At 26.2% G+C, this 141,630-nt stretch overlaps 6 protein-coding genes across 7 annotated transcripts; 2 read left to right on the top strand and 4 right to left on the bottom strand.

Annotated features, from left to right (window-relative positions):
- Window positions 1–45,314: 45,314 nt before the first annotated feature.
- LOC145840131 (retinal rod rhodopsin-sensitive cGMP 3',5'-cyclic phosphodiesterase subunit delta-like) lies at window positions 45,315–54,091 on the bottom strand. The gene is made up of 6 exons (XM_082947269.1): window positions 54,052–54,091; window positions 46,982–47,067; window positions 46,771–46,859; window positions 46,493–46,618; window positions 46,003–46,108; window positions 45,315–45,802 (listed from the first exon to the last, which is right to left on the bottom strand). Exons 2-6 carry the CDS (start codon window positions 47,044–47,046, stop codon window positions 45,721–45,723), a joined length of 468 nt encoding a protein of 155 aa, XP_082803395.1. The 5' UTR covers window positions 47,047–47,067; window positions 54,052–54,091; the 3' UTR covers window positions 45,315–45,720.
- Window positions 54,092–59,976: 5,885 nt separating this feature from the next.
- On the bottom strand, window positions 59,977–84,130 carry LOC145840995 (Golgi-specific brefeldin A-resistance guanine nucleotide exchange factor 1-like). The gene is made up of 39 exons (XM_082948353.1): window positions 83,993–84,130; window positions 83,805–83,893; window positions 81,523–81,654; window positions 81,298–81,416; window positions 80,472–80,580; window positions 79,584–79,699; window positions 79,267–79,403; window positions 78,862–79,067; window positions 78,137–78,225; window positions 77,105–77,197; window positions 76,690–76,814; window positions 76,248–76,383; window positions 76,054–76,152; window positions 75,614–75,808; window positions 74,658–74,769; window positions 74,253–74,368; window positions 73,919–74,121; window positions 73,689–73,812; window positions 72,356–72,561; window positions 71,965–72,090; window positions 71,616–71,747; window positions 71,250–71,349; window positions 70,511–70,746; window positions 70,155–70,272; window positions 69,460–69,531; window positions 68,961–69,088; window positions 68,636–68,843; window positions 68,207–68,423; window positions 67,593–67,699; window positions 64,775–64,976; window positions 64,574–64,700; window positions 64,247–64,325; window positions 63,425–63,579; window positions 62,834–62,954; window positions 62,002–62,103; window positions 61,614–61,727; window positions 61,181–61,352; window positions 60,830–61,008; window positions 59,977–60,394 (listed from the first exon to the last, which is right to left on the bottom strand). Exons 1-39 carry the CDS (start codon window positions 84,091–84,093, stop codon window positions 60,311–60,313), a joined length of 5,286 nt encoding a protein of 1,761 aa, XP_082804479.1. The 5' UTR covers window positions 84,094–84,130; the 3' UTR covers window positions 59,977–60,310.
- Window positions 84,131–90,871: 6,741 nt separating this feature from the next.
- LOC145840148 (putative cleavage and polyadenylation specificity factor subunit 4-like protein) lies at window positions 90,872–95,425 on the top strand. Its single transcript, XM_082947294.1, has 8 exons — window positions 90,872–90,998; window positions 91,621–91,824; window positions 93,065–93,163; window positions 93,233–93,326; window positions 93,445–93,550; window positions 93,838–93,882; window positions 94,396–94,527; window positions 94,816–95,425. The coding sequence occupies exons 1-8, from the start codon at window positions 90,896–90,898 to the stop codon at window positions 94,891–94,893; spliced, it is 861 nt and encodes a 286-aa protein (XP_082803420.1). The 5' UTR covers window positions 90,872–90,895; the 3' UTR covers window positions 94,894–95,425.
- Window positions 95,426–103,741: 8,316 nt separating this feature from the next.
- Window positions 103,742–104,790, bottom strand: LOC145841357 (exodeoxyribonuclease-like). The gene has a single exon (XM_082948718.1). The coding sequence runs from the start codon at window positions 104,788–104,790 to the stop codon at window positions 103,870–103,872; it is 921 nt and encodes a 306-aa protein (XP_082804844.1). The 3' UTR covers window positions 103,742–103,869.
- Window positions 104,791–105,285: 495 nt separating this feature from the next.
- Window positions 105,286–112,042, bottom strand: LOC145840623 (uncharacterized). Of its 2 annotated transcripts, none has more exons than XM_082947938.1 (2): window positions 111,917–112,042; window positions 105,286–107,599 (listed from the first exon to the last, which is right to left on the bottom strand). In XM_082947938.1, the coding sequence occupies exons 1-2, from the start codon at window positions 111,973–111,975 to the stop codon at window positions 106,108–106,110; spliced, it is 1,551 nt and encodes a 516-aa protein (XP_082804064.1). In that variant the 5' UTR covers window positions 111,976–112,042; the 3' UTR covers window positions 105,286–106,107. The 2 variants fall into 2 exon arrangements, with proteins under 2 accessions (XP_082804064.1, XP_082804065.1); XM_082947939.1 differs by lacking the exon at window positions 111,917–112,042 and adding an exon at window positions 108,079–108,196.
- Window positions 112,043–121,874: 9,832 nt separating this feature from the next.
- Window positions 121,875–133,236, top strand: LOC145841355 (cadherin-related family member 1-like). Its single transcript, XM_082948717.1, has 11 exons — window positions 121,875–121,989; window positions 126,313–126,452; window positions 127,955–128,038; window positions 129,129–129,212; window positions 129,365–129,445; window positions 129,521–129,643; window positions 129,894–130,037; window positions 130,175–130,369; window positions 131,937–132,067; window positions 132,208–132,334; window positions 133,222–133,236. Exons 1-11 carry the CDS (start codon window positions 121,875–121,877, stop codon window positions 133,234–133,236), a joined length of 1,239 nt encoding a protein of 412 aa, XP_082804843.1.
- The last annotated feature ends 8,394 nt before the right edge of the window (window positions 133,237–141,630 follow it).

Here is a 141,630-nt window from a genome sequence, read left to right as displayed (position 1 = left end):
TGCGCTCACTTTCATCGCTTTCCGTCAAAACAAGTTTGTTTGATTTTAGGTATTTCAGGAGTTTGATTTCAGGAGTTGTGTTCTTAGCGTTCGTAGTACCTAAAAATAATTTTTTTAAGTTGACTGTTCACGAATTGTACTTGTGTTAAAACAACATACTTTATTTATTTATAAAATGATTCTGAAAGTATTTTTTGGTTTTTTCTACCAACTTAAGCCTGTGAAAGCTCGAATTTTTATACATAAACATTGTATACCTGTAAGTGCGCCACTATTTAAAGTTTTTGAAGTTCTTCTCTCTAACTTACTTGGGTTACTAACTTTACATCTATTTAAAAATTCATAACCCTTAACGGAAAGTTTTCTTCTTTCGGTAAGTTTTTGACTTTTATCATTAGCACTTTTCTCTAAACCAGTATTTCTTTGAAGAGCTATTTTCTTAGAAGCGGTTTGGTAATTTAAAATTGAGTTTGTTTTCATTTTTGTCTTTGTTTTAAAATTACACTGCAATTTATAACTGTTTACTTTGTAATACTGTTCTAACTACACAAGGCCTTGTTAATTTATCTTAAATGTTTTTGTTGGTGTTTTTAAAAATAAATGAATTAGATACATTATTTTCAAACTAATGAAAGTTTGAAACTTATCAAAAAACTTTCATTACTTTTAGTAAAACATAGCAGTGCCGTCTCTAAGCTTTTTTAAGCGGAGTAGCACGGACCTTAATTTTTTGTAAAAGAACACTTAGCAATTTTTAATAAGGTATTATGTAAAGTTATGTAAGTCTTTACTGCATTTAAACCATAAATTTCTTCAACAAAAACATAATTAAGGTTATTAATATACTGTTAATAATATCTATTTAAACACAAATATTTATTAAGTAAAGTTTCATTTAAGAAGATGAGTTAAAACTATAGTTTTTAAGTTATTTTAAATTCCACAAGTCTTAAGTTAACTAAAAGCTGATCACAAAATTTTAACTACTATAATTTATATACATTGCTTTAATTTTCACTCTTTATAAAATTAATCAATAGATATCATTAGTTTCTAAAAATAAAGTTTAAAGTAATTTAAAATTTTAATTTATTCAAGTAAATTAATATTTTAATTTAATAAAAGTTGAAATAACACAACGACAAAGTTTATTGTTTTAAATGTATAAGTGTTAAAGTATTATCAAAAAATAAGCAACTTTGATTTTAATAAGTCACCAACTTAAAAAAAGTAACGATGAAAAAAGCTGGAAAGACATAAGCTGTTATTAATAAACTATAAGATGCATAACATATAAACTTTCAAAACAGTATTTTTTTTTTTTTAATCTTACGGGTAACTAATTATATACAATCAAACTTAAAAATGTGATATGATAAGAAAACAAAAGTTTACTGTAAGTATGTTTATTTTCTTCAACTAAACTAGCGTACTTTAACAATATTGACATGGCATTTAAAGTTATGAAATTTTTGTTTTCTAGTTCAGAAGAGTGTGTAGTTTGTTTAAATAAATTATTATTTAAAATAAAATCTATATGTAAATTAGCTCAGGGTTTTCTTTATCGTAGGTTATCATTATACATAAACGTAATATTAGACTGAGCCTCTAGTTGGAAATATTATAAATGGGCTCAAACACAAAATGGTGAACAGTAATAACAAGAGTATTGATGTTCAGTTGAGTTTGTTTTGTACGACAAAGGTTTTCTTTGCTGAGCAGCTCATCAGGTACAAATAAATAAACAATGAGCTAAAGTATTTTATTTAAAAGGATAAACTTATAATTGGTATTGAATAGTGATAATAAAATACATTAAGTACTTTTAAGTATTATAAATAATTAGTAGTAAAGTAAAACGTATGTGCTACAGCAAAGTGTATTACAACGTAATTATATTAAAATTACAACGTATTAAATTGAATTAAGCGAATACAACAAAACAAACAAAAAATTTAAAAACTAAATACAATTTAAACTACAAAAACTATATCATAATAATTAAGTTGTATAGAAGACGATTAGAAGTGGGGGCATAAGGCAGGGTCAAATTTGGACAATTTAAATTCGGACAATTCAAATAGTGACAACTAAAATTGTAAAAAAATTAAAGGCCACAACTTAAAAATTATTACATATTTGAGTAAAATGAAAATATATATGTTGGTCTTATTAGTATCTACAAGCCATTATTTCTTTTTTTTTTAGTATTAAATATTTCTTAAGATATTAAAAACATAATTATACTTTAAAACTTGTTTTAGACATATCAAAAAAGTATTTAATATTCTACTAAAAGAAAAAAACGACTTGTAGATATTAAAAAGACCAACAAACATATTTTTTTTCAAATATATATTACTTTTTAAATTGTGATCCTTCATTTTTTTTTTAAATTTGAATATTCGGAATTTGAATTGTTAATTTACCCATACGGCAGCTATCTCTGTTTTTTAACTTAATGATTTACCTTTGTTGAATTTAGCAATGACCACCCTTTTCAATTTGAATGTTGTGCACGTTTCTGGTTTTTGAAGGAGATTGAATAGTTTTTTGTACCTGATGGACCATGAAGTATTACAGCAATCTGAGTTGTTTTTCTTTATGTATGCAGACAACGTTGTATGGGTAGATGTGTTAATATGGAGCTACATTTATGATGCTGGTGTCTTGTCTTGAAAGATACGAATATATAGTTTGTTTTGATGGTAGATTGTAGCTTTTTATATTTCTTTTTAGCAGGTATTTTATACGTGACATTATTCTCACTGGTGGTATAACCAAGGATATTAATAAATTTTTAACGAGTTTAACTAAAGTTTTAAAAGATTAAACACATTTTAGCATGGGCTCTATAGCAAAACAAACTGTAAATGAAATAACACTAAAAAATCATTAAATAGAAAAATATTTTTTTTTTATAAAGTTGAACGAATAAAACTAATAAAAAATTATACTAAGTAAGACAAACTAAAGTAAGGCGCGTTAGATGTTTCAGTGTCAAGGGAATTCAGGGCATAACTTAATACTTTCTCACAAACGGTGTGACGAAAAACAAGCATACAACGTTTTTTGATACCTTTTTGAGTACCACAACCGCCATTTACCTGTGTTGCCCTTTGTAGTTTCAAATTTCAAATGTTTTCTGTGTAATTCCAACTGTTTAGTTCGTTCTTTATAGCGCCTGCGGCTAATATGCAAAACTATTATTTTAGCTTTGTTCCACGTCATGGCACTTTTAATTATTTAATTTCTTGACTAACATAGACTGTGATAACACCCGTTTTTCACTGTCACTACCATCAAAAGTTTTTGAAATCTTTTTATCCAAGTGATAAAACATTCATAAGGCTAAACCAGGCTAGTTTTACTTTATTTTTACTTGACAGCCAACTTTTTAGAAGTTGTTATTAACGTAAAAATTGCTTAAATTGTAAGTTTCAGAGTTTCTTCTATCAATTTTAATAAAGTTTAAAATGAAAAAAAAAAACTATTTGTATTAAGTTTAACACGTTTAAAAGCAGATATAAATGGTTATTTTAGTTAACATTTTTTAAAATCTTAACTTTCTTCAACTTTTTGAAGTTTTCCTTTTTTGTTATAGGGTCATGTGAATTGGAGTATTTATTTTTATTGTCATTTTCTGGTTTGTCATCTGAATTATCTAGAACAAAGTTAGTTATATATGATGAGCATGAAGACATTGAATTTTGTTTCAGTATTTTGATGATATCTAATTCTTTTGTTTTGTACAGAACTTTATCTATAAATCCATATGCCGCAGTAATATTAGTTGACAAACTAAGGTTTTAAGTCTTTATTCACGTCATCTTTTTTTATATAGCTCAGAAATGGTAATATCAAACTTTTTTTTACTGTTCAAAGAAAAATTTAACTAAAAGCAGGGTTGCCAAAAGTTATTTAATTTTTTTTTGATTGAATTGTCAAACTCAAGGTTTTTGGCTACCCTGTAAAATGACTGGTGGTAGCTAGATTTTCCATCTTAGACTAACATACTTTTTGTACAGTTGATGATTTATGTATTCAATTGTTGACGGCTATATGTGACTTCTTTACCATTACAATTAACTTTACCAGGAGCGTGTCTAGGTATTTTAAAACGGAGTAGCACTTTTATTTGTTAGTAAAGTGTTTTCTATGATTATATTTAATACAATAATATATAAAATTATGTAATTGTCTGCCGTTACAGCCCTATATAAATGATGGGTTACTTTCATTAAGAAGCTAAAATGGTCAATAGTATAACTATAGACCATAATTAAATTAAAACCCGAATAAAACTATTAGTTCTGTTGATATTTAAGGTTATTTTATATAAACTAGAAACAGAAAACGAGTGGTTCCATTCTTTTATAACCACAAACAAAACATTAGTGTAAGGAAATTATACTTTATAAATTAATTTGATGAAGATAAAATCTTAAAAAGTTTATTAAACCTGAAAGAAAGATATTTTGAGAACTGTTATAATATAATAAAAATTGACTACTTTAACTTTAAATCATAGAACACTTAGAAGCAACAACAATTCTTTAAGTAGAAACTTTTCATTAAACTATGAATACAGTTTTGAACTCAAGCACTTGAACTACATACTTAAGCTATAACTGTCTGCTGGAAAGTTTTGACTGGAACCCTTACTCAAATTCTGATGAGTGTACATTGCGCACGAAATGTTGCATCAGACTAACTTTAAGAACACTGAATAATGTTAAGTAGACTAATTTCATCTTCAACAACGAACAGTAGATAAAAATAATTATAGTTTCTTTTTACTAAAGATATAAATTCTATTTAATTGAGGATCATACTACGTTAAAACTCGATAAATAACTTTTAAAATTGTTTTAATCTTGTTGTGTGGTAAAATTCATTTAGCTGGAAACAATTTTATGTTATCTATTGCATTTATTCATAGTTGAAACGTTCAAAAAAATGTATGTTAAGTAAACTAGTGTTAAACAAAACCATGTCAAGCCAGTGACATAAAATACATTTAAACTTGCGCCTATTTATATTAATATTTTATAGAGTTCAATATAAGTTGCTTCTAAATTACATAAGCATTTGTTTTTATGTTGTAGTCCTGACTTTAACTAAACTTAACATTTTTCCTTCTTATTCTTTAAAACTTATATCACTTTCAACTTTTTCGTATTCTTATAGATTGTAAATTGTTAAATCTCCTAGTTTTCAAGACTTGCTCGTATAGGGGAACGGTCAAATATGCACGAAGTGTTTTTTTTTTTTGAACTAGAGTAAGAAAAAAATAAAACTATAATAACAAAAGAAATAAAATAAATACATAAATTACCGACCAAGGGTAAGGGTAACAGTGATAATACAAAAATTCTATTATAGAAAATAAATATTAATAAAAAAATTATGAAAAAAGAACGAAAAAACAATAATAAAATATACTAGCCAAGGGTAATGGTTTATAGTTATATTTAAAAAAATATTAAATCAATATTATTATTGTTTACTGAACGACAAAAAAAGACGCTCAAAATATTTGGTCCGAGGACCTGGTGCACGAAGAACCTTTCGGTTATCGAGTCGCACGCCTCTTGGATACCTTTTAACGTCTTGTCCAGGACAAGGCGTTATAAGAAGAAGTTGATAAAAAAGTAAGAAGTAGAAAAAAAAATAAAAATAAATCACTTCGTTCAAAAGTGTCCCTTTATACATATGAACACCTACCCCTCGTATAGTGTTTTACCTTTTTATATTTGAAGTTTTGTTCTTTTCAATTTTTATTTTATTTTAGACAACGATGGAAGCGTATGCTATAATTTTTTATTATTTCCTTTTAATAGCTTACGCTCAAAAACATGGTCAAACTTCTCTTTTAGTACAAATTTAATAAAACTGACATGCAAAAGAATACGACAAAATCTATAAAATCTTCTTCTGGGTTTTTTTTCAATGAACTTTCAATGAATTTATTATTGATAAGTACAGCTTTACCAAAATGGAGGATAAACACTATTTCCATATTGCTGGTTATGTTTTTATAACAAAAATGATGGCCTAGATAAAAAATCTTTAGTGATATTGGGGTAAAGATCTTTTAATTCAAACCTTAAAAACCAATCTTAGAAAATAATTTCTTAATTAAAGAAAAAAAAATCTCGAAGCGGATCTCTTAAAAAAAATTATTAGAAACACTAACAAAACTAGTTTGTATATTTACAAACATATAACTATAACATTCTCTTATGAATAATACAAACTAATGTTACACAAATATTTTCGTTTATTTGATAAACGTTTTCAAACATAAAACTGGTTATTAAAAAAGATACTAATTTAAAATTGCTTACAAGAGCAAAAATTCGATGTTTAATTAAACAACATTAAATTTTAATAATTCATAAATCTTTTAATCTAAAAAATTACGTCTAAACTTTAACATAAATGTTAAATAGCAAAATCTAATAATAAATATACCCTTAGGGTGGGCTCCATGTGAAAGATTTAATTTATTTTGTTAATCAACTTATTTCTATATATATATAATCGTATAAACTTACTTTAAATAAAGAAAAATTGACTAAAAAAATAGAACTTAGTAAGAGACATAAGAATTACTCATCAACGGGAATTTTTTCTAACTCACGGTCACATCTATCCAGACATTTGTTTATCTTGACCACGAGTGATTTTCTTCGTATTCTTGCGGCTTGAAAGTTTGCATCAACTTCTATTGAATCCACTGATTCTAAGTGCTTCATTAAATTTTCTGATGCGTTTAAAAATTTCTTTTTAATTGAATCAAAAATTTTTGAGGAGCTTACGCCGTTGAAGCCTTTTAAAACGCTATCTAATTGAGGTAATAAGTCGTCAATTTTCAAAATAATGACTTCTACCTTCTTGTCGATTTCACCTATTCTGCTGAACACTTTCTGCTCATCAATGTTGTTTTCTCGGTTTATAACCATCAACTTAGAACCTTTAAAATAATTTATGTATTGTGTCTTATACTAACGAACGTAACTTAATCATTAAAAATTGCATAGTAATAAAAAATATTAAAAATCTATTTAGGTAGTATTTTTTAAGCAACATATTTTGTAATAGTTTTTGTTTAGTGTCTTAACAGGCAAAAGTTTTTAAGATGTTAGAACCACTGCTTTATGATACTGATATTTTCATAATAAATTTACAGAATTAAAACTAAGCAAAAGAAAACAAAAAAAACTAAAATTAAAACGCTATTAAATAACAAAAAGAACCAGTAACCTTGCCTAATTATAATTAAATAAATTATTTAAATCTTTTAATAGCTTTATATATGTCTATAAAACATATTTAATATATATATATATGTTTTATAGACAAATATATTGAATTTATAGACTTTATATTTTTTTATGTATATTAGTGTTGCCTTTTTTTCTAGCAAAAAGCCAGCCTCAGTTTGTGCATAAGTTGTATAAAAAGTAATGTTAGTCATAACTAAACATATTTACAACAAATAAAGCTTGATTAATTAATTTGTTTCTTAACAGAAGTACATAAAATTTACAACAAAAATCAAATACAAGTTTAAGGAATAAACTAATTTTTAAGCAATAATAGCTGGCCTGAAACTTTTTAAATAAATTAAACTTTCTTTAGTTTTTTTTTCAATCTTCAGACGAACCTCAGTTTTACAAATTACTTGCAAAAATTTCAAACTAGCTTAAGGTTTTCTAAAATAAAAAACTAGCTTTAGTTATCTTGAGTGTATGTTAACCCTGGTATATGTACCTCGAATATCTAATATTATAAGTATCATACATTTAGTTTGAAACAATATAGTTAAAACATTAAATCAACAATTTTAAACCTTATTTTCCTGAAAAATATAACTAAACAAGGCTAAATATATGTAATAATAACGGTTACATAACAATTCAAATTCAGACAATTCAAATTCCGACAACTCAAATTCTTAAAAAAATAATTAGAAGACTATATCTCAAAAAATAATTGAAATTTGAGAAAAATGAAAAATGCTTATGTAGACCTTATTAATATCTTCAAGCCACTTTTTATTTTTTGCAAAATCTTAAATACTTTTTAAGATATTTTAAAACTACTAAAAATAACTATGTTTTTTACTTTATTTTAACCATATACCAAAAAGTATTCAATGTTTTGCAAAAAGAAAAAAATTGCTTGAAGATATTAATAGGACTTACATATGTATTTTTTATATTTGACAAATATACAATACTTTTTTAGTTGTGGCCCTTTCAATTTTTTTTTAAGAATTTGAATTGTCGGAATTTGAATTGTCCGAATTTGAATAGTCGTGCACCCAATAATAACTCAGGGAATAAACTAAGTATTTTATATAATAGCTTTTCATTAACAGACAAAATTAAAACAAACAAAATATTTTTTAATCAAGTAAGTTGAGCAAAACAACCATATTGTTTTTATTTTTAGAATTATCTAAAATAGTTTTGAAAAAAACACAAGCTTTAAAAAATTTCTATAAGTAGAAATCATACAATCATGTACAGAACTTCAGGACTAAATTCAAACTTTAAATGTGGAATTTATGTACTCCAGACTTTAGTTTTAACATTTACAAGCAATGTTTACTGAACTAATAAAATTTGAAAAATCAAAAACATTAAGCCAAGCAATGCTAATAACAATTTATTTTTGTTTTTGTATTTTTGATGAAGTTTAAATATGAAGTTGCTTAAGTGAAAAAAGAAATTAGTTTAATAAAAAAGTGGGTTCTACTAATTATCAAAGTACTTCTATATGTCTGTAAAATAAAGTAATTTAGTTTAAAATGTCCATTTAAGATAGCAAGATAATTTTAACTAAATACAGGGTCACCACTCTTTAATTTAATTAAACTGTTTTAAGTGACCAAAAACCATCCTGAGTGATTAAAAAGTGCCCTGAGTGACCTTAAACTACTGAGTCATCCTGAGTTTTTTTTCAAATCCTTTAAAAAAATTTGCCTCTGGTGCAAACTACTTACACCTAATGTTTATTTTTCTTTCCAATAATTAAAAAGAAAGGTTCTATGCTTTTGCATTAAATGTTCACTAAACTTATGATATACTGTTTTGGAAGATTCATTAAATTTTTAAATGGATTTGGATAAAAAAACAAAACTTGTGGATAATTTTTTGTAACCAATATAAGGGCATAGGGGAGGACCAACATTTATTATACAAAAATTATCATTAGCTCTTATTTCAAAGCTTAGCCTTAGAGTACATACTATAAGACAATTTAAAAAAAAAAAAATCAATTAATATTTGAGATTTCACTTTTTTTGTGAAAAAATTTCAATACAACCATATGGAATCAAAAATTTTCAAGGGCGATTTTTTGGAATTTTGAAAAGTTTACTAAAAATCTATCTCCTCATTCATTTTATTGAAATGTACTTTTTAATATTAAAAACAACTTGTAGGTAGCGAATTTAAAAAAAAAAGTCATTTAAAAAACTTATAACCAAAATTAAAAAAATTAAAAAAAATTAAAAAAAATTTCTTTGTTTACTTTTTATAAAATTTTCTTTTTTCACAAAATTTTTAAACTTTGTTTCTTAAAAGTTGTTTAAAGTTTACTAAAGATTACTCTGAAAAACTTTAATTACAATGCTCAAAAACTAAAGAAGGAGATAGATTTTTAGTGAAATAGTCAATTTTTGCCCTTTTAGCTTGCTTCTCCCATAAAGAACCTATTGTAGGCTCCAACTTTGATCGCTATACTTGTATAGGTCTTATATCTCAAAAGTTACTTTGAATTTTAAAAGGCGGTAAAGGTAACAAGTAGCTTATCTAATTATGTAAATAGTAAGACTACTTTTGAAAAAAATAGTTTACCAGTGTTTGATTAAGTGATTAAACATTTTTCAATTAATAAATTTTATTTTTATAACAAATACTAACCGCTTTTAATTTTAAGCTCAGTAAGAGTCTTATCTGGATGTTTTGAAATTGTAACACCCTTAAATATTATTTTCTGCATACCAAGCTCTGCATTTATTTCAGTAGCAATTTTTTGTTGGAGATCAAAGACTGTAGCTTCTTCATCAATTAACATTTTTATTTTTTTTGCTTTCAAAATTAATAATAACTCCATCTTTTTCAAAATAAAAAATACTGTCTTTCAAATATTTAACACTAAAATATTTGCAAATTATTAATAAAAGTATTGTATAATTTAATTATCAACATTGTAGTAGCTTTAATTATAAACAATTAAACAACTTTAGTACTGTACAAACCATTTGATTATTATTAATCAAACAGCATACAGTCACCAAATAATTTAATATAAGTAAACTTATTCAGTTAAGTTTTCTTTTTAAATAAGAATATAAAACTAAGATAAATAAAAACTCCATAACTACTTGTACTCAACACCAAGTCTGTGATAGTAGGTTTACAGTAAATGAAGAATCAACTTAAATATATTTTTTAAGGTCCAAAGATAAAAATACTATAATAAGGATATTTATGTTTTTCTATTAATTCTAACTTTTTTTTCTTTATACAATTTTGCTTATTTTTCCTTAGTTAATTAAAAGATTTCAGAATTTATACTATTAACAAATTTACTAGGTATATAAAGCCTTAAAAACTTTTAGTGTATATTTAAAATTTAAACTTTTCAAGAGTCTGAAAACAATACACAATCTAAAGATACTGTTGACCAGAATTTTTATTCTTAATCCATCTGATAAAAAAATAACTCAGGTATGAAATTTTATATTAAAACAAACAGTTATGAAGTAATTAAAGTTGAAAATTATTTATTTCTGGCAACCTTGCTATTGATTTAGTTATTTTTAATTATTATATATTTTGTAGTAGATTTAGCTATTGGTAAAAATCATTATTACAACTGTATTTATTATGAAATATTTTTTATTGAACAACTAAAAAATAATCTGTAAGAAATTTGACTAATAATGTGTGCAAAAGACTGAATAAAAAAACATAATAAATCAATCCAAAAAAAAAACTAAAATACCAAAATAAACACAGAATGACTTTAAAAAAGTTGTAATTTTTAAGTAAATATTTTAAAACAGCTTAAGATTTTTTAAAAATATCAAAACTAGGTTGAGTTTTGCAGAAAAAAAAGAATTCAAGCAAACCTGAGGTTTTCAAAAAGTTTAAAACAAAAAGTTAAAGAAGTTTTCTTAAGTAGCCTGAACTTGTGGCAACCCTGTTTAAATGTTCAATTTCTTCTTTATTTTGTAGTTTTAACATAATTAAATGTTTTAAAATAAAACGCAATAAACATTTGAAGAGTTTAAATTTATCTACATTTTGTATGATATAATCATGTGTTGTCTCTGGTATATATAAAAAATGTAAATAAAGTATGAATGAATTACAATGATCAGAAGTATCAAGTTAAAAGAATTTAGCCTTTAATAATCATGTTAGAAAGTATTTTAAGATATTTCAATACTGTATTAACTTTAAAAATTAAGAAAATATATATTTTACGCAAATTAAGCTAAATTAGTTTTAAAGTTTGGTAGAGTTCTAAATCAACTGTTATGTACCTTAAACTAAATAGCATAACTACCATAAATGAAGTTTTTTTAAACCTGGTAACTTTTTTAGTAGAACAAGTAAAAAAATAAAAGTTTTAGAATTACTGAATTCTAAGAAGCTTCATTTTATGGTTAAAAAACATAGTCATAATGGGCATTAATTGATGCATTTTTGATAATCTAAAAACAAAATCAACTCTTACACAATTTCTTAATTTTTAAACGTATTTGTTACTTTTCTGTTTCAAGAATTTCAAAAAGTTATGTACAGGGTGTCTGCCACTAGTTTTACAAAAAAAAAATCAGATTGTATAGTACAGGTTTTATTGTCCCTTTTTAGTAGACAATTAAATTCAAGGCCAAAAATTCATCAGCATAAATCTAATGAAAAGATACTGTAAATAGTGCGAATATAAATTGCTTTTGTATTAAGTTATATTCTGAGTAATATATAATTTTTGTGTAAAATTGTTCTTTCTTACCTAATCAAAACAAAATTATTTGAAATTCAGAGTTTTTTTGCCTAAACTTCAGGTAAAATTAGCCAGCGGTATTTAAGTTCAAAACCAATCAGTTTTTGCTATTTTCCAGTTCAAAAGTCAATCAAAACTCTTCTTAGCTTTTGACAAAAATTGGCTTAAAAATTGTACAAAACTACTTGAAAAATTATGAATATATATATATTGTAGTTAATAATCTTTTAAACTTGATACAGTGTATATCAAAAATATGAATGGTGTAATAAAATTAAATAGCTTTCATTAAAAATGTGAATAGGCTTTAGTTAAATGCTTAAAAACATAATAAAATTATATACCTATAAACAGAATTTTTGGTAAGTTATTTTAGACCTATTTTATGCTTTAATAAAAATGCAAAAAAAAACTAGGTTAGGTTTTCTATAGGTATTTTAAGTCATATGACACTCAATACACTCTAAACGTTTTAGAAAAAACTATTTAACTCATTCAAAATAAATATGACAAAAAAAAAATTATAATTCAAAATATTTTTTATCTTAAACTCTGTCCCATATCAAAAAAAAATGATTAAGATATTTAAAGTGAAATTTGGTATTTTTGTGTAGATAATCAAGTCTTAATTTTAAGGTAAAATTTGCAAAAACTGGCTGTAATTAATTTTAACTAACTACTAAAATTCCAGGAGCAGAAAAATAACTTTGAAGACAAAAAATACAATTCTATCTTACTACTGATAAAGGTAGGTTAGAATTTTTTGTCACCAAAAAGCAAATAACAGCTTGCCTTTTCACTATGTCGTAAAGCATTTTGCTTAAGCTGAGACTAACTTCAAAAAATAAGTTTGATTTTATATTGAGTCTAAAATTCCCTCAAAATGAAACTAAGTAGAGAAGCTTTATCAGAGCCAATTAAGCAGTTTTTACTACTAAAAGCAAAATGGTACCACTTTAGTTTAAGTTTATTAGTTTTTATTGATAAAATTTGTACTTTTTTAAAACTAAGTACATTTAGAAAATCATTTGTAAACAACTTCATGTTAAAATACAAAAATTATTGTAAGAAAAATTCAAAAATACAACTTTGTATTGTCAAAGATCAATTTTGAAACTTGTTTTGTTTAAATTAAACTTCAATTTAGTATTAGGCCTTTTTTTTTCACTTATTGATTTTTTTTAATTGTTTACTTTTTGTAACTTATGCTTACTCTTTGAATTTTCTAAAATTGTTTTTTATCCTAGTTCGTAAACCACGGTTTCCTAAACCAGACTTAAGTATAGTGTTTAAAGTCCCCGTCCCCGGCAGAATGATTTAAATTAATTATCAAGAAAATGTTGTAAAAAAATATTGTGTCGAGCGATCTCAAAAGTATCAAGTTTTTCTCTTTTCTTTCTTTTGTTTTTCTGACATTACATTTACTACTGACATTACAATGCTTAAAGCGTGTGTGTTCAGTGTAGAAACAAAACGGCTATAACTAAGGCGTTTTAATTTATACCAGTTCTGGTTCTTAGTTCTGTGCAGCAGAATCTTCAAAATGCTAATAATTTTTATGCCGGTTGAAAACTGAACCTTACAAACTTTTATTTGGTTTAATTTGAAATTTTACTTTCGAGAAAAAAAGACAAAGCCTTTTAACATGCTTAGAACGCATGCTTAGAACATATGGTATTTAAAAAGCAATAGAATTAAATCTATATTAACTGTGGAATCACAAACGCAAAAAATATGCGGTATAGCATATACAAAAAAATGTAAGTCTAAGTTGTAAAGTGTAGTTTGTTGAAATGCGAACAGCTGCAAAGTTGTTCTTCTTTCAACGTTTTCTAACTCCATTTTTTCGTGCATGTGCTCCATACCAGACTTCATCTAAAAAGTTTATAAAATAAAAAAAACTAGATAACAAAATTAAACCCAATTCAACTTAAAGAAAAAAAGAAATTTTGTTGGTATTTTTCAACTTTATTTTAACTGTTATTTTAAACGTTTATACAAGTTTAATATGTCTGCTTAAAACAGAATATTCTAACTATTCTAGTCAAATATGATAGTATAAAGTTAGATAAGGTTGTTTAATCTCAAATCAATTGAAAAGTAAACAATATTTTTCAAAGAAGAAATGAATTTTATAAAAGCTCAGATGACGACAAAAACTAATAAAACTTGTTAAGAAAACTCGAAAATAAAAGTAGAGCTTTTAATCCTGAACAGAGAACATTTGAGTTAGTGTTAGACTATACAGAACAAAGAGCTTTAAAAAGTAACAACAGAAAAAAATGCACAATTAACTAAAATTGGTAACTTAACGAAGAAGAAACTATCAGAAAATTTTCTCAGAACTGAAAATTATGTAATGGAATTATTATTGAAAATATCATGAGTTATTGTAATTTAAATGTAGCAATTAAAAGTTTTAGAAGTTAAACTTTTTTTTTCCAAATACTTTCGAAAACAGTTCTCAACTTAAATAGAAGTAAATCTTAAGTCTTTATAACTTTTTAAAAATTATAAAATTTTAACAAAAATATTCTTATTCATTTTCATAGTTGCCTTTTTTTTTTTTGCTTTCATATTTGTTTAAGTGCTTATTTGCAAGATTTTAGAATTGGCAGCTGTCTTTGGCACCTTTGTTTATCACTTATTTATGTAAGTTTTGGTTAGCTAAAAGTAAAGTAGTTTTTTTCATGATACTTATTTTTGTATACAGCACACACTTTAATTACTTAAAATTAAGGTGGCTGCTGTTAAATTGTGTCACATTACTGCAACTGTTCTTCCCAGTAAACTTTTAGATTGATATTTTTTGCATATTTCATATAGATACAACTTTTTATACTTTTAAACAGCTCGTCAGTAAAGCAACGATGAAATTTAAACTTTTGTCACTATATTTCATTAGTTTCGTTTGTAAGTTTTAAGAAAATATGAACTTACTCTGTAATAATATTTATTGATATATATAATAAACAAGACAATGTAATTGACAAAAATGTATAAATGTAGACAAGTTTTAAACATAATAAAGAAACAGTATTTACAACAATATATTAATTGGTAGTGAGTTTATGAATCAAGCCAATATTGTATAAGTATTTTAGTAAAACTATTAGTTTGATATTTTTTTAATTAGTTTTTTTTTTTTATGACTCGAAATTCATTGTTTAAATAGATTTAAACGCTCAACTACAATCACAGTGATGGATTGACTAAAAGTAAAACTTTATCGTAACTTATGAAGACTTAATTCTTTTAAACTACTGATTACTTTTAGAGCTGGGTATTAACCTGTTTCAAGTTTTGGCGCTTCAGTTTGCTAAGAAGCTCTGCAAATTGTTGATAATGGAAATAAAAAAGTTATTTGTGATTTTGGAAGTCTTTTCTGTTATTTTTTACGAATTTTCCCACTATATTTTTCAATTAGGTTTTTCAAATATATTTTGATAAGTTATACAATTAGAAAATTGAATTTTAAGCAAGTTGGTGATGTATTTTCAAAAGTTACTATATTTAAATACTTGGTCTAATAATAATTATGAGCTAACAAAAAAAATCTGTCATAAAAATATTACAGTTGTTTCTTTTTATGAAATTTAATTTTTAAATGGATGGTGCTTTAATAAGGTAAATAAATATATATTTTTTTAAGTTTGTGAAAGTCCATGAATAGTTGCTTTTTAATAAACAAAATCAGACTGGATACAGCACTCTAACACAAACTATTCATAGAGAAAAGTTTTAAATTTATCAGATATGTAGTAAAATGTACATTGTACAGTATGTATATTTTATTGATCAAGGTAAAAAAACATCATAACTCTTTCTCCCCTCTGCAAGGATAAATGTTTTCTGAAGGTCAAGCAAGTGAGTTTGAGCTCATCATGTGTTATTTGACCTGAAATATCATTGCAGAGAGGAGAGTGTGTTCTCTGATGTTTCTCTCTACCTTTAAAAAAAATTAGTGGCAATGTTTTGATATTTTATAACCAGTTTTGATGAAGACCTTGATTTTTGTTAATTTTGGAAAGTTTTTTTTTTTTAATTTTAAAAATTATGAATGACTAAAAACAATGTATGGTCACTCAGGCCAGTTTTGTGACTCAAAGAGTGGTGACCCTGCTTTCATTCTATAAATTTAGTTAAATTTTATTTTTGTTTTTTGGAGTAAAATTTTTTATTAAATTATTTGTTACTTTATAGATTTTTAAACAAATTATTACCATTAATTATATATTATGTAATCTAGGCTGTTGTTAGAACACTTTTTTGTTATTACTATCTTTTTCTGTAGTTTAAATCAACCAATTAAACCTTTCAGTATATTTTTTTAATTATTATTAATATCAGGGTTCGTGCGCGTCAGGCTAAGTCAGGCTAAATCAGGCTAAATCAGTTTTTTTGAAAAAAGTTGAAAAACGTCAGGCTAAATCAGTTTTTATGTTTAAAAATTTGAGAATCACAGTTTTTGTCAGTTCAAATGCATGAAATTTTTTTAATTAAGATCAAATTGAGATGTGAATTTATTTCTAAATAAAGGTTTAGTTATTAAAGACAAAATCAGTCAGTATTTGTAAAAATAAGTGCTTAAAACCTTTTGTTGAACCTCTAAAATAATTTTAAGAATCTTCATTATTTTGTTTTTAATAGATTATATACGTCATAATTATAAAAATTCATAAAAAAGTACAGTTTAAACATTACAGTTTAGTTCAACAACTTAGCTGTTTGTCTGAATTTGTTTACATGAGCTTTGTTTTTCAGAGCTTAGTTGGTTAAACTGTTTTAATTTCTAATATAAAGGCTTTATACCAAATACTTTTTAGATTAATACTCTTAGCAGTTTGTTAAGTCACATTTCTGTTTTAATAAAAGCTTCTGGTCCAGTCATGTAACTTATAATTGACGAATTCAAGTACTAGTTGACACGAACCCTGTATATGGGTGATAAGTGGTGGATGTAACTAAGCCGCAAAATTTAATAAAGGTATGAATTCATTGAAGCAAAAATTATAATGGCCAGTTAAAAATATTCAAGTTGCTGGGTAAGCGATTGATAGATGTTGAAAAATAGTTCATTTAAATTTTTATTTTCTTTAAAAGTAGTTTTGTGAATACTTTTATTGCGTTAATTTGCTAATTAAGACCCCCTGATACCCAAAATGTCTACTGAAGATGATTTTTTCTACTTTGAAAAAATGTCAGGCTAAATAGGTCTCTGTCAGGCTAAATGAAAAGGAATTTCGCGCACGAATCCTGTAATATTGTAGACATATTTTATTTTTACTACAAAAAATTTTTTGTGAAAAAATATAAAAATATGTATTTCTTTTTTAATTATTTTTAGATGCTACATTACAGTTTTTATGGTCTTATAACCAAAATGTTCTAATATTTTAAAGTTAAGCATAAAAAACTGTCTATTTATCAATATAATCTCTAAGGTTTGACCTATTTTAAATTAATTATAGTAAATAAAAAGTTAAGAAAACATTATTTTGATAACATTTTCAATATGAATTTTTTTTTAGTCTGTTCACATTAAACTAAAAACATAATTTTTTTTATTTAAATAAATCTAAATATTATAATTTCAGGTTATCATCAGTTAAAATTATGTTTCAACAAAAAAGTATTAGTGATATAGTGTTTACACATGTTTCAAAGTTTAATGAAAAACTTAACAATCTTCATTTAACTGCTTTGCTCACTAAATCACTTATTGATGAAGAAGGCTTAACCCAGCTGAAAGAAATGAAGGTTGAAATTGTTGAGTTGAAAAAGTTGATGGAACACATAAAAGATTATAACAAAAAGCTAGTACAAAACACTGAGATAATAAGAGAAAGTTCTTTTGAGCTTGAAGCTGTGAATAATGAGTTACAAAACACAATAAAGAGACTTATTGATATAAAAGTTGAGAAAAGGTCTCTTAAAAAAGTAGAAGACCCTAATAAAACAAAAAACATAAAACAAAACAAAAGCTCTTGCAGAAGTATTGAGAAAATAGATGTAAGTACTCTTGACAAAATTCCTAAACATGTCAAAAAACGATTAACCTTAAATCAAATTAATTCAGCAATTCAAGAGATAAATTCAGTGTTTCAAAAAAAGTATGCTTTGGTCTATTCAAAAAATAAAAAATTAAATCTTAAGGAGCAGAAAGTTAGAGGTGAGTACAAAAAAGAAGCACTAGAATTGAAATCGAGTGGATACACTTGTTTTATCAATGACATTGACCTGATGAATCATTCAGTTGTTTTAAGAACAAAAAAGCGTACAAAAGAAGATATTGTTCTACTATTGAGACATTTGGGAAAACTGAAAGAAATTCGTATTAAGTCTTCAATCAAATATTGTCTTTTTTAGTATAACATTCTATAAGTACACAACTTTATAAGTCTTTGTGTAATTTTTTTTTTTTAAATCATTTTTTAATTTACACAACTGAAATTAAATAGATTTTCGAGTTAAACTATTTTATTAACATTAAAAAAATAAGTTAAACTTATGACTATAAAGTTCAGTTTTATTTAAAGACTGTATATGCATTTGTTTAGGCTATAGAAAAAAAAAAGTTGTTATGCATTTTTTTTGAAGCTTGAATAAAAAGCTACTTATATTTTTAAATTTAATGTTTTCTGTTCATTGGATCTGTTAAAAAGAAGGTTTTTACTAATACTTACACTTTTCTCATTATTAGTTTTTCTGTTTTAACCTTATTTAATTTATTGTTAAAGTTAAAAATAATTTATCTATTAAAACTTCAATTTCTTTCAATTTTAGTGATTCATATACTAAAAATTTATTTTTATAAAATTACTGTAAATGGCTCTGTTAAATGAAGAATTTTCTAATTCACTTAAAAATTCTGGGAAAGCAGTATGGAAAAATTTAGAATTTATTGATCCGAACCAATCGAAATACTGGTCTGAAATTTTAAATCAACTACAAAAAAAGTTTAAAAACACTTTTGGAAATAGTTTATGTGAAAATTTAACTTTAATAGTCAGCAAAATGTCACACCAAAATAACAATGAACTAAAAAGAGAAAGTAAAGGACATATATCAAAGAGTAGTTTAGTCACATATGAGAATTCTAATGAGTTCCTTAACCTTTTAGTCTATTCTTTAAACAAAAATGAAAGCATTGTGCTTGATTTAATACCTATTTTGATGCTTTGTGATGATAACAGAAACGATTCTGGTATAAGGTTTGTCTATATTCATCCAAGTACAGCAAGTAATGATGGTAACAGCTTTGAATATGTTATTAATAAAATTTCTGTAAAAGGCAACTTTGATCATTCTAAACTTGCTTCTATTTCAATGAATACATTGGAAAAATCTCTGTTGTTTCAGCCCCATTTACACTCTTGTGTAACGGGATTTTCAAACAAGTACAAACCGATTTGTACTTCATCATGTTTCAATAAGCACATGTTGTACATGACGAGTATAAATAATTTCAGCAGTAAAGATGGGGAGCTAGTCCAGTCATTCATAACTGTTGATGTGCACTCCAATCAAGTAAGTTAAGATCTTTAATATTTACTATAATATAATCATAGAAGTTTCTAAAAAGTGTTTTGTTTATTAATTATATCGTTTAGGTATCATTTGAAACTGAAATTTTTATTTAAATTTTACATTAAGAACCACCAAGATTTGTAGCTATTGTATTTATACTTTTATTTCTAATTAAAGTATAAGTTACTAACAAAAATAAGTTAGTCAAAAAATAAACTAAAAAGGAGTTCTAAAAAAATTTCAATGATAGTTTGTTATTTTTTAAGTCAATATTATGTTAGTAATACTAAAAAATTACTTTCAAAGTTAAAAATTGCAAGTTCTTTCCATAAGCATAGAATTAAAACTTGAAGTACTAGATACAAAAAACTTGTTTCATAACCTTATATAAGTTTGTATCAGTTTTATTTGTTCAATAAAAAGTTTTTTGTAGTTTTTATTCTACATGAAATTATACTGTACTTGAACATACCAAAAGAATTAAAGTTTAAAAAATTTTAGGTGAAATCTTTGTTTGAGCTATCATCACAAAATATATCAAGTGTAAAAGTAAACATTTGTCCTGTTCCTGGCAATAAACTAAGTCCTGCATATGTGCTATTTCAGGATTTAAGTATACTTAAAGGTTAGTTTATTTTATTATACATTCATTAAAAGAATAAAAAAATAATTATAGATATCAACTAAATTTACAACATATATTACTTCAACCTTTAAATGGTGATTTTATTTTATTTTTAAGATTACTTTTTACAAGGTTGATATAGAAGTCGTTTAATTTAATTCAAAAACTGTTAGTTCTAATGTCTATTTTTTTAAATAAAAATATAATCTTAGTTTGTTATGTAAAATACTAACTTTGATTAAAATAAAGGTCTTATGGGAATTTACAGTGAAAAGAAAGAAATTAAATGGTATACATACAGCTATGAAGATAAAGAAAATAATGTAAGTGGCTAATTTAAATGTAATATCATGATTTTTTGTTTAAAAAAGTATTTGTTTTGAATGTTATTTATTTTGTTTTTAATAACTACAATACAAAACTCTAGAGAATCTAGATATATTTGAAAGTTTGTAAACTAATTTTCTCTTTTTTATGTCATACCAAATCACCTCTTGCAAATTTTAATTACACACTCTTGTTAAGTTACGCGTTTTAAAGTTTTCAAAAGTTTAAATTTTTAAAATCTTTATTATTGTTTCAAATTTTAGGTATTTCCTAGGTTTAATTTTTTTTTTGCAATAATACTAAATAGATCATTTCAAGAAAATTTAAAGGAAGTATTTTGAAAATATAGGAGATAGGTTTTTAATAAAGTTGATATTTTTGCAGTTTTAGTTTGTGCCTTATGTAAGACATCTATTGAACTGTATGCAGGGTAGCAACTTAACCTGGAATCCTGAAAAACCTTGAATTTGATAATAAAGACTGAGAAACCTGTAATTTGAAGAACAAAAATCACTAAAAAACATAGAAAAACTAGGAATTTTAAACAATTTCTACATGTTCAGTAGAAAAATTATGATTTGACACAAAAAAATTATCATAAAGATAAAAAAGTTTTGTCATCTTTAAATTTTTTTTGTTAAGAAACACTTTTAAAGAAGCTTTACAGTATCGTTTCAATGTTGTTATACAATTTAACACATTTTTTTCCTTAAACTTAATTTTAAACTAAACTAAAACCCAAACACGTGTACTTTTAAAACCCTGAAAAAAAAAACAGAAAAATTTGAAGAAATTTCTCAAAAATTAGTGGCCGACCTGTCTATGGCTTTGCTCTTTAAATTTTAAGTATCTTAGTCCACCGTTATACCTATAAATCAAACAGTACATTGTTCAACTCCTCATAATATTTATGGCATAAAGTTTCAACTTAATGTTTTAAAAAACTTATTACATATATGTACAAATTGAATGAAAACTATTTTTGTAAACAAAAAATAGGAAAGTCTCCAAACTGTATTTAATCAAATGCATTATAAGAGAACAGTTAATATAGCATATATATTTGCTACCTCAAGTTTAGTTATATTCTCTCGATTAATTACTCACTGTTGTTGTGGAAACAATGTGCTTAGATTTGCAAGATGTGACTGCTAGTTATTTTCCGTAAAAAAATGCATTATATAACTTTGATAGAACATAATGTGGTATTTTATTTAAATTTTGATTGAAGTTTTTCTTTATTTAAATGAAGTAGTTCTATCAAGATAAATGAATTTTAAGATAAAAGTTAAATTGATAAAAGCAATAAGATGATGTAAAAATTTTTTAAGCTTCTTATGCAATAAAAGTAATATAACCAGAGAGAAATAGAAACAAATGCACAAATGAATAAACTTATTTCTTCTTTTGGTTTACAAGAAAACAGCGAGGAAGGTATTTTATTGAATTTTTAAAACTTCTCTTTAAAGCATTATTAGTTTAGTAATATCCACTTTATAAATTCTTATATTTGGCTAGCCATCATTGTGCTATAAAAAACCACTTTGCAGAAACATATGTATTTATAACAAATAACTTAATTTGTATTTAATAGTTTAGGTTAAACATAATTACTTACTATTGTGCAGAGTAAATTTGTCTGATTTTCATTGTTGTCTTTGAAAAATATTTTCTAACAATTTCTGCCTTTTGTAAAAAACCACAAAAATAACACTTTATATTATTTTTTAAATCTATTAATTACTTGTTCTAAAAAAGATTAAGTTTGCTCCTAAACTGTCCTATGACTGCAACTCTATTAAGTTTTTTTAACAAGTTTTAGTTTTTAAAGTTGTTTTCAACTACACATGTTAGTAAAAAGGTTTTGAAAAAGTAGTAAGATCTTATTCAGTAGCTTTTAGAAAATTAATTTGTCTTGTAAAAATTTAATTTAGTAAATATGATCAATTATTTTACATTAAAAGTTGCACCTATGGTACGAAAATGTTTTGGAGAGTCTAAAATCAGACCACAAAGTTTTTTATAGTTAAACTTTTTAGATCAGTGTTCATACGCGTCAGATTAAATTATTATTTTTTTAAATATTGACAAATATCAATTTTTTTCTGTTCAAATGCTTAAAAATTCATTAAGTATAAAAATAAATTTAAAGTTCTTTTTTGTTATTAAATAAGTTTTCCAATTGTGAATTTCTTTCTAAATTAAGCTTTGATTTAGTAGACTAAGTTTTACAAAAGTTAGACAATATTAGCAAAATGTCAGGATTTTTCGTTACAAATTCTAAAAGTCTTTTTTTTTTTTTTATGTGAATTTTCTCTTAAATTAGCATTTAGTTTTGTAGCTCACAACTCTATGAGCTAGCATTCTGAAAGTATTATGTCACTTTTTTGTAGCGGTTACATAACAATTCAAGTTCAGTCAGACAACTCAAATTCTTATGATTTTTTTTTCATAGCTATGCCTAATAAAATGACTTGAAATTGAAAAAAAATTAAAAAAAAGATTTCTACTATTAAAAAACTACGCCATTACAACTCAACTAATAGGCTAAGTCATGGTTATAAGCCCAATTGGGCGCTTACTAACAAAGATTATAAAAATATCAGTCTAAAATGGCAAAATTTAGTTTACAAACCCTGTAACATCTATTTAAGTGATTTAACCCAAATTATTTTTTCTATGAAACGCCTTAGTGAATTGGTTCAAAAATAAATACAAAAGTGGTTCAAAAATTTTTTTTTAATAAATAGTTATGAATTTGAACCATGGTTTCTCAAAGGTGGAAAAAGGGGGACAAACTTAAAAGTTTGGGCAGTCATAAATTTTTTGTTTTTTAGCCTGATTTTTAATAATTTTAGCTTTAATATTTAACTCTGTTTTATTGTTTAACAAAAAAGTTTATTTTGCTTAAGTAAAATAAATAAAAGTTAAAGTTTTTATGACTAAATTTTAAATTAAGTTACATCATTTTACTCTACATTTTTTAATATAACATCTTGAAAGTGAAGTTACTGCTTCTATTTCATTAACCCAGGGTATCTCAAAATGGGCGATATTGTCTTCTTGGGGAAGATAAATAGTTAAGGGGCAATATTTAATAAAGTGGGCAATAATGAGAATGAGTTTCGGAAACCCTAGTTAAACTGAATAAAATACAATATATAGTTTTTTTCGTGTACACTTTTTTATGTTGTACACACTGTGGTCCTTTATATAACTTTTATATGAATATTTTTAATATTAGTATGGGTTTATTTACTATTTAAATAAAGGGGATGTTTAAAATTTAGTTGAAATTTTTTAAATGTTTATTAATGATTTGTTTTATTTTTGAATGGCAATTTAAAAACTATTGATTAGGTAGTTTTTGAAACACTGTAACTAAATGACACTAAAAACTGCTTTACAAGTTTATGTTTTAGATGAAATTGAAAGTACACCTTTTGAAATAAAGAGAATTGAATTGGATTTCACTGAAAGCTTATGGAACATTTTAAAGGTAAAAAATTGTTCAAAAGACTATTAACTATTAAACCTTTTTGGGATATAGCTTTTAAAATGTATAACACATCTGAACAAGTAAAAAAATACCTAAATTTAATATTTGATTTTTGTTATTTAAAGTAGAATTTAGCGAGGTAAAACTAATAATATATGTTGTTTTCAAAGTGTTTAAGGTATGTTCATTATTTTTGATTATGTATAGACTTTAAACTTTGTAGGTTTTTAACAAGAACAAAAACCTAAATATTTTTTAAATGCTTTAAATAATTTAAAAATACTGATTTATGTTATGCGATTTAAAAACTTAGAACTCTAAACATACAAAAATAAAGTAAATAAAATAAATATATGAATATGGATCACCAATTAAATTGGAATTTTTTTTTTACTTGAATTTATTGGAAATATAAAATTTCAAATAAAAAATAATTCTCGCTTTTAAGTTATTTAAATGACGATTAAAAAATCTCTAAATTTTAAAGAGTTTCAAACATAAATAATTAGTGTTATGTTAAATAATTATAAGTAGTTATACTATTTTTTATAGAAAGTCCAAAGCACTAATGAACTCAAAAGTAGTTTGGATAAAGTAATGATGAAAATAGGCAAGGGAGGTTGCCAAAATTTTTGGCTACATCAAGACAACAACACACAACTCGCCAAATTAATTAAATCTTCCTACCAGGTTAGCTACTTTTTTCAAGTTATTTTAAACTAATTAAATTTAATACTTAAATGTATATTACTTCTAGAGATAAATATATTTTAAACGAAATTAGTCAAAAAAATATTTTACTAGTGTATAAAATACATCGATTCGTCAGGCACAGCTATTAAGCATAATATGTTATATGTAAATAAAGGGTGTGGTCCACGTGTCCGGACTGCGATCAAGTCAAGCGGTCAGCTGGCTGATTGAAATCGGACTGGACTGCTTGCAGAGGCACTACGTCCACTTTCTTGGCACAAACCTGCTGTGCAGTTCCGAAAAACTGAAGAAAATGTTGAGCCAAGCGACCGCTCCAGTAGACAAGCTGAAAGTTCTCATGAAAATCCACCACATTGTCGAGGTTGCTGTCGTTTGTCAGACTGCTGCCGTTAAGCTGAATGATAGCTCCTTGTTCAGAGTTGTCGAGTTAGTTTTGTTTTTCAATGGACCAAAAAACACTAAATAGCCTTAATTTTCCGTTAATGATGTTACTTGTAACTTTTTTTCGTCTTAAATTTCGTCTATAACCTAATATAGTTCAATAGTTGTAAACAAAAAATTTAAAAAAAGTTTATGTGATGGAGTTAGTTTTTACAGTAAAGTTAATATTTTATTTTATTAAAACTTAACTTTATATGAAATTACCTGAAGTTTACTTATCTTATCAGATACAAAAAATTAATCTTAGATCAATCAATCTTATATTTTTTTTTGTTGAGAAAAATAATTAATATAAAAACGAAATAAAAAAACATAAATCCACTTGTCAGGAATTCTTAAATAAAATATGGTATATAAGGTCAAAAGTAATACATAAACTACTATTTCGAATCATTTATGAAGTATAGTGTATACCATATGACATGCTAGTTTTGAATTTTTTGTAATACTTATCCGTATAACTCGTTTTAATATAACTCTGTTTATTTTAAAGTATAGCTTTTGAAGATAATAGTTTGTACGTATTAGCTGTTAAATAGTTTTAGAGTCATAAGTTTTTGAGAAATGATTTTATTTTGCACTGGTACAGGAACTAAGCACATAAGTTTTATTTTACTAACATGCAAAAGTAAATTTTAAAAAGTACTAAATATAAAAACTTGAGTAAAATAAGTCTATATGCAATTATAGAAGCTCCAAATTATCACTTAAGTTTTGTCGAAGTAAAAGAAAGATTTTTTTTGCTTAAAGTTTTTATGTTTTGTAAAAGTTCAAGACCTTCACTTGTTTGTCTTTTTTTTAGTATTTATACATTTGTAGGTAGTTAAGTACGAAATCTAGAAACTAAGGCTTACTTTGATACTTTTCGGTCTTGATAAAAGATTAATCATTAAAAAGCTTTTAAGAGCAGTTTTAATAACCATATTAAGTATAAAGATTCTAAACTTCCCATATCAAAATAGTTTTAAAATACTTTCAAGTACTCACCTTATATTATATAAACTAGATTAACACAATAAAAATCGGTGAAATCTCAGAAGTAGACTTAAAGTAGTTTGTGGTTTTTTTACAACTTGATAGTTTTTTATACAAATAAAATATTCTTTTCTTACGTACACCTTCTATTCTAATCATACACTAAAAAGTATGTTTACTAGAAGTTTAAAAAGTCTTAACGACTAAAGTATACCATCTTATAAATTTAGTTCCTGTTTTAGAAGGTAGTTTTGTAACGAAAGTGATGCATTTACTTGCATTTCATTTGTGTTGAGTGTTAAATATGTATATTAAGTAAACAAATGAACCATATATAGAAATGAAGTTCTTGTGTGTTCAAGCATAAGACTGAATATTGGATTCTTTTATTTACAAACTTTATGATTAGTCTAAAGCTGTTGGTGTTGAGACATTGCTTAAAGTTATCATTAGACCTACTGTAACATGTTTTGTTGTTGTATTTTTTTTATTTAAGTATTAAGAAATTTTATTTAAACAGGGCTGCCACGAAACCTGGAATTTGACAATCTAGGCTAAAATAAATGGAAAAACTGCAATTTGTGAAATTTCAAAAAAAAAATTTGAATAAAATTCACTTAAAAACCTTGAATTTTAAATAGTTTTTACATTTTGAGTAGTAAAATTTTAATATGACACGAAAATTCTATCATATGGATAACAAAACTTTGTAATTATTTTTTTAACACATTTAAATTAGCTACAAAATCTTTTCAATGTTGTTATGCTACAAAACACTGTTTTTAACCTTAAACTTAACTTTGAACTAAAGATAGACTAAAAAATGTATACTTTAAAAAACCTGGAAGAAATTTATCAAAAACCAATGGCAACCCTGTTTAAACAATACTTTGATTGTTTCTAGTATTTTTGAGTTATATTAAAATATTATACAGTTCTCTCATTACTAAAAGTTTTCAAAGTATTTTCTACTTAAACTTAAATTTATATTTAAGCTTGAATTTTTTTTTAAGTGATTTATAAATATAATTTATACTTAAAATATATTGCTTAAATTATTTTATTGTGGTTCGTTTTTGTGATAGGTTCATTTGCTCAACTGTGATGTCTAATTTATGTAAAATGGACTAAAATAGCATCTAGTATTTATAGATGATAGTTAAATAAGATAGTAGTTAATTATGACTGGTAGTCCCAACAAATTAAGTATACCAGCATACATAGCTTGCAGTTTTAACCTTTTTCTATCAAATATATTCTTTCTGTAATCATGAATATGCACATTTTTGTTTTAGGAATGCATTTGAAAGCTACAAAGACGAAGAGTTCGATATTCGTAAAGTCTTCAGCACCAGATTGAATTACAAAGATGTGGAGAATCTGATTTCTTCCGAAAGCATGGTTCTATGGAGGGCTGATTTGCAAAGTCAACTTAAAACTATCAATGTTAGTGTTGAATTATTCAAATTAATTTTTATTCCAAAACTATTCTTACAAACATACGTTTTCTTTTTTTTTGATGAATTATAATGTTTTTTTTTAGAACACAGCTGCAATTTGTTTGACTAAACAAAACCCATTTAAAGACCTAATTTTAAATGAAGAAGAAAAAGCAGTTTATGCGGATGGTGGCACAAACAATTCGTTTTACATGACCACAAGTACAAACTGCAAGCACTCTGTCTTAAAACCTAATTAAAAACGTCAGTCTCAGTTTTTTGATTTGTTTTAACATACTTCTTGCAAAGTATAAGATTTCTGTCTAACGGACTAAAACTGTTTGAAAATAAATTATTAATGTTTACTTATAAAACAACAATTAAATTTTTTATGTCTAGTTATAAAAGATAAAAACAACTTCTTACAAAAAAAATGTGAATGAAAAGTTAGAGCAATATCTGTAATAAGTAGTTATAATAAATAAACTTACTTTAAATTAAATGCATTTTTATTTTGTATTTTAGGTTATAGTTTTTGCTTATTAATTTGTATTTTACTGCCTCATAAAACAAAATAAATATTTTTAGTGAATATTACTGTCTTAATAATTTTTGATGTTATCTTTAACTTGAATTTTTTTTGGTTTAAGTTAAAAAATGTTTTGTTTGATTTAGTTATATTTCATTATGAACAACTACGTTTTTGGAGTTTGTTTTAATTTATATTGTACATACTTGTTTTAATAAATACGTTTTATGTCTGCTTATACCTCCTTAGATTTATACCAAATTTCTGAGGATTGTATAAACTAAGTAAAAAAAGAAAAAAGGTCTTCGTTATATTAATATGTTTCTAATTATTAAATAATATCATAAAATGAAGTATTCAGGGTTGCCACAAGGTCAGGAAATCAGGAAAAGTCACGAAAAACTAAAAAATGACAAAATTCAGGAAAAAATAGGGGTTTATTAAAAAAAGTCAGATTTTGTCAGTTTAGTTTTACAAAATTCCTTTTTATCCAAAGCCTTCAAATTGTAAAAAATTATTTTAAAATCCTTTAAAGTCAGACTAAAATTAAAAAATTTTCCTAAAAATTAAAAAAATTATTTAATTTCCAATGACTTCATCTGGTATAAATTAATAAAATATCCTTTATAAAACAGAAATAGTTTTCTATATAACATATTGAACAACTACCCTACTTCAACAAGCAGGTTTTGTAAGCTTTTTAGTATTGATGATCTGTAGCAAGGACTTTTCCATAGTCAAATTGTGATACATACACAAAAGTTTATCGAGCATAATTTTAGAACCAAAGTGTTTTTTATTTAAGTAATTAAATGAGGCAGCAACACTGGAGGTAAAAATAAATGAGTGAAAAAAGAAAAAAAATGAAGCCCACCAATTGTGGCTAGATTTAGAAAAAGTATTCTCTTTGATAAGGTAGGGGCAGCAGATTAGAACTATTTAAATATAATGATTCAAATGGTTTTAACTGCCAAGAAAAAGAAGCGGGATGCAGACCAGATAAAGGAAACCATATCTTCATTAGTTGAAGAGGTTGAAGTGTTTTTAAAGAAACGGAGAAAATAATTTTAGTAAATGTAATAAAAAAAACAGTGTTTGATTAAGTTCATTATTCTTTTAAGGTTTAAGTTGTAAAAGTTCGTTATTGTTTTAAGGTAGGGGTGGGCAACGTAAATAGTTGACGGGCCGGATCCAGAAAAATATAGTCCTCAGCGGGCCGGTTCATTTCAAGTTAGTGATCTTTTGGACTCAGCTGGATCCTTTTTTAGATCCGGATCCCATTTTAAACATATTATCCGGATCCGGCTAAATACTAATTTTAGACAAAGATCTGGCTCCGAATGGAAGCTAATTTCAAAAAAAATTGGATCCGGTTAGATGCTTATTGATCGGGTGTTTCAGAATTTTGAATCAATACATTAATTACCAAGGTTCTCAAGTATGAAATTTTATGTTAAATTTAGTTAAGTATTCATAAATCTATATATATTATAACTCTGGACCGAATTAATACTAGTTAGTCCTAGAAAAATTATAATTTTGTCACTAAAAGTTACTCGAGCCTAACATTTTAAGTTGAAACAAAAAAAAATTGCTAACTATTCGAAATTAATTAATTTTGGAAATCCTTACCTGGAGTTTATAGTGATAATATTTTTTCAAAAATTAACAAACAATTCAATATTAAACTACTGTTATTTAATTTAATTAAGCTAAAGAAGATTCATTACATTTTTTTGCATGTATAAAAGAAACAAAACAAAAAATAATTCTGATATAAAAAACAGTTTTACCATAAAAAGTAAAAAAAAAAATAAATAAAAGATCTCGATGAAACACTTAAAGTTGATCATGTATTAAAGTTGTTTAAATCTAGTTGCATGAAAGTTTCGGAAATATGCAAGTGCACAGAAAAACCGATTAGGTTTGAAGATAGCTTATCCTTTTTAATGTTTATGGTCGAAAATGTTTGTTTTTAAATGTATGAAGTATCGAACAACACAACTAGTTCCATGGTCATCTTTAGAAGTTTACAAACTTTGACTCGATAAATAATACATAAAATCTATCTAAAAATCTTATAAAAGCAACAAAAATTATATGTTAAATTTCAAATTTTCTTACTAACTTATTTAAAAAGCAGTAAAGCCTAGATATCAAATTACTTTGGCTTGAAATTTTAACACTTTTACTTTCAAAATATCAAAAATTAATAATTAACTTACGAAATTTAGCTAAATTCTGTACTTTAAAAACATTAATCAAACAGTGCACCTAAAATACTTTAATAAGAGTACTAATATAAAAGAGCGAAATATTGAAACAAAAAATAAATTAATATATATTTTTAGCATAACAAACATTTTAGTTTAGTAGACTTTTAGATTAAGATCGATTTCACTAGTAAAAATATTACTAAACGAAAAACTAAAACATAAAACTGTCACTTTATACTTTAAATGTTAAGTTTAAAGAATTTAGCAAGAAAAATTACATTAAAAAGAAATCAATGAGACATTTTTGGATCATAAAAGTTTTTAACAAGTTGTTTAAAATCTGGAAGTTTATTTGAAGAAGATATTCTAAGTAATGACTGCAAATTGGTATAAGTAAGATTTGAACACAGCACACATTTGTTTATATACATGGTTAAGAATGTTTGTTTGCAAAAATATGTAGACTCAAAGAAAACAAATAACTTCATTGTCATCTTTTTTAAATTAACAAATATTTACTTGTTAAGTAAGTCTTAAAATCTGTCAATTTTTCAGTTTTGAACTTTTCTTTTTGTGTACTGCCACATTGAAGTTCAACAGTTCTAACAATAATACTAAGTACATTTTCGGTGTCAAACGTCGACGGTGATGAAATAATGTCTAATTCTTTACTTAATTGTTAAAAGTCTGCAAAACGACGACCAAACTTATTATCAAGTGGAACTATTGTCATCAATTGGTCATCACTAAACTTAAACATATAATTAATCAAAAAGTCCTTTATGAAAAAACAATAGCAGAAAAAGTGCAAATGGTAGTCTAAACTTAAAACAATTGACAAAAGTTTAAATTTGAGCAGTTTGACCTAAAAAATTTGTCGATGTTTAAAAAGATATTTTTTTAAACTTTTATAAACATTTAAAAAACAACTCAATACTTATCTGGAAAAAGCAGCAATTTTTGAAACTTCTTTTTTTTAAGAAAACATTATGGTAGGTAAGATCATCAAAATTAGTTTAGCAAACAATTGCTTTTGGATAATTTGAGAAAGGATTACTTCAACTGACTTCAAACAGAATAAGATACTAAAACAAAATAGTGTTTTATCACCACAAAATAATAAGCAATTTTAACAAACGTTTTCACGGTCAAAGTCTTACAGTTTTGTTTAATGAAATAGTTCAAAAACGGTTTTGTACAAGTTTTGTAATAATTAAAATAGCTGGTCGGATTTTATATAAATTTTGAAAATGCTTAGCGGGCCGGATCATCCACTTGCGGGCCGGATCAATGTTGTCCGCGGGCCGGTTTACATTTAAAATTAAAAAAGGTTTGGGGGCCGGTCATTTTCACTCTGCGGGCCGGATCCGGCCCGCGGGCCGTACGTTGCCCACCCCTATTTTAAGGTTTTAGTTGTGAAAGTTCGTTATTAATTTAAGGATTTAATTGTAAAAGTTCTTTATATGTCTTTTCGTTTATTTAGATACATTTATATTAGAAAATGCTAAAAAATTGTGTCTTTTTTAGACAAGCTGTGTTTAAAAGGTAATAATACAAGTATTTTGCTGATAGAGCTGTTAATTGCAAATACATCAATCATACACAGATGGTTTTAGTGATATAATGGAAGTTTGATGATTGAATTCTGAAAAATACTGTTGTTTTAACCTGTATTAAAATTAGATTGAAAGCTTTATATACTTTCAAGTGTTAGATTATGTATTTTAGAGTTGGTTCAAATTAAGAGTTTGATTTAGAAAAGTCAGGAAAACTTTAGGAAAAAGTCAGGAAGTTTTTCTCAGTTTGATCTGTGGCAACCCTGAGTATTGGTATAATGTTAACTAATGTTGAAAATTTTACTATCTTAAGTTTAAAAAATTGAGCGAAAAAAAAGAGTTTTTTTTTGGTCCTTGCATCAAACTAATTAGTTACTGATATCAGTATTTTTATATACACAAAATAATAATAAGTCTAATAAAAAAATAAACATTTTATAATCTAAATTTCAATGATGCAAATGTTGCTGAACTTTTGTTTAGTTTTTGAGAAAGTAGATATAATTTTATAAAAAAAAATTTTTGAACAGAGTTTTTGGTATTGTAAGTGTAAAAGATTTTTAAAAAATAATAAGAATGCAATATAACTTATTTTCGACTAAAACTGCTTTAAAATACTTTAAGGTTAAAGAAATTTAAAACCTCAAGAGTCTAAAACAGGGGGAACGGGTCAGAAAAGCACGGGTGACACTTTAGCACAGAGTGAACTTTTAGCACGGAGTGACACTTTAGCACGGAGTGACACTTTAGCACGGTGTGACAATTTAGCACGGTGTGACACTTTAGCACGGAGTGACACTTTAGCACAGAGTGACACTTTAGCACGGAGTGACACTTTAGCACGTAGTGGCACTTTAGCACGGTGTGACAAGTTAGCACGGTGTGACACTTTAGCACGGCGTCACTTAAGCACAGAGTGTCACTTTAGCACGGCGTCACTTTAGCACAGCGTCACTTTAGCACTGATATTATTTTGCTTTTTTTTTTTGCTTAAATCACATAAGGTACTGTATTGTTTAAAAATATAAAAACGAAGGCTTTAAATGAGTTACAAGTTTAAGCTTTACTTAAAACTGTGACAAAAGTAAATTTAAAAACTTTATTAACTTGTTTAATATTTAATTTTAGATGAAAATATTTTGACACTAAAGTTTTCGACATAAAACTATTTTAGTAAAGCTAGCAATAAATACAATCTCTAAGATTATTAAAACTTTTTCAAATGCTTTCACTAATTCTAATAAGACTAAATTTTAAGCGTAAGTTTCAAATAAAAAGTGAGAAATATAAAGATTAAAAACTTTCTTATTTCATTTTAAGCCTATAGTAATAACTTTATTTTTAATTTTTATTTAAGAGGATATTTTTAAAAGTGTTAGAACTAATTTTCTCAATTATTTGTTGTTAACTTAATTATTTTAGATAATTAAGCATTATTTAAACAAACATTATAAAAAAATTTAAATTATTACGTGCAAAAACGTCACTCCGTGCTAAAGTGTCACTCTGTGCTAAAGTGACGCCGTGCTAAAGTGTCACTCTGTGCTAAAGTGTCACTCTGTGCTAAAGTGTCACTCCGTGCTAAAGTGTCACCCCGTTCTAAAGTGACGCTGTGCTTTTCTGACACCTCCCCAAAACAGGGTTTTCCAAACTCAATTTCTCATGACAGCCCACTTGGCAGAAGTTTAAAAAACGACTGATCCCTTGTATTAAATATCGCCTCTTACTAATTGGTTCCACATTTACTTTTTTTTCTCCTTTACTAAGTTTTGTACTTTATAGCTAAAATCTCCTCGGTCGGCTATATCTCGCATTTTGTGTAAACCTGGTCTAATAGCAAGGTCCAGTTTTTGAAAATGATTTCATAAAAAGTTTGCCTTAGTAAGGCTGACATGAAGTACAGAATTCGATAAAAAAGTAAATATTGTAATAATACAGTTATTAATAATTAATATAATAAAATTTAGATATGTTTATTTTTATTAATTGTTCTATTAAGAGATTAGCTTTGTGAATAGTATTTACAGTAACCTCTCGGATCTTTACGCATTCATGACGTTACGCACTCTCGTTTAGTTACGCATTTTAGAATTCTAAAAAATTCAAAAAATAAAAATTGTAATATTTATTAATAGCGCACGAATTAGGTTGATTGTATATTTTTGATTTAAAATGTATTTTTAAATGCTAACTCACCACTCTACATCTTTAGACTTGGTAAACTTATGTTCCTTGACTAATTGATAAACATTTAGTTATACCTAAATATATAAGAAATTTTGTAAACAATAAGAGATTAAATAAAAATTCTGAAAGAAATATGACTGTGTTGAATAATGAAAGTATAATGAAATAATGAGAGTTTAAAACACAAATACATAATACAACACTCTTGCCAACACCAATTGAATTTGCTAAGTAAAATAGAATACAAATGTAAAGTATCAAGTAAGTCACACAAAGATAAAGGTAAAATCTACCTATTAATAAAATTAGTAAAATTTTTCTACAAATACTCTTATTTTTTATATATTTAAATCTTTTTTTTTTATGTATGTATAGTTTTATTTTCATTTTTATAAATAAAGTAAACAAATATCAAAAAACAGCCATTATAGTAAGTACATTTGGTACCTCTCGTATCTTTACGATCTCTCGCATCTTTACGCATTTTTTCTGTGGACACAGTGTGCGTAAATAAGCAAGAGGGTACTGTAATAAAAGCTGAAACAGTAGTAGAATTATATCAGTTAACAATACAAGTTTTGTCAGTATAAACAGGGTTGCCATAAAACCTGATTCCTGAAATTTGACAATATAGGCTAAAAAAAACCTTGAAAAAACCAAGAATTTGATAATTTTTAAACAAAAATCACTAAAAAAACATAGAATTTAAATAACTTTTACATATTAAGTAGTAAAATTTCGATTTGACACAAAAAATCTATCGTGTAGATAATTTTTTTCTGTCATCGTAGAAAAAAAATATTAAAAAACACATTTAAAAAATCTTAAGATATCTTTATACTATTTAACACAGTTTTTCACCTTAAAAATTATTTTAAACTATAAATAGACCCTAAAACATGTAATTTTGAAAACTTACCAAAAACATTTGGCAACCCTGTATAAATTTGTTTGTTTTTTTGTACACAGTTAAATTAGATCAGATGATTTTCTTCATAGTTTGTGAATTTTGAAAAAATTTAAGTTATAGTATTTCATTTTAAAATTAAACTATGTTAAAAAAATTATAATATTTCTAACTAAATGTTTCAAAATAGGCGACGATCACTAATGTGGAATATTTTGTAAGTAGTTTGTTTTTTAGAGTATTCAAGCTTGATTTTCTGTAAAAAAAAATTTCAGTTTTTGGTTTAAATGTTACTTTTAATTTCGTTTTAGGCTAGTTTTTGGTTATTCAGGCTTAAGGTGGCAACCCTAAAAATGTTATCTACATCTGATATTTTTAATGACTTAACAAATGTAGTTCAGTATAAAATTATTACTTTTTTGTTCTGTAGTGTATTTAATAATGATTATCTGGTATAAAAACATTTAATTCAATGACGTTTTTAATATTGTTAGTACTAATACAATTTAATGGTTAGTACTAATACTAACATTATTTTAAATAAATGTGAAGACCATATTATAAACCGATGTTCTAAGACTACACCAATAACACCTTTTTTTCTGACTACTTATTAAACGGAACAAATAAGAAACTTGTACTTGTTCAGTTAACTTCAAACAAGAAGAAGCAAGCTTTGAACAAAGTCTTAAAACAATACAATATTATTGTCATAAGCTGGACGAAACTACTTGTAATTACACTAAGATAGGATAAACGTAAGAAAAAAGTTTTTTATAGAATGTTAAACTTAATAAAAATGTTTCATTTAAATAATGTGGCTTATACAGCACGCTTTTCTAAAGCTGTTGATGAGACTTATAGTTTTCAATTGTTAGACTCCTCTCTTGATAAAAATTTATTTTCTTCCAACTGCATATAATTTCAGAATTTGAAGTATTTTAAACTGCTAATGGTTATAAATGTGAAAAAAAGAAAGTTACAAAAGATCTCTTACTTTCTAAAACAAAAGTTTCTTTCAAAAAAATATACATGTTAAACCTAATTACTCAATAAATTAGTCATCTGCAACTGGCACTTTCATCAGAATTTATTTTTTTGTAGAAAACGGTTATAGAACAATTACTTCAGCATTTTCAGATACATCCATTTTTTATTTAGTATACAAACGTAGTAAAAATGTAATTAATGGTAATAATAAACTAAAAAGTACACTTAATTTGTATTTTACAAAAGTTTACAAAAAAAAAACAATTTTATGGTATGTAAATGATTAAGCATTTTAAAACGTAATTAATTATATAAACTAAGTATTGCTGCAATTTTATGACCAGCTAAAAAAGTGATTAGATAAAACAACTGAACCTATATATACTTATAATTTGATACTCTTTGAAACATACCTGAGATACCAATTTTTTGTTGCGTTTTTGATTAAATGTTTTCAACTTAGTAAAATATTTATGTTATTGTCAACAATAAGAAATGAAAGAAATACAGCAAAACAGAAATATTTACTTTTTTATATAAAAGTCAAAATCAGAGTTTTCCTGCTTCATCTACTAAACTGGGACACGATCAAAATCTACCCAGTCAAATTCGAGAACCGCTTACCGATCGAGGGTTAGGGGTAACAGTGATTATAAAAAATAGATAAAAAAATATATATAGAATAAAATAAAAAAAAGTCGAGTGGATTTGATGGTATACCACTAAACCATCCTATTTGCAAGGTTTAAAACAACAATTTTACGTTATGTGATTAATTGTACGGATAACTGTTTCATTTTAGTGTAGCTTAACTTTAAAGGTTAGTTCTTGTATGAGTTTTAGTAGTAGTGTCGTAAAAATGTTTTTATATAAAAGGTTAATAGAATTATAGTGAAAATTGTATATATGTAAGAAACTGCCCTTCTCTTTTAAACAATAGTTTCAATAAGTGTTTAAAAATTTCTAGTATTTTAAAACCCAAAAAACTTAATTTCATACTTTCTGAATACTTAGATATAAAGGATAATTTTCAATGACATCAAATTTTTTTATCTCTTATTGTCATTTATTTGATTTATGTCATATCTATCTAACTTCTTGATTTGGTGCTACGTTAAAAATCGTTATCACTTAAGAAAAATATTTCTAGGCTAAATATTTTCAATTAAATTTTGTAAAGGACAATTCAAATTTGTCATAAAATTGAAAGTATTTTAATTAATTTTTTTTTTGCATAAAAACTTAAAATAATTCTTCTACTACAATACCATCAACTATGTCCAGTATTAATTATTCTAATCATGTGCTTTTGTAATAAAGAATTTTTAACCAGTTATAAACTTTGACTTATCAATTTCATTAATTATTTAAATATTAAAAATATTTTATCTTAAATTAACTTCTTTAAAGAAAAAAATATTTACCTCGTCTTACCTTCTTTTATTTTGCATAAGAGAAATGTGTTAAATTTAACTTTTATTCTGATAAATTTAAAAGTACTTCCTATCTTTTATTGAGTATACTGTTTTTCTTTGTAAAGTTTTATATAGTTTACCGTATATTATTTGACAGTATCATGTTTTCTTCCCAAAATTTCATTTGTAAAATAGTTGCTAGTTTTGAAATAAAGTTTATTGACATTCAAAATAAAGGATTTAACTTTTCCAAACAACAATTTAATTTTGATCACAATTGAAGTGAAAAGTGTACTATTTTGTAATCAAACATCTAGGCATTCTTTTATTAAAGCTCTTCGTTTAAAAATTTTTTAAGTATGTCTTTTTAAATCGTTAAAAACTTTTTTTACTGAATTGGTAAGAAGTGTAAACAAATTTTTACTTATGGTTTGTTATAGAAAAAAAATTAAACTAATCTTTTAAATAAATAAACAACCTACGAATCTATCCTATATTATCAAAAGCAACATTTGTTCAAACAACTTTAAATTTAACCCAATTTTTTTTAAGCTCACCAGTGCTATAGGTTTAAATTAATCTGCTAATAAATAAATATTCATTATTTTTATCGCGAGTTGTTTACAGATAAAATAAAGTGTTTATTTTCTCTTAATGTTAACTTTTCTTTCTGATTTCAAATGAATGATGATAAAATTTTTTGATCACAACAAGTAAAAACTACTCGAGAAAGAACATACTTAATGATACTTTCAAAGTATAAAACATTGAAGAGTTTTTTAATTCTTTCTGCAACAGCTTAAAATGATAATGTTGCAAAAGGACTACAATTTAGATGTTTATAAACAAGAAATGGCTTATTTAAATCAAATTTATTACACAAATTAGTTATTAGCTGGAAAGTATGCTTGGATCTGCAAAGAAACCCCGTGAGCTGACACGTTAGGCAAACGTTTTCGTAGTTTTAATTTTGAAAACAAACTTGTGCAAGGCAACTAGCATTGATCTTTTTTGTAACAAATATGATTAGTAAGATCATTTCGTACCCAATAATACTTTTAAATAACTGTTTCAATATAGCTTTGCATTTAAATTTGAAAAAAAAGTATTCCTAAACTACTCTGCCTTCCAAGATTCAATTTTTTAGTATGTCTAGTCCACTTTGAAAACTTTTATCTAGTTAATCAGACACATCGACTAGAAAATTATTCTCTCTCATTAAAGTTTAAACAAGTGAAAAACTAATTACTAAGTATAATTTTTTAGCCTGTATTTATTTCGGCCATCGTCAACAAGTTGAGATGTTTTATGCCATCGAATATAAACAATGAATTTCACCGCACGATCAACAACGTGTTGATCGTGCGGTGAAGTTTATTGTTTAAAAGTATAATTTAAAATAAATACTTCTAAAAACTTTAAATTAAACGGATCATAACCCGGTCGCATTTTGTTTTGAAAAACATATCTAGTAGATCAATAGTTTAGACTAACATTAGTTAAACGATTTAAAAATAAGTAAAATCAAACTTTAAATTTGTTATAAATTAGGCCTAGTTTGTTTTATAGTTGTTTAATCAACCACAGTGTTTTTATGACACAGGGTCAAATCTTATCTATTAAAAGAAAACTTAAATTTTTGCAAACACAAATGCTGTAGAAGTTTATGATAAGAATTAAGATGTACAAGTTTTTTAATTTCACTGGTTAACGATATAAACTAAAAGTTTAAAGTAAATACATTTTTTCTGTTATATCTAATAAACTTAACATATAATTATTACTGTTTATTTTTTTTCTAAATTTTACTACGCAAACAGTGTTTCGCTCAAAAAACTTATCAGTGCTTAAAATATATTCTGTACATACATTACTAAACTTATTTAATTATATAAAATAAATCAATTCAGAAACAGTGACCAAAAGCAAAAAAAAAATTTTTTGTTTACAATCTTAGAGAAAATTTTTTTTTGTACAATAGTTACTTTAAAAGCGTTAAAAGTTACAACTGGGTACAATTATTCAATCAAAACATTTGATATTTTTTGAAATTTCAAATAGTTCTTCAGAAATTTCATCCCTCTCCACACCGTAACAGAAAACTTTTGCAGTTCTAGTACAAAATACAACGAATTTACCTCCGATAGAAAACATTCTATCAATTATGCTGATTTTTTAGCTCGATTAATTAGTTTTTTTATTCAGATAAACCAACTTGTTAAAAGTAGAATCAAAAACTTCATTAATTCTTTTCCAAGTATCTCTAACCACAAATAATATATTCCTCTTAACCACTAATTTATGATTCGCCTTTTTCATTTACACTTGGCAAATAGTGCCACCTGTCGGCTGCATAGTCGTAAGCTTCGACGGTAGCTGACTTTTAAACGTTAATCAAATCGAAACTCATTTAAATTTTTCGTCTTCGGTATCAAACTTGGCGCAGGAATCCAGGTAGTTTCTCTCGCCGTCGTATTCTCCGATTAAAAACGCTCCATGCATGAATGCACACGCGCAAAAATAACGTCTGTGTTTGAATGCATTCGACACGATTTCCAGTTTCTCAGTGACCAATGTGTTTTTGCCGAAGGACACCAGAAAATTCTCATTACTATCAAAGCCGCCAAACATGTAGACCTTTCCTTTGCAAAAAGTCGCCTTATTTTTGTACCTTCGTTTTCCCATGATGGCAATGTCTTCTACGACTTTAAACTTTTTGCAGTTTCCTTCTTTAACGCTACTTTGTATTTTTATTTTAGTTTTAGTAAAGTAAAAACCAGTGACAACTGTTTTAAACTTATTTTGATTATAGAACCTATGCATAAATGAAGAACTAGGCTTCTTAATTATTTTTCCTTACTTCGGATAAATTCTCTTAATATCTAATAACGCACTTGTAATTTTTATTTAAACACAGATTTTAGCTCAAAACAGCTTTCAAAGCATGATCAGAAAAAAAAAGAAGTTTTGAGTAAAATATTTATAGCGTACCGACTCCTCTCCTTGTATTCGCAGCTCAACCACTCGCTAGCAACATTCAACACTGCCAGCTCTGCCACGCGCAGTTCAGAACTTGCGCGAACTTTCACAATCTGGTTGAAATCCAGCTCTAAAAATTATAGTTTTCACAAACTGTTGTGAAACAACGCTCGATGCGGTAAAAAGCTGCTTAACAAGTTCAGTAAAGTTTTAAATGTTAGCTGTCTTATAATATGTAGCCACATTGTGAACACTGACGCACTTCTTTTAATTTTCAAAGTTTTTCTTCTCCAGATGTTTAAGTAACACAATTTTATTAGTTTTCAGAGATATAATGAAATTATTTTCCGTCAGTTTCTTCTTTTCTACAATACTAAATATTTGATGATTTTTTATGTTTTAATAGTTTTTTAGGTGATAAGTTAGGACAACAGACTTGACATAATGCAACAACAAGCTTTTAAGTAATATTTAAAAAATACTTTGATATATAAAAATACTTTTAATTCTAACAAAAATGTTAACGGTGTTTGATAGGTTTTATTTTATCGTACAGATTAAAGAACATACTAAGGTTTTACTAAACTATGTATAATATTTAACTTTATTTCTAAGCACCACAATTTCATAGTAATTATTTTAATCAAAAAGATTTTTTGTTTGTTACAAAAAGTGTAATCATTTGTCTAATGATGTACTGAAACAAACTAAACAGGAATTATTATAACATTTGTTTGAATAATCTAAATAATTTTTAACAATACTATAATCTGAAATATTTTAAAATAAGTTGAATATTTGATATTCCAAAGTACTTAAAACTGTCATTATTGCATTTTAATAGAAAAAATGAGTAAATGCTTAAAAAAAAACAAATAAATAAAACTAATTCTTCTTAATACATGCTTGTTTGAATTCTGTTTTATTATTTTTTTGCAATTGCTATTTGCGTTCAAATTGTAGAAACCGTAGAAGGTTTATATAAGACTACTGATATATGGCTTTAAAAGATATTGTATCAGTAAACAGGTTTTAAATTTCTTAATGACTCAAAAATCAAATTTAAATTAATTTAAAACCTGTATAAACAATTTCCCCAAAAATTTTAGCATAGTTTGTCGCTGTCTTTTTACAAAAAGTGACAAACAGATGTTGGTTTTCTGTGGAAATTAAACTAAGATCAATTTAGATTCGGTTAATGTTTTCAAACTATCTTTTCTTTCCAACAATTTCACTTTGTTTGGTTCTTTGTTTTAACCGTCTTTTGAAGTATCTTTGTTGATATTTGTATTTAGAACTATAGAAGAAACTTTGTTTTTATCCACATGCATATAAAAAGATCTAAATAAGTCAAAAACACTTAATTAATTATATAAATTCCTGTAAAAAATATATAAAAAACGAAAGAGGTAAAAATGATTCATAATTTTGTAAAAGTGAAACAGTTATTCCTTAAAATGTGTAAGTATATAGAAGAAAACGTCATTAAACAAACTGTGAAAAAAGTAACATCAGAGTTTTAGTGTTTTAAGGAAAAATTTTAAAAGCACTTCAGTTTATTACGCTTAACAAAAAAGGAAAATTAAATGACAAAAAAAATTACTAAACAAATTTTAAATGCTGTACTAAAATTTAATGAAACAAATCAAAACTTTGACATTTGTGCATATAATTTTGAATAATCATAAATTAATTTCAGAGCCTTTTTGTTGGTCAAAAAACAAACTTTAAATATATATACTATTATGCAAACAAGTAAAAGTTTAAAATGGTGGATTTTATGACTTTTTAACTACTACAAATGTCTTTTTTACGACAATTAACAATACAGTTGTTCACTTTTGTTTACTGATTACATCTAGTTTCACTGCTCAAGTGCAGATCTACAGGTACAAATAAAAAAACAATGATCTAAAGCACTCTATATATACAGGTATAATTATAACTATTAGTAATTAGTAATGACAAATGATAATATCATTTATTAGTATTTTTAAGTGCAAGGATAAAACCCAATTAATTTTAAGCATTCGTAACAAAATTAAACTAATACAGAAACTTAAAAATTAACAAAAAACACAAAATTATAGAACACAAGCACATCTTGAATAAGACAAAGTCCAAAACAAAAACAAAAATTAAAAACATGACGGTTTGAAATGAGGGCAGAAGGCAACAAGCTCTGATCTTTGATATAATTATATTTTCTGAAGGATTCTGCAATGGCTATTCTCTCCAAGCTGCACATTGTACACGCTTCTAATTTTGGAGAGGGGGTACGTGATAGACAATAAGAAGCTACTGAAGTTTATATCTCTTTTTATATGCCGACAACGTAGTTTGAGTGGATTTTTTAGACTGATACTGAGTTTGTGCTGGCTGTATCTCGTCTTGAAAGACCAGTGGAGCCTGTGTACTTTTTAGTTGTGCTTTGGTGTGAGATTGTGGTTTTTTACCTGACCGCAGTTAAGTCTCATGGTCAATTATGTACAAAACGTCATGTAACTTCCCTCTAAAACCAGAAGCGTGTACAATGTCTATATGTATAATGTTTATTTAAAAAAAATACCATGCGTTTTGCAAAAATCTTCAAACTAGCGTAGCTGTGAGTCAACCCTAGAATACAAACTAACTCTGTCATCTTACGTTACCTTAAATCATTAAAGTGAAGAATCTATTTTATGCAAATAGTTGTTATATAACTTAACTTCTCGATATTTTTCTGAAATTTTCTGATGAAATATTGTGAAACTCTAATTAGAATTTTTAATAATTTGAATTTTCTAAAAATGATAAAAATCTGCTGAAATATTTAAGCGTTCTTGTTATTTGTACTCAACTTTTTACAGTTAACATTAGTTTGCTACCATAAGTCTTTGCTATATTTGATTTATATAAATAAATTTTGATTTTTATTACTTTTCCCAACTTTAGAAAATATTTAATTAAGTAGAACTTTAAATTCAAAAAAGGCGTGTCACTCTTTTAATATAGTTTTTTCGGAAAATTGAATTTTTTAAGTTTTTAGAAAACTCCGGCGCAATATGTTTTCAAATTTAACCTTCAATATTTATGATTTTTTCATAAATTAGAGTAGAACTGCCTTATATGTATGCGTTTAGTCATTTGAGTTTACATTTATTTATTCATAATAAGTTTAACTTTCGGTTATCATTATCAGTTATAAATTTACAACTTAGTGTGAATTGATAAAATTTCAATAAGATATAGCTATCTGCATGGCGTGAAGTTTATCTAGAACTGAAAACAAAACTGTAGAATTAACATAAAAGAAAACATTTAATTAAAAACTAACCAACTAAATCAAATCGAAAAATGTTTATTTTAAATTATATACTTCTTCTTACTATATACATAAACTTTTAAATTGTTAAAGTATATAAAGTATAATATTATTAAATAATAATAAAATATTAATAAATAATATTAAAGTATAGTATAAATTATAATATTCTTTTAAATTGTTACATAATATTATTAGCAGTAACCAAAATGTCAGGTCAACTCCTGGATTTATCTAATGAAAAGATGCGAAGTACTAATTAAACTCAAAAAAAAATTATATTAACTAGTGATCTACCGGATCCAGTGTCCAGCCTGAAAATGCCTTTTTAGATCTAGATCCGCCGGTATTAATGTCATGGACCCGTAAGATCACTGAACTTACTTTACTAGTTTTAGCTCCTTCGTGTTAGTAATTATATTGCTTAGAAAATTCTACAGCAGTGGTCTGCACGGGATGCTAGATGAAAAAATAAATAAAAAAGGTACTAGACATATCTAAGGGGAAGTTTTGAAAATTACACTGGATACTATTAGAGATCATGATAAAGAAAAAGCAAAGATATTGGGAGTATTAGATGATAGTTTTGAAACTTAAACTAAATATTAAGTTTTTTAACCAAGATCCGGTCGGAACGTAAATTTAAAATAAGATCGGGCCATATACCAATTTTATAATTAATAAGATTACTAACATTAACCCGTTGAGCTACTTGTTTTGTTTACTTCTTTGTTTTAAATATTATTTTTTAATAGTGAAAAAGTGAAGTCAAACTAATTAGAATTTTTGTTTATTTTGTTAAAAGAACCTTTTTTTTTTTTCAAAGTGTTAAGTGATCTATATATAAAAATAAAAGAACTTTTTTTTTTAAATGCTACTTTATGAAGTGGTATCTATTTGCTAAACTTCAAGAGTTTAGACTATCAAACACGAAAAACTCTTTGGTAATACAAGCTCGGTTATTTTATGTGTGTCTAAATTGGTATTTTCCACTATATATCTTTTTACAGCTAAAGTTTAAGCATTTTACACGTTTAACCATCACTAATAAAAATAGTAAGTAAACAAATGCCTTCAGATTTAAATTTTTCGTCTACAACTTTCTGATTAAGTATTATAAAACTCTAATTAGATTTTAAAACAAATTAAATTTTTATAATAAGCTTGCTATCTTCTTAACTTTTAAAGCAAACTATTGTTTGCTGCTTTCTTTGCTATATTTGTTTATATAAATAGATTCTAGCATTAAATTATAATTTTTTTTAATTTTATCGACACTTAACATATCTCTGAATAAAACTTAATAAGTGAAGCAGGGATGTCACTCTTTGAAGTTATAACTAGCTCAAGTTAACTGTAGTTTTCTATCAAGTATATTACTGGTAAGAAACCACAGATGCAATATGGTTTTAAACTTAACCTTCCATATTTTTCTACATAACTAAGATTTAGACTTATTATACTTAAGTTACTTAAATAATTAAACTTAATCCGAATATTAGTCAAATTGTTGTAGTTTAATATAAATCACTGAAATAGTCTTTAAAATTTTTTAGGACTGTTACATTATATTCACTAGGCCTAGTTTACTAAAAACTTTTTGTAAAATATAATTTCTTACTTTATTTAGTGTAAACAAGAAAGACAATTTAAAATATATATTTATTTGATTTGAAATACTATATTGAACATTAGAATCAACCAACATGCAACAAATACTATTTAAAATTACAAAAAAAAAAACAACGAAGATACATCAATTATTATATAACACCCTCTTCAATAAACTATTAATATGCAAAAATTTGTTTTAACTGCGTGAAAACATTTTATAAGATTCAAGCACTTTGTTGATGTCCAACTATTGTAAATATACTAAATAATCCGTGTAAATTTAACTCAAAACAAAAGCACAGTAATTAAAAGATCATTGAAGATAACAAGTGACGATTTTGATTAAACTTGATATATGAAGTGAAACGTGGATTTAAAGAATGTGCAAATTAATCGGGCAGCTTTATGTGGAGGTGTGATGTTTGAATCAATTTGAGTAGTTACACGTAGAATATTCGAACTGAAGACTGGCTCACAAGAAGATCTCCGTCGAAAAAGTTCGTCTCAATAACAATGTTTCCACTAAATAACAGATATAATTATAAACTATTAAAAAATCAATAGAGTACGTATTCTACAGGACTATTTTGTAGTCGTTATTTAATCTTTTTTACTAGGTCAGACAATTTTGGAACAGTAAGCTTTTATTTATCGAAACGGATGATAAACATATTTTGGCACTTAATTACAATTAACCATTGAAAAATAGTTAAACAAACTACCTTAGAACTTTAGCAGGAATCATCTGGCTGGCAGGCGCAGCTTCGATTAGAGATTGCCAGGTGTTCTGTGAATCGGGGATGACAAAGCCGAAATCGAAGTACCATTCTGTTAGGCTCAATAAATTTGATACTTATTATGAACAAGGGTAAAAAACTTGAGTAAAAGAATATTTATATAAAGATGTAACATATACCTTTTAACTATATTTCATTTTATAAAGTTTACAATTTATTTTTAGTAAGCTGTATTATGCATAATAAAACATTTCATTCTTTAAATTTTCTAATTGAAATGAATAAATACTATTAAATTTTGTGAAAAATCGATTCTTTAACTAATTTAACGATTGTGCTTAGATAAAAAAACTAATTTATACTTAGACCTGACTAAACTAAGGTTTAAAACTGTTCTATAATATAAAGAATTTAGAGTAACATGTTGCATGTTTACAAAAGAAGATTTTTTCATTGTAATAAAAAAATTGTTAACCTTCTAGACATTTTCCTTTAAACAAAACCCTTTGTTCCAGGCGAAACTTTTCCATTAGTTCAACAGATGAAAAATTAATTTCTCGGGAAACAGCCTTGCATTTTAAAATCTTTTTTGGTACTTTTGCTGTTAACGATCAAATTAAAGATAAATATTTGTAAGTATATTTGAAATTAAAAATACGAAACTTGTCCTTTTTATAATTTTCACCGTATAATTTATACATAGCTATATGAAAATTTGTTTAATTATTAAAAAAATAAAATAATAAAAGCTACCTTCGTGGATTCTACCATTCATGGAAAAATCTTCCGTGTTTTCCCAAAGCAACTTTCCACTAGAAGCATCTTTTAAATTCATCCAATTTCTGAATTAAAACAAATTATACAACTTAAAAAATTATTTGATAACATATAATTGTATGGTTGTGCTACTGTTTTATCGAATGACTCATTAATTCAACATATTAGTAATATTTAGAACACTCACAGTTTGAAACCTTTCAAGATTTTCTCAGTGTGTCCATGAGAAGCTAGACTTGCACTCGCCATCATGTTAAATTAATAATTTTTTATCTAAAATATTGAAAGAAATGTTAATGAAATTTTAATTGAAAGAAATGTTATAATGAAATTTTAATTGAAAGAAAACAGTCATGGTAGACTTCAAATAATCAAGTTGCGTGATTGAAAAGAAACAAAAAGAAATATTTTCTAACGAATACAATTTTTCGAACTTGTTGAAAATTATTGATTAAAGCTTAAAATACTTATCTATATATCCTAAACTTAAAAAAATCTAATAGGCTGATTAAGGCTAAAAAATTCTTATTATCTTATATAAAGCTATTTTTGATACTAACATTTAAAATTTACTTAGTTAAAAAGATATGTATAAAAATTTATATGATTGAAAAAAAACATTGTTTAACTAAAAATAATAGAAAAAAAACGAATTTTTAAAGAAAAAGTTGCTAATAAGAGATTAAATGCTTAATGAAGTTCAAAAACTGTTGAAGTTTACAAAGAATGAGAAATTATCTAGAAACTGAAAATGAAAGGGCTAACTTGAAAAAAAAGCTGAAACTTTAGTTTGTTGAAAATTTATGTTGAAAATATAAAAACCTTAAAAATATTTATGAACTCTCATGATAAACAATAATCTTCATTAAAAAAACAGCTTCATTAACTTTAAAACAATCATTAAAACACAGCAATGTTGAAGCTAACATATTATCCAGTCTAATTGTTTTGATTTGAACTTGGAATTGTGAAACCATGATATGGGGATCTAACTGTAACTAAACAGCTTTTACTTGGAATAGAAACCAAGCTAGGCATTTGACATGGAAATGCAGACGAATCATTGTAGGTAACAAAACTGTTAGCAGCCTTATTTGGAGTGATTGCATAGTTAGCACTATCACTTCTATGGCATAACAAATGACCATTGAAGTTACATCCACGTTGAAATTCAAGACTGTTATAATATGTAGGAAAATTGACATAAACAGGTTCTATGTAACTACAAGGTTTCATTACTTTTTGCTCTACTTTCCTAACAGGTTGTGGCGTTAACATAGAGTTTAGCTTTTTTGGTTTGAATGCTGCTTTACTGATAAGTAAAGGTTTGTCTCTTAAATAAAAAACTTTCCCATGTGCATACTGGTGCAAAATAATATCAACAACGTTTGCATGTTGTGGATGAAATGTCACAAAACCATAAACTTTACTACCATCATTGGATATGATTACATTAGCTTCAATTACTTCACCATAAGACTGAAACACAGCTACCAAATCTTTGTTTAAAGTGGATTTTGGAAAACCACCAACAAATATTCTGTTATGCACATAATGTGCTTTGTCTTTTATAGGTTGGGGGACATGAACTGAAGTTGAAATTGATGTCACACTGCTGTTTGTCTCTTCCAAACAAAGGTTTTCCTCTTTTACTTTAAACATGATTTAGTAATTTTTAACCTGATAAATAAAAACTGGGTTTAGTTAATGAAAACTAGTCAAGCATATTATTCTGTCACTCATAATTTTCTACAATTAATGTCTATTTAACACAGTCTGACTAAAAAAACTTTCTAAATTAAGTATTTCACTTTATCTACGAAAACATTAGAATGTGTATAATTATGTTATTGAACTTATATAAAACTATTTTATGTCATGAGTTTTACGTTGTCTTTCCCAAAATTCTGACATGTTTAGTTTACCAGTGTACACGCTTAAAATAAAACATTCAATACATTTTTATTTTGTTTTTAACCATAGTTTACTTTTTTTATACAGAATGGTAACGTATCTCAAATTATTGCTACAAGCCTTTATAGTGATTAACTTATGTTTCTTTGTATCACACCCTTTTTTTATTCAGTCACACCCTTTTTTTATTTTTCTAAATTAAACTTAAATACAAAACTGTATCTACTTTTTAAGTTGCATGTCTATTAAAATAAAAAATAAATATAGTTTTTAATTAATTTAAATATTGAACATTAACATTTAATGCTCGAAATATTCAAAAACATAAAACCTTTCAGATATTTATGGAAAATTTTAATATTTTATTAAAAACTAAATCCAACAGCTTTTAAGTAATACTTAATTTTAAAGTTTCTCAGTCTAATTTTTATAAAAATCATTACTAGTTTTTAGTAACCAGTATTTATTTAGGGTATCATCAATAAAGTCAAGATTTTTTCACCATCAATAATATAGAATGAGCTAAACCACATCACCAACAACATTCAAAACAACTTATGTAAGCCCACTTTTTATGTCTTAAGAGTGTGGTTCTTGCAACTATGCCTAAAATATATGAGTCCTAAAAGGGACCAAACCGGTCGTGAATAGTATATAATGCTGTTGTTGGTTGTAAGGTGAAGTTCATAGGTTTTGATTATTTTGTAGGAAAGGGTAGACTACAAGGGTATAGGAGAGGTCCACCTTGATCTTTACAAGTACATTTCATTTTGTAAACTTTAACTTTTATCTTTTACCACTTAACAAAATTCAAAGTAAATTTTAAGACATAATTGATCGAAGCTGGTGACCTCAATAGGTTCCCTATGGAAAGAACAAACCATTAAAACAAAAACAAAATATTTTATACCATAAGACTGTATTTATAACGCTTGTTTAAAACAAAGTATATTTTAGACTAAACATATTAGGCTTTAAACATAGATTTTTAGCCTCTAATTATAAGGTATAGTAAATATGTAATGGTTTATTTTATAAAAATAATGACATAACTTTTAATGTCAATTTCATTATAAAATAACATATTTATCTACAGTTAATCAAATATTTGATTGTTAGGTTTGCTACTATGAGTAAATAACTATCCCAAGCAACTACAAAATGTATCTGTCACAAGTCAACTTAAGTTTTTTTTATCCTTTTAGTTATATTTGAATATTTTTTTCAAAACAGTTAAAAATCTAGTTTTTGAACAAAATTGTTTATAAAATATAAAAATTGAAACAGCTAAACCTTAATCAAGATGTAGAAAAAAATTGGACTGAGATAAAAAAAAATATTACAAGTTTATTATAAAAAATTGGCCTAAACAGTCTAGTTTTTGAAAAAAGTTTAAAGTAGTTATCTGAGGTATTCAAAAATTTCAAACCTGAGTGTGTGATAATCCTGTAGTACCTCAAATTTTAATGAGATTTTCTTAGCAAGATTAAAACTAAATTTATAAAACTTAGTTTTAAATAGAAAATTATTTATGATTTATTGACGAAAAAAAAAAAAAATATAAAGACTTTACACCAAATTCGTTACTAAGATTAGAGTGGGAAAATTTTAAAACACTTGCTTAAAATGTTAGACGTATTTTAATGAAGCACCACTTTAGAATTTTGAATTCAACTTAGTTTAAGATATAAGAGTACAATGTAAGTGAGTTCATTTAGTTTTAACATAAGGACTAAACCAGTGTTTCCCATAGGGGGCCATGAGCAGCAAAGCGGCCACAGGGGGCTATGAGGTCATAATTTGAAACTTAAAACATTAGATATTTTAGAGTTGATGATGAAGAACAAAAAAAAGTCTTAAAGTGTTTATTTTTGTAGTTTTGAAACTTACACTAGATATTCTGGGTTTGAGGGGGGCTATAGCTTTTTTACTTTCTTTGAAAAGGGTTTTTGAAAAAAATGTTTGGAAACCCTGGACTAAATAAAAACACTAAAATAATTTTTCATTAAAAACCTATATCAATATGAATTCTAAGCAACTTATCTCACAGTTGATCAAGTTAGTAATAATAAAACAATGGAAATGTATAAAAAGTTCTAGAATATCTAACAAATTAGACTAATCAGTATAGAGTAAGTAGACATAATCATAAGTAAAAAAAAAAAAACATTTATATGAAATATTATATGTTTAAGCTAAATTATTAGTTAACATAATATTTTCCATCTATGCCTTTAAAAATATAATAATTTACAGAGCTGAAATTGACAGTTATTTACAATATGAGTATTTGCTTTAAAGACTATTGATTTGACTGATAATTAATAGTCAAATTAAGTAGTGCCAGCAGTGAAATACAAAATATACTTATCTATTGATAAGTTTTATGTCCTCATTTAAATCTTAAAAACATTAGAAAGTTATTAGATGACTCTAAAATGAAAATAGTCAAATCATATTTTGATAAAAATTCAAAATATCTTACTTTTCTTAAGTTTACAACTAACTGAAAGTATCTAGGTAAAAGTAATTTAAAATTGCATATCTTAAGGAAAGAAATAATTTAGATAAAATGAGATTTACTTATTAAGATTACTGTTTAAGGGCATAGGGGAGTTAAAACATTTTTTTTTTTTGAAACAAGTTTTGAGTTATTTTTTACATAACTAGACAAGCTACTTCTTGCGTTTCAGCGCCTGTTAAAATTTGATTAACTTATGAAATATAAGCGATCAAAGTTAGATAGGGCAAAAATTTACAAATACACTAAAAATCATCTTCTTCAGTTGTTGAGCAATTGTTTTTAAATTAAAGAATAATCTATAATAAATTTTAAAAAACTTGTACATAATAGATTTTTATTTTTGTAAAAGAAACATTTCATAAAAACAAATTTATTAAATTATTGTCATAAATTTTTTCTATTGCTATTTTTTTAAATCTGCTTCCTACAAATTATTTGTAACATTGAAAAGTAGATTTTCTGAAAATTTGAATTAAATGACCATTAAAATGGAGGATATAGATTTTGGATAATTTTTTCAAAATTCCATTAAAATTGCCCTTGAAAATTTTTGACTTCATACAGTTGTATTAGAATTTTTTTTTAACTTATTATATTTAAAGTTTATTGATTTTTTTTTTAGTTTAATAAAAAGTAAATTTTGGTATACACCTTTTAAATAAGAGCCAATTAATTTTAGAAAAAAACTGTAGGACCCCCCTAATTCATAATATAATTATGAAGTACTCGACTTGGAAGTTCACCATTGATAACAAGAACTTAACTTAAACTTAGATCAAATACTGAAAAAAATTTATCAATATTTCTCTTTTCCTATGCTTCTAAAACTCCAGGTTTTTTAATAGAAGTTCAGGTTTATATCTAACCTTTTAAAATTTGGGTTTTTGCCAGTCAAATGGCCACCCTGTATACAAATTAAAAGTATAAACATATATTAAGAAGAACTAATATTAAGTTGTTCAATAATTTAGAAGTTGTTTATTATTGCAAAGGGTACAGTATGAGACTGGTGATTATTACCATTAAAAATCATTGAGCATAAAGTTAATTTTATAGGCAAATTCATTAATTTTTCAAAAAACATAAAACTTTAATGTCAATTATTTTCCTTATCTTAAAAGCTATCTAAATTTTTTTTTTTATTTTAGAGAATGCACCTTTGTCTTTAATTTAAAAAAAAAATTGGTTTGGGGTTTGAATTATTTTATGGCGTCCCTCCAAAAATAAAGGTTATTTTTTCATTATTATTGCTTTAGAACCCAAAAATTTTTTTTTTACTTAATTTGCATGTTATTTAAACTCTTAAATGTTTATTTTATAAATAATGTTAATATCTTTTACAATTTGGCCCCAAAAGCAAAATGATGTATATTACACTATTATTTTCCTTGGCCATTTCCTAGATAAAAAATTGATAAAAGAAAAAAAAAATTATGAGAATGTGAATTACAACAAATTTAATTAAATTATTTTAGTTTAATTAAATTTGTTGTAATTCACATTCTCATAATTTTTTTTTCCAACGCAAATGATAGTGTAATATACATCATTTTGCTTTGGGGGCAAATCGTAAAAGATATTAACATTATTTATAAAATAAACATTTAAGAGTTTAAATAACATGCAAATTAAGTAAAAAAAAAAGATTAAAAAAAATGTTTTTGGTTCTAAGGCAATAATAATGAAAGAAAAAAAAAACTTTATTTTTGGAGGGACCCAATGAAATAATTCAAACCCCGAAACAAATTTATTTTTTTTTAATTAAAGACAAAGGTGCGTTCTCTAAAATAAAATAAAAATTTTAGATAGCTTTTAAGATAAGGAAAATAATTGACATTAAAGTTTTGTGTTTTTTGAAAAATTTATAAATTTACCTATAAAATTAACTTTATGCTCGTTAAAAATCAATACAAAATAGTTTTTTTTTTGCTTTTTAATTTGCACCTCTAATAAAGGTCTGAAAACTTAAATCTGTTATACCTAAGATACTTTTAAGATAATCTTAAAAGTTAATATTAACATACTGTACCTAGATTTAAAAACAGTTACATCATTTCAATAATAAAACTTAACTGATTATACAGAGTATTGGTGCCCCTTAAGATTAACAAGTGACAGTAAGTATTTAACAGTATCTACTCAACAAAATTTTAAAGTTATAGGGAAGAGTATATACATAAAATTTATGAAATTTATAATGAAATTAAGTAAAATTTTAGGAATTAATATTTATTACTGTATACATGCCAAAAGATAAGGTGTCACTGCTAAAATTTCTACTAACTGTGTAAAACACATTATACTAATAAGAAAGTCAAAATTTAGTTTATTCTTAATAAACTAAATTACTTAAGTAAAAATAATCATTTTATTATTCCTTTCTCTTTTACAAAATGCTACATTGCTTTTTAACATTGAAAATTAATATTTTTCAAGTTTTTTACATTAGTGTTACATTAAAAATAGTATAAATAAAGTTAAAATGTGCCTTTAACTTTAATGACAGCTGATTGACATAGCAAGATCAAAACCCAGTGGTCAACACATGTACAAAAAAACTTACTAGTTACCATTTGAAATGAATATAAGAAATGGGAAATCAAAAACAATCCTTTTTCTTTCACAGTAAACTACAATTATAATAAAAATTTAAAAAAAATATTATTAAAGTCAATAACTTACCAGTTAAAGATACTTAAACTTTAAATTCAATTAACTTTACTTTAAACTAGTTATCACATAAAACATATATAATGTAGTCTAATACAGATATAATAGAAATAAATTTAATAAGATTTTAGTATATTATTATCTCATACCTGGTGTCTCAGATGAAAGGCTGGTTGAAAGGAAGGAAGTGTCATTAATTTTTTATAAATTGTCAATTTTTATTATGATGTCATATTCAAAGCAGTTAGATTTTAATAAAGTTGTTTGTAACACTAGGAGTTTTAATATCAGGGGACTTTTAATATCATTTTCTCTTAACTATAGTATTTTTAGATGAACGTAAACCTATTGTTGTGTTCACAAAGAAATTGTATGCTTACTAAACGAAATCTATTATAAAAAATGTTTTATACAACGTACTTAAGAAAATACTTACTTCATAAGGCATTACCACATTAAATTGTACGACTTAATACTGTTGAATTGTTTTAGATTTATATTATACATGATTACTTTAAATCTAAACGAACTAATTTAGAAGTGGTTAAATAAAGATAAATTGCAAGTATCGAACACACATCTGTTTAAATAAACTGTTTTCTTATCTTGGATATTGTTTATGTAGCTAAAATGATACTTAACTAAATAAATGCTAAGACCACACTCTCCAGTCCAGAGCAAAATTATTTTAATAATTCGTTTTTCTATATTATCTTTTTTTTTTCAAAGCAGAATCGAAATACAACTTGAATTAAATCTAGCTGTTTTAAAAACTTTTATTTTTTTATCTTAATTCGCAAAGGATCTGAACTAAAAAAAAACTATAACATTCTAATCCGCTAGATTTACACTTTACTCATTATTTTTGAAGTTATGGTTTAGATGTAAAAGTAACATTTAAAGTGTGTCTATTGTGTTCTTTTTTTTTGTCCGTAGCACAAAACTTTTAAAGCTTTTATATTTTTTAACATTTAGCTGCAATAAAAACATAAAAGCAAAAAGACTTAGGATTAAAAACAAAATCGGCAAACTATAGTCAGCGTACAAGACGGCCAATAGAATAAATCTCCGGTATGCGACTTGTTTCTTCTTTACTGCAACTTAAAATCGTGCAAAACATCCTCTAAAAGTCAGAGTTACCACAGTCTATTAACTAAAAGTCTCTAAATATTTAAAGCATGTTTGTTTAAACTTAAATTTGGATACTCAAGTAATTGTATGGCTAGTTTTCAGAAAATTGAAATATGGTATCTACGCTCAGATTTTTAAGAATCGCTTTTCTTTAATTATTGTGGCAATTTTCTTTTGTTATATCTTATTAGAATATTAAGTTGAATTAAACGTTAAACAAGCAAAGTTTTTACAGCTACTGTTAAAACAGTTTTATTTCAGGCACATTTTATCAATTTTAGTTCTTTTTAATTAAATAATATTTCGTTATATCTAAATAAGACCTAAATGAGTTTGCTATTTAACAGCTTGCTTTTTTTTATCGTCTAATTTCACTATGTTGCAAACAATTAAGTAATTCCATCCTGTAGGTTTCCCTGCTGTGCCAGTCAATTAAAATAGTTAACTTTAACAATTAAATATAAACCTTTGCTTCATAACTTCTACAAAGTCTTCACTAGTTTTTATTCGGTATTTTAGGTTATTGATATTAGTGTTTTTATTTAAAAAACAATGAAAAGTTTTTTTACAGCCTTAAAGAAACAACCGTACTTTTTATTTAAAGTTAAAAAATTTTTTGTTTTTAGAGCTTTAACATAATTTCCTTGGTATTTGATTTATAAATATTATTTGGTTAAATGTTATAGAGGACATAAGTAATTCGTTGACTTGGTTTTAAACCATTCTTTTAAAACTAAACTCTTGTGTTTTTGAAAATGCTTAGTTCACAAATAAATATATTAACTTGCAGTTTAAAACAAACAATAAAATGTATAGTTTCATAATGGCTAAAGCTAAATTTTTGAAAGTTTTAAATAGAAAGATTATGTACAAAATTAAGATAATTTCTAATGTAAAACTTAAATTTTACAAAATATTTCAAAGGATTATATACAGTTTTTAAATATTTTGGTTTGCTTTTCTTTCAAAGAAAAATACTTTATAGAAAAACGCATAAAATTTTTTGTTCTAGAACTTGTTTTACAAAGAACCTTTCGGTTGTCGACTCGCCGACCACGGATACTTTTTAACGTCTTGTCTAGGACTTATTTTAATACAAAATTCATGTTTCAATCTTGTTATTCATTAATTTCTAAGTAAATTGTATACTTCCACTAGATAAACTACATCAATTGGTTATAAATTCTACAACCAGCACGTAAAAGTAAAATCAATATACTTATCACATTGTTAGAACAACTAAATAAATTCTTATAACTTTGATCTTTTTATTATAATGTCAATTATATTTTATTTAAGTACTTTCGTTTTGAAATTTTTTTTTTGTATTTTATGATTTTAAAAATACAATACAGCTTATAAGTAATTCAACTATTTATTTAAACATATACTTACTGTTTTTGTTTTGATTTGACAGAATGTCATTACAACAGTTACTTTTAGATTAAATAAATTTAAAAGAATTTTTAACTTTAACTTTATAATTTAGTATAGATTAATATATAAATTTTGGAATTAATATTTATTAATGTTACTAAGTCTTAAGTTCTTTTATATATGTTTTATTTTAGGATATTAATATTAATAAAAAAAAATTGCTAAACTTACTTTTACTACACAATAGACTTTTTAAAAGCATATTTTATTTTACCATTGTAGTTATAAAACATTGAACAACCGTAAATATGTTTTTTTGCCAATATAGTCTAAACTTGATAATTAAAAAACTACAGAGATGTTAACAAAAAGTAATCGATAACTGTTTTTCTTTTAATCTTAAAAAGCTTAATTAATTGTTGTTGATTTTTATTAGTTAAATTTTTTTAGATAAAATTGTTATATAGTTATGTATACTTTTTGTGTTATAAAACTGTTCTTATAATTTAAGTAAATAAAACACTGGTTATTTAAAAATGTATAAATAAACTATACTTTGTCATTAGAGGGCAGCACAATCCAGTCACTAATTTTAAATTTTTAAGAATTCAATTATTTAAAATATTTAAGAGACAGATTTTTTCTATTGTAGTATTGTTTCAAATTAAGAACATTTATTTTTCATTATATTTAAAATAATGTCAAGTTTACTGGAAACCTCATTAAAAACTTACATTAAGCTGACTTCTTCAAAAAATTTGAAAAAAAAACAATAACTCAGTAAAACTTTTATGTTTTTAACAATTATTAAAAAACATAATACTCTACTAAGAAATCTAGTATTACTACTTCTAAAATCTGAAGCTTTTATTTTTTGGTATATTGCATTAATTATAAGTAATACCTATGTTAAAAATTCGTTCTTTATAAAAAAGTTACAGAAGAAAATTATTTTTCAAGTTATACATAAAAATCTAAAAATATTAAAAATCTTTTCATCACGACAACAAAAAATCAACAAATGCTATTCTTATGAATAAAAATAGTCTTGAAGTTTTATCTGAAAATTTTTACAATATTTAAACGAAACATATTCTAGCTTTCATAGATTTTGGGCTGGTTTAATTGGATTAATTTAAGATTCAGTATTAAAGAATCAGAAACTTAACTTCTCTTGTAAAGTCTAAAGCATTTATGGTCACATAAAGTTTTAAATTTGGACATTCAAATTCTTTTGAAAATCTTTAAAGAGCCTCAAGTCAAAAAGTAATTAGTGTTTAGAAGAAATCGTTGTATGTCTAATTAACTAGAGAATGATAATAAAAAAAAACAAAAAATAAAGATTAAAAGAGTCTTTTTTGAAAGACTAAAAATTATTATGTTTTAAAACTAACTTTAGCGATATTTTTAAAAATGGGTATAGTTTGGCAAAATATTAAAATATGTAGTACTCTTTCAGTTGTGGACCCTTAAACATTTTTTAAAGAACTTGAGTTGTCGGAATATGAATAGTAGTGAATCAAGCATTTATAAAACTTGTTTATAATATTCCCTTTTCTACTTATGCAAAAGTAAGAAGTATTAGTTGAATAAGGGAACCAAATGCATACAATAATAGTTGTGTACGAGTTTAATATATAGTTTACCGTTAGATTTTTTTTGATTTAACAATTGTTTGTTTTAACTTTTATTATGTAGTTCTGAAAAATTATGAGCTTTATAATCATAATAAGCAAGATAAATTGAAAAAAAAAAATTTATCAAGAACTAAAGTTATGTAAACAAAAATACTTTCGTAATACCTACTCTTTACTTAGTTATGCCGTTTTATAATAGTTTGAGATATACTTATTCTTTGATTAGTTATTTACACTTTAATTTACAAAAATTATTAAGCTATATAACTTTAAGTTTGTTTACGTATTATTGTAATTATAAATGTACTGGAAAAAATTGTTCTTTTTTTTTAATTTTAAATGATTTAACAAACTTAATTGGAATTAAATGAGATAATAAAATACTTGAACAGAAGAAAACATTCTGCTCAAGGACCATATTGATTAATTAAAATCAAATGTAATTCTATTAATCAATACTTTATGTAATTCTAAAAAAAAAAAGTTATAAATTTCAAAACTGAAGAAATTGTAGTTGAAATTATTTAAAAACTCTTTTTTATGTTTCGACAATGTTAAAAAAAAACTAAGCTACCAATTCAATTGTTAGTTTGAGATTGTCCGTTTCTTACCTAAAGTAAATTAAAGAAAAGCAATAAAGCACTATACAACCTAATACATCGAGTTTTTTAAAAATAAAATAACGAGTTAGATTAGTATTACTTTTAGTACTAGACTACGCCAACTATTCTAGATAGATGGCCACTGTGGACTAGCAACTGAAAAAAAAAGCAACTTTTTTAATAGGCTGTCATAAAAACAAGTTTCTAGCGTGATTAAAGCTTCAAATCAAAAAAAAAACCGTTTAAAACTAAAGTCATGCCAGTTAGCGCGAGGGGATTTGAATTGTTTTAGGTTAGATCGAATTTGATGTATTTAAAAATCAACGGTCGAAAAAAAAACTACCAATAAACTACGACAACATTTTTCTCATAGTTTAAAAAGGCATTTTAATGATTTTTAAATAATTCTAATAAAACGTTTTATCACAAAAGTATCAGTTTTGTTTATATAATGAAAATAATTTATTTTTTACGTTTTATTTTTGTAATTACTTAAGTAAACTTTCAAAGAAAAAAGGTAGTTAGAGCATAGTTTGGGAAAACATATAAATAAATTCTTGATATTTTTAGTAAAAATTCCCAAATAGTGATACTCCGACTATTTATTTTCTTATAACTGGCCAATGTAAAACAAAATTGTGTACGGATATTATAAGCTCCTACGAGAATTTAAGTTTTAATTTTACACGTTGATATTGATTCGCATGTTTTTTTGACCATGTTAGAAGCTATTGTAGAAAATAAAGAAAATTTCTAGCAATACGCAGTAACTGAAAATGTATAACAAAAAAATTCTTCCGTGGGCAGCAGTAATTAAAATAGATGTGGTTACCAACATAAGAATTCAATTTATAACCAAAATTGTGATAAAATATGCATTAAAAGAGTTATTAAAATTGAGCCAAATTGTAAATTTTTACCACAAAAGTATTTTTGTAATTTCTCTAAAATGTATGTTTTTAGTCAAAAAGTACAATCGCGGGTTGCAGTTAACCGACCCTAATATACATAATTGTTAGAATTGCATAATGTAGAAAGAGTTTCTAGCTTTATAAGTGTAGAATAACTTACATATACATTCAGAAATTTATTTTTTTAAACCTTCTAAGAACAGTTCTTATAAGTTAATATGTATATTTACAAATTTATATATGTAACTACAATTTGTAATAAAACTAAATAAAAATAATATTCGCTACTTAAACTATAGTAATTAAAATTATATAACTAATAATACTGTTTTAGTTTTCAACACACTTTACTTACGTTAGTTTAGTAGCATAAGGATACGTACTAATGAACTAAAATAAAAATAGTTAGTAAAGAATTTAATAAATTTAAACGACAGAAAAACGTCTGAAAAAAATATTTAAAACTAAACATTGCACTAACTTTTACTACTAAACACCCCTAAAAATAAGTTTTATACCAACAAAACAATCCCGTATAAAAATTAAAAAACATCTTACGTAAGAAAAAAATAGTATAAAACTTTGACAAAAATGACTATGTATCCAAAACTTACGTGTTTTAGTTATAACTATTAAAAAAAAAAGTAAACAAAACTTAAGCTTAGACAAAAAACGCAAACAATTTTATCGTTTCAACTAAACTTATAGTTATAAAAATTAGCACAACATTTTTTTGATTTACAATAAATATTATTTTTGCTGAGGAGGAGGTGGGGACGGCGCGGGACTCGCGACGATCGGAACAATGAAGTTCGGTGGAGTTGACGTCATCAGCTGTTAAAAATAAAAACATGATTGTTTGTTTTGTCATAATCAGTTAGATTTTCAGAACTATTGGATTAAAAAAAATCTTGCATTTAGAACTTACATTAGCAAATGCTTTAATAGAACAAGCTTGAGTTTTATAATAGTATTGAGGTTTTTAAAATAGATTTTTTAGTAATATTTAAAACAATTGGATAGGAATAAATTTATTTATTATGTACCTTTATCTTAAATTCAGTCTTGTACTGAATCGGAAACCAACTAACTGAATTTGCGTTTTAAAATAAAGGTTGAGTATAATACTTTTGTGCTATTAGTATTTCCGAAAAATTTTACTTTTGAAACATTTTTCAACTAAAATTTTTTGATAAAAGCCTGCAATAGTTTCTGTAAACTTTAAAAAAAATCTTTAAGAACTTTATAATACTACCAAACTAAACTTACAATGTTAGTTGGAGGTGAGTTACTGAACAAAGCAGAAGTAGTGCCAGCTAATGGTGGTTGCAAGTTTAGCTGTGTGGGCGGCTGACTAAATGGTTGCTGCTGCAAATTTTGAGTTGGAGTGTCTCTTTCAATCGACACGCACTGAGCAGGTACTTCCAATGGTGCTGCTTTCGGTGGTTCTGATGGTTTTGAAAACAATATCATTTACTTAAGTTTGTAATCTTTTCAATTAATTTGTTTCTATTTTACTTTAGTCAAGAGTTCAGTACAAGTCAAGACTTTATTTGCACGCAGAAATTTAAAGTAATAAAAATATTTCTTTGACTTAAATATAATTTAAAAAATTACGACTACCAGGAGACGGAGGTTTGAAAACTTCATTTTTAAGATTGGGCAGAAAAATGTTGATTCTCTCCCACGTGACATCCCACAGGGAGGTGTATCCGGAAGTGGACGAATGGAAGACTTGCGCGGTGTCCATGACCAGCAGCATGTTCTTCAGAGACTCCGGTATCGCTTCAAACTGTGATTAATAAAAGATATCTTTGTCTTTCTTGTATTGTTTGAAAGTTTAAAAGTAAATCTTAAAAGTTTAGCTGCAGTATAACAGAGATAACTTTACTATTAGGGTGTTGATACTTAAAAATATAAAAGTAGATGAAATCTCAGGAAATAAATTTGAGATGAAACTTTAACACTGCAAAGTTAAATTTGCTATTAGAAAATAAACCAAATACAACAAACAAAAAACAATCATCAGTTTTTAAAATAAACAAAAATTTACCAAATAGTCACGCTTTCCAATATGCATATACTTGTCCATAAAATCGAGGATGGTTAACCAAAGTGCGGTAAATGTCGATAAATCGAGAAGAGGCACCAAATGTTGCAAAAATACCTGGATGTTTTGAACTTATAAATCTAATTAAATGAATTTTATTTTTATATTGATTTAAATAAAATTAAAAAATCAAACAAAGCTTTAGATAGATTATGATAAAACCAGAATAAGGATTAATCATGTTGTATTGTTACCATTGAATTATTAATAAATTAAATGACTAAGTCTTTAAAAACTGAAATTTTTGAATTTTAATTTGAAACAGAATTCTAATGAGCACAGTTGACATAATTGTTATTAGATGTCTTTTTTAAATTTGTAAAAAACAAACTTTTGATAATAGTGCAGCAGCTCTCATTCTAGTTTCTTCCATGCCATCTGGATCAACAGGACTTATATTTTCTAACAACTTCGATAAAAGAGGAAATATAACCTGGAAGTTTTTATAAATACTAACTTGTTTTTAGGAATAGTATTTTTAACAATTACTCTTTTTTTTTGTTGTGCAGTGCATATATTTAATATAAACTTTTTAACTGTTTCTAAAATTCAAAAACGTGCTCAACATGTACTTTGTGGCTAAAGTTTTAAGTAATAATAGCATAAGCGACCGAATCGCTAGAAAAAGTTATTTTTAGTAAAAAGTTTAAAAAAATTAGTTTTACAAAACTTTAAAAATATATAGCTTGTAACACATTCTAAAATGTTTTATCTACTGATGTTAACGAACTTAACAAATAATTTAAATTAACTTTTAGGTTTTTTGTAAATTAACTAAAGGTTTTCAAAAAAATATTTTTTTGGTCCATTTTTATTGTCAAATTAAGCTTAAGATAAAAAAACTGTCTTAATTAGCAAAACAACCTTGAAAAAATACTGTAAGCTACTTTAAATGTGTTTAAATAAAAAAAATTAAATGATACAAAAAAATATATAACAGATTTTTCGTATTTAATCAAAATTTTGTTTCTTTACTGGTAATAATAATTTAAAGTTATAGGTTTTTCCACGTTTTTTTTTAAGCTGTCAAATTCCAGGTTTTTCCAGGAATCCAGGTTTTTGGCAACCCTGATTTTAGACATAATTTCAGAAACATATACAATGGTTTTTTGTAATTCATTAATTATAAAACAACTTTTAACACAAAATAACAAAAAATCTACTTTGTTAAAGCACGATTCCCACTCTTTGCCCGTCAAAGTGTTGAGATCGTGATTGAGAAGAGCTCTTTGGAGGAAAGTCAACGCGTGAGATCTCACCTGTCTCCTTGCATCACAGCATAACCTGTCGGTGAAAAAATGTTGTAAACTTTTCTGAGCCTTTTAAATGAACAAAGTAAGTACATTGTACAATATAAAGTTTTAACTAAAACCAAGTAGTTAGCAATTATTTAAAGCTTAAAAGTTAAATGAAAAAACTTAAAAACCGCTAACATAGATATACTAAAACAGTTAAAACGTTTTATTGTTTTTTAAAGAAAAACACAGAAGATATCTTTTAGCTAAAATATTTTATTTTGCTTTACCTTGTACTATATTTTGCCTTATACAGCTATATTTTAGAAATCAACAACTTTTCTTCATCTTTATTTACGTAAAAATTTTTTTAAATACTGTTTTATACAAAAATTCTAATGTAAAAAAACATTTTGTGTTTAAAAATAAGAACTAAAAAAATTGTTTAAATTACAATACCGACTTATCGTCACAAAAAGTTATTTCTAAATAAACAAAACTTTCTGAAACAACACGAACCTGGCAATTCCTTGTAGGAGGGGGCACCAGCAGCTATCCCACAAGTGGGCGGCTTCGTTCTGCATGTTTCCATCTGAATTCTCGTCTGAATGCTCCATCCACTTCTTGTATATCTCACCGGCTTTCGTGTGAAGTTGGTGCATGAGGTCCAACAACTGCCAATTACGTGAATGATAACCATAATGTTCATCTCTTTACTTGAGTATTTCAACATATATTTATTAAACTTTTTTGTAAGTACTTAAGCTACAAATAATTTTACTACACACCTTAAAAACATCGAGCTTGAAACTAATTTATACTCGTAAAAACTTATGTAGCAGCTAGCTATATACACATGTAAAATTGTGTTTTTATCAGTATATATTAGACACGTAGAATAAATTAACACGTAAAATAAATTATAAAACTAAACGGTTTTACTAAGTTTGAAAACTTTAAACTTTTAAAGTTTTTTAAAGAAAAATAATGTTTTAAGGCTGCCATTAGTTGTCTATTATATCAATTAGAAAATTAACATACATTAATAAGCTGATAACGTAATAAAAAAATATTTTGGGAATATATTTAATGTTTTTTTAAATATTACAGAAATTATAAAAACGCATCAAACAATAAACCTCTATCCTCTAAAAACAGTTTTTTTTCGGCTGAATCATGCCTAAAAACTTTGATATTTTTTTTTAACGAAATTATGTTTAAAAAAATACCATACAAAATGTACTTAAAAATATAACACAAACATAGATGTAAGAATACATGCTACAATTTTGTAGGTTTACAAAGATACAAAAAAACAGATAAGTGATTTAGTGTAAAAACCTGTAAAGAAAGAGTGTGATATCGGTCGGGAACAGTTTTTGTGGAAGTGTCATCATCTGATTGCTGGCTTGCCGTGTACCTGCGTGAACAATATTTTATCACATCACACAAAGCATTGTGTAAAATTTGACAAACGATTAATTTTGAAGCAATAGTTGAGCGCTTACTGAAATAGGAGAAATACCAGCTCGTCTATTGATTTTAATTTTGAAAAAAATCTTAGAACTTATGGAAAGTCAAAACTTTAAACATTTAATCAAATTGCATGAGTTCATTAACAAATGAACAAAATAAGTGCTTGAAAATTTTGTAGTAACATTCAGCAACCTTTCGTTGTTGTTAGCGGTGTTTTTCCTCTTCATGTCTCGGTCTTTCTTTTTTTTCAGCTTTTTGTCCTTGTTCAACCTACTCTGCTGGTTGGTTTCGACGGGCTGGTGCAAATGGGCTCTGTTGACTGAAACAAAAAACACAAACAATTTAAAACACAATTTATAACAAGAGAACGTTGATTTATTGAAAATTTCAAACCTCCGTTGATGCTGGCCTCCGCGAACGTCCTGATGCACCTGACGCACAACACGAAGTTGTGGGGGGTGATGTGGGCGGCGTCCCTGACCAGGAAGTTCAGCACCATGCAGCACTTCACCATGGCCTTCATGTCGTGCTGCTGCAAGTTCTCGCCCAGCTCCAACGTGAACTGGTTGCACGGGTTCGGGGGCGGGGGAATCACCTTTAGTAAGAACAAAATATTTTGTTATTTTCGATTTTAAACTTCGATCACAGCTTGGGTTAAACATAAAAAAATTTAACTCTGTTCTGTAGTTGTATATAAAGTTGTTGATACTAAAAATGTGCAACTTTGGTGGTTACATGATAATTCAAATTCAGAAAAGTCTAATTAATAAAAAACTTAAGTGGCAATATCTCAAAAAGTAATATATATTTGAAAAAAAAGGTTTTAGAAATAATTAATAAGATTATGACAGTAAAATAATAAAAAAAATCTAAAAGAGAATTTCAAAATAACTAAAATTTACCATATTTCAAAACTAATTTTAGCCATAAGTCATAAAATATTTAAGATTTCGCAAACAAAAGGGTTCGTAGGTGATTAGAAAGTTTACAAGAGTATTTTATTAAATTTAAAATATAATAACACTGTTTTTTTTTTAAATTTTAACTGTCGGAATTTAAAATTTCTGATTTTGAACAGTCGTGCACCTTAACTTTTGTAACTTTTAAATGGAGCAAAATAAAGTTAAACATATTTTAAATTTGTATTTTTTTTACAAATATTTAAAATTATATAATTTTTTTAAACATATATATTTTTTACCAACATAATTTAAAATAATTATTTAGAATTTCTATCAAGTAATCTACACTTGCTTAATAAAAAGTATGACAAATACTAAAATATTTAGCATTTTAGATTCAGTAATTAGCTTTTTACAAAGCATGAATGATTTAACTGAAAATATAAAACTTTTCCAAGTATTTTCTTTTTTTTCAAAAAAAAAACTGTGTACAGTTTAGAAAAATTGATAAACTTAACCTAAATTATAAGAAAATCTATATTAACTATGAAAATTAAAATCTTCAACATAATTTATAATCATACTTCTTTTACTATAGCTAACAAATGCTGAGTGAAAACACAACAAATATGGTGCTTGATACTAGAAATTCTAAAAAGAAGTAGTTTTTCATACTATAATTTTTTGTTATTTATAAGTTTGAGTTTATTCAACCAATCAGTTTAAAACTATTAAATATTTCTTTAACTTAAAAGATTTTAAAGATTGTCCAAAGTTAACGTTTTAAATAAAAAACATTATTTTTGTAAAGTGTCTATCGTAAAGTTAAAAAAAAGAACTGTTTTAAATCTTATATATTTTGACTATACTTATTTTAAAAACACTTCACCAACATAATCAAAATAAATACTGGTAATAGTTTCAAAATTAATAGTTTTAAATGATTTAAAAAAACTTAAAATAATTTTTTATTAACTAAAAAAACAAAGCTGCTGAAGTTGTTTACTTTTAGATGCATTAAGTATTTTAGGGTTGTCTGTTTTCAAAGGTTAAAAGGTTTATGAGCGTTATTTTAGATTTATTTAAGTTTTTGCAATAATTTTTTATTTTGTTATAAGATTTTGAACTTACTCAAAATATTAAAATTTCCGTTAATATATATAAAAAAACTGGTAAAGTGTATTGAAATTTAGACATTGTTACTTGTTTAGATTTTTTTTCTTTTTTTATAAAATATTTCTCACAATGCAATTTATTTTTAAGAAAGGTCTTGAACAGTATATCAAACTATAAAACGCAAGATATCATTACATCATGCATCTACATTTCTAACTAAAAAACGTGTTTGAATAATTAGAATGGACAACAAAACTGAACTACCTAAAAAATGACTTGAATTACAGTGGCATTCGACTTATATTTAAACTCATAGTAATCACACAACGATTAGACTACAATGTACGATTTTTCACACTCAAATTATACGTGTTTGTACAAAACTCACCAGTACCAAACTCTCATAATTTGCTTGCTGGTTGCCTGCGGTTACCAGCTAAAACACCAGTTTCAATAAGTAAATACAATTACTAATCCACCGTAGAATAGAATAATTTTTTACTTAAAATCAATAGACGTTAGAATTGAATACGAAAAACATGACATGCATGTGTTTTATTGAACTCTATAAAAGAGTGTTTTCTTTAATTATACAGAAAACTTTTAAGTAAAGATATTTTTCCATTTTAATAAACCGCTTTTTCTTGTTACAACAAAGTTTTACTTATGAACTTATGGTTGTTTAAATTAATCATTATGTAAACTTGTTTAAGAATTTACTTATTGTATATAATTATTTGTACGTAAGACTAAACACTTTTTTAGTAAAATTTAAATGTATTTAAAATATTTAATTAGTTAGAAAAAATAAATTATTTACGTCTTACTTGTTATCTTGAGTATATACAACTTAAACGTAGTTAACTTACAATATTAACTTTACAACTCTATAACATATGAAAAACACAAACCAAATATAGCTTAGCGTTGCTCTCTAAAGTTACATTACTGTTTAATACGTTATATTTAAATTTAAATCTATTTAACATAAAAAGAAAATAAACCGCAGTCATTATAATTCTACGACCCTAAGGTTTACCCTATTCGTTAAAATACAAAATATAATACAAGTTTAAAATGTTTACAAAAAACGCCGAAACTTGTGGTTTAACCGTAACAAAACTTAAGACCTTATCTAACATAAACTAAGATATAGTAAATATTACTAAGATAAGCGAGTAAGAATAACTAACATTTTTCTGCAAGTTAGCTTCATAGAGTTCAGTATCGGATGTGTAGCCTCGATCAGATGACAAAGCGTCTTTTGTATCAGTTTGCATTTCGCTATCCGACTGTGTTCCTTAAAAAAAACTTTATATAAAAGAAAAAATTCAATAAAAACGTTGGCTAAAAACAAAAAAATAAAAAGTTATAACTGTTTTAAAATATCACTGTGCTTATTTTACTAATCGCTTTTCAATTGTAAGTTATTTTTATAATCTATATAAGCTAAAAAAAGGGGAACCGCTCATTTCCAACCCGCGATCTAATCCCACCCGATCAAATTCGAGAAACGCCTACCGACCAAGGGTAAGGAGGTAGCAGCAGTGGTAGTATCAATAAATAAATATATAAATTATAAGTAAAAAAAAAGCTAAAATATTAAAAAATAAAAATTAAAAAATTGAGTGGGAATTGTGCGCGGGTGGAATTTGATTGAGTGGGAAATGATCGCGGGTGGGAATTGTCAGTATACCACTTTAAACATTAGTTTTAAAAAACAGTAAAGTAAGATTATTTATACAAGGTGAATGTATGGTTATGTGAAACTGCAAAATACTTGAACTATAAATATCAAAATACTAACTTCTATCATGACTGAGCTGGTCTACGTCATCTTCCGTAGTCACAGCGGCAACTTCGTCACTTGATGACGTCATATTGACGACTTGATGCTGCGGCCTGCTTCCGGCACCGACGCTCTTCAGAATGGTGAAAATTGTCATCCAGTCGTTTCTGTCGTGAATGTTGGCCGCGTTTTCCTTCAGCAGCTTGTCCATACCGAACGCAATTTGCCTGCTGACCTGTTTGAGATATATTACTTTTAAAGGTTTACGATATACTTTAATATTTTGATTAGTTTGTACTGTACGGTATAGTATTAAAGTTTTCATAAATTTTTTTTTTTGGTATGAATTTTTATATTGTAACTTGTTATTATAATTTTCTAATATCTAAAACAATTAGTACTTTTGGTATAACTAAAACTTAAAAGAAGTACTTAAACGCTTTATACCTTGTAGATGACATTATGAGGAATCATGATGAGTATCTGAAGGGAGTTGAGAATCTCATCGCACACGTCTTCCCTGTGGAGCAGACGAATGGCGATTCTCAGCAGTCCGCTCACCGCACGCTCCAGCAGCCTGGAGTAGTCGGGCGAAAGCACTATTATGTTGTACAAGTGCTCGCGTACCATGTGCCACAGCGAAAGTATCCGGTCTCTGTTCGTATAAATTTATGTACTTACATCCATATCCTTTTCAGCTTATTTTAAATACAGAAAATCGAGTAAAAGTTGAAAAGATTTAGCAAAAAAAAAAACTATTTTTAACAACAACTTGTTTTGTAGAACGACTCCTAGCAGTAGTTCCAAGTAAAAGATGGCTGAATCTTCGCTGTAATGGAAATCACCCTGTTCTATCATGTGGCTGGCACGGGATGACATTATCAGCGCTTTAACTAGTTCCTATGAATTATATTTAAAATCACACAACTTTAAATAGAGTTTTATAGTCTAAGACTAATATCAAATAAACTACTTGCCACGCTGTTGTATTCAGTGCGTCAACAATTTATAATTGTGAAAATAAATAAACTTACTATTATTAGTAAAACTTATTTTTAGTGACCTATTTTAATAGGTTACTAAAAATTGATCAATACTTAAAATATATTATAATTGAAATATAATATATACAAAATACTTATATTCAATACTTAAAAGTTTGAAATTCATATTATTAAAAATAATTTAAAAAACATTCTTCAGTATATTAAAAATAAACAATTAAACAAAGATGCATTTAATTATATTTTAACAAAGATGGAAAAACTCACGTGTAAAGAATCTAAGAGTAAGAATTTGCTTTCAGTCACTAGATTTTGCAGTTGCAATTCTACAACACATTCCTAAAATCATAAGTACGTTAGTTTATATATACAGATATACATACTAGTTGATTATTAAAAAAAAATACTAAAACTTTTGTTAAGGAAAGAAATTATCGCTTTAATATAATGTTTTTTAATATTTTTCAACAACTTTAATACTTAAAGTAAGTATTGTTAGTTTAAATTTGATAGGTGCTTATAAATCAAAACAATATCAAATTTTTAATTCAATGATGATTGTGTCAAATTTCACATAAGTTAATATATCCTTTTTTCAATGAAAAAGCTAAACATAAGAATAACACAAATTACAAACTGTAATTCGTCTTAAGATTTAAATTACAATTTTAAATACAACAAGATATAATAAATTAATAAGTGTACCAAATATTAATTCGTGCATGTAATTTAAACAAAACAAAAAAATACTTAAACTACAGCTATAACTACTATGATTAGATGTAAAATTTATGCTTGTTTCGAACTTAAGTTTTATAAGTTGAATACAGAAGTTACTTTGATTATCAGCTGTCAAATTCTAAATAATCAAGAAAAACGCTGTAATTTTTACCTATACTATCAGCGTTAAAATCTAAAAATAACTGTTAGGTGAAGGAAATAAAAAAGCATATTTGAATTACTTGTGCATTTTTAAGTGCTTGCTGGTTTTCAGGAGTGTTCTGCTTCTGATTGTTGTTATCATTCTGACCGCCTCCTCCTATGAACTGGAAGAACAGACTGCTCATCAGCGAGTCATTCCTGCAATCAATATAAATGTAAACTTTGCAGCCAATATTAAGTTTTGATATATAAAATGGGTTAAATATCAGAAAAATTAGTTAATTTAAGCACGTAAAATATTCAGAGTGAAAATAGCACTGTTAAAAAATTTTACTCTACAGTTAATTTTTTAAAGGAAACATTTCAACTTTTGAAAAATTAATACTTGTGCGAAGAAAAAAATTAAAGCACGGGTAACTATGCACACTGATTCAACCTCTGAGGCACGACTTCTTCGGACAGCAAGTTGACTTTCTCGTTGACGAAGTCCTCGGCTTCCATGAGCTGCTGGGGGAGGAGCTTGGCGCGGAAGAGGGGCAGGATGATGTTGAGTATGTTCTGCCACCCCTCGCGCAGTATGTCGCCGTGCACGTGGGCGAGGCTGAGCGCCGCGCGAGCCGCCATCTGGCACTTCTCGTCTCTTCCGAACGGTATCGCCGCCAGTTCTTCGGACTTTGAACAAAAACAACCGATGTTAACAGTATATCGTGTGTGAAAAAAGGTAACAAGTAAATCAAGCCAAACTTAAAATTAAATTTATCATTTTTTTATTATTCGACTATAAGGAAGTTAGTATTTCTAAAAATTAATTTTGAAAAAATGTTTGTTATAAATAAAAAGCTTTAGACTACAAATGATAGTCTTTTTCAGTAAAATGCATTTAATAAAACTTATTTTTATTAAATACTAACAATTTATCATATATGAAACAAAAACTATAGGTAAATTAACTTAGAGTTGAAACTAAGTTTTCATTTTTATTTCTAATTTAAACGCTTTTAGTACCTAGAAGTTTAATACCAACATTTTATTTTTTAACTATTATAGTTTAAAAACAAAACAAATATCGTAAAACAAAAAAAAATTGTTTATGTTCTTTTGATGTACATGTTGAAATTAAAACTTATTACGAAGCTCACTATTGATAGTAAATTAAATTATTCAAAAATTAAAACCTCAACTTCGCTTGTAAGCCCAGTAAATTTACAAAGTGTGCAAATTAGTTTGTCGAAAACTTCACTCATCTCAAAGTTTGCACTGATCATTGCGCATTTTCTAAAAAACGAAAAAAATAATTTTACTTGCTTAAGTAGAGAACAAACAAATTAAGAAAAATACTGTAATGAAAAAAAAATATGTAAGCATTTATAAGCGGTTGTACTATTTTCAAAACCTACTAATCCTCAAGCAAAATTTCAAAAATAATTATCTATTTTTAACAACATATAATAAAAAAGTTTACAAAACTTAACAAGTTTACTTTGAAAATATTTTAACAACTTATTGATTAAGAAAACTACTATAAAAACAATTGAAGTTACTTGAATCCAGTTATTGCTCTCTTCACAATATGCTCCTCTCTCGACTTGTCAAAGACGTAAGAAAGTGCAGATATTGTTGGCGCCCAGCTCATGGCGAAAATGTCTCCGTCGTACAAACTCAGCTTGTTTCCACTGCATTGCAACGTTCATTGTGTTTAAATATTAATAATAGTACAATGTACAGAAAACCATATAAAACAAACTGTCAACTCATAACTAAGTTTTTATTTGTTGCCTTTAAGCTGAAATTGGTATTGATAACTATATAAATCTTAAAAAAAAAGTTATCGACTCCTAATTAAATTTATATTTTAATCAGTTGTTGGTAAAAATAAATATAAAATCTCACTCATTAGGGCTGGGTGCGGACAGCCACCTCCCTTCTTTGGTCGCTCCCCTTCTCACCAGTCCTTTCCACATCCACTTGTCATGAACCTCACCCGTCTGCTCCTGCGGCAGCACTATCTCGTTCGTTCTACAAACAAAGTTTTGTCAGGTTTAATGTTTTAAACAAACTTTTATTGAAAATAGTGTTTGGATGTTAACATTTTTGATGTAAATTTAAAGATTAAAAACAGAAAACTATTTTAAAAAGTCTTCAGGTGTATTGTAAAGTATACATTTTTCGACAGTTATATAAACGACATAAATTGAAACAAAACTTATTAACTTTTTTCAAACATAAATATTAAACAAGCAAGCTATATGCAAAGCAAGCCAATTAAACACTTCAAACATACTTAATAGTCGTGTAAATCGCTTCCAGCATGCCTCTGTCCGAATCGGTGCCCATGGCGAGCGAGGTGTTCTTGATGAAATCCGCCTGGGACATGGGAGTGTGCTGCTTGCGCACGTTCTTGTTGTGCTGGTCCGTGTTCAGCATGATTATTGCGTAGCTCAGCACGAACGCCGTGTTCTCGTTCTTGAACGGGTAGTTGTTGCTGCTCTGTTGCGGTTTTACGTTGAAATTCATTTAACAAACTTATCTTTTTCTAAGGTACTTCAGACTATGATACTTATAACTTTTAGATGCCCTATGATAGTTGAATTTTATAATTTAAAATATAATACTCTAACACTGATAGTAAACAAAAAATTGAATATAATTCCAATAATTGAGTTTTGAAGTAGATTTAAAATTATTGTAAAAGAGCCTTTTGAACCACATATTTTTTATCTCTGAGGGTCTCATTAATTTTGTTGATTAATTGAGTGAAACAGTATTTTATAAAAAGATTGTGAATGAATGAAGTTGTAATTTTTATCCTTGGATGCAAGTTGAGATCCTTGATTGTTATTCTTGAACTAAATTAAAAGTAAAGAAGTCTTTAAAATATTTACTTCAAAACTAAAAATTTAATGCTCAAGATAAATAATGTCCCTACTTAAATTTCAAATTAAATAAAAATTTCGTGTTAATAAATTTTTTGATTACTAAGTTTACTTTTCTTACTGTTAAGCTTTAAGTTATTTTAAAACGGTATTTTTTTGAACCTATCGAAATAAATAAATGTACAAATTAAAATTAAAACAATGTAGTGATTTATTTAACCGGTTGCTTATGGTAAAAAACTAGAGTTCTACCGGATCCGGCAGGATCCTAATTACAAAAATATCCGGATCCTAGTATTATGTATCCAGCAGATCACTGAATATACTTTATTCGTTTTAGTTCTTTTTAGTGGTAAAAAGGTAAAAGACTTGTTTGAGAGTAGTTTTATAACTTACAATAGATATTTAGGAAAAATTTTAATAGATTCAAAGTAAGTTTCAAAATTAAGTATCCCAGATCCGGCCGTATTTTTATGAATACGGTAGATCACAGGAAACTACTTAAAAATTTTTACTAAACGTTTTTTATAGTCATACAAACTTAAATAAACACTTTTTGAAAAAGTTTATTAAGTTTACAAAAAAAAATTGTATCCATAAGAATTTTTCTTACTCAATCTTCAATAACTTTTAAACACTCAAACTTAATCTATTGTTTGAAGATGTACATGTGTTCATAAAAAAATGCTGAAAAATGCAATTTGGATCTGTAAAACAATCAAAAGAGCTCTTTTAACTAACCGACCAATAGTCCGAAAATGCAGTGATAAGCTTTTCAATTACCGGAGCCTCGCCGGGAAGTCTGAAAGCTTCTAAATATTGGCGAAGCGCTTCGTCAATTCGCAAGTTTTCAAACTTGAATGTGCTGTTGAAAAAAAAGTAATTCATAGAAAAAATTATACAAAAACATGTTTAAAATAATGAAAAACAGAAATAATCTTTTTCATAGTCATAATTAACTTAGTACGAACGTAACAAAGTGTTGGAGGAGGTCGGGGAAGTTTCTGTCGGGCAGGTACTCTCCGATCATCTGCGGGTCGAGCCACGGGTTGTCCCTCAGCCACCTTGATATCTGGCACGCGTCCCTCGGAATGTCAAGCAGTCCTCCCGCTTGAAGCGCGCTGATGCCGTTCTTCGGCTTCTTGTTGAACTGCTCCGTGCAGTTCATCAGAACCTGATCAATCAAGTAATCAGTTATAAACCGTCTAAAAATGTTGTTAAATGGATACTTTGGTAATGAAAAATGATAAAAACTTTATATTAATTTTTAGCATGTTATAAACTTTTTTTTTAATTTACACCAACCTTCTTCTTTTCCTTAATATCTCTAAGCTCTAGAATAGACGGGAGCTGGGAAGTGAATCTTTCGGGAAGAGGCGACATTGTTTGTTTACTACCAGATTCTGCATCCACATTTGAATCTTGATAAAATGTTAAGATTGTTTTTACTAGTTTTTTGTTAGCTTTGTGTTTTAAATTGATTTGAAAGTCAAATGAATAAAATCAAAACAGTTAGCTACACAATGCTATAAATATAAAGATTTTAGTTTAAAAAAAAGTTGTTTACTTCTTTGTAAAATTGAAGTATACTAAAAAAATGATGGTATTATAAAAGTATTATAATTAACTTTACAAGTAAATATCTTTTAAGTATTATTCGCATTTAAGTTAATTATAGATGCTTGTTTATAATTTAGTTAAAAAATTAACCTGTAATTTCAGGCTGATTTTTACAACGGTTTTCAATGCTTCTTACTACTGTAAGCAATGTGTCTAGTGATAACAAATGAGTTGGAAACAATCCGGATGTTGGAAAAGCGTGCTATAAATAAATTTAAAATTTATTGTTCTAATTTTTTATACTTAGCATCAATTATTGATAGTTTAATTTTTTTTTAATTAGTTTTTTCAGTTTTTTTTTAATGATTTTGAGATACTGCACTTAGGTGACTAGTAGAAATATTGAATTAGACAATTGAAAAATTACTGTTTCATCAAAATCTTACTTAATTTTTTTCTTCAAACTACCCTTACTTTATATTTAAACTTCACAATATTAAAGTTTTAGTCTGATAAAAACACCTTTTTAAAGCATATTTTAAAATCTACAAGTTCTTAGGTTAAAGCTGGAGACAAAAAAATTTAAAAAATATGACTCAACTTTTTTATTACAAAAAATATTAACTTTTACCTGTCATACCAGATATTTTAAACATAACAAAAAAAAAAACTAAATCTAAAACCTAGTAGAGATTTCTAAACTAGTAAACAATAAGAAGACTTTCTAAAGTTTTCTTTTAACAATTAAAATAATTTAATACTATACCTTCTCATTTTAAGTTAATTTTTTTTATATAAACGTTACATATAACTATTCAAAATATAAATTTAATTGTTTGTTAAAAAAAGATCCTAGCGAAACAAGTTCACTGAAATAAATAATCATAACAAATTAAACAGTATCCTTCGTTTATTACACTGACATATATTTCTGTGTGTTAAACGAGTCAACACACTTTAACTGAGCTCTGGATACTGTATAATTTGTTATTATTATGTATTATTATATTACTAAAAAAATAATTCTCAACTTACTGTAAAGTAAAGAGCTTGTTTAAATATTAATTTCAATACAGACTTCACTAAGATAAAAAAAAAGTTTAAACCTCTTTAAGCAAGTTGCTCAGCTCGGCCAAGATGTCAGTGCAGTAGAAATCGCAATCGTAGTTAAGGTAGAGCTCAGTGACGAAGCCGGGAATGTAAAACAACTGCATGATGGCTTCCAGCGACAACTCCTTCAGCTCGTAGCTCAGCTTCGACTGCTCGTTTCCGACCAGGTCCATCAGTCGTTTCAAGAATGACTGTCAAGAATATTGCAAAAGTTTAAAAAAAACTTTAAAAAAGCTTACAGTTGCTGATTTGATTTATTCTTAGCGAGTTAGTATTTAAAGGGTTGATTAAGACAAAAGCAAATATATCTGTAATTTTTTATACCTTTTATGTCAAGCCAACTCCGTAAAATTCTTTTGTTTAATTAATGATATACTTGGTACAAGTTACACTACTGCTTTTATAATTTTGCAACGAAAATAACTAAAACTTTTACCTCCAACTGGAACTTGAGATGAGCACGAAGAGATTCGAACAAAAGAAGAGAAAGTCTGAGCGAGGATGCCACGAGTGAGACTTTTTCCACTTTCAAAAGCTGCAAAGTTCAAATAAATATAAATTAAGAACACAGATCTTATATTTAAATCAATTTTTTTTTAATAAAAATAAATGAATAACAAACGAAATAACCTGAAACAAGAACTTGCACATGTCATCTTTGATATGAGCGAGCAACACTGGAAATTTGCTGATTTCATCTCCAGAAACTTCTAAAGCCACAGTTAAAAGGGAAATTCCCATGTAATTCATGTGTTCCTCATTGTTGCTGTTTATAACATAGTACTATAAACTAAAATAATAATTCAAGTTTAAAGTCAATTATTAGTTATTCCAACATTTCTTTCTACGTCTTGAACAGATCAATTTGCTTAATTAAAACTGGTAGGTTTAAAGCAATACGTATTACTAAAATTTGTAGTTCTAAAACTATATATTTTTTCAAACCAAGTTTCTTAAAAATAGAAATAAATTCAAAACAGCTTGACTAACACAACTATTATGCAATATTTAGGAAAAGATATTTTTTCAAAAGTATATTTAAAATAGAAAAAAACTTTTTAAAAAACTTTACCGATCAAGAGGGTTAATGAGAGATATAAGAAATCTGAACAGTTCCCTTATACATGGCAATCCGTAAGGTAGCAATGGGCCGTCCAAATCATCGAAGTTTTTGTTTGTTGAGGATTCATTCAAAACCTTTTTTTAATTTTAATTTTTTAACTAAAAAAAACTTCAAAACTTGTATACTCTTTATGTTTTTCAATTTAAGTTAACAAATGTTCAATATTATAAAGTATCATGAAAAATTTTTTTTTTTTTTTTTGCACTAAAAATGTTTTTTTTTGTAGTAGGAACATTCTACTAAAATTTTACATTTATATAAACTAAATAAAAAGTTAATTGTTTCTATCTATAAAACATCCAGGTCACTTAGTGGTAACTTAAAACAAATTCAATTAAAATATTGTTTGCACATTAAAACTAACATCAGTTAGATTACTTTTGTCTTTAACCTTAACTTTGTCTGCTTCAGTAGAAGTTGGAAGTTCATTGTTCATCTCCGTGTCAGCTAATTCTCCCTGTGCAACATAATTGAAATTAAAAAAAATATATATTATTTTAACGCATTTCAGATTTAGTGTATACTAACTATGTGGTCTTTGAATTATGTATGTTTCAATAGTATAATTGCAGAATATGCTGTATATATGTTGTTAAAAGGCAAAATTTCAAAAAAACAAAAGCTTTGGGGAACCATATTCTGACTTGTGTAAAATATTTATTATTACATCACTTAATTTTTAAATATTGTACTAAGCATTACAAAAAAACAGACTTTATTCTTTTATTTCTTTTAAGAATAAAAGGAATAAAAATACAAACCATATTTTTTTAGTTTTAAGCAACTGTAACAGTAAAAATAATGTGATGAAACTATCTTAAGTAGTTGACTTAAGGATAGACCGATGATGAATTTAAGGGTTTTGGATGTAAAGCTGTTTAAAAACTTATGTTATTTATTGTAAATGCTTTAAAGAACACAAAATTTGTTAATACTTTTTTTTTAATTAGAACTACTTTGACGATTTCAAATGTTAGATTTATATATTCTTTAATTTTTTGGTTGTAAAACTATTTTGCAATTAAACTTATAATACTATACTGAATAAACTAAAAAAAAACTTTTTAAGATCTTTTTATGAAATCTATGTTAGAATTTTAAATTTTAATAGTAAAAAACAAAAGTATATATCATTGAAAATTTCCGTTTTTGATTTCATCAAAAAAACTTAACAATTTTGATGTTAAACTATTAACTGGTAGATCAAAAATTAAAACAAAAGCACTTAATTTTTTAAATTAACTTCCATAAAATGTTCAGATAATTTTATCAAAAAAAAAAACCAATCTTATTCTGAAGTTACACAAAAAATAACCATAGTATAAGTCTTATTTAAAGAGTATACACAAACTCAAGCTTAAACAAGTTTAGAAGTTTGAATTCAATAAAAAAGAACCTCGTCTACAGTAGCTTGTCTTTGAACGGTCAGCTCATTTTCCTTCTCTGCAGCTACAACTTTTTCAGTTAATTCTTTTGCTGTTTCTGCTTATTAAATATTAAGGTTGATTAAAGAGAAGATATGGTCAATTATTTAAAAACTATTTTAGTCGTGTATGAAAGCTTAAGGAGGATCAAAAGACTTTATTTGAAGAACATAAATAATCTAACTAGTGGTCAATATCTATCTATGTCTATTGCTGTAAAGTTTTTAAGATTCACTGAAAGTTCAAAAGCTATGAAGTGTTCTTACTATTTAAAATCTAAGAACATAATTTTTGATAAATTGTTCCTTAAATTAATGCTTTCCAGATAAAAAAATAAATATTCTAAAATGTTAAATAATACAGTATTTTAATCAACTATAAAAATCTAAAATTTTAGAGCTAAATATATCAAAAGATAGCTTAAAAAACTTTATGCTTGTTCGAATACAACTGCACTATAACCTCAAGTTGTAAAACCTAAACTGATTTAATTGTGCATATATAACTATTTATAAAAGTGAGCCATAGTGTAATTTTTAAAACTTTCAATTTTTAACTTTAGCAAAAGTTATAGATGAGGTGTTTGAATCTTGAATTTTAATTAAACGATTAATATTATATTAGTTTATTTAATTAGTAGTCTAATTAATTAAAATTTTTATATATGTTATTAACACAATAAAAAATATAAAAATACCTATAACTACAAAGTCAGTTGTTTCTTCATTACTACTTATATGTTCTGTTGATGCTTGTGTACTTTCGGCGTTTGATACGTTTTCTTCACTACAATCTTTCTTTTCCGGTTCAGTTTTGTTTTCTAAATCAGCTGTAGTGTTTTCAGCTGAAACTTCTGAGTGGAAGTTCGAATTTTCATTAGCAGATTTTGTTGTTATTGTTGCGCTAAAAAAATATTTTTTTGAATTTTAATAATCTATCCAAACTGAAATAGAGTTAAAAAATTAAACTTTGTTTTGAACAAATGATGGAAACCATTTATAGATCACAATAAAAGAGTAAAGTTATAATCATATCAACTATCAGGTTTTCTCCTTAAAAATCAAAGGCCTTTTTAATGTCTGATACACACAATGCAACAAACTTGAACGTTTTATTTTCGTCGGTGCTGGGTGAGACGGCGGGCGTGCTGCTGTTTGATAACTTTTGCTGCTCTTGCCTCCTTTTCTTTCGCTTGCTTCGCGAACTTGACTCTTGTATTCCACCCGCTCGCATTTTCAACTTTATCAATTATTTAAAGTTATAAAATTTTCAATAATAAAAAGATACATTATGACAACAAAGCAAACAATGTGCGCTCTACAACAAAAATACATCACAGTAACAAACAACTTTGATAAAAAACTGTGATACAACGTACAAATGAGAAAAATGATTGTGAATTTTTATTTTGTCAAATACCTTTTTCATGGAGTTTTCAGGGTAGGTGTTAATATCGTCCTTAAGAATAGGCAGCCTCGTGAATAGAACTTGAATCATGTCGACAAGAGTGTGTTCAGCGGTCTTTCTTAGTAAATCTATTAAGAGCAGATTGATTAGCTTTGAATCAAAATTAATAACATGTTTTTACATTATAAAATCTTAATTTCAACCATAAGCTAACATGTTGTTTAGAAAAACTAAGTTCCATAAAAGTAAAAATCATATTTGAGTTTAGTTTGAAATTATTGTCAGCAGAAAAAGTTTTTAAAAAAACTAAGATAAAAGTATTATAATAACAAAGTCAATAAATAAAAAGCTATTTTTAATTTTTTTAAAGTAAATATTTCTTGTTTATACACATACCAAAACAATCTTTTAAATATTCTAGATTTAAAGTAAATAAGTTGTTATTAATAAGTTGTTTAAGTATTTATAAAAACAACTAAGCTAGCATTCTACAATGCAAATTCAAAAATAATATTATGCATATAAATACGAAAACTTATATATATTAAAACTTTTAGGTGCTATAAACAGAGAAATTACAAAACTTTCAAATACATAAAAAAAAAATTTATGATTAAACAACAAGAAAAAACTCCGTTAAAATATTTTTTTAGCAAAATATTTCAAATAAAAAAATGTTTTTATAAAAAAGGTAATAGTCATAATTAATAAATGCAAATAAATTTTTACATTGTAAACATTTAACTATTATTATATTGTTATTTTTAAACCTTTTATACAGTGTATAGTATAACTAAATTTCAAAAATATCTAACTCGTTTTCAGTTAAACTTATATCTAAATATAGCACCAAAACATTTAAAATAGATACAGTTTATAAAAAGTAAAAAACAAGCTAACCACTTAATCGAATCTCAAAACAGATCCTAAAGCAAGACTGCATTATTTCACATACGGCTTCGTTGGTTAAAAGATTTCCAATATTGTACAAAATCAAAGATCTTAGAACCTTTAAACGATTTAAGTTGTATAATGATTTTTTCAGCAATAAATTATGACACACTATTATTAATATAAAGAAAAATAATAATATAAGTATTTTAACATTTGTAGGTTCTATATGGTAAAAAATAATTATTTTGGATAAAACTTATATAATATTGCTTAGTTTAAGATAATATTTGCTTACATAGACATGTAAAATAAGCTAAGGAACAAAACTTTGTATATATTTGATTTTTATTACATCCGTTTATTATTATCTTACTTTTACTATATTTATTGAATTAAAAAACCAAAACGCGCGAGAAATGTGGAGTAATAAGAATTATTAGATAGATAATTATAATTATTATCTAAGTACTACTGATACATAGTTCATTAATTTTGTTAAATTAATTATTGATAAAAAGTTACATAAATTTAATTAAAAAAATATTTTGGTTACTTAAAATATTTTATTGATAACAACAATAAAGTATAAGTTAAAAGTATAAGTCAACTATATAATATAAGGTTTCTTGTACTTATTTTCAAAACTCTATTTAGTAAAAGTAATACCATCATATATTGATACTATTTTTAAAAGTATCATCGTAAAACAACGTGATAAATAAACTTATTTTATATATTTAGATTCATACATTGATTTTGAAAAAAAAACCGATAATAACAACAAAATAATAATCAAAAAAAATATTTAAATTTATAAGTTAGTTTAATTTACCTGTAAAATTTTGTTTAAAACTATTTCATCATGAGATGGATCAGTGCCTACAAATCTTGCATGTGTGACTGCTCCAGCTATGCTTGAAACTGCATTTGCTGCGTTAGGCGCTTTCAGATCTAAATATATTTAAGTATATTAAAAACATAACGTACTGTGTTAGAACGATTTAACTTATTCTTCTTTTAGGTTGTTTGTATATAAATAAAAAGCAAATAATCTTACCAATTAGATTTAAAACAATGAATTTGTTTAGAGAAGTGAGAGCCAGACTAGTTGTTGGGCCATCAGTTTCTTCAGCTCTGACTACATCCAAAAACGGAGTGAGATATGAGATAGCCATCAAGTCGAAAAGGTCTGAAAAAATTAAGTTAATGTCAGTAGTAAAAAAAAGACTTAAACTTGTTAAAATATTTTCTCACAATTTGTATTAAAAACAAACATTGTTTTACAACTAAATTTATTTATAAATATAAACTGTTTATAGATATTTTGTTTTTAAATTTTAAGTGATGTATACTTTGTATATAAAACTATCATACTTATTACATCATATCATCAAATTTTTTGTATTGATTATAAATTTGAATTTTAGTTTAAAGATGAACTCTGACAAGGATTTTAAGCACAAATTTTTTAATTCGAATTATATGTTATCTTTTGTATTTTATTATACACTAAATGTATAGACTGCATTTATATTTATAGAACACACAATGTTTAATAAGTTTTATGAATTAATGCCAGGACTATTCTTCAGAGGGCTATAAGTTATACAGTTTTGTTTAACAACAACTTTCAAACTACAAGCTTCTAATAGAGTAATAGAGGATTGCAACTCATTGAGTCAAAAAGACTAGTTTAAGTGATCAAAATTTAGTCTGAGTTTATTTGAAAAACTTTATAACGACTAATTTTCAACACAAACAACTTCTACCTAAAACTTCTATACAGTTATAATGTATTTTAAATAACTAACAACATTAAAATATATGTCTTAACTGTACTTTCGTAAACAGTAATCATACATTTTTACATTGAAATATCTATAAATTATTTTCAATCTTAACAATTTATATCTTTAAAAGAAATCTTAATAAAACTTTACTTAATAATTTAAATAAACACTAAAAAACAAAACTAATATTACAACATAAGCTAATTAAAAAATTAAACATTAAAAACTTAGTGCAGTCACACTCAATTAAGTTTTAATAAAAACTTGACCTGAGCTTTTGATAAACTCAAAATAGTTTTTATCACAATCTACATTAGTATTACAACAGGCTAGTAAACAAAACCGTCACAATTTTTTACATTTACACAAAAAGTAAAATAATTAAAAGTTTATTTTTTAAATATAGTTTTTTTTTAGTTCAAAAACTACGTTTAAACATAAGAATTTAATTAATATTTCATTGTCAAACAATATAACTACATTTAAAAACCTTTAAAACGTTATAGCCAAAGGGGGTAAGCTATGTTTTTTACAGGTTGATCTTATTTTATAGAATGTTTACTAACCTTCAAGTTGCTTTTTACTGTTTTAAAAAAATCGAATTAGTTTTTGAGATATGACTGGTCAAAGCATAATGAACCTGCATAATAGGTTCCCTAAGGCAAGGAAAAATTAAAACAGCCAAAAAAGACTATTTCATTTAAATCTATCTCCTCTTACATTTTCAAGCAATCTTCTTCAAACTTTCACAATTTGATCTTTATATAATAACAAAAAAAAACATTACTTTGGACTTTAAAAATCTTAAAGTAAAAATACCATTTTTTGAAAAAAAAAGACTTTTTTTTTAATTTTTATCATAAAATTTTTGCTTTTTTAAATTATTAAAATTCATAAGAATTTTTTTTTTCTTATGATGTAAAGAAACATTTCCTGAAAACTCGAAGAATATTGCATGAAAAAAGAAGGAGAAGATAAATTTTTAGTGATTTTCAAAATTTCAAAAAAAAATTGACCCCAAAAAATTTGGGGTCTATACATTTGTATTGGAAACTTTTTACAAAAAATAAATACCTCAAAAGTTAATTGATATTATTGAATTCTATAAAAACTGGCTTGTAGTTTGTACTTAAAGCTTTTATATAAAAGCCAAAGTTATTTTTTGTAAAAAAATCTGCTGAACCCCCCTATGGCCTTAATATAAACCTTTTGTTTATCAAAAAAAAAGTATCTATAAAGTTGATAAATATAAATTTTATATAGATACTTCACTGATTTATTTAAAATTTATTTCAAGTGCTTATAATTAGCAGATAAAAAAATCTTGTTTATTACGTCATATCATCAAGTTTTTTGCATAAGTGCTAAATTTTAATTCTAATTTGTTAATAAATACAGTTTAAGCATATACTACTATCTAATATATACAAATATCTTAGTTATTAAAAACATGTTATACAAAAAACTATAAAGCTTAAACATATTAATACAGCTTGTATTTATTAGAATCATATTTCATGACTTAGTACAAACATCAAACTAAACTAACTTTCACACCTATTTAGTGTAATTCTTAAGTTATAAAAGCTTGTGATAAGAGGATCATCATAGTCGTTTTGGTAGCTATGTGTTTTCCATCTAAAACAGTTAAGTGTTATAAATAAGATTTTTTTAAATTTAGTTATTAAAAATTAAACAAAATAAATTTGATAACATATTTTATCAAAAAATTCTTACCTTCTATCTTTCCTGAGGGCATCAAAAACTTTACTGAGCTCATCAATAACAATATATTTTGACCCACGAACATGGTTTGTTGATGAGGAAAAATTACTCATATTTTAATAATATGATTCTATTTTTTACATATAACCTATTAAAAAGTGCTTTAATGTTTTAATATAAGATATTTGTTACTTTTATATACCTTACTTAATTTCTTAAAAAAAAAATAATCATAATCTTGTAAGTTTTAAAGTTAGTAATAAAAATGTTTTTTTAAATATTCAAAAATAATTTTTAAACTTAAAAAAAAAATATAAAAAAAGTTATACTTAACACAAAAAAAGTTATAAAAATACTTGGATGTACAGAAATCAAAGTAGCATAAAATAAAATTAAATAAGTATCATAAGTATAGTTGTAAGGTAAAAAAAGGTGAATTTTACATACTAGACTTTTTTTAACTATTAATGCTTTAAGATAAAATTCTATTAAATAAGATTTATTATTATCAAACAAAAATTTATTTAAAAAAATTTGTTTATAAACATATAATAAAAAGTGACTTGTTTTTTGTAAATTATAATGCATTAAGATATATCTTGTACACTCTTTTAGTAGAGCTTCTTACTCTTGTAGTATTAAAAACTTTAAATCTAGTTCTCTGGTAGAAAAAAAAACACTTAACAACAGATATTAAAGATGTAAACTTTTAATAATCAAAATGTTATAAGGCTAAATAAATTCAATGATAATTTATTTCTGATAACTTTATTAAAAGTGTATCAAAACACATTTATTAAAAGATTTAAGCATGTTGAAGATAAACTTTTAACACTTTATTCTTCTATAAAAATCATTTAAAAAAATATTGATATCTTAAAATACTTGTTAACTTTGAATTATTATCATAGTACTTTTGTTATCACTACTTCAATTTTGTACACTTTTTTTCTTATTCACTTATAATTTATCTTACAATCACAAATTTATAGTTTAATAACTATCAAACATTATTTTAATTCAATTTTTTGCACACTAAAAGGAAACCCTAGTTTAATTATATTTCTATTTTTTTCAAAGGTTTTAACTTTAAAACAACTAGAAGTAAACACAAAAAATACAACCACTGAAGTAACTTAAGAATTTTTAAAGAAGCTTCAAAAACATATTACTATAAGTTTTAGTAATAGATTCAATGTAAAACTATTGCTTTTATTAAGCTTTAACCTAATTTTATTTAACATCATTTCTTTTTGTTTATCATAATCTAAAACTTTTCACAGATGGAATATCATTAAAAAACAAAATATGTTAATTGATACTTGTTTTACAGTTTAGGTCAAGTATACAAAAAGTAATGAATTCTTTTTTAAATTCAATTGATCTTCAAGAAATGATCACTTCAAACAGGATTTTTATGCCAAAAAATATTGTTCTAAGTATATAAAGTTTAATATGCATTTTATTTCATGTTGTATTTTATTAATTAAGGCATATATATAGTACTTAATTTAAGACTGAAACTTAACTTGTTAGACAGTCTAAAAGTATCTTTGTGTATTTTTTTAACTTATTTTAGTGATTTTTTTATTTTTTTTGATTAACTTAAATTTGTTTATTCATTTGAAAACAAAGTGTTTTTTTATTACTTAACTAAAATTCATATGATTTCTTCTTTTTGAAGCATAATCATAATAAATTTCTATAGTAAATTGAAAGTATTTAAAAACACACAAACAACTTTTAATGAATAAAAGGGACAATAAGAAACGTAAAAAATTATAAAAATAAAAATCTATGGGAGGAGACTGTGTGGAGCCCATGGTTTCTGTGGTCAATAATGGCAGTAATGGGTCATAAAGTGAGCTTACCATCTAAACTTAATTTTTTTACTTAAAAAGTTTTTTTTATAATGTATATATAACAACTTATAATTTTTTTTTCATTTTTTTTTTCTTTGATGCTTTAAGTTAGCTCAAAGTTTTAATTACAAGCAAATGGTGAGCAGGTCGATGACTTAAAGGTCTTTCTCCACACTAATTCATTGACCTTAGTTGTGACTCTCATTTTAGTTGTGAGTGTTCACATTTTTCTTTCTTTCTCTGTGATGTGTTTTTACAAAAAAAATATTCTAACATGTTGAATAAATTTATTATGTAAACACAATGGTTTTTAGTTGTATGGAACCTTTCTAGTTTTAAAAACTTAAATAAGAAGTTAAGCTATGGAAATTTTAGTCAAATTTCAAAACATTGTATTTGTTTGTGACTATTTTCTATTTTAAAGTTATTTTATCTATTTTTTATTCACTATGTGTTTATATGGACGTAGCCTAGTTCTGGGAAGTTCCCTACTATAAAAACTAAAACAGATTAATATACATGTTGACTAAACATTTGTTTAACAAAAAGAGTAAAATAAACTCGTTTTTTTCTTGAATATAACTTTTCTTAAATAAGTTTAAAGAAAATATCTGTAACACATTTGTAAAAAAATAAAAATAAATCAGCACACAAACAATTTTTGACTTAGTTATTGTGTTAAATAACTTAAAGGCAATTTTAAACTATAATAAACTACAAAACGGTTTTAGAGTACTAAAATTAAACTAACAAAAAAATTAAACTTTTAATAAACAAATGATATAGTTTAGTTAAATAAATTAAAAAGCAAGGTTGCAAAAAGTTATGAATCAAAGGGCTTTGAAAAGAAAATAAGTGTTTGTTTTGTCTTAATTTTTCATGCTCGAATAGCTGTGTGGCAATTATCTTATATAGTTTAGAACTCATATTTCATGCTTTTTATAAGTTGTATATTATACAGAAATCGGTTTTAGACATCGTTTAGTTAAAAGCTTGTTTTTTTACATAGTTATGTATAACTTCTTATTAGAATAAAGTAATCTTGTTTTATATTATAAACCAAAAACCTAATCAAAAAAAAATATAGAACAGTTTATTGTAATATAAAACTTTACGAACTTATAATTATGTTATTTCAAGTTATTTTAACTTCTTTAATAAGTTTAGTAATTGATTAAACGAAAATTTTTTTAAAAACTACTTTGTCAGCTCAGCTTTTAAAATATTTTTTTTATTGCAAGCAACTCTGCTTAACAAATGTCTATGAAGTAGCAGCCAAATAACATTTTCGTTGTAGCGTGTGAATCTAATCAAGACATTTCAATGAACAGTTTTAACAACAGAGTTGCCACTCTTTGAGTCAAAAAATCTTCCCTGAGTGACCAGAAACTTCCCTGAAATTTTTTTTGAATCCTTAAAAATTTTATAATTATTAGAAATTACAATGTTAAATCTAAGAATATTAAAGAATTATCCGCAAGGCTAAAAAATTTCTAAATAAGCACCTAAAAATAAATAAAATTATTTTTTTCGAAAAAAATGTGAAAGTTGATCAACTAAATATAATTCTAGATCTAGAAAAAAACTTCTCTGAGATATTTTTAAAAAATATTTCAGGAAAATTTTAGATAAAACCAAAACAACCCTGTAACACGTCTACAACTACCACGGATTTAGCTTATTTAGGAATGTTGATTGTTGTAGCGTGCTAAATCACAGAACTAGAGTAAAAATCCCACATTTAAGCTAAATCTAAAGTATCTTTTAATCTTTGGACATTTAGATTAGAAAAACAATATAAGGTGACAAACAAAATAAATTAATTATTAGTAGTCTAGACAATTTCGCATACTTAAAAAAAAAACGGATAGGTTTCTATAACTCTAAGCAACAGCAATTGTTCAACAAAATTTTGAACTTTTTACAGGAAATTATTTTCTTCTATGACCAAAAGGTCTTTCTCCACACCAATCCATTGACCTTAGTTGTGAGCATACACTTTTTTTCTTTTTTCTTTATATACCAGGGCTAAAAATTATTTTCATTTTAATTTGTTTAATGTTAAATTAATGATATCTATTTAACTGCTACTATAAATGTAGTTTAAACTTTATCAAAAAAGTTATTATGCTACAAATAACTTGAAGTTTTAAAAAGTATCAAAACTTATAATAGAGGGGATGCCTATTTATCCCATTTAAAAGGAAGTTGTTTTGTTTTAAGAAAGAAAGATAAGAGTGAATGCTCACAACTATGGTCAATGAATTGGTGTGGAGAAAGACCTTTTGGTCATTGAGCCTTGCACCATAAATCTTGTAAATTAATTTGATAAGTTTTAATTAGAATAATATTTAATTTTAAAATCAATATATATATGATTTTTTAAAACTTGAACTAAATAAAGAAATTAACTATAAAAAAATGGTATGCACTCTTTATTAAACCCATTACTGCCAATATTAGCTATGAAAAGTGTAGTCTACCATGGGCACCACACTTTTTCCTTCCAAAGATTTCAATTTTTATGATCATGTACGTTCACACTTTTCTTGTTGAGCTCTCTACAAGAGCAATGCTGAAAAATGCAATAAAAAGGTCAATAATAAAACAAAAAGGGAGAAGTGGTAAAATTGCTATATTTTCCTTTTATATATGGAAAAACAAACTTGAGTATAAGCCTTAACAGTAGAGCATAACCTATTCTAATAAGATCTACAGATCAATATGCTTATAAGTACAAAAAAGCAAAAGTATTTGGTATTTTCTTATAATTTTCAATATGTTAATTACTCAGTTACAATAACTAGATCTCACACTAATAAATACCAGATACATGTAAGAAAATAAAAATAGATAAATCACACTTATAAATGTACAGCTAAATATTTTCTAATAAAAAAAACTACTTAAGTTAATAATAAATTAGTTAGTAAATCTTATTTAAAAGTAAAAACAAACAAAATAAACCTCAACTATACACATGTTCAAAGACTTTTGTTACTTATAAAACAAACTCAACAAATAATTATAAAAGTTAAATAAAAACTATAATCATACTAGTTACAAAACTCACATAAAAAATAAATAAATATAGTAATTAGTAAATGAAAATTGCATGTTCAAAAACTATAACCAAGAACAAACCAACTCTGCTCACAACTCTAACTTGTTTGTGCAGCTGTTTTGAAAAGTTCTTAAAATACAATATTTTTTTAATAAATATTAACATGAACAGTACTGAAACTTTTATTAGATCTGCTGCCTTTTTAAACCAGTTTTACAGGTATAATGTATTTTCTTAATTTTTGAGTTAAAAAAAATTCTGTGAAAATGTTAAAATTTTTTTGAGCAACTGTTGTGCTTAAAGTTATAGTAACCAAAGGATGTTACAATTTTATTGACAGTATTAAACACTTGAAGTAAAATGTTCTGAATATTTAATGAATAATACAGGGTTGCCACTTAACCTGGAAAAACCTGGAATTTGACAATTTAAGCAAAAAAACCTGGAGTTTTAACAATTTTCACATGTTCAGTAGTAAAATTTCTATTAGTCTCAAAAAATCTATCATACAAATAAAAAAATGTTGTCATCATCAAAATTGTTTATTATTAAAAAATATATTTAAAGTAGCTTTACAGTATCTTTTCAATGTTTTTATACTATTTAACATAGTTTCTTACCTTAAACTAAAAATAGACCCAAAAATTTGTACTTATAAAAACTTAATGAAATTTGGAAAACCTGAAAAAATTTTTGAAAAAAATAAGTGGCAACCCTGATAGTAGAGATTGTGGTAAGAAATGTCAGATATATAGATTTAGATTAATTAATCATTGTAATAGTGTTTTTGATTCTTTAAGGGCTAGGGGGGTGACACCTTTTTTTTTGAAATTTGATCTACAGATTTAAAAAATCCAAAATAAATTTTGAGATATAGCCGGTCAAAGTTGGAGGCAACAATAGGTTCCTTATGGGAGGTGCAAACTAAAACAGCAAAAATAAGACTATTTCACTAAAAATCTATCTTCTCTTAGGTTTTTTGAGATAACTACCTCAAACTTTCAGGAAATGTTCCTTTATATATTTAGAAAATTCTGTCGGAAGGAGTTTTAAAAAAATTAAAAAAAAAAAAATGATATAAAAATAAACAAAAAAACAGTTTTTTTTATTTTTATGTTATAAAATTTTTACTTTAAATTTTTTTTTTAAACTCTTTCCAACAAAATTTTCTAAATAGTGCAAGGAACATTTCCTGAAAATTTAAGATAGTTACCTCAAAAAACGTAGCAAGAGATAGATTTTTAGTTATTTTCCGTTTAAATTGGAGCCTCCCATAAGGAACCTATTGTTGCCTACGACTTTGGCCAACTATATATCAAAAATTATTTTGAATTTTTTAAATCTGTAAAAAGCATTTTGTAGCTTAGTAAAAACTATATAAAATAAGATCAAATTTCAAAAAAAGGTGTTTACCCCCCCCCCCCTCCCTATGACTTGACTTAGAGGCTATCTCTATATTTTTAAACAAACCAAAATTGTGGAAACAAAAAGAATTTGATTATTAAGTGTTTTTATTTACTTAGTTATTTATTTTGTTTCCTTCAATAGTACTTTAATTTAGTTTAATGATTACTTTACACTGATTATCTATTACTCTCATTGATTAAAAAAAAATAATAATAATCATTAAACAACAATAAAAATGGTCAAAATATTTGGTCCAAAGACCTGGTGTACAAATGAACCTTTTGGTTATTGAGCTTGTAGTACACAACATTTGTTTTTTATTTTTTAATTAATTTTTAGTTTTACACATAACCTAATAAACTACGTATATATATAAATACATTTTGAAAACCTACAATAATATTTCACTGTTTTTATTATAAAAAAAGTGGCTCAAACCTGTTTAAAATATAACATGTGCAGTCTGCTTAAAAATTTTTATGATTGTTACACATTATGGTGTATAATTGGTAGACAATAACAGTATAAAAATTGTTACTATTTTCGAATCCATTTTTAGTCTTAGCTTAGAAGATAATTAAAATGCAAAACATTGTTGCTAACATTGATAATATCCGTTTTTCTATGGAAAATGATATTGAAAATCAAGTAGGAATTTTAGACCAACCTTTTCAAGGAATGGACAGTAAGTTTTATTAAATTAATTTCAGAAAATACTTAAACTAAAAATTTAATGTATCATGATGTAAAATAATTTGATTAGTAACTATCAAAACTTTTTGATTAGAATTATAAATGTATATTTAGGATTTTCAAAGTTAAGTCCATCTTGTGTAGATGTTTTGTTGCATAATACAGGAGTCGGCAGGTCAAAAAGGAACATTTTTATGTGCTTTAAAAAACATATTTATAGATAATTTTTTTATCAAAAAAAGTTTAGGCAATAGATTACCCTTGAAAGATAACACTAAAACTTAATTTTTGTTTTTTGAGAATATTAATATATTAAACTAATTAAAAAAAAAAATTAGTGCGACCTGCGAGCAGCAGTTTGCCAACCACTGGCATAATGCCATAAATAAGTTTAATTTATTCAGCTGAAATTCATATGTAGTTTGAATATATATAGAAGGTTATAATTTTATTAATTAATTTTTTGAATTACCATAAAAAAAATCTTAAGATATTTGTTATTTCTTTTGCTAATGTAAGCTTGAAGAAATAATGAAATAATATTTCAACTTATTAAATTTTGATAATAAATTCTTTTATTTTAGTTAGTTGATTGTGAAATTAAATTGTTTCAGAGTCTGGTGCACCAATATGCTCTTTTTTCAAAGCCGGTAAATGTTTAAGAGGAAATGTGTGCCCATACAGACACGTACTAGGAGAAAGAGGAACTGTTTGCAAGCATTGGTTGAGAGGTTTGTGTAAGAAGGGCGATCATTGTGAATTTCTCCATGAATACGACATGAGCAAAATGCCTGAATGTTACTTCTATCAAAAGTTTGGTTAGTTGAGTGCTATTAAAAATTCATAATTACTGTTTTAATTTTAATTAAATTGAGACAGACATTTTGAATACTTATGTTAGGCAATTTGTAGATTTTGTTCATTTTATAGTAATTAATCTCAATTAAAAAAACTGGAATCTGAAATTTTGAACAAAAATCATTATAAAACCTGGATTTTAAACATTTTATGAATGAAAAATAATAAAATTGTCAATCATACACAATGTTTTTTATTTGAAATTTCTTTTTGTTTATAACTGTAAAACACTTTTAAATTAGCATTACAACATATTTTCAATATTTTGGTATATAATGGTTTTTACTTAAATTTTATGCTGGATTGTTGTAGGTTTTTTGAATTTTTTTTTCAGATTTTCTAAATTTCTTCCATGTTTTATACTAAAAATGATCAAAAAAACTTAAACATTTAAAAACCTTCAAGAAATTTAGAAAATCTGAAAAATAAAAAAACCTTTGACAATCCTGCTCAATTATTATTTTAAAATCACAACTTTGTGGCAACAACTACTTAAAAATTGTTTAAGTATCTTAAGCTTAAGGTCGTAGGGAGGGACAACAAAGGATTTTTTTTATGTTTATTTCATTTTAAATATCTTTAACTTAGCAAACAACTGCTCTTTACTGTTTTTAAGATATAAGGTTACAAAATCAAAGTTAATAACAGGTTATTAACAGAAACTTAATTTATATAGCTTTTTTTTCTTAAAAATAATTCTTCTCCTAAAGTTTTTAAGCAATCGTTTTCAAACATTTTTAGTCTAACTCAAACTTAATATTATCAAAAAGTATTTAGATAAAAAAAAAATTACTATAATTTTTTATTTATTTGGTTATATGTTGCTTTAGTTTCAATTAGTTACAATCAGATTTCTTCTTATAATACAAATAACATTTTGGAAAGTTTGAGGTTAACTGTTTTATATAAAAAGGAAGATATACATATTTAGTAAATTTAAAATTTTGTATTTATTTTTTTTCTATGATTATAATATATCTCAAAAGCTGTTTATTTATTCTTAAAGCTTACTTATAGTGAATTATCTTTCTTTTTACAACCTTTTTTAATTTAAGTTAAGCCTATGCCCTTTAAAAATACATATCAATGTCGTTTTGCACTTCTTTAAACCATATAGTTATAGTTCTAATTTAAAAACCACAAAGTCTAAAAAAGTTCACTCTTCTATTTAATTTTTTAAATTAAAATATGTTACAATAGGAAGATGTGATAACAAAAAGGACTGCCAGTACCAGCACATAGACCCAATGGATAAAATTAAAGATTGTCCATGGTATGACAGAGGTTTCTGCAGACATGGTTTGTTGTTTGGTGTAAAACGGTGTTAAAAGGTTGTTAATAACTTAACATTTAATAATAAACTATTAGGGCCTGCATGCAAACTGCGCCACAGAAGAAGAGTTATCTGTACCAATTATCTTGTTGGATTCTGTTTAGAAGGTCCCAAGTGCAAATACTTTCAGTAAGTTTAAAAAAAAATCACATTAAGTTTAAGTGTTTAAATAGTTTATATATTTGTACTTAGTTTATTTATTTGTTTATTTCTACAAAAGCTTATTTTTATTTTCAATAACTTTTAGTCCAAAGTTTGAACTGCCAATTTATGACTCAAATGATAAAACTTCTTCAAAATGTGTCAAATGTTTGGAATTAGGGGGACTTAAAACTGAGGAGTGTGTTTGTGATGTAAGTTTTCTTTTTATACAGCTTGGTTTTTGTCTAGTTTTGCAAAATTAAAAAAATATATATAGTTTATAAATTCAAATTATTTTTCAACTTTTATCTTTAAAACTTTTCTTAGTTATGTTTAAAAGAAAGCACATAGTGAATTAATAAGCAGACATCTTTTTAAAATTTGCTTCTTATTATAGTTTAATTTTTCTTGTAGTTTGTGTTTATAAACTAAATTACTATGCCAGTATTGTCAGTATTATTTTGATAATTTTAAATTTAAAGTGCATGACTTTTTTCAGGGAGATTTGAAAGATCCAGTATTTCGTGAGAAAAAAGTTAAAAGTGTAAGTTTCTTACTAAAATTTATAATACTTGTAATCATGGTTGTTGTCTTAAAAAGCACTTTTGATCAGGATTTTTAAACACTATTAAACTTCCACACTTATTAAGTGTTTAACACTTATTTTTCTATTAGATGTTATTATAAATTGTTATCGATTACAAAATCAAGATTATAATATGTGTAATATTTTTTTAGTTTAAAATAGTTACATTTTAAGCCGTATGGAATTTTTTAAAACTTTAATAATGAGTATTTACAAAATACAACATATTTAAATATCATTTAAGTTTAAAGATAAATTTTATTTATTTACTTTATCTCTTAACCAAGACTTATAAAATAGTTTTTTTTATTATTAAACTACTTTTTGATGGTTGATTATTTAGTTTTTTTTCATAAAATAAATACAAAAAGTATTCAAAGTCTACGAAAATTGACTATGGCTATAAAGAATAATTAGTTGATGTATACGAAAAGGTTTCTATGTAATTTGTAAACAACAACGTTTTCACAGCTTGTCGACTCGATATTTGAGAGCAGGCAGCGGCAACTGCTGGGCATCAGCAGCATCAACCAGCCACCGCGAGTCTTCAACGGCCATGGCATCATTAACCAGCGAGATAACAGCCAAGTTACTTGCTTCAAGGTTGTTAACGCTTGTTGACATTTAGTTTTAAAAAAATTATCTTTGGTTTTTAAAGTAGTTTTTGTATCCAATATAAGGTTATTAGTTTTGTTCTATGAGTTTACAAATTTTAGAGTGTTTTTTTTAAACTTAGAATGAAACTTTTAAAATGATAACTGAAATGGTGTGTTGTTATAAGTACAGTTTTGTAAACGTTTTGTTTACTTTATTGTTGGACTCAGGCATCAAAGCATGAGGCACTTAAACATAAAAAGAAAAAAAAGAAATAAATTTTTATTTTTATTTTAGTGTGGATCTAAAGGTCATTATGCGAATAATTGCAATGCATATGTACAAAGTATTATTAACATGGTCAAAGGTCAGTGAGCAAGCTTGCAAGTAACTTTTAGAAAATAAATATTTGGGTTCTAACAATTTTTCTCAATTTCTTTTTTCTTTCAATTGTTTAATATTGAGTAAGTATTGTTTAAAGCGTGTTTAAATTGAGAAAAAGTTCTATTATTTTTAAGAAATACATTTTTCATAAAAAGTAAAACAAAAATACTTTTAGTCTCATAAAGCTTATTATTACTTTATTAGTGATACTAAAATTAATCTTGTCTAGTTTTTTTCCTAATTATGTTTCATACTGCTTTGTTTCAAGTTAAAACTATGGTCGTGTATTTTTAATCCGAAGCTAGGCAATTTTTACAAAGACTGTTTTAAGCAAAAGTTATGCTTGATACAAATTACAAAGTAAATAGTTTTTTTTTTTTTCAAATATGTAATATAGAGAAATGTTGCAGTTTTTAGGTTTTTTTCTGAAAATAACTTTAGAAATGTTTTTTTTTATTAAGCTTCGTGTGATAGACATTTCAAAAAATTTGTTGATTTTAATTAAGTTTTTCGTTGTATAAATTACCAGTTTTATTTAGTATTTTGTGTTTGAAAACTATAAGTTTTGTCTCAATAATTTAAACTATTTGTAACTAAATAAAACTGTAATCTTTCTTGCAAAAATATTGTGTACTTTAAAATTGTATTTTTATAGCTTTTGCTATTAGTTAAATTTGATCTGCTTATAAATTTTTAGTTTTTTCTTAATATTTGAAAAGCTTCAATAAAACTGTTCTTTTTTTGTAGCTTATAACGCTGAAATTTTTAGTTTTAAAATATAAGCCCAAGTCAGTTTTAAAAATAAAAAAATTTTATATAAAAAATGCAAATAAAGTATAATTGACTTTTTTAAAGAATTAATGAAGACTACTTAAACTTTGATTAAAATTATTTTTTTAACTTTAAGCTAAATGTCAGTTTTTAGTGCTAAGATGGTTGTTACAAAGTTAAGTAGAGTTCTTGATTTAATAATATAATGATCCACAGAACTTTACGATTACTGGTATTAATTTTCATCCGAATAAGTGAAACGATTTTAAGTCAATTTCGTATAATAACAGAGTTGCCACACACTCAGGGAAACTCAGGGCATCTTTGGTTTTTTCTCAAAATTAAAAAAAAACCTCTGGGTATTTTTTTTCTAGATCTAAAACGAGATTTAGTTAATCCAGTTTCAATATCTTGTTCAAAAAAGTTAATTTATTTTTATGTGCTTATTTAAATAGAGTTTTGCAAATTAAATATTTTTATATTCACGGCCGGTTTCGGTGGCTAAAAATTGCGACCTTTTCAAGCAAATTAAAAATATTAAACTGCACATAACAATGTTAGTTATCTATATTGTTATTTAAAAACTTATTCATGCGTGAAAAATATAAACAAAGACTAAAATGTTACATATTCGAAAATTCAAGCATGTTAGAGTATACCTAGTTAAAAATGGTACTAGTTTTTAAAAACGAATTGAATTTAATTATAAAATAAATAAGATCTTTACATTCCAGTAAAATGAGCATTTTTTTTTTAGTTAAGGTAAATAACTATGTATGTGCTTATTTAGAAATTTTTTAGTCTTGCGGCTAGTTCTTCAATATTCTTATAATCAATTTTTTTTTAATGAATAATAAGATTTTTAAGGATTTGAAAAAAACTCAGGGAATTTTATGGTCACTCAGGGAAGATTTTTTGAATCAAAGAGTGGCAATCTTGTAATAAGTCAATTTAAGTTAAAAAGCAATAAATTTTATGATATTTCTGACTGAAGCTACTATTTCTGTTAAACTGGACTATTTTTTTGCATCATAAATAAAGACAGTTTTTGACGTATGTAATAAATGTAGCTTACTTTGTAAGAGTTTTGAATAATTTTACAGCCAAAGTTTGTTATACATGGTTGCCACTTTACCTGAAAAAACCTAGAATTTTGAACAAAAATCACTAAAAAACCTGGAATTTTCACATGTTCAGTAGTAAAATTTCGATTTGACTGGAAAATTCTATCATATAAATAAAAGAAATTTGTCATCAACAAAAAATTTTTTTATTAAAAATCATATTTAAATTTGCTTAACAGTATCTTTTCAACGTTTTTATACTATTAAACATAGTTTCTTACCTTCGACTTAACTTTAAACTAAAAATAGACCCAAAAATGTGTACTTTTAAAAACCTGGAAGAAATTTGGAAAACCTGGAAAATTTTTTGATAAAACAAGTGGTAACCCTGCTTATAGTCATTCAAAACCTATCGTATCATTTTTATGTTATTCCCTAGGATAAAAACTAAAACTACTAAATTTAGAATAAATTAAAATTTTTAATTTAATCAATTAAAATTTCGACTGTTAACATCGTCTAACTTTATACTTTTAATTACAATTTTTTATTTACAGAAAACAAAAAAGTAATTGTTATAGTTAGAATTCAAAACATAAAAAAATATTTCTGCAAATTTAAATTAATAACGTTTCAACAACCGTTGAAGTTAAGTTTTTTGTCTCGTTACAAGTATTAAATTTCTTTGCAAAAAAAAGTTGATTATGATTTTTATTCTTGTAAAATTCTCTGCACTCTTAATACTATCGTGTGTTATAAAGGTAGTCTTGGGCAGCTTCATTAAGCAAGTTACCAAAAATATATTGTTTTTTTACAATTAGATATGGGCTTCATTGTATCTTCTGTTTAACGTTTTTTAATAACGAGCTAAAAACAAACACGCAAGTCATAACCTCTAAAAAACTAAAAGGTAGTGATTAAAAAGCCTTATTTACATAATAACTGTTTTAAATTCTTCTTAAATTATAAGGCATTTTTTTATATACAGATTTTCTATAACAAAACTAATCTTGAAATTTAATTCTCTTTTCAATTTATACTGTAATGATATTAACATCTCATTTTCGTATTTTCAAGCGGATGTTGTAAACTGTTTTACGCAGATTTCGTGACGTGCTTCCAGTATTAAAAACAAACATTTTTATTATTTTAAGGAGTTAATTTCATTTCGACGCGTATATATTGGCGTTTGTCTTTCAAATACGCGTTAAAGTTAGTTGCAAAGTTATTCCGCGGTACGATCAAGTTATGATTAAGTTCAAAGTTTTAATTCAATTTTCGAGAGTCAAGAAAACGTCTACATCGCGGAGTTGATGTTAGTATTTATGTAACTTTACGATTGTTGATACTTTTTATAGATTTTATTTGTGTCGTGATTTAATAGTTTCTTTCTTCAGAAATAGGAATTATTATTGAAAATAAAGTAAATTGCATTTATTCAAAGTGTGTTTTATTCATAACTTAGGAAACAGTTTTGTAACTTATAATTATAGCTACTTGTAACTAAAGCTGTCAGTTAGTAAGTTACTGGAGACCACGTAGTTAAGACATAAACATCATTAAAATAACCCATTTGGTTAAAATACCTCTGTAAAATTTTATAACGATTCTTCAAAATACAAAATGAGGATAACGTTCCTGGAAAATATAAATTACCCTTATTTTAAAACTAATTCAGAAAAACGAAAATTGTATGATTCATACTTTATTGAAAAACCTCACAAAGCTTTAGCCCATTCTATTTTGTTAAATTAGCGCCTTAAGCAGTAATTACTCGGTCAATTTGTCCTCTTTAACTGCCGCACGCAGTGTCTTCTGACCTAAACTTTATCACTGAAGTTTTCAAAAAGTTTCCCAAATTTGTGTGTAGTAAGCGACAGGTCTCAGTTTTCAACATTAGAACAAAAGCTGAGGCCCGTTTGGTTGATATTGTGCGATGAAAAAAGACTCAAATCCATGCTCTAAAAGTGCGGTAAATTGACTCTGCACCAAAATTATCATGCTTGATGTGTGAGAGGGAACACCGTTCTGTTGACACAGGTACACATTTGTGTTGACTTTGGCACACTGTTCCACAATACCCAAAAAATATTTCTAATTTTATAACTGCATCCTAAACCATGTATAGAGTTATGTAGAGCATTCTATCATACTTTATGTTCTATCATTATCTTTACGGGTCTTTCATTGTTAAAAGCATAATAAACTAAACAAATTTATATAAGAGTTTAGTCTTCCCCCATGACAGATGCTCGCTTCTGGTAGCGATAAAAGGTTAGCTTAACATGTCTTGAGAAACCTCTTTGGGTGTCAAGGCTAGCACTCTGTCGTTTTGTGAATTGAATTTGCCTTCACTGAGAGTTTTTTATTCCGTTTGAAAGAACGACTTCACCCTTTTGCGTGTCAGATTTCAGTGAGTTCAAAAGAGTACAAGCTCTCTCAGCTTAACTTCGTTGTTGAATAGTAGTAAAAGATCACGCTTTTTAAGTATTTAAAGAGTAAGCTTGAGATTATTTTATACAACTTTTTGAACAGTGTTTGATTTATTTATAATATCTAGCCATTTTTACCATGTTGTCCCTTCTTAATCTCACTCGAACAACTTTGGTGTTGCTTTTTGAATGTCATGAGTAGGTCAGCTTTTGATAACATCTTTGGTGTTGCTGAGCTCTATGTTACTCCTAATGCATTATACTTTTTTAGTTTTGCTACTTTTAGCTGCTTCATTATCTTTGATATGAGCGTTCCCGCTACAATAATGACACCACGCTTACACATTGTAACAACAATTTATATAAAATCTCTATCAAATATAGCTGAACTGGATTAAAGTTCTGCGAAAGAGTATACTACGATGATTTTTAGAACATGAGCGATTTGTAAAGTTTTAATTTCCAAGTACTTTTTTCCTACCCGTATGTCAATTCTTGCCAAAAACGAAAATAAATAATGTTTTTTATACGGTTTCGTCTTGCATTTTTTTCTATATCATCTGATTGTTTTAGTTCATAGTAAAATTAAGGTCTACGCAGTGCTTCTTTTCTTAGTATGTGCTTGCGGTATATTTAAAAACTTCCTAACCATTTTACAGCCTGATAGTTTTCTCTCTAAAATCGAAGTTTTTTTTTCTCAATTATAATTTTTTTTTAAGCACAAGTAAAAAGATAAGGCAGTTTTGGAAAATATCGTAGACACATAATAGAAAGCACTGTGTAGGCCTAGTTTTAATAATGAAAAAGAAAAAAACTAAAATATAAAATAAAAGAACATTTTATCAGTTTAAAATTAATCAAAAACTTAATCAATAAGCCTTAAATATATTCATTAAAACAAGTCTGTTTTAACAATTTTTTGTACTTTGTTAATTATTAATGCTAAACATTTGAGGTATAAATCCCATTACACCTAATTACATAAAAATAATTTAAAATGATGTTACTTTTTATTTTAACTAAATTATTAAACCTAGTGCTTTAAATTAAACAAAATTGTTATTGCTAAATTGAATAACGTTTATTGTGATACGCTTTGCATTAATTATCGAAACAAAGTTTTTTATACTAACAATTTTTTTATTAAAAGAAGAATATTTTAACATGGTTAATCATTTCTGTTGTTGATAAAAGACTGCATTAAAATATATTAGTAATTTTCTGATAGATACATTTAGAATTAAACACAGCTAGTTTTAATTACATACTGTTTCTAAACAGTGTGTCATTTAAAAGATTACTGGCATGTAAAAATATAAAAACAACTAAATTTTGCCAATAAAAAAGTGTAAGACTCGTTTTAGGATTTTAAAAACATAAATTAGTTATAATACTTTATCAATATAATGGTATATGAACTATATGTGTATTTTAGGGATAAGCAAACCGCGGCCCGCAGGCAAGCATTTATTTTAGATGTTGTTTAGCCCACGAGTGTGTAAATACTTAGTGAAACTTAGCGGGTATGACCAAAACATATCTTAGTACTTACTTAGTGAAACTATAAATATTTGATGTTGAAACGCCTAAAAGTTCATTCTATGACAGGGGTCGGAAAACTGCGGCTTGCAAAGGGTAAGTCTGCGGTCCGCGAGCACGTTTGTTTTTGATTAGGATGCGGCCCGCAAAAGAAAAATATGTGGCCCGCTGAACAAAGCTATGTTTTAGTTAATTTTTTCCAGAAAAATGCTTTAATTTGATTTTAGTTTTGATTAAAGTCCCTGGACAACATTTTAAAGCTATTAAAAAATCTATTTCTTAGGTTTTTAAATGTAAAAATAACAGATTAGTATTTTTTCTTAGTTAAGAAAATAACTTATTTCTTACAATAGCAACTGGTGAACTAAATCAAACTTTATAAGTACTTAGACTTACTAAGTTATTTTAAAAAACTGTAAATTTATTAATTTTTCTCGCTTTATTATGGAACTATAAAAAAAACTTCTTCTTGTTTTTTTTTTAACTGATTGCAATAAAATGAACATAAATTACTTTTGAAAAATAAATCATATCTTTAAAACTTTAATAAAATGAAATACATTTTAATGGTCTTCTTAAAGTTTTACTTTAAAAGTTTTATTTAGACTTTCTTATGTCAAGTATTTAGAGTTTAATAATTTTAGTTTCAAAAACTTGAATTATTCCAAGGCAGTAATATCAAAACAACATGCTTAACAACTTAAACAATACTAAAAAGTGTCACTTGTTAAAGTCAGAAACTAATATTACTCGGTAAAGTATCCATGATGTGCGACTCGATAAACGAAAGGTTTTTTTCGTGCTCCAGGTCCTAGGACAAAATATTTTGAGTGTTTTTTTGTCGTTCAATAAACTATATAATGTACTATGTAAATTTTAAACGTACACGAAAAAACAATATAGACTAAAAAAACTTGGTTGATTGAATAAAAATAAATAGATAATTGCATAAAGAAATATATCAAATAAATATTCAAGACTTCTATATTCTAAATAGAATGTTTGGTAGTTACGGTAAAAGTTTTTTTTGGGACTTCGCTTTAATAGTCATTTTTAAAGTTAAGTGTCTTTAAACATGTTATTTATAAGGTTTAATGTAGGTAAAAAAAATTCCCTAGGTACACACTTTCGGTTGGGTACGAACTTCTGCGCTGTGTTCAAAGCTCGTACCTAGTTGACAGGTAGTAACTTCAGTACTGTTAAGTCATTAACTTATACCGTAAATGCAAGTAAGTTTATTAGCTATCTAATAGAAGCAGGGAGTTATAAGATCAAAAAAACGAAATACTAAAACATTTATAATAAAAGGATCTTCCTTATATAAAGTAGTTATTTATTAATCCCCTGCTTAATAGTTTTTAATACGGAAAAAATTAATTAACTTGTGCTACTTAGTAAAGGCACTAAGCCGTTTTTTTAGTCTGCAAATATTTAAATAAATAAATACGCAAGAATTGTTTTAAGTACTAATGATAACGCGGAAATTTAACAATGGAATTATAATTAGCAGTACAAGACTGGTTTTTAGCCCTACCTATTTTTTCTACATATTTAAGTGTCAATTAAATATAGTATATTCTATAAAAAAAGATGTACTACATAGGGTATAAACATACGTTTAATAAACTGTCTTAATTTAATAAGCTTAATGATGTCTCTCAAAATTGCAATTTTTATTTGCAGTTTTAACTGCGGTCCTGGACTAGAAAGTGCCTGCTAACTTCTTAAATAATTTGTTTTTAACTTAATTATAAGCGTACTGAAGACCTACAAGAGTTTGAACAACGTGTATAACTTAAAGTAATGTATTAAGCTTGGAAGCAAGTTGTCTAAAATAGTCAAGTTACAAAGGTATAAGAGATAAATGCGCATTTAATTTTAAAATTGTGTTCAACATCAACACTAAGTGTGATTGTTTAGTTATACCCATGAGTTACTGTTTAATTCAACATTTGCTTCTTAATCTTTAGCCTTTAAAATATTAGGTTTAGTGCCTAGTAAGTTTTGTTAACTCTCAATAAAAGGAAGCTGGTAAAATTAAGTTGTGAACTTAATTTGAGTTATTTATTTTTAACACTGTTACACTTATATGGTACAAATAGTAGTTTTAACAGCCTTATAACTCTGTAATAACAGAACGTTTAGTACTTATTATGTACAGGCATTTATAAATTGAAACTATTTCAAAGAAATTAAAAAATAAATCTATGAATATTAAATTTTACTTCCAACAGGTGACTAAAACCAACAGTAGAACGGCCCAGTTCTAGATTCTATAAAAACTTATTTCATTTTATCTAATTACAACACTAAAAAACGAATCCTGCTAAAAACAGAGCTTTAAAATAACCTAATGTTAATCTTATCAACATTCTCTGAAAACCACTTGTTACAAATTTACAGCTTTATATTTAAAGATTTCAAATAGCTTATTAGAAAATTTAGATTAAAAGTGGATATCGTGATAAAATTATACATTAAATCAACTTAAAAAGCCTGTTTTTCGGTTTGAGCATTATATTATATAAAACAGTTATTTTTAAAAGCAAAAAGACAGAAGCAAACTTTACTTTTTTCGTTTATTACTGGATCAATTGATTTCACTTCCTTTTCTTTAAGATAAAATGGTAAAAGAGGTAGAACTAAACTAATGTTAGGAAAGGAAAAATTGAATTATTTTGTTTATTTTTTTAAAATACTAAGGTTTAAGTTAAAAAAGACATGTTATTATACTAATGTTTATGAGTATTTATTTTAAAATTACCTTAAACAAATAATTATTCTATTTAGTTATAACGATTAATTATCTATTAGACCTATTTCGGATTTGTTTAGAAATAAGATTATAAAATATTAATATTTAAATTATTAATCAAAAACTGTACTTGTTACAACTTTAATTACGAATGTCATTAAAAAAATTAAGTTAATGAACAAATGAAAACATTTATTAACTAACAGGTTTAATATACTAAATGCTTCTATTTATATAACATTTATAATAAGCATTTTTTTGACAGTATTTTTGAACCACTAGAAAATTAAACTATTAAAGAAATATCCTAAAATTAAAAACAAACTACAATTACTAGAAAAAATTTCAATTTGAATAAAAGTCAAACACTTGAAGATTCTATCGAACGAGTCACATAACATTGTTCTCACAACGAGGCGTACAAAGTGATCGGGCAGTGGTCGCTCCCCATCACGTTGGCTCGGATCACGCTGTCGCAAATTCCCTCCTTCATCTTGCCGCTCACGATGAAGTAGTCCAGCCGCCAGCCGATGTTCCTCGCCCTCGAGTTGCGCATGTTGCTCCACCAAGTGTACGCGCCCGTTTCGTCGGGGTACAGGTGCCGGAACGAGTCGACGAACCCCGCCTCCAGCATCGATGTCATCCCGTCCCTCTCCTGCTGCGTGAAACCCGCGTTCTTCCGGTTCGACTTCGGGTTGGCCAGGTCGATTTCCAGGTGCGAGACGTTGAGGTCGCCGCACAGAACCACCGGCTTCTTCTCGTCCAAGCCGATGATGTACTCCAGCATGTCCCTGTCCCACTGCTGCCGGTAGTCCAGCCTTGCCAGGCCGCGCTGCGAGTTGGGCACGTACGAGTTGACGAGGTAGTACTTCTCGAACTCCAGGGTCAGCGTCCTGCCTTCCTCCCCGTGCTCCTCTTTGCCGATCCCCTCCTGGCACGCGATGGGCTCCTCCTTGCACAGGACGGCCACCCCGCTGTACCCCTTCTTGTTCTTCGCCTCGTTCCAGTAGTACTTGTACCTCTCCTGCTTCTTGATTTCCGCCGGAAGGTCTTTGGTGGCGCACTTGGTCTCCTGGAGGCAGATGACGTCCGCGTCGTCTTCCAGCAGCCAATCGAAGCCGTTCTTTTTGATGTTGGCGCGCACGCCGTTGACGTTCCAGGAAGTTATTTTAAGGTTGCTGGCCGCTCCGCCGGCGGAATGGAGCTTCAAAGCTTTCGTTTTCGGCGCATCGCCGCCCGCTTTTTCCGCTGCGGCCTTTTCAGGAGAGTCCTTGGGTTTTTTCGAGGGAACGGAGGAGGACGCTGTGCTTGCACGTTTCTTCGCCATATTCAAAAGTATTGATCTTGTAAATGCGCTTAGGTTAATTAAATTTTTAAGAATCATAAATGAACTGAAAAAGTAAAAAAGTAGGAGTGCCATTTTGGTAGAGAAAAATATGTACTTGATCAAAAAGTCAGAACAGAAAAATTTGTTTGTTGCGTTTTACTTAACTTATATATAGTTATCATTACTTAATAAAAACAAGATAGTTAATTTTAAGTAAATTAAGCTTTGCTTTTTGATTTATAATGAAAAAACAAAAGTTCTTTAATTAAATTAAAAAAAAACTTCTTATAATATTTTTTTTTATAATTTAATTTGAAATTTTTTTATTTATGTGTAAAAATAATTTAACGCAAATTATACATCTAGACTTAATTATTTTAATTAAAAAAATGATTAAATAAAATAGTTTTAACAAACAATAAAACAAGTTTTAAGTAAGCATTTAAAAAAGTACTTTTTTAGTTTACAAAACAAAAATATAAAATTATACAGCAATGAAAAGTTTAAAACAGATTTTAAATTTTTGGAAATCTTTTGTAAACTGACTCCAACTTAAAAGCTTAGTTTGTGGTTTAAAATTGAAATATATATTTAGAATATAACTTTACTATCTTATTCTTGTATTGAAAAGCTATAAAACAAATTTACTAAGAATTATGAGACCAAATTTATATATTAATATACCGCTCAAATCTGTACAGTATACAGTTAATCTTTGTACATTTTTCTACTGCATCGAGTAAATAAAATAATCAAATGATTGTTTTGAAAAATTTACAAAATATTAAAAAAATTAATACTAATTTTATTTTAGTAATTTCAATACTAAGAATTATAATAAATAATGTTTAGAATTTGACTTTTAGATTTAAGTATACTTTAAAAACACGAATTAATTCTTAACAAGATTGTATTATAAATATGATAAATTTTAAAAATCCTGAACACATTTAATAACAAAAGATCTACTAACTTCATCCATATAAAAGTTTATGAACGCAATCATTTAATTTCTTAGATCATGATTGTTAAAAAAAAAGTAATTAGAAAAATGCTTATCATTAAGAAGTAACAAACTGTATGATTAAGGAAAATAATGTACTAAAATCAAATTAGTTCAGGCTTTGCAAGTGTCAACTAGGTTGTAATTTTAAACTTCATAACACTTATAAAAAAGTAATTAGCTGTTAAAAACTAAAAATTTTCATAGTACTAATTGCTACTTTATTTAAAAAACTAACATATCTCTGTAGTCTGTATAATGAACAATGTTATTAGAGGTACTAAGATGAAAAAGAGTCCGTCTCGAACTCTCAATTAAAATGGTAACAATTTTCTGCTCATGAAGAATTGATTGAAGTCTGTAGGATATAAAAGTTGCGCTTCTGCATAAGACATTTTAAAAAGCTTCCTTGTTTCCGGATTTTCGATTAACAAAACTTTGCTAACTCCATCAGTGAAGCCACCACGAATGATAGCTTTGTCATACTGTGGTTTAACAAGTTTTACTATATGTAGTTGTTGAAGGTCACTTGTGTTTTTATGATGGTTTTTAACCTTTGAAATACTTAAATCATTACTTAAGGTTGTTGGAAAGTTTTTATTGCAATTATTTTCAGGTTGATGATTTTTTGAAGAAGTGTCATTTTCATCTTCCATCAAACTAAATATATTTTTATTGGTAACTTGTGAAGAACTATTACCATAAGCTTTTAGTGAGGAATTTTTATCTTTACTTTTATCAAAAGTTGACATGTTTTTATTTTTTTCTAAACTTTTTGTTATTTCATCAAGTTTAGACTTTTTACTTTGACTGTTGTTAACAATTGGACAATTTCCAGATAACTTCTTTTTTAAACCTTTATCTTTTTGAGTTAAAGCTATAAAATTACTATCATAACTTTTTACACCTTCAATACCAGATACTAGTTTCACTAAGTTAACTAGTTCAGGTGATCTTTGAGATTGAGAACTTGTAGTTTTTACATTATTTTTTTCACTAGGTAATTTAATAGGTTTATGTTTTGAATTTGACTTAATAGAGCCTTTATTCTGTATATCAGCTCTTTCACTTTCACACTTAAATTGACCATTTGTATTAATTTCGTCATCTTGTACAATTAAACAGTCATCACTGTCGCTTATGTAAATTGTATCATTTGAACTTAAATTTATTTTTGAATTCTGAAGAGAGTTCTCAAACTGCTTTATAAGTATTGTTGAAGTTTGAAGATTTTCAAGAGGTTCCCAACTGTTTTCGCTTGAGCTATATCCTAACCACTTTACAAAATAGTGGACATTGTTAAAAGCATCTAACTTTTTGTCCACAATTTTTTCCACTTCGTACTCTTTTTCCTCTTCAGAATCACCTTTATGTTTGTCATTGTACGGCTCAACAACTTGATGGTAGAAGGCCATCATTTTCCATTCAGGGTACCAGTGAGGTTTAGATTTTGTATTTTTCAGTTTAACCAAATACTCTATTTCATCTATACCAGCATTGTATCTCTTGCCAACGATAACTTGAGGCTTGATGCCACTACAGCGAGATATTTTAAACATTTTTCTCAAAACTGGGTTAATGAGATCACACTTATTTACCCAGCCCGTTAGTTTTTGCACTTTGTTCCCAACCATACCGTTGAACATTATTTCATACATCCTGTTCGCCTTCTTTCCCTTGGTATCAATAACATACTCAGCTTGATAAATTTGAAACCTACTGCGCCTGTGTATTGGCACGTTTTGTTTGAGATGAAATTTTTCCTCTATCTTGTAGTACTCACTGAGTGTGCGATCATTTTCATGTCTGTAAAAATGAGCTGATATTATTTTTATGAAAATAATAAAGAAGCATATAAAAGTGTAAAAAAACAAGTGACACCGTTGGTGTAGTTAGATGTATAAATCAAAGGTTATGATTAATTAATTTCTTGAAAATAAATCATTTTTACTAGAGATATTATTTTAAAACCAGTAAATACAAATCATATTAAACTTGAGAAGTTTTTTTAATTTATCCAGACAGAATTGTAAAAAAAACTTGTCTTGAAAAAAAACTTGAAATAACCTTTAGTTTGTAATAAAAAATTCAAGTTAGTATCATAAAAATTTATAAAGTTTTAGATAAGTCTAACTCCTCTCATATTGTTCATGTGTACTTAATATGAGTTTTTGTAGCAACAAAAATCAAATTAAAGCAAAATATTGATAAAATATACTTACAATAATCCTATGTTATTTACATTGAATAAACTAATAACCTTTTTACATTTAAAATTTACTTACTATTTATTAGTTTAGGAGAATTTATTCACTTAAACAGCTTTCAAATAAATGTACTAATAATTAACTTGTATTATCAACTTTAAAATCATGTATAAGAAACAACAATGGGTGAAGTTCTATATAAATTTTATTAAGTACCTTTATACAAAAACAACTCAAAACTATTGATTTCAAACACGGCTCTAAAAAACATAATTGAACAAAATTTAAATTTAATATATAGAAACTTATTTTTACTTCACTGGAACTCTATATTAAAGCCTTTTTGAAGTTTAAAAACTAAAGAACAACAGTTTTATAGATTTTTACTATGTCTGTACTAGTATTTTAAATATTGTTTTTATAAAATTTTGTCTATCAGTTTTAAAATATTAACAAAACTTTTTTAAAAAGTATACTAGAGTGAAGCATAATGTGTTCAACATTTATATTTTCTAAAACAGGTACTGAATTTTAACAATATTGTTTAATTATAACAATATTTATACACAAAAATATCAACTAAGTTATTTAAAAGCTTTTAAACTGTAATTATTAAACAAGATGGTAATATTTTTATTAATTTTTGCAGTTGTTAACAAATTGTTGAATTCAAAGCTCTACTAATGTAACATAGTTAACGAAATCTTGTTTAAAAAAAAGCTAAAAAAGCATAAGTAAGAACAAGGTAGATTTTTTCATTTAAGTTTTAAACAATTTTCTTTACAGAGTTACAACTAAAATAGCAAAAAAAAGAAATTCAAGATTTGAAAAAAAATTAAATATTTGTCATTCAATAAGTTTAAATATACTTGGATATTTTTTAAACTTTTTTTTTATGATTTCATTTTTATAACTTAAAGTTTTCATGTTTAAATATTAACTATGTAATGTATTTAATTAATAATCAGATATGCACATTTTGTAAATAACTTCTAGTCAAGTGTAACTTTTGTTTGATTATGCCTAACTTGATAACAAACTATTCTTTTTTTGAATCATTTAAAATAAGCATAACTGCTTAATAATTTTCATTTAAGAGCTAATATTTCATAAAAAGTACTAAAACAGGGTTGCCAAGTATTTTTTTGCAATTTTCTTCAGGTTTTCAAAATTTCTTCCAGATTTTTAAAGTTACACGTTTTAGGGTCTATTTTCAGTTTAAACTAAGTTTAAGGTAAAAAACTGTGTCATATAGTATAACAACATCAAAAAGATACTGTAAAGCAACTTTAATTGTTTTTTTTTTTTTAATTTTTTGATGATATCAAAAAATTTTTTATCTATATGATAGTTTTTTTGTGTCAAATCGAAATTTAACTGTGTCAATACTAAACATGTAAAAGTTGTTTAAATTTCAGGTTTTTTAGTTATTTTTGTCTTCAAAATTCCAGGTTTGTTAAAAACTTCTCAAACTCCAGGTTTTTTGTAAACCCTGTTAATCAGACTGTTTGTTCATATTAAATTTTGATGTTTTACTTAAATTTCTATACCTAATTAGCCAGTTTAATAAAACTTTGTACTTTATTAAGCTATAAAAAAAATCTTTTACACTATATCTTTAAATTTATCAAGTTTAAAACTGTAATTTGACTTAAAATAATAATCAGTAATTATTAACTAAATAGAAAATGTTATTATAAAAATGATTAAAGAGTGAAAAGAAAAATTTCTGCTTTCTCAAAAAAATTTAAAAATCAGAGAAATTAAGTTTAATAAGAATTTGGATTGAAAAATATTTTTAATTTTTTAATGCTGGGATTGGGTAACATATGGCCTTGATCTAGCCTATTATAAAGTTTATCTGGTCCATCCTCGACCTACTTTTAGTTATAAAATTAAATGATATTTTTCAAATAAGTTTAAATAAAAATTCACAAACATGAGACTGTATAATTTATTTTACTTATTTAGGATTCTTTTGATGTTAGTTGATTTACAACTAAATAACTTCTTTTTTAGTACAATTTTACATGTACAATATGGTATTTGGTTTTTTATAAACTCTAGTTGGTTTTCAGACATTTTTCTATACTTATTAAAGTAAAAGTTTTTATCCCTTTTGGTAAAATATAGATTAAAGGTAAAAGATGGTTTTAATAGAACAAAAATATCAAAATGATGTTGTAATGCTACTTTAAATGTGTGGTTTAATATTAAATATTCTGACTAAAAAATTTTCAAGTATTGTTTATATCAGTTATTACTTATTTAAGCTTAAGTTCATTATTTTATAAAACATCAAAATTTGAATTAGTTTTGTTTAAAATTCCAAGTTTTTCAGACAAAACTTTGAAATTCAAAGTTTTTTTTTTTGGGTTTTTTAAGTAAAATGGCTACACTACATGTATATTAAATCTAGTGTGTTATATACATTAGGCAGACACATTCAACCAGATGACTAAAAAAGTTATTGCTTTAAGGCCATAGGGGGGTCCAACATTTTTTTTTACAAAATTTAACTTTGGCTTTTATATGAAACCTTTAACTACAAACTACAAGCCAGTTTTTATAGAATTCAAAAATATAATTTTACTTTTGGGATATTTAATTTTTTGTTAAAATTTTCCAATATAAGCGTATGGACTGCAAATTTTTCGGGGTCAATTTTATTGGAAATTTTAAAATCCACTAAAAATCTATGTCCTTCATTTTTCAAGCAATCTTCTTTAAATTTTCAGGAAACATTCTTTATAATAAAAGGAAAAAACTTTACTTTAGAATTATAATAATTTGAAAAAATAAAAATTTTATCACAAAAATTAAAAAAAAAAAGTGTTTTTTTATCAAAAAAAATATATTTTACAAATTTTTATTTTAATTCCTAAGTAACGTTTTCTTCTCATTGTATAAAGATTAGACTGTGAAAGTTTGAAGAAGATTGCTTGAAAAATGTAGGAGGAGATAGATTTTAAATGAAATAGTCTTTTTTTGCTGTTTTGGTTTTCCCTTCCGATAGGGAACCTATTATGCGGCCCGACTTTGACTGGTTAATCTCAAAAAATAATTTGAATTTTTTAAAACGATAAAAACATCTTGAAGCTTAGAAAAAACTCTATAAAATTAGATAAACTTGTAAAAAACATGGTTTACCCCCCTATGGCCTTAAGTTAAAAGGTTACCACTCCTTGAAGCAAAAACACAGCCTTAGTTACATCAAACTATCAAGAGTATACAGGAAGTTTAAAGTAAAATGGGGAGAATATTGATGTACAAGTTTAAATACTAAAAAACACTAAAATAGTAATAAATGACTTTATAACAACTTTAAACATAACAAGATTAACACTTAAAATTATAAAAACTAACCTTAGGATTTTTAAATTATATCAAAACTAGCCTGAGTTTAAAAAAAGTTTTAAAATAGTTTACCTTTTTTAAAATAATTTCAAACTACTCTAGCCTGAGTTATTTGAAAAATTCAAGCTAGCTTATGTTATTCTGAGTTACCTGAGTGTTCTTAACCCTGTTTTATTCTTAATATTACCTGGTTATTCAAGCTCAATAATAATTAACTTTTATACTTATTAATTAAATACTGAAGTTCTTTGTAGTAGTGACAAAATAAAAATCACTACCTGAAAATTAATGTATCATTAAAAATAAACTAAATGAAGTATATCATAGAACTGATTCTGGACTTTTTAATAAAACCTTATAAAATAAAGAAGATGTGATATGAATCACTTTTTTTAGTTTTGGCATAAGTATATCTAAATTTTTAGTTTATTTTTACATGTCTAGTAAATATCATAAAGACATTTATTGTTGTAGAGGTAAAAGTGAGTTTTGTTTTTCTAACATAATAGAAAAATATATATACAAAGATATCACGATATTTTAAAAAACTTTAACTAACCTTTGATTTACTTTACAAGCAAAGGTATTTTCTTGGTTACCCAATTCATTTCGATCCATTATAGAATTGTATTTCTAATAGTTCTAATCTGCAAAGGAAGATTTTATCCCAACCTTCCCGCCAAAAATATGCAGTAAATAGTAAGACTATATTGTGCTCTCTGTGAAGCAAATATTTTTATTTGTAAAATAAACATCATAAACATTTTTAGTATAAAATACTAAATCACTTGTATAGTTTCAAAGACCAAAAAATACAATTAAAAGAATAAGTATAGAATTACAACTATATTTCACTAACTCAGCTTAAATCTAAGTTATTAATTGCTTTAACGCAGATTCTTACCTAGACTGTAAATATTAGAAGAATTTCATTAATTTCTGTCGCTGTATAATTTTTAATAGAAATGTATAATGCTTTTAATTTATATGATAGCTTATTTGTCATAATAAATATTAAAAAAATAAATTGTTATGTGAAGATTATATTAATAAAATAAAAACCTATATACTTAACATCAGTAATCCACTGACAAGATCTTTTTTTAATCAAGATTCGTCCGGTCCGGATAATTTTAACTTTTCTTTATTTAAACTTTTATTTAAGTTTAAGTTTTACTTTTATTTATTGCACATTACTATACTATAATATTAGTGTAGAAATTATTATACAACAGTTGATCGGTTTGAAAATAATTAATTAATGTTAGAATTTAAAAGATTACAAAAATGAAATACCGAAAAAAAACTTGTGTGTCATAAAAAGAAGAAAACAACGTGCTATATAAGTCAATTAATTTAATATACTTTTTAAATCTAACGTTTCTAGATTTCTAAATTATAACTCGCGTTCGTTTTAGCATGTTTTTACTAAAACATTTTAAACTTTTATGTTTCAAATACAATTCAAAAAAAAAGCTTTTATAACTTATATCGTTTTTAAATCGGTATATTTTAACTTGGTACATTTTTAGTTTGATAACACTGATAATTTGATAGTAGTTGATTTTTTTGGTTAGCTTAGAGCTGGTACTTTTACATGCGATTTTAAACTACAAATTCAATGTGATTAGTAACTTTAAAAATGATCAGGCTTTGTTTCTACAATTAAAGGACTAAACATTTTTTTAGTTATTTAGAACCGGACTTCGTAAATCACTACTCAAAATTCGAACATTGTTGTTACTACTTGAAAATTAAAAAAAAAAGTTCGTAAATTAATTTGTCAGCAATTTTTTAGTTTTTTATGAACTTCCTTTTTATTTTTCAAATTGATATGTAAGAACTTACTTATTCAGTATAATTTTTTTTTGGTGTTTTTTTAAAATATAACAAAATTTTACATATGTTTTTTCAACAAATTGTTACTGAGCTAAGAATGTGTTACCTATATGAACCTATCATTAGAGCTTAAAAGTAAAAAAAAAAACATGAAGAAACACACAAATATATAGTAAGAGCAATTAAAGAAGTAATCAAAGAATAAGAAAGTAGTTAGTTATTAATTAGTCATATTACCAACCATCAAAATAAGTTTAAGGAAAATTAATCAAAAACGTTTTTTTTAACTTAACAATACTTAATAAAAAACTGAGTACAAACATTTGTCCAAAGTGTATAATAAAGTATAAAATTGCCTAATGAGAAATAAAAAAACTTAAGATAGTTTGAATAGGTACAGCAATATGTAAATACTTGACAAAATAGAAATGATAAGACCTAAAATATGGGCACATTGCAGTTCTTTTCTTATGTTTTTTTTACTGTATCTGCTTTGGTAATGGCCATTATATCAAGGTTACAAATGAAATAGTTTTCTGTTTTTTTGTACTAAGCTGTTGATTATATGTAACACTTTCCATTTAATTTCAGAAAGCTCGATAACATTTGATGTAGCGAATTTAGGCCGGGTTGTTGTCTGAGGTTTCCTGAGAATACTGTTCTTACCCTGTTGCTATCTTGTTTTGAATGAAACTGTTTGAATCAAACCATTGAATAAGCAATTGAATTTAGTTCTTCAATTATTTATTTTATCCGTTTTACTCGTTCTTTATAAATTATTTTTATTGTGAGAACTAATTTTGTTTTTTAATCTTAGAAAAGCAGCTACATAAAATTTTGATCATACTCATATTAAAAATCTTATGCACTTTTTTGTTTTTAGGAAAACGCAAGCAAACAACTTCCAAAAACTTCTTTCCGATATTAGTTTTGACAGAAATAAAAAACAGTGGATTATAAATTTTTTTATCTGGGTCTGTTGATCTTTTTATTACAATTTAAGTCATTTTACCATAAAATTTAAGTTTGTCACGACCGCTTGCAATTAGTGCCTCAGTGTAATTGTTTTTAAAGTTATTAAATATCTTCTTATTGGTTTAATGTTTACCCAGTAGTTTAAAGCATCAATCGAAATGAATGTTTAATCACTACCCATAGGTACGTCGAAATAGACTAAGTCATGTTTCTTAAACTATTCCGTACCGTAATAGTAGGATAGGACACTCATAGAAGAGTGTATTAATGTTCGTTATACCTGCCGACTTGTTTTGATAAAGCTGTCTGCAAATCTAAATGCGTTGTTTAGTTCACTTTTTGTGATCGAAGGGTAAAATTTATCGATACCAAATTTCAAAAAAAAAAAGCTTTTTTATTATTGCATCTTATTAAACAAATCAATGACCTCAGAGGAGTTCTCCCACTTAACTAAGTTAATTTTTGATTTTATATTATCGTATAATTTATTAAGTATGCTTTGCCACTAATTCCTCTATCTGATTTCATCGTACTAATCAACCTACATTCAGAAAAATTAAGTTATGTTTGTGGTCTTTAACTTTTATGAAAGCTGTTTGTTGACGTAGTTTATTTACCTTACCATTTAAATTTAATTCTTTGACTACTTATGCTACATCCAAGTTGATTTCTTCTACGCAGTTAGTAGAAGCTATTTTATTATTGCTGCTTAGACAGGTTTTTCATTAAATTAATATGTTCATTTTTGTTATTAAGGTACAGATTTTCAATTTTTTCAATGGAAATAATTAGTCCGTTTAAATTTTTTTTTTCACTTTATATCGGCAGACATCTTTTTTTTTTGGAAAAAACGACTAACACCATCTAAATTCAATGGACTTGAATAGAATATATAATTTGTGCTCAAATAATTAAGGTATTCGCATTCAAGTGCAGTGTTTTTGGTAGGAAAACCAAAATAAGTGTTGTCTTTATTGTCTTAATAAAATGCACCTTCCTCATATTTTAAAATCTAAAAAGCCATCTAACGGAGATTTTGGATAAAGTTTTGCAATTTCTGACATATTGTCTGTTTATATGTCAACCTATTTGCTATAGGGATATTTTTTAGCGAATAATCTAACTTAATGTGTTTCAGGTTATCAGTTAAAATCATATTTTTAGCCTTTAAAAAGGTGCCTTGTATCTAACAATAGTTAAACTTTTCTCTGAAGAACATTCCTACTTTCTAGGGTACTTTAAATTTACATACATTTAATCATTTAATCAGAAACTGGAAAATTACACCATATGTTCTGGATATTCAATGAAGAAAAATAAAAGGTTTTAGGTATATTAAACGAGTATTTCGAAGCTTAAACTAGATATTGTTGGGCTTGTAATTAGTTGGGACAATCATTTTTGAACTTTTTGTAAAAATAAGCGGTTATAAAAATGAGTATGGAATACCCTGCTCTAGACAGTCAACCAATTAATTTTGAAGTACAACATTCAATAAAAAATTGTTATTACACTTTTGTTTTCTTTATTGCATTTAAAACTTTGCTTACTTATCATAGCATTTATAAGGTTGTGGCGTCCTTTTAAATATTTATATCGATATGATCTCCCTTATCCACAAGTTGTGCCTCCTGACGTTCAGGTACCCCGCGCTCTCCAGCCGCCCTTGGTTCCTCCTGACGACTTTTATTCCGACCAGGTACCGACCTTCTTTTACCTCGGTTTTCGCCTCGGGTTGGAGCCGTGCCGTGCAAACGAGCGGAGCGCCGGGTCCCGTCCTCACTGTGGCGTCGAACCGGTTGTTTTCTTCCACCTCCAGCGGCTCGCCGAACTGATTAAACTGAACCTCCTTGTATGTCAGGTAATTTGAAACCGGGAGCTGCAGCGCATTATCAGGATACTCCCAGCTTGAGGCCACGCACTCCCTAGGGTTCTCGTTGAAAAAGAGCGGAAAGAGCTGGATCGGTTGGACGAAATCGCCGTGGAAACTGTACTGTTCGTCAACTTTGCAAAGCTCGACATTTTGTTGGACCTCGACTCTAACGCAAGTCCTTTCCTGGTACTCGTTATTTTCGTCGACATATACATCGGTCACACCGGCTGAAATAGTATTATTTATTTCGAAGCAGCCCGAAACAGACACGACCCACCACTTGTTGAGAATAGCTCCCGAACAATAAGCGACGAGCTTTTCTGACAAGGTGGCCACCTGGTACGGAAACTGGCCCATCGTTGCGTGCCTTCCGTCGAGAAGCACCACCTCGTCGATGTGATTGGCGCGAGCTGCGTCGTTAGCCGGCAGGTTGCGCATGGCCGCGTTGTGCTGCTCGAACCGCTCCTGGATCCATCCGATGTGGGCGGCGATCCTGGTAAAGTGAGAGTACAAGAACCTGTGGCCGGCCCAATAGCGGTTGCCGTGAGCAGTCACCCCGTACACCGACATGTGCTGGCCCTCGTAGAAGTGCCTTGAGCGCGGGTGGCAAGACAGAGGTCCGCCCGAGTCTCCATTCATTGTTGCGGGGGCCATTTCCCGCATGACCGGGTGGTTGAGGTTCAGATGATGCCTGTTGCGGCCTTGCGCGAACGTACGCCTTCTCTTGTATTCACCTTCGATGCAAATTTCCGAGTCGATTTCCCTGCGTATGTGCCCGTCGACCCCGTACTTACTGAAGAACGCACACTTGTCCGGGCTCAAAATATTGACCTGGGCGTGCCTCAACTCGTCCGACTTTAAATTCTGTAACACGTGATCCATCGTCGCCTGTCCCCACCCGCTTATGGCACATTGCCATCCGGTCCCGCTGCGGCTCAGCGGGTTGCCGAGGACCGCCGGCGTCACTCCGACCGCGTGGATGTATATCGTCTCCGGCGTTCGAATGAGCGCAATGTCGTTATTGATTGCGTACTTGTCTGGATCAGGTTGTGCCTCCCGGTACTGGTCGTTGAACGCGTAAGCGTCCTGATCGTTGAACGCGTAAGCGTCCTGATCGGTGACCATGATGTGCTGCCAAACGTTGTTAGGGTCGGTCGGTTCTCAGACTTCCCAGGAAAATGTGAGTTACCTGAAGCACGTACCTTCGTTCATACACGTAACTCGTGTCTAGACGCTCTCGTTTGACGCAATGTGCTGCTGTCAACACGAAGTGTCTGCCCACAATGATTCCGCCGCAGTGGTATGTTCGTGGTCCGATTCCATATTGGTTGATGTAATCCATTTCCAATCGCGCCTGGTACGGATACAGGTAAGGATTTTCCACTATGCTGCCGAACCTCACTTGACAGGTAGCGGTAGTGAGAAGCAGAAAAAAACAAAAAGAAAACCTAACTGGCTTCATAGTAGCAATCGCCCTGCTGTTTTTTTGCTTTCCGGTCAGCTGAAAATTCTAGGCGCCTCTGATTGTTTGAAACTTTACTTATCTTTTTTCAAAAGTTTTAGTGTATATAACTTTTTTATTGACTTGTTTGTTATGATGCTTTCAACACAATTTTTTTTTTTGCATAAAAAAATACTAATAGCTACGTAACAATAAGACTTGATTTAAAAAAAAATCATCATAGGCCCAATCACAAAGAGATGATGTTTTAAATAAAAAAAGTTGAGTCACCAAAAACACTTTGGTTTATATAACTTCTTCCACAAGTTAAATAAAATTAATTTTTTTGATAATTAGCAATTAAGTTATAATCGTTTATGCAACAAATTAAAAAATATAGATTGTTTTTGTCAAACTAAACATAACATTGTAATGCTATTGGCATTTTCTCTTTTTCGAGAGAGCTATCTTGTATTTAAACTCAAACTACGCTTGAAACAGGCTTGAGTTTGAGTTGCTTTTATGTCAGTATTGATACTTCTTTAAAAAAGCGATGTATTTCCGTGATAGTTTTTGTATGTTATAGTCAGTAATTGCCAGGCCCGCGTATAAACTAAGTAACAATATCTGCTAGACCAGTTCAACAAAAACACTGCTACAATTTATAACTTATAATTTTAAAGAATAAGTTTTTAAAACTTCTTAATCGAGTTTTAAGTAAATATTAATCTGATAAAACTCCGCCAAATAACATAAAAAAATGTTAAAAATGAATTTAGATCATTTTTAGAAACCATAAATAAAAGCTTATTCAAAAGTTTGTACTAAGTTTCATATACACTTCTTTTCTAAAATGTTTTCTAGATTAGTTCAAACAAACCTCGATTGAAATGATGTTAATAGAACAACCTACTGTTAACCAAAAAGCTTAAACATTGTTTTTATACTTTAATATTATTTTTACTAATTTACATTTATAAGAAATTATAATCATACTAGTTCATCAACAAAGATAAAAATTTGTCTGTTATTACGACAAAATAAATATTAGTATACAAGTCCCAGAAACTTTTATTGATTAATCATTTAATAACTTTTTCTACAACACAAAAAATATACTAGCAGTAAATCATTATTTTGTTAAATAAAACTCGTAATAGTTAAAATATGATAATATGCAAGCCTTTAAGTACAACACCTTTTTAAAGTGTATATGGTTAACACAACTTATACAAACTTTTTTAAAACATTTAAGCAATAATCTTTTTATTAAAAAGTAAAAGTAATTAGTCTTTAAAGTTTTATAACTGGACAATCGCTTACCCAACATTAATGTTTTTCACAAACTTCATCACTAACTGTTCGAAAATCTTCAATTTAAGAATTCACAATTCGCATTTTTATAACTTCATCTTAGGCTTTTATTTTTGGTCAAAATACGTTCAAAATATGGGTCAAAACTGGTTCATTCTCTGCAAACATCATAAGCTAATCTTTTCAGCTAGATATGATTTTAAAAATAAATAAATTTTATCTTTAGACTATAGAGTTCTATTTCCTTAGCAGTATCTCTCTATTTACACAATCTAAATCATTACTTAGATCTAGTAGGACTGCACATACCGCTTTAACCTTATCAAGTGAGACAACACCCTCATCGAACTCATATGAAGCTAAAGATGTAGACCAAAGGTCGGTAGCATTTTATGAGTCGCGTACCAACTTTCCTAAAGAAAATAATCGCGGAATGCGCTGTATAGATAGAAGTCTTTTGTATGCCGTTGTTAACTTAAATAACTGTAGAAATAGTTATATGAATACTATTTTAAACAAAATAATTAGTGGAATAAGCAACAATAGCACGCTAGTAAACGGTAATTAATAAATTAAGAGCTTAACTTTAATGTTCTTAACATTTTTTTGTATTAATAAAGCTTGTTTTTAGGTAAAAAGTAAATTGTGGAATTTTGTTTTGGGGCGGCAGTTTGCCGACTCATATTGTACTAAATCAAAATTGATAAACAGTTAGAATGTTATAATTAGAATAAAATTATTACAAAAACCTGAATGTATATATTAATTTTTTTAGTTGAGTTAGCGAAGACTTATATTGACCTAAGCTTTCCTGTTTCTAAATAGAGATATAACTTTACTGACCTTAGGATATTTGTACATTTACTTACCTTCATAAAATGTCTGACTAATTAGCTCACTAATTACTGGATAAACAAGACTGTTAATAGAGGCATATAAATTTAAGTTACATCCTAACCACTATTTTTATACAAACCTAAGGTTGTTATAATACTGTGTACCTATTTTTTTTTCACATCTAAAAAAAAATTTTGCTGACATTATTTTGAGTTATAGATAATTTTATAATTTTAATTTTTTTTTAAACGTTTATAAAAATAGTACATAGTATACAAGAGATAGTCAACATAAAATGGTCAAAAGTAGAATATAAAAACCAAGACTATTTGAAATTACTCAAGTTAGAAAACAAGATACTACTTAGTTATGATTAACATTTAAAGAGAATTTTTACATCAGTATAAAATGCAGAGAAAAAATGTACAGTTTTTGTTTATTAACAATTAGTTTATTTTACTATCTAAAACAGGGGTCGGCAGCCTTTTGTAACTCGCGGGCCAGTTTTATCAGAAAAATTTGCTAGCGGGCCGCACAATTAAAAAAAAAAGTCGTCGAGGGCCGCAGTTTCAAAATAATAATTATAGTAACTATTATAAAAATACCATTTTAGACCAAATATATAACAAAATAAGTAGTATAATAGCACTAGTAAGGAGCACTAATTAAATGAAGAGCTTAATTATAAGTTTTTAATGCAAAACCTTTTGTTTTTTTATTTTTTTTAAAGTATATTTTTAGCTGAAAAGTACCTCGCAGGCCGCAGATCTCGGCTTTGAGGGCCACATTTGGCCTGCGGGCCGCAGTTTGCCTACCCCTGATCTAAAACATTAAACAAAATTATTTTAGAATCAATATTTTATAAAGATCAAGCTTATAACAATGCTTTTTCCAAAAACTTTATCTGAAATGATAAAAAAAAATCAAGTAGCTCTTAAACTTATCAACATTTAATATAACAAGTTTTGTAACTCTATAAATAACTCTATCTAACTTATATATATACCGTTTTGGCATTATGCTGCTTTATATAGTTTTGAATAAAGTTTAGAAAAAATCTGAATTTTTACAAAAAATAAAGACAACTCATTAAAAAAATTCTATTAATTCGCTGTTTCGGTTTTTAAAGGTATAAATCATATTATATTCTACTAAAAAGCTGTTAGCTATTAACACCTTCTATATAGAGACAAAAACAGCTTTAATTTTTTTAAGCAAAAAAAATCTAGTATTGTGAGTCTCTACAATAAAAATATTGTAAACAAAGGATTATTGATATTGATTATTAAATATTAAATATAAAAAGAATTTATAAATATTCAGAATATAATTTTTTTTATTATAAATATAGTTAAAGGTTAGAAATATAGCTTGAAAGTTAAAAAATATAGATTTTAAAGGTAACTGGAAAATAAAAACAATATTTTTACTCAAAATGTACTAAAAACTTAAAAGTGACCTCTAATTTCTATTTAGAAATTAAAATGGGATGAAGGTAGTCTTCCTCTTTTGATTTTAAAGACCGGACAGGATTGAATTTTAGATAAATATAAATAAAAATGGTAAGAACCATTAAAAAAATCAGTCACAGTCTTTTACAACCACTTAGAATAGATCTTTCGTTTATTAAAAAACAAACATTTTCAATTCTTATTCAAATAGAATCTGATTTCTATTGTTAAAAAAACTTAAGTCCACGGAACATGCATTCTACTATTATTCAATATCAATGGCGAGGTAATCAAAAATTTAAAGATATAAACATAATAAACAATGTTGCGTCAAAAGCATCATTGAACAAAGAAACCAGTTTTTGAACTGGTAAGGCGTAAAACAAATTTGCTACTCTACTCTACTCTGACTGCAAGAGTTTTTGATAACCAAAAGTTAAGTATTCGTACGAAGGCCAACGTTTACGGTGCCTGGGTATGCAAAACCCTGCTGTATGGTAGCGAAAAGTGAATCTGGTTGAGCGTGCAAGAGAAGGAAATCAACACCTCTCACCTACGATGCCTTCGCCTCATAGTTGCGAGATTTCAATACGTTGAAAGCCACACAAGTCAAAACAAACAGACATTTGTTATAGCAACATTAGCGTTCCATTAACACTGCTTCACCACACTTATAGAGTTGGATGTCAACAAAAGATCACCAACATCATTGAGACGAACTGATCTCGACACTATGTACTTTACAATCACCCAGCGCAGGTTTCGCTAGCTTGGTCATGTTTTGATTATGGGCGACGAGCGAATGCTTCATTCTCTGTTGTACAGCGAGCTGGATATTGGCAAAAGCAGCCGGGGTTGTCCAACACTACATTTTAAGAAAGTGTGCAACCGCGAACGAGAGAGTTTGAATGTCACAATTGATAAGCGGGAGGAGCTAATTACCGCAAAAAATAGCGATCATTTATGTACAAAAAAACTTAAACGAGAGAAAAGTAGACTAAAAAACAATAATCAAAACTAGCTATTTTTTATTTATTTATTGTTTATTTATTATTTTGTTGCATTGCTGTAATCGCCTTTCTTTTCAGATTTATGAAATCTGTACATAATTAGTTTTCGATCACAACACGCATAGCTAATTTCAGCTGATCGCGAGCCTATTTAAAAAATAAATCTTTTAAAACTACCAAATCTTACTTAAGAAATATTTAAGTATTTATTGCTTTCATAACTGTATATCAACTTTTATAAACGCTTTAGTTACAAAGCAAACTTTCAATCTTAAAAAAACTACTTGCAACTTAAAAATAAAACGACTTACTTAATTAAATATAATATTGCATAACTTTAGTTAATAACTTGTGGCCCTAAGCAGCAAAGAGGCCAAAAGGGGGCCATGAGTAGTAAAGGGACCACAAGTGGACTATGAGGAAATAATTTAAAACTTACAGTAAATATTAAAAAAAAAAGGTTTTAAGCGTATTCAATGGTAGTTTTTTGAGAAATCTTGTCGGAGGGGACCATTGCTTTTTTATTTCAAAAAAGGGGACTTTATGAAAAAATGTTTGAGAAATCCTGGGTTTGACTAATTGGACCGAACAAACTAAACGTGTAACTTATAGCACATTAAAAATGGACAGAGATCTTGCTCAAAAATAATTTTAAAGCACCTTGGACCTGTTGTATAAAAAGACCTCTTTGGTCGTCGAAATGTACTAATATAAGTTTACGCGGGTTACCCAATAAGAAAAACTAACTTACTTAAGGAAAATTGTGTAATGATAAACACATAAAAATAGATCATAAAGCTAGACAGCAGTTTTTAATTCAACTTTAGGTACTAACTACTACAAGATTTCTGTTTTTAGTTTAACTTTAAACTAAGTTTTGTTTTGAAAATAAAAAATCACCAGAATAATAACTAAATAAAATACAAAAAAAAAACGTTATAGAAGCATCCTAATATAAAAGAATCTTATAAAACAATGTCAGAACTTTTTTTTTCTTACTAGTTGAAAACTTAAGAAAACTTAATGCACGTTTAGTAAATAACATAACTAAGTATATGGTATAAATAAATTTTATAAAGTAATCGATGCAGTTTGAAGATTAACATTTAAAAAAATATTTTTATTACAAAAGCATACAATTACCAAGTTTCACGCTGTCCGTTCAGCGGTGAAACTTGGTAATTGTCTGATTTTGTAATAAAAATATTTTGTTTTCAAAAACATAATTGTATTAAATATATATTTTATTATTTAAACTAATGTAGTATGTCTTTAAAAAAGTTGTTCAAGCAAAATATTTTTTTTGAAATAAGCTACTAAGTTTGACTTTTAACCAAACTTATGCTCAAAAAGTAAACAATAGTAATATTTAAGGTAAAAAAAAAAACAGCAAAAAAATTCTCATGTTTGTTTTTTTAAATTAGAAATTATTGAATTTATCGTATAAGTTTCAAAAAGTTACATTTGAGTGAAAAGCTAACTTATAATCTGTAGAGTATGAAATCAGTAGTATAAATCAAAGAAAGTTTACTTGACTAGATACCTTTAGGAACAAAGTTAAACAAACGGATAACTTAAAAATACTAAGTAAAGTACTACATAAGCGTTATAAGATTTTTTGATAGAAAAGTTATATGTTTGTACGAATAAATATTTTGATAGCAGCCAAAAAGTTGTTTGTTCTGGGTTAGGTGAATAAACATTGATGTAATTAAATAAAATTAATTTTTTACTATATATTACATAGCTAAAGTTATAACAAATAATTATATAATGTTAATAACATAGAAAACTCTAAAAAAAATAGAACATGTTACTAATACCATACTATTATATTTGTAGTTTCTTTTAATTGTTTTAAGTTTAACTTTTGTACATAACGCATGTTTAGATTTAGTTTTCATTAAAAAAGTACAATTAAATATTTGTTCTGAAACTAGTTTGTTAATGTTTAACTTTATTTAGTCATTATGCTGTATTAACAGAAACTTCCTCTACGAGCTTCATTGTTACTGTAAATTAACTGTTCAACTTTTTAAATTACATTAATGATTCAAAACTGTTGTTCAATTGTTGTAAAATATTAGTTTCTAAGTTAGTTTAAAAAAAATCATCAAAAGTTTTTTCCTTTACAAACTTTGCATTTTTTGTTTACTGTTAAGTCTAAAAAAGTTTTAGATTACAAATCATACTACTTTTTAAACAGCTTTTTTGTGAAGAAATTTTTAAGATAAATATATAAATTCTATGAGGTCTAATACAGAAAAGTTTCTGAAAAGTTTCAAATAAAATATTTATTTATCAATTACCACATTTAAAACAGCTTTTTTATTGACATGTTTGGTTATTACTAAATATTAAACTTTTTATACTAGTTATTTATATAGATATACATTTCATTTTTTCAATGTCAGAAACTAAAACCTTAGTTACTCACTTATGAAATACTTGATTACATATTTATTCAAGTAATAAAATTTTCATACAACACCTTCTTTAATGAATAACAGCACACAGTTAAGTTTAGGAGTTATTTAGTTTTGTAAACGACGAATTGAATAATTGCATTTCAAGAAGTTTTTATTTAACATTTTAATTGCTTGTTTTACATGTTAAATAAACAGAAAAGTACATATAAATTCATACTTTTTTAATATTTTATTTTATATAATCATATCAAGTTTTGTATAAAACCACGGTTTTCTTAATTTACAATTAAAGTCTAAATATATTAAAAAAAGTTAAATATTTTGTAAACTGGTTTTATTCAACAAAGAAAAAAACTAAGGAGTTTTTTGTTTGTAACTAAGACTAACTTTCGAGTATTTTTCCAGTGAACGACCCTAAAAATATTTTTCAAGTTTTTATTTCTACATTTTAACAATTAGTTAAGTAGTAAACAGAATAAAAATGAAAGTACTTTATTTAAACTTTATATGTTTTTTAATTTATTTTTTCTAATGCCTTAAAGTATTGATATGGAAAACTTTAGCTTAAGTAAACCGATCGTTATTTTAGGCAAATTTTTTAAACAAATGTACATAAAAATTAGATAACAAGGTTGTAAACTGAAACAATGTGGAAATTATACTCATCAATATTTATTTTGGTTCAAATTTATTCAAAAGTATCTTCAGATGGTAAACTTGTTTATATTTAGTATTAATTTTAATCCCAAAAAACTTAAGTAAGACAATCACATACTTAAAGCTAGCCTAATAATTTTAATTTAGTCTATTAACTGTGCTAAGAGTTTTAAAAAAGTTACAATAAACGGCACATTTATACCTATAAAAAATGTTAAAAAATTCCAAAAAAAAACTGCTTACTTACAATTGAAAGTTATGAAGTTCAATACAAATAAGGAATTAAAACAAAAACCGTTATAGTAGTTTTTAATTTTATACGCCTTAACATAACGAATTTTTTATGTTCAATGTTTATCAATATTTATTAAATGAAATCAATAGGGTATAAAATTTTTTAAAAATAATTAAAATATAGGGTATTTAATTTTTTTTTTAAGTATTTGTTTTCTAATCAGTTTTTGTGGCTAGCCTGAACATGAAAAACTTTTAAACACAACAATATGCAAAAACTGTAGGGATATCAATAAGATACGCACTAAATCTCGAAAAGGAGTTGACTCCAAAATTTAGAAATTATTTTCATAGTTTTTTATTTAAGTTATGAAGTTACACGATCGAAAACATGATGTCAATACGATTATGTAATGCAGATTTAGCAAAATTATTATTTTGCAAAGTTATTGTTTAATTATTGCACTCATAATAAAATTTACTTTTTATATATTTACGTATCACATTATTGTAATTAAAAGCTAAGCTACCTGAAATAACTTAATTCAGACAATCAGAAAAAGTAAAATGATTTACAAAAGTATTGCAAATTTACTTATTTTGATCAAGTTTCTAAAATTAACTTCAGTAGATTTATTGTACTTTTAATGAAAAATAAATAAATTTCAGCTATTGCTCGGTATGAAAAGGGTAAAAATTATATTTAAATTGTAAGGTACGCATTTTTGCTAGGCTTAAGCTGCGTGTTTTACCGATCTCCTTAATGTATTTTATAAGTTTTCATATCAGCTGTATTTTTTTTTTTGTTAAAATACTCGTTAAAGAAAAAATGAATAAAATGAAATTGTTTTTTTTTTAAATCTAGAACTTCAAATAATAAAATGATTTTATACAGATGTTTTTTCTGAAAACAATGGAGCCTCTACAGAAGGAAATTTAAATAATGCACTTTTTTGCGAAGACATTGAAGTTGGAAATGTGTTTTACACTTTAAAAACTGAAGTTGATGTCCCAAGCTCGATTGCTTCTTTTACTGTCGGTGGTACTCTAGCAGAATATGTATTAGCTAGTAACAACGGAGAACTAAAGCTTGTACAAAAATTTCGAGTAAGCTTGTTTATTTTTAGAATTTTTTGTTCAAGTTTCAGTTGAGCTATAAAAGTTACTATTACTTACGTTAGATAAATATGCTGGTTCTTGTCAGTTTTAAACTTTAAAGACTGCACGACAACTAAATTTACAAAAACTTAACTTCAAAAAAGCTTGGTTATAAACCATTTAGATTCTTGTTTTGTTTACCTTGAAACTTTATTAGCAACTACAACTATGGTATTTTTTATAGTAAATTTGTAATAGTTAATTTTGCAGTTGTTACTAAACTAAAAAAAAATTTATCCTAATAATCTAGTATTTTGAAAATATAGTATTGTGGCTTTATCCATTAATTATAAGTAGCTTATCTCATAAACTAGTACAATTCTAGTAAATTATGCTAAAGCATTGTAAGTTTGTTAAAAAAACACATCGAAAATATTTCGAAATCTTAAGCTTACTTAAATGTGCTTATTTTTACAGTATTTCTTATAGTTCAAACAAAATCTTTAATTGTTTTTATAAAAATTATAACATTTTTGTATTTGTAGTTATGTTACAGTTTTATTACAAATGAGTTGTCATAATTTGTATGGAATTAATTCAAAATCTAAGTAGTCTTATAGCCGTAGCAAAAAATGCTTAAGATTACCATTAAAACAAAGACTAAGTTCATATAAAAACTTAAATTATATTAACTTACTTTAAGAATAAAATTTAATTTTAAATTAAAACATACAGTAGATGAAATGACACTTAAAAACATAAAAAAGAAATATGAAACTGATTAAATCATTAAAACTTCTTAAAATAATTTCCATAGCTAATACTGTAAAATTTATTAAAATACTATAGACTTTTGGTATTAAGATTTATAACTTATAATAATGGTTTATACAAAATTTTTCCATCTATAACATTGTTGACCATCCCTATAATCTTGAAGCTATAATTTATTACTAATGCACCTGTTTATTGCTAATAACCATACTTTTTACATTAAAAGTTTTTATATGAGCAATGCTTTAAAAGTTTAACTAATTTCCTTTTCAAAAAAAAACGGAAAGAGTATGGTTTTTAGCAATGAAGTGGTACATTAAATCATGTAAACATATTTTTTTGCATACAATTTATTACTCAACATCAATAAATTACACCCAGTAGACTAATAGATAGCTATATTATTTGAAAGGCTCGATTAAATTATCTACAAATTTTATTCTTAAAATACTATAGACTTTTGGTATTAAGATTTATAACTTATAATAATGGTTTATACAAAATTTTTCCATCTATAACATTGTTAACCATCCCTATAATCTTGAAGCTATGATATAACTTTTAACTTTAAAAGTAAAGCTAAAAAATGTATTAAATTAAAAAAAAAAGAAGCTGATACTTTTTAAAATACTCAGAAAGAATAAAACATTATAACTAACTTTTAGTATGAAGAAAGAAAAAATATAGATTACACTTTGACTGCAACTAAAAAAGACGGTACACAATTCACATACCCTGAATCAACATCGGTATGTTAAGTTTTTTCAAACGACTGTAAGGTTGCTAAAGTTGTTTTGTTTAGATATTGTTTGAAAATTTTTTAATTGATTTGATGAAAATTCTTAAATTCTTAAACTTAATAAAGCAACTAATAAATCTTAATCTATTTTTTTTATTCAATTATAAAATTCAACTTTTACTGTTGTCATTTTAAAACTTATTAGCTTTGTTTTAAATGCATGAAGAACAATTTAACTTTGTTTTATATACAATATATGATTATCTCTTTTAAGTTGTACTTAAATACATGCTTAGTTTTTTCGAACTTTAATCTTTTGACCTACTTGTAAAATAGGCCTAGTCAAGTTTTCTAGTTGTTGGGCTAAGTTTGTCAGAAAAAGTTTTTTGTAAGCCGGAGACTCGTTTAAAAAGTTTTACAGGGCCATCTACAAAAAATGAAAGACTTCCTAAGTGAAATGGCAACAAAAACAGTCATTTAATAAGTACTACTAAGTACTGAGAAATTATAATTAAGAACACATTTAAAAAAACAAGTTTTGTAAAAGCCGAGTTTTAATTGGTTAGCACAATTACGTAGAGTTACGTCACACGCTTGAGATTTATTTTTGCGCGCCAGATCCGGCCTGCAAGTTGTACGTTAAACAAAACGCATAACTTGAATAAAGTTTAACACTTAGTTTAGTTTTTATATCTTTACATATTTTTATGCCTATTAGTTCTAAACAAACTATATTTGTTTTTATTAGCAATAAATATCAGTACGCTCAACAAAGATTAAATTGAGTAGTTAAAATAAGAAAACTTTATTTTTTAAATATTGTGATAAGACTTTATAAAAAGTTAAGTCAAACAAAAATTGTGATTAATCATTTTACTTATACTAAAAGTTTATTAGATAAAAGAAAAAAAAAAACTATAGTTTCAAAAAGTTTAAATAAAATATTTTATTTGTATATTTACTTTTTAGAAAATTATGTACAAAGCCTTTTTTTTTAAACAATTTTCAATATGAGTTTACCAGCAGCTATTATGGCAGCAACTTAAAAAAATACACATAGATTATATCATTTATATAAAACTGATAATAAACAATCACAGGTTACTCCTCTTGTGTTCATTAATGATGCAAACAATAATCCACCTTCAGTTTCCTTAATATTTTATGAAGTTGATATTTATGAGGTGAGTTATAAAATATTTAGTTTTTATTTATTAAGTTTTTAGTTTTAAATACTAACAAAAAAATATTTTTATCAGTTTTAGGTACATTCTGGTTATCTCTAATAAACAAAACATATAAAATTAGTATTTTATGTAATCAACATACACAACAGCATCCATGGACACCTGACATTTTTGGAACATTCGATGTTTCTGATTTAGATACAATTGAAAAGGATTCATACAGTTTCGCAGTTAGTTGTTTCACTTCTAGTTGTTAGAGTCTTTAAAAACACCTATAAAAATGTAAAAGATTAAAAAATTGTTAGCAAACAACTGAAGAATACAAAACAAACCAAACGTCGCCCACGGAAGTTCAATTGATTAAAAACGAAGATGTACAACTTGACTATGAAACTACTCCAACTATCGTTTCTGAAATTATATTACAGGTAGTAGAATTAAAAACAAATATTATTAATTTGAAGTAGTTTTTTTTTTGATACTGTTGACTACATTCGTTCAAGGTATTTAGATATACTAAAACAAAACCTAAATTAAGCGTTGTTTGTTAACGATGTAAAGTTTGAAGTTTTATTCATGTTTGAAAGTTTTAAAAAACAGCTTATCCAATTCAAAACTTACGTAAAAGTAAAAAACATGCAATTTTTTGAACAATAAGTATGTGTTATTTTTGAAAAGGACATCAAAGAAAGTGAATGTGGTGGGCCAGCAACGTTTGAAGTGACAATACCTGTCAACTTTCAAGTTAGAGATGGACCCGACAGTCCTCCTGTTTTCACAAAGCTGCCTGGAATTATAAATATTGACGAAAATCAAGCAATAGTAAGTAACGAAAAAAAAATTTATTTATTACAATAAGTTTCGATAAATAAGTTGGTTAGACTGTCACATAAACAGTTTTAAATACAACTTATGATTAACGTATATAAAATAATAGTTTCAAAGCTATTTTATTTGAGGGTGTCGAAATCGGACAAGTTCAAGCAAGAGATCAAGATTACAAACTTGATTGGGATATTGTTTATGAAATTGTCTCTACTGTACCAGTAATTACTGAAACCTTTGAAGTTACAAATGATGGAATTATACAACTTAAAAAACTTATTGATCGTGAATCATTGACTTCCTCTGACCAGCTTCAGTTTCAAATAAAAGTAAGACATGCAATTTTTTTATGGAGATTTAAAAACAAAAATAAATTAGTAGCATACTTTCTTATGGTTTTTTTTTGTTATAAGCTTAAACTAATAAAATTAAGAAAAAAAAAAACTTTAGTTGTTTTTTTATGGTTTTAGTTGTACGATGATGTTCATTTAGTTGAGTATTAAGTTAGAAAATAAAAAGATACTTTTTCCTTTGTCCTGGACATGAGATTAAACTTTATCCTGGTGTATGACTCGATAACCGAAAGGTTTTTTCACCAGGTCCTTGAACCAAATTTTTGAGCGCTTTTTGATTATAAATAATAATTAAGTTAATTTAAAAATTAGCATTAAAAGAATCTACAAAGCGCTCTAAAAAGTTAGGAGATTTTTTGAAGACTGTGGGTAGATTAAAGAAAAAAACTAAGGATAAAAAGCAAAATTTTTTCTTACAACTTAACAATAAAAAAACCTAAAAGCTTTTACTACTTTTAAATTATTTCTAAGTAATTATTTTTGGTTGGAAAATATTTGAGATTTTTGTTCAGCAAATATATAAAGCCATTTTTCATAGAAAACACTTGCTTAGAGTTATAGTCTAATTAGTTGTATTTATTAACTGACTTAAAAAAAAGTTATAGTTAATATTTTAATTCTTAAACTATTAGAAAACTAAAAATCACACACAAAACAACTTATTCAATTATGCAAACGTTTTAACATACACTTTTTTTTGAAGCTTTATGTTGTTTTTTTGAATAATGCTTTTCTTAGTTATTAACTTAAAACGTCAATAAGTTAGCACACATTTAGCTAAGTTCTAATATAAAGCACTGTTTTATACTTATTAATTGAATAAACTTAAAATTTTGTAAAGGTAGTTTTATTTTACAAATAAGTCTGTAAATTAAACAATTAGTTCATTTTTTGTACTTTAACTTTTTAATGCTTTGTATTTGAACAAATCTTAATATATTTGAATATATTAAGAATAAATATATAAATTTAATAAATATAATCAAATAGGTGTTTTAAAATACTAGCAAAAATTTTCAGTATATATACACTCGTTAAATTACAGATCATAAAGTTATATCTGTATTAAACTATTTTATAGAAAAATAATTAAGTTTAAAAAAATCAATGTTGATTAATTAATAAATTGTAAAGTTTGGTTGCAAGTTAAAACAATTTTTGCATAATTTAAAGAGATTTAATAAATAATAGTAATTCTTCTCTTTTCGATACTTTCTGTAAGTTTAAATAAACTTAATTTGGATAAGAAATAATTTTATATATAAAAAAAAAACATTAGGTACTTCTAAAAAATAAAATATAAAAGGTTAAATCATTATTCAAGCTAGTTAAAAAAGCACACTACACTCTTCTTTTGTAGGAAAAAATAATAATTAGATACAATATTTTTCGTCATCCTTTTCTAGATTATTTCTGCACAACTTTATTTTGTATTCTTAATCTTTAAGTTTAAATCTGGTAGAATTTTAAAATATTAAAGTAAACGTAAAGTTTATTTTTTAGTGTAAGTGATTTAAAAATCTTTTACTATGAAAATTGTTAGGCAACAGAAGTAGTTCCAGACCCAGACCCATTTGAATCGAAAAAAGACGAAGTTAACTATCCTTTTAGCGTGGAAGTTACTGTCACTGTAAATGTTCAGGATGTAGATGACAATAATCCTATATTTTACAAGTTAGTATCTGTTGAAGCTTTTTGTTGATATGTGTGTTTTTTTTTCATACTTGTTTTTTTAATATTATTAATATATTGATAAATAGAAAGATACATGTATAAAAATGGTCGTTTTTTAAAATACATATATTTTTGTACAGACTTCAAACTGCTGGCGACGTTAGTTCAAAGCAACCCGAGACTTTATTCAGTTCTGAATTACCTGAAGACACTTCAATAGGTTCAACAGTTCAGGGATTAGATATATACGTCGAGGATCTAGACCAGGTAATATCTATAAATCTTCAGTTTGTTCTATTAATTAATTCTAATTGAATAAACAAAATTGAATTTTTTCTAACAGTACAAAAAACTCTGAATCTGTTGTTTGTGTTTTTAAAGAGTTGAGAAATCTTTTTTCTATGGTATTTTTAACCAATTTCATTTTATGTTCGAGCTATTCAAAGTTGTCCAACTTACTTCTTATATGAAAAATGGCAGACTACCTTCAAATCATTCGTTATTAAACTTCAGATTAGAACTAGACAAATAAGCTTTCGTGACAAAGTAAAAAAAAGTTTGAAAAATTTGTACAAACTAGCTTGTAAGCTTACCTAAAATCTGTAGTTTGATTTAATAATGTTTTTATAAATTACCAAAATACGTTTTGTTAGATTTTTTTACAAGTAAATTCGACACTAAAAGTAACGAGTTAAAAATATTTTTTTCTTGAAAATACATGTACACTCATCATTTAATTTATTAATGGTCTGATTAATTTGTTGACCGAGGACTTGAGTTTTACAAAGACGCTGTTTTTTTTTTAAACAAAAAAAAACTAATATTACAGTAATTATTCCTAAATAAACTACGATTGTAACTTCCAATATTTTAAGGTTTTATTTTCAAAGCAATGTTTCACCCAAGAAAAGAGATCATCCGTTAATAACTAAATCTGAAACAATTATGGTAAAAATGTAAAAAGACATTAGGCTTAACTTAAATTAAAACTGTCAATGAGGTGTGAAAACGCAAAAAAAAATTAACTAAAATTAAAAAAGAAAATACCGAGTTAAAAATATGAGTTAAAACTAAAAATATGACAAAATTGCAAAGAAGATTGTCATAGTGCTAAGTTCAAAAACAAGTAGTAGTTAATTTATTTTTTTAAACAGGTTCAAGTAACATAATTTGTTTTTATACCACTTTAAAGTTTTCAGGATTGCTGTTAAGATTGTGGAATTTTAAAATATTTTAATATATCAAAGCTATGGATAGCCGTTATCTTGTATTTAAATGAAGCTCATTTTGCTTTTTGTTAACCATAATTGTTATAAATACTCCAATTTATATTTATATAAATCACTTGAGATATGCAAATATATTTACTTTAAAGATTTACTCGTAAAAAGCTAAATTGTAAAAATGCATGCGTTAAAAAAAAAGCTATAATGTATCTACCCCTCAAAAAGAAACTTTTACAAGTTTTTTAATATTAACTACCTTTATAAAATACTATTTGTTTTTTAGTAGTTCTTAACGCTAAAAAACTACAAACAGTTTAATAGTTTTAAATATATAAGTTAAACCCACAGTGTATTATACATTTAATCTGTATAAACTCCTCATATTAAAAGGTGCAAGTACAAAGTGAAAAGTATATCCTGTATTTGCATATTTACTAGTACTGAACATACATAGATTAGTCATTTGATCAGTATTATTTTAATAACATTATTCTAATCAATAAAAAGTTTTGTTAGTTTGTGACTTTTCGATTCTTTTTTACAAAAAATATTTCAAAAAGTTTAACTTTCTCTTTATTACTTTTAAAACCCTTATAGGTCTTTTATAATGAGACAATATTTGATTTCTAAATACAGTGCTTCCTCGCTAATCCGGCCAAGTTGGGCAAGATTTTTTTGAAAATACGGCCGGATTTGTCTTTGGCCGGATAAGAACAAAATATCGCTTTTTTTACAAATTGTCTACCTTAGTTATATTATGAATGTATATAACAAAACGTACTATAAAATTTCTGTTAATTTAATTTATTTTACTGTATTCAAAGAAAAAAGAATTAAAACAGACAATACTAAACAAAACAAAGTTTTATAAGCTAAAAATTAATGGAAAAAAACTACACTGTTAACACTTTAACTAAATTAAGATTTCTTTTTGAAAAAGTATAAACAATGAACTTCACCGCACGATCAACAACAACAGCATCCGAGACAATCCTACGACCGGATTTGTCCTTATTAGGACTCTTTACAGTGCTTTCTCGTTTTTTAGCAGAAAACTAACGAAATTGGATGAGTTTTGACACATCTTCAGGTGTGGCTTCTGGTTGGCAACGATAGTAAGCTAAGTAATCGTCCATTTTCTGCATGGCTTCAGCATGAGAAAATGGACACTTAGAAGGCTGGTAAACACCAATTTCATCTTCAACAACTTCAACAGCTTCTTTTTCGTTATCCCCAGTAACCAGTTCTACAATTCCTTGCTCGTCCATATGCTCATATCCAGGACCATCGCAACTCATCCATCTTTAAATATCATATTCTGTAAATGTGATATTTAATCTCGCAAATTGCTGTACAAACTCGTTGTCTTGAGTTTTTTCTGAAGGGTCTATGTTTTGCATGGAAGAGCTTTGTTGTAATGGCATTAATTTCTTCCATGAGTTTCTAATGGAAGAAGGCTTTACCATACCCCAAGCAGATGAAACGGTGTCGACAACTTTTGTCATGTCGATTCTTTTTAAAAAATCTTCAGTTGTGAAAGTTGATTGCGATATAAGATCTCTAAGAATCGACTTTCTATAAACCCTTTTTATGGACTCGAGTACACCTTGATCCATTGGTTGTACGAGTGAAGTAACGTTTGGAGGCAGAAACTTTGCAGTGATTTTTCTATCAGCTGATACAAGTTCGTCCTCACTAGGATGAGCAGAACAATTGTCAAGGAACAAAATTGCCTTCTTTTCTTACTCAAGTTCACTTAGTCTTTGTTTTGTTTCGGGAAAAAAACAGTTAAATAACCAATCGCGAAAAATGTCACGATCGACCCAAGCATTTTTTTGACTACGATAGACAACTGGCAGCGCTTCCTTGTTGAGGTTACGGAAACAACGCGGGTTTTTAGCCTTTCCAATTAACAATAAAGGTAGCTTTATTGTGCCACTTGCATTAGCACATGCGTTTATTGTTACCCTGTCCTTTGCTTTCTTCGTTCCTTCTGGCCGGTCGTTAACTGAAGTTAATGTATGACCAGGCACATTCTGAAGTATAACCCAGTTTCATCGCAGTTAAAAAGTTGGTGTTCAGAATAGCCCTCAGTTATGACAGAAAACTCATTTATGAATTTATTAGCAGCTGAACTATCTGCACTTAATTTTTCGCCACATATTTTAAGATTACGCAAGCCAAATCGCCTGCAAAACCTCTATTGAAACCCCGTACTTGCTGAAAAGGGCCTTGAGTCTTCACCGTAAATTAAACGATAGAACTCGGAGGCTTTTTCTAATAGTATTGGGCCAGTTATTGGACAACCCTTTTCACGTTCCTGGCGAAACCAAATGTAAAGGGCGCTGTCTAGCTTGTCAAAGACGCCTCCCTCTACTTTTTTTGCCGTTTTAGCAGCTCCAATTAGTCCCAAATCCTCCATTTCGGCTTTAAACTTTTTGAACTTTTCTTCGCCGCTCAAAATTTCATTCAATGTTGACTTACCAATGTTAAAGTGGCTCATTATAACAGCTTTAGGCACATTATTGTTTGCCATTTCGCACACTTTTAACTTGTTTTCAATTGTTAGTTGAACGCGTTTTCGTTTCTTTGCTGTCTTATCCATCTTTTAACCAGATATGTTGATTGTAGTATATTAAAAAGTAACTTGCTTAGGAAAGACATAAAAATAGCAAATGAATAATAAACAAGTTTGTTACAACTGAGCGGGAAAAGTATGAAAAAAAATTAAGATTATACAAATGATACTTTATTATGACGTAACAATATATTGCTTGCATACTTATAAAACGTAAATTGAATACTTTTTCGAAGTAAAATTAAATTAAACGCTAAAAACGCTAAAGTTAATAAGTCGACTTCTCGACTAAAACCGGCCGAATTAGCGAGGAACCGGATAAGCGAGGACCGGATTAGCGAGGAAGCACTGTAATATATTATTAAAAAGATCTTTTGCTTTTAAATATATTTGTTTAACAATAAAATCTGGTTTAAAACACAAACTAAAAAGTATATGTTTTAAAAATCTTTAGTTTAAAATAAAGTTTTATGCAGTTAAAAAAATTAATACTTTCATATCAAGTTTTTAATAATTATAAAAATCTGTTTAGTTTATAATAAACTAGTAAAAAATCTTGTCCAATGTTAAGTTATCATGAATAATTAATTTGTAACTTGTTTTAAATTAAACAATTTAAAGTTCTTGACTTAAATGTTTTAAAGGAGATTTTTATCCATAAACTGTTAAAATAAATATTGGATGAATAATTAATTCAAAAAAAACTTTGGCTTATTACTAAAAAAAATAAAGGTTGGAACTTAATGTTTTTAAATTATATTATGTTGTTAATAGTTATTATTTTTCTCTTAATTTTTAGTATACAAAGTTATAAACAAACAATATGCATTTCTTATAGGGTTCAAATGCAGCATTTTCCATAAAAATAGATGACGAAACTGTTCCGTTTACACTTTCTGTTTCTGAGGTTTTCGGAGCTTCAACTGTTGATCTTAGAGTAAATAAAGAACTTGACTTTGAAGACCGAGGACCTACAACTTATAGTTTTAAAGTAAGCAAAATTCTAAATCTAAACATTTTAAAAAGCAACATAATTTTTCCAAGTTCTTTAAATAAATTGTTTAAAATACTAAACTAACAGACTTTTTTATTTTAAAAGTTTATGAGCTTATATTTTTTACCTGGCTCAATTAATGAAACTTTTAAAGTAATGCATGTACACAGAGAAAATGAACTTTGGCTAGAAAGTAAATGATTTTTTATGGTATGTAACAAAATTTTATAGTCCTTATGTAGCAGTTTTTATGTCAAAAGTTTATTAAAAGTTTAAAACTAAAAAGTTTCATATAATTCGTATATAAACATATTTAAATTTAGCTTTTGAAAGCATAATATCTAAGTATATACAAACAGTATTTAAGTTAGTAATAAACTGAACTGCACAACAATAAACAACGATCCACGCAAAAATCTGCGACTAGGTTTGTATTCATTAGGACTTATCAGGCAGACATAGTCGCGATGAACTGTTATTTAGTCTAATACAGCGAATTAAAGTACTTGAGTAATGAAGAATAAGTTTGTTGGTACAATCTGAAAAATTAACGCTACCAAATCATCACAGCTTAAAATTGTACAGTAACACTTTAGACCAAAAAAAGTGTATTTTATAATACTTTTCTACCCTTGTTGTCTAGTTTATAAACGTATACACGTTAAAACTAATTCAATTATTTTCTGTCAAAAAATAACAAAGTTATTACAACTAATTTTTTTAAGTATATTGTCCTGTAGTACCAGTGAAAAACTAACGAATGGCCGTGCGTAAAGTACAAGGTATGTGTAAAATATTAATATTAACTATAAAGTTAACTTTAATTTAAGACAAATTTGATTAAAAGTATGCATACTAATGTAAAAAGAAAGTGTTTTAAGCACTCGACTGCACTAAAAGACCGTTAACAAAGTCCATGTCACACTTAGCAACCTTGTTTTGCCTTCATCGAGAAGGTATAGTCACAATGAACCGCCGTATCAGTGAAATCAATCGTGTTAAAGTATACTGACATCTAAACGATATTTTGTAGGTACAATCAACCAAAAAAGCACTTTATTTATCACAACTAAACGTTTAATACATTGTCAATTTTACAAATAGTTATTATTTAATTTACGCTCGTGAAATAATATAGAAACCAGGGATAACTTTTCAAAAAAATTAAAACAAAGTTTATGTAAGCTTTTAAGTTATAGGCGACTTTTTATGGAATGTATAAAGTAAATAACTTAATTTGGACAACTTGCAAATTAAAAAAAACTCTTAGTATAAAAAAACTATATAAATATGTCAAAATATTTACAAACTTAATTATAAGTTCGTTATTTGAAATTATAACTTTTTAGTTTTTTTTATTTGTAATTCTTTGAAAAGTACAGCCCTCAGGCCGGATCCGGCCCTCTAAGCTAAATCTCTGACCTGCAACGCATTTTCAAGCTGGAAAATAATTTGTAAAATAAAGTTGAAAATTAAAAAATAGACTTTTTAAATGAGCTCTTAATTTAGTTTTCAAAACAAATTAATACCTATTAAGTGATTTTTATTACAGTTTTACTTTTATAAAGTTATTTTATATATTTTTAATAAATTTTTTCAAAGTAACGCGGCTCACAAGGACTTTTTTTTATGAGTCCGGCCAATGAGATAAGTTTTTTAAGTAAATTAAGCCGGTCTCCTAAAAAAAATTCTCTTAAATTTTTTTTTCCACCCCTTATTTCAATGAGTTGAAACAAAACATTTTATCTTAAAGCATACTTTAATTTTGCAAACCATAGGAGCGTTTTTATTAAATTTTAAAATCAAAATAAGTTTAAACTTGAACTGAATTTAAGAACTTGTTAATGAAAGTCATTTAAACTTTCTTATTATTTAATTTACTAATGAACAAACAGTTGCAAGCAGTAGACTCAACAGATGTTGTACTTACTGAAGCAACATTTGAGCTGACATTGACAGATGTAAATGATGAAAACCCTGTCTTTATTGCAGTTCCAGAAGATTGTCAAGTCTTGGAAAATTCTGGAGAAAATACTGGTTTTTACAACTGTTGCTGTTTTCAAAAAAAAAAAAAGAATCAAGTTTAATTATTTTCAACTTGTTCCGTACAACTTTGTAACACTTATCTGCATTTTAGAAGACAAAAAACGTATTATTAAAAACTGTTAGGATACAAAGTTTTGGTGTATTGAAAACTAAAAACATTTTTTTAGAATGTCAATGTTGTGTTTATTATTTTATAAACTAATACTTAAAAACTTTTTTAACCAATACCAAATTTCAAACTTAATCATCAATGTTTACTTAAGAGGTGTGTGAAGTAGAAGCAAGTGATGACGATTCTTCAGCAGAACTTGAGTACAAGATAAGTAATACAGTATGTTTAAATGAAAATGGCATTGAAATAGATACATCAGAATGCGAAAACTGGTTTGTAATATCCTCGAAGGTAATTAGTTATAATGGATCAAAAAATAAACTATATACTTTGTATTTTTAAACACAAACAAGATAGATTAAAATAAAGTAGTAGTTTTAGACGTGTTAGGAATAAAAGTTATGTTGTTTTACAGTGCTTTAAAAGCATAAACATTATCTGCTGTAAATAATATTTTTTGTGCTCAAAAAAAAAAAAAATTACATTGAAAATCTTATTTTGAATAAGTCTTGAAGTTGTGTAACTGATTAAACAACATACACGCTTAAATATAACCAAAGTCAACTGAATTTGTTAGAAAATTACCAGTTTTATTTTCAAACTTTTAAAAATTGTTACAAGTTTTCAAATATTTTATGTGATAATACTTTTTTGAAGTTTCTTTTGCCACTTGTTTTTATAATTAAAATTTAGAGTTACCCTTAAAATTTATTTCAAAGTTTTATATACTTTACTAAACTTTTAAGTTGTACTTACTAATTAAAACTAAATTGTAAAATGTTAATAAATTGTTTGCTAAGTATATGTATTTATTTTGACCCGTAAATCCATTGTTAAATTTAAAAGTTTTGTAGGTATTAAATTTTTTTTCTTTTTTTTTTGCTTACAAAAAACTGCAATTATTACTTAATAAAATCTGGAAAACGTTATTTATTTTAGTATTATCAGTTTTTCAACACAAAAAAAAACAACAACAATAGTTTATAGCACTTCTTGTCATTTTGATCAAAACAACTAGTGTAAATTTCAGTTAAAGTTTTTTATTATAGTTTCTGCAAAAAGAACGTTCTACAAAAAACTAAGACAAAAGTTTTGCTATGAGCTTTTCTGTCTTATACGTTGAGAATTAATTGAAATTAAACGTTGAACTAAACTTAAAATTACTTTATTATAATAAAAATAAGAAATTTTTACAGCACTTTCATCTTAAGTTGTTTAGATGTTTGTGTTATTTAAAAAAACTAAAAACTTAAAGTTAGAGTAAATGCTGAAATTACCTAAAACTTTTTGACTATCATATTAAGTTGAACTTTAACAGGACGGAAAAATTACAGTTAACAGTGCTGATATAGATAGAGAAACTGTTGAAACCGTTGTACTAACAATTGAAGCGGAAGACACGGCTGCTGACCCGAGTTTTGTGCAAAAAGTTGCAAGTAATTGTTTACATGTTGCTAAAGTTTGAAACAATAATGATAAGTCGTAAATTGCAGATGAACTTCGGATAACAATATTAGATGAAAATGATAACCCACCTAATTTTCAAGATGATAATAATATATATCAGGTTGATGAGAACTCTTTAGATACAATAGTTGGGCAAGTAAGTAGGGAATTATAAAATGAACAATATGAAAATAAATTAAAATCTTTGTAAATAATAAAAAATAGGTCACATCAACAGATGTAGATAAAGATAACAATGGAGAAATCTTGTATAGTGTTGGTGGAGAATGGAAAGATTATTTTGTTGTTGATGAAAAAACAGGTTTCTTATTAATTTACATAGTTAGGTAAAAAGTTAACTAGTTTTTTTTAAAGAGTTTTGACTTAAAAAAAAACTTAATTATATAAGTATGAAAACAAAAAAAAAAACGAAAGAAAAACTTGTAGCCAAGTTCACTTTTTTATAAAAGATAGAAAACCATTATAAAACTTCTTAAATAATCGCAAGTTCTTGTCAAGGTATATTTACAAATTTTTATGGTTAAGTTTAATTTTTAGTTATATGTTAAGTTATATGGTAAATATTTTATAAAACATGTAAAAGTTAATAAACTAAAATAAACTGTCTGTTTAATTCTTTTTTTAATAAATACTGATAACAAGTATAAGTAAAATCTTAAAGTACTTCATCATTAGAACTACAGCTTAAAGTTAGTTGTTTTTTGAAAAAGTTATTTTTAAGTTGCTAAATTTAACAAAAACTAAATGTGAAAAATAATTCAAATGTTTTATATAAAAACCATTAAAATTGTTTTAATTTGGTAAAATTTTTATGTTTGTTCAAACTTTTAAGAACACTTTAACACCAGAACTTTTAAACTTAAATTTTTTTTTGTACAAGCTTTAGCTCTAGGTTAATTTATTTAAATAAACACTTTAAATAAAACTACTTTTAAATAACTTTAATGGAAAGAAGTTCTGTAAAAAACTACAATGTTAAAACTTATATTTAAGAAAAAATTCTAACCTTGTATTTAATAAGTTTAAAAGTTAAGTAAGATTTCAAAGTTTTACTAAATTAAGTTGCTTAAATCTTTATTTGACGAAGTAAAACAAATTTTGTTTTGAATTTGATATAAGTTTAGTTTTTTAATAAAACTT

The sequence above is a fragment of the Thalia democratica genome, chromosome 7 (assembly GCF_965202585.1).
Source record: "Thalia democratica chromosome 7, ktThaDemo2.hap1.1, whole genome shotgun sequence".
In the NCBI taxonomy this organism is placed as follows: domain Eukaryota; kingdom Metazoa; phylum Chordata; class Thaliacea; order Salpida; family Salpidae; genus Thalia; species Thalia democratica.
The sequence above is the reverse complement of the archived record's forward strand: the minus strand, read 5'-3'. Positions and strand labels throughout refer to the sequence as shown.

Excerpts from the sequence above, each read along its gene's own strand:
- LOC145840131 (XM_082947269.1), bottom strand. The coding sequence starts at position 47,046 with ATGATGGCGAGTGCAAGTCTAGCTTCTCATGGACACACTGAGAAAATC. Across the intron at positions 46,860-46,981 it reads ATCTTGAAAGGTTTCAAACT|AAATTGGATGAATTTAAAAG; the intron begins GTGAGTGTTCTA and ends GTTTTAATTCAG. Across the intron at positions 45,803-46,002 it reads ATTCCTGCTAAAGTTCTAAG|TGGAAACATTGTTATTGAGA; the intron begins GTAGTTTGTTTA and ends TCTGTTATTTAG.
- LOC145840995 (XM_082948353.1), bottom strand. The coding sequence starts at position 84,093 with ATGAGTAATTTTTCCTCATCAACAAACCATGTTCGTGGGTCAAAATAT. Across the intron at positions 72,091-72,355 it reads GCGATTTACACGACTATTAA|AACGAACGAGATAGTGCTGC; the intron begins GTATGTTTGAAG and ends CTTTGTTTGTAG. Across the intron at positions 62,104-62,833 it reads GGGAATCGTGCTTTAACAAA|GTTATATTTCCTCTTTTATC; the intron begins GTAGATTTTTTG and ends AAAAACTTCCAG.
- LOC145840148 (XM_082947294.1), top strand. The coding sequence starts at position 90,896 with ATGCAAAACATTGTTGCTAACATTGATAATATCCGTTTTTCTATGGAA. Across the intron at positions 90,999-91,620 it reads ACCTTTTCAAGGAATGGACA|AGTCTGGTGCACCAATATGC; the intron begins GTAAGTTTTATT and ends AAATTGTTTCAG. Across the intron at positions 93,164-93,232 it reads CAGAGGTTTCTGCAGACATG|GGCCTGCATGCAAACTGCGC; the intron begins GTTTGTTGTTTG and ends ATAAACTATTAG.
- LOC145841357 (XM_082948718.1), bottom strand. The coding sequence starts at position 104,790 with ATGGCGAAGAAACGTGCAAGCACAGCGTCCTCCTCCGTTCCCTCGAAA.
- LOC145840623 (XM_082947938.1), bottom strand. The coding sequence starts at position 111,975 with ATGGATCGAAATGAATTGGGTAACCAAGAAAATACCTTTGCTTGTAAA. Across the intron at positions 107,600-111,916 it reads GCTTGTAAAGTAAATCAAAG|ACATGAAAATGATCGCACAC; the intron begins GTTAGTTAAAGT and ends TCATTTTTACAG.
- LOC145841355 (XM_082948717.1), top strand. The coding sequence starts at position 121,875 with ATGGGCGACGAGCGAATGCTTCATTCTCTGTTGTACAGCGAGCTGGAT. Across the intron at positions 121,990-126,312 it reads GTGCAACCGCGAACGAGAGA|ATGTTTTTTCTGAAAACAAT; the intron begins GTTTGAATGTCA and ends GATTTTATACAG. Across the intron at positions 130,370-131,936 it reads AGCTTCAGTTTCAAATAAAA|GCAACAGAAGTAGTTCCAGA; the intron begins GTAAGACATGCA and ends GAAAATTGTTAG.